The 144,179-nt window shown below is 32.6% G+C and overlaps 5 protein-coding genes and 1 long non-coding RNA gene across 10 annotated transcripts; 3 read left to right on the top strand and 3 right to left on the bottom strand.

The window, feature by feature from the left end:
• Nucleotides 1–25,996: 25,996 nt before the first annotated feature.
• On the bottom strand, nucleotides 25,997–37,424 carry LOC139488062 (uncharacterized). 5 transcript variants are annotated; one of them, XM_071273436.1, is made up of 6 exons: nucleotides 37,249–37,424; nucleotides 33,150–33,647; nucleotides 30,726–31,692; nucleotides 29,476–29,821; nucleotides 28,820–28,874; nucleotides 25,997–26,919 (listed from the first exon to the last, which is right to left on the bottom strand). In XM_071273436.1, the coding sequence occupies exons 2-6, from the start codon at nucleotides 33,625–33,627 to the stop codon at nucleotides 26,600–26,602; spliced, it is 2,166 nt and encodes a 721-aa protein (XP_071129537.1). In that variant the 5' UTR covers nucleotides 33,628–33,647; nucleotides 37,249–37,424; the 3' UTR covers nucleotides 25,997–26,599. The 5 variants fall into 5 exon arrangements, with proteins under 5 accessions (XP_071129537.1, XP_071129509.1, XP_071129518.1 ...); XM_071273408.1 differs by having other exon boundaries at nucleotides 37,158–37,272; XM_071273417.1 differs by lacking the exon at nucleotides 37,249–37,424 and adding an exon at nucleotides 35,344–35,531.
• Nucleotides 37,425–42,211: 4,787 nt separating this feature from the next.
• On the top strand, nucleotides 42,212–43,924 carry LOC139488058 (uncharacterized). The gene is made up of 2 exons (XR_011655924.1): nucleotides 42,212–42,828; nucleotides 43,610–43,924. It is a non-coding gene; the product is annotated as an uncharacterized lncRNA (long non-coding RNA).
• A 4,260-nt stretch (nucleotides 43,925–48,184) lies between these two features.
• On the top strand, nucleotides 48,185–69,299 carry LOC139488051 (uncharacterized). Its single transcript, XM_071273377.1, has 7 exons — nucleotides 48,185–48,293; nucleotides 54,694–55,026; nucleotides 63,233–63,275; nucleotides 63,532–63,660; nucleotides 65,511–65,597; nucleotides 66,793–66,934; nucleotides 68,369–69,299. The coding sequence occupies exons 2-7, from the start codon at nucleotides 54,721–54,723 to the stop codon at nucleotides 68,448–68,450; spliced, it is 789 nt and encodes a 262-aa protein (XP_071129478.1). The 5' UTR covers nucleotides 48,185–48,293; nucleotides 54,694–54,720; the 3' UTR covers nucleotides 68,451–69,299.
• A 3,057-nt stretch (nucleotides 69,300–72,356) lies between these two features.
• Nucleotides 72,357–74,574, top strand: LOC139488044 (uncharacterized). Its single transcript, XM_071273365.1, has one exon. The coding sequence runs from the start codon at nucleotides 72,369–72,371 to the stop codon at nucleotides 74,268–74,270; it is 1,902 nt and encodes a 633-aa protein (XP_071129466.1). The 5' UTR covers nucleotides 72,357–72,368; the 3' UTR covers nucleotides 74,271–74,574.
• Nucleotides 74,575–77,732: 3,158 nt separating this feature from the next.
• On the bottom strand, nucleotides 77,733–102,806 carry LOC139487920 (receptor-type tyrosine-protein phosphatase alpha-like). The gene is made up of 16 exons (XM_071273159.1): nucleotides 102,541–102,806; nucleotides 97,321–97,408; nucleotides 95,912–95,979; nucleotides 92,685–92,721; nucleotides 91,911–92,008; nucleotides 90,155–90,292; nucleotides 88,997–89,133; nucleotides 88,517–88,652; nucleotides 87,040–87,186; nucleotides 86,083–86,182; nucleotides 85,487–85,560; nucleotides 84,939–85,064; nucleotides 84,449–84,559; nucleotides 83,543–83,691; nucleotides 83,036–83,171; nucleotides 77,733–77,995 (listed from the first exon to the last, which is right to left on the bottom strand). The coding sequence occupies exons 5-16, from the start codon at nucleotides 91,971–91,973 to the stop codon at nucleotides 77,915–77,917; spliced, it is 1,398 nt and encodes a 465-aa protein (XP_071129260.1). The 5' UTR covers nucleotides 91,974–92,008; nucleotides 92,685–92,721; nucleotides 95,912–95,979; nucleotides 97,321–97,408; nucleotides 102,541–102,806; the 3' UTR covers nucleotides 77,733–77,914.
• A 3,544-nt stretch (nucleotides 102,807–106,350) lies between these two features.
• On the bottom strand, nucleotides 106,351–143,354 carry LOC139529960 (multiple epidermal growth factor-like domains protein 10). Its single transcript, XM_071325997.1, has 14 exons — nucleotides 143,257–143,354; nucleotides 121,752–121,961; nucleotides 119,365–119,583; nucleotides 118,561–118,740; nucleotides 117,935–118,108; nucleotides 116,631–116,828; nucleotides 114,215–114,349; nucleotides 113,432–113,578; nucleotides 112,670–112,813; nucleotides 111,916–112,059; nucleotides 109,803–109,946; nucleotides 108,823–108,960; nucleotides 107,010–107,153; nucleotides 106,351–106,517 (listed from the first exon to the last, which is right to left on the bottom strand). The coding sequence occupies exons 1-14, from the start codon at nucleotides 143,309–143,311 to the stop codon at nucleotides 106,351–106,353; spliced, it is 2,199 nt and encodes a 732-aa protein (XP_071182098.1). The 5' UTR covers nucleotides 143,312–143,354.
• Nucleotides 143,355–144,179: the final 825 nt, after the last annotated feature.

Below are 144,179 nucleotides of genomic sequence, written 5' to 3'. Positions count from 1 at the left end.
TTTTACTTTTTTTTTCATAAAGGTAAGATTTATAATCAACATAATGTTCATTATTTTCAAAGTGAATTTGGGTGACCTTCTATGATAATTTGGTTTTATTTTACGTCTAATTTTGTACTTTCGGGTTTGAGCACTACTGACGTGAAATAACATTACGTAAAAGATGCGCATGTGGTGTTTATTTGTGTATCATGTAATTTTGTAATAAATCGATTGTCCATTTCTGTAATACATACATGTAACACATTACAAGCTTAGCATAGAATAATCTATGTATCTTTTTCTTTATGTGGGAACCTTCCACTTTCGTTTACAACACTTGTTTCTGGAAAACATATCCAACAACTTTGTATTCATTTTCTTTTGGACTTTCCAGTATGAAAGTTTATAAATAGATTGTTTGGATTTCATTTAAGAAACACACCAGCAAAAATGAACGATAATACAAACAACACACTGACGGGATGTATAAGTACCGAGCCACGTCAAATGGATATCACCGAAAACAGATCAAACCGTATAGAAGTAATATAAATAATAGAAAACAGATAAATGCAAGAACAATATAACATGTTATTAAGATGATAAACAACGTCAGTACGCAGAATCTATACACCAAGACCATCATGTATACTTTGTGAAGTGGAAACGGAATATTTATCAAAAATGTCTTGGTAAGTTCCGATGATTTAAAAAAAAAAGGACAATACTTTATTTGAAATACCCCTGTTTAATCAATATTCTGTTTAGACACTGGTGACGTTTTACAAAGTCTTAGTATGACCTGGCAAGCTCTTGAATATTGAATAAATTGGTCAATGTATATCCCATATGCAGGTGATGTTGATATATTGCTACTACGATGGGGGAAATTGATAATTGTCTCGTTTGTCATAGAATTTAGTACTGAGATTTTAACTTTTCTTAACATATCGTCTTCACCACATTATACTAAAATTATATATAAATGTATGTAACACACATATCAAAATGAAAAATAAACGACAGAAATTACTGCACTCACATAGTTCACAGCAGAGTTGTTGTGCTTTCTGGTCAAAAAGGCTGATTTTACATTAAGAGAAGATACGAGATAAAGTTAAGGAAATAGCAACCGATTAACCCAAATAACCTAAATCCTATGTCAGTTAGTCTCTAATGAAGATTTGTCTCATTGGCAATCCGATCAAATCTTTCAAATTGTTTTATAACGACATTTTTCGGGAAAAACAATAGTCTTCAACTTAGAAAAGTGGCTAAACATATAAAAAGGGGATCAAGTATTATTGCTAACGAGAAAGCACTATCCAACCAATATCTGGGGTCAATGTATGATGTTATAGAATGAGAAAATCCCATACTGTATAGGTATGACTCTTTTTGTATACAAATCCCAGGATAACAAAATATCTGTTCAAAAGAGAACACCAAAAGTCTGACTTGTGCTTAAAACAATAAACGAACAGCTCTTAATAGCTCCTTGTCTAAAACTGTGAATTAAATAGAAACTATTAAAGATGGATGCCACATGTGGAGCAGGATCTGCTTACCCTTCCGGAGCATCTGAGATCACCCCTAGTTTTTGGTGGGGTTCGTGTTGTTTATTCTTTAGTTTTCTATGTTGTGTCATGTGTACTATTGTTTGTCTGTTTGTCTTTTTCATTTTTAGCCATGGCGTTGTCAGTTTATTTTCAATTTATGAGTTTGACTGTCCCTCTGGTACCTTTCGTCCCTCTTTAAAAGATCTGCTATTTGCGTGGCGTTTCCAGAGAAAAAAACCAATAAGGAACAGAAATGAGCCACCACTGTCAAGTTTCGAAATATGGAACAAGTCATTATTATATGGAGAGTTGATTATGTTTTTTCTTATTACATTTGTAGATCTCAACAATTGCTCATTCCTACTGTTTACCATGAACAAAATGTGTTACTCCGCCAACCATGCTCTTTTAGTTCCCTGATTGTGTTCTCTTCAAATTATGCTACTCAGTCATAGATAAAAAAAACAACATTGCTTTTAATAATACAGTGTTACATAAGTTTGCAATTGATGCAGATCTAGATAATTTCCTGTTCCGACTGTAGCTGCTGATGACATTTTCAACAATTTTTTGAATAAAATTATAATTATCAAGATTTTGTCAAACTCATTGACAATAAGGCCTAGACTACGATCCGCAGATATTTAATCAAGTCATAACAGTATCTTTTACACTCGAAATTATAGTGTTGCAAGAATTCAGATACATTCAAACTTAAAAAGAATATTTTTCGGTAGGAAGAAATTCATACCAGACTGAATTCAACAGAAAATCAGATCGCAAAGCTAATAAGCATGTATTTATTACATTGACGATACCATCTTCAGCACAAGATGCGTATTTCGACAATCATTTTCTCTACAGTGATGCCCGGGGTCAATATATTTGAAAATCCAAAGCTTATTGAAAGGATGAAGAGTAATAATCCAAAACATTTTTTGTAACAGCCTATATTATTAACAAATATATCCGTATTTTCATGCCAGTACCAAAGTATTGGGATGGTGATTCCCTCTGGGACTTATAGTATAACGTACTGATCTAAATTTTACACGATAAAATGCATTCTCTTTCAATCAGAATGAGAAAAAAAACCGTTTAGCACAAAGGCATTTAAAGGTCATTTACGGCAATCCGAGGTAATTGACCACGGAATTTTTTAAAAATATTATTTTACACTTCCCACATATAGTCGATTTGGTCAAACAACTTGATCACAATTATGTAATAATTTAAACCAAAACAGTAAACCAACTAGCATAATATACAGTGTAAAGAATATATTTTTTTCTATACATCCCAGGCATTCAAATGTGTAGTTTTTAGCGTTCCTGATTAAAGTAATATCAAATATCAATGGAATGTTATATGCGACTTTCATACTGTAAACGTATATTTGTTCCGCCTAACAGAAGTTCCACTGGAAACTTGGTTATAAACAATGTCATAATATCTGTTTCTGTTGGAATAAATATTCTATACCATTTATTCCGTTAGGAACATTTACTGTAATTATATCTATTCCAGTGGAAATAATTTTCCAGAATACTTTTTCCATTTGGAACTTATATTATGAAGGAACTTCTATTCCGTGACAATACAAGTAAGAGGATTAGCAAGCTATAAATCCACCATTTTCTACATAAAACATGTTTGTATCAAGTCCGGAATATGACAGGTGTTATCAATTCGTTTGATGTGTTTGGGCTTAAAAAAAATTTGATTATGCCAATTTGATTACGGACTTTTTGTTTTTTAATTTTCCTCTGAGTTCGGTATTTTTGTTATTTTACTTTTTCCATTAAGGTAAGACGGAACATATGTTCCTTAATTTCAAAGTGAATTTTGGTGACCTTCTATGATAATTTGGTTTTATTTTACTTCTAATTTAGTACTTTCGGGTTTGAGCACTACTGACGTGAAATAACAAGTAGACGATGCGCATATGGTGTGTATTCGTGTATCATGTTATTTTGTAATAAATCGATTGGTCATTTCTGTAATACATACATGTAACATATTACAAGCTTAACATAGAAGAAATCTATATATTTTAGTTTTCTTTATTACCATCCACTTTTGTTTACAACACTTTTGTTTCTGGAAACATTTTCCAAAATTTTGTTAAAATTCATCTTTCTGGAATTTCCAGTATGATAGTTTATTTATAAATTGTTTGGATTTCATTTCAGAAAATTGGCATCTACTTGGAATGAGTTATCGTCCGCCCAGAATTTACATCCTTGAACATATCAGCACAGGTGTCTATTTTTACATGCATTACGTAATTCATCGTATATTTCATTGAGATAAACACTAATTTTTACGAGGAAATTAACTATGTTAACAATAAAACAACCTTAATTCCATGAATGTCTTAATGTTTGAAGTAAGATAGCATAAAAAACGACCGGATGAATGCAAACTCATTTGTTCTTAATCAAGTGCAGATGTTTATTTGTAAGATTCTTTAATTCATCTTCTTATCTGTGTTGACATGCATTATTTCTTGGCGACAACTTTCGGAATTTTTGGTTTTCAATCACAGGCACTTGTTTCTGTCAATATGGGGTTTTCTATCAATACCTGTACGAAAAATCACAAGGTAGCTAACGGAATTTTTCAATGTGTTCGTTTCAACCAATATTTTATTACTTTCCCTTGCCCCTCTCACGAATAAAAGTACACAAGTCTGTCGGTAATAAATTTACAATTTAATCTTTACAATGAAACAACTTTCACGTACTTTGAGAATACGCCTCAAACAGTATAGCACACTTGAGATGAGAATTATTGACCTTTTTCCAGACCATTGAATTTGTAAGTACTTAACTTCCGGTTAACTTAGGAAGTAGATATAACTATGTAATCCCATTGGTCACATTTTTTCTGGTTTCTGGTAACTAGTATAAATAAACAGGTAACCAGATAAATTTGACCAATCAGATTGCACTGTTATATTTACTTCCTATTTTAACCGGAAGTTTAGTACTAATAATACTAATAATGGTTGAAGCGAACACATTGAAAATTTCCGTTAGCTACCTTGTCATTTTTCGTACGGGTATGGATAGAAATCCCAATATTGACAGAAACAAGTGCCTGTGTTTAAAAAAGTTCATGGGAAGGTACCAAGACCTTGTTGATAAATATTCCGTATCAACTTCACAAATAATACACGATGGTCTTGATGTATAAATTCTGCGTACTGATGTTGTTTATCATCTTAACAACGTGTTTTATAGTTCTTTCATTGGTCTTTGTTCTATTATTAATATTACTTTTACTGTTGAATGGTTTTATGTGATATCCGTTTGACGTGGCTCGGTACTTTCAATTTTTGGTGTCGTGCTTTGTATATGCGACTTTTTGTATTTCTTTGGTTCTTATAACGTGACTCTGTACTTTAAAAGATCCCGTCAGTATGATATTGTTCTAGTTTATGTCATTATGATATATTTCTATTGTGAATTACAAAATACGTTGAACCATAAACGTCAAAATCATTTAATCGCGTAGTGGAATATACTATTTGTGGATTCTTATAAATTCTATATATAACTTTCGGACTATTTTCAATCTCGGTCTATTTCTGAAATTTATTCTTACATACTTTTGATTTTTTAACCCTTTATGCTTAAATTGCCTATGTAAATTTTAAAATTGTTGGTATGCACATCGAAAGACAAATTTATGTGACGTATAAAATTTTCTAACGTCAGACACTCATATCAATGAATGTGTTTGTAAATAGATGTTTTTGTTTTCTATTAAATTGTTCCTTTTAAAATTGTTATACGATGATGACTGATAGTGGAATTAACTATTTGTGGATGCTTATAAATTCTATAAAAAACTTTTGGACTATTTTCAATCTCGGTCTATTTCTGATATTTATTCTTACATACTTTTGATTTTTTAACCCTATCCCTATATGCTAACATTGCCTATGTAAATTTTAAAATTGTTTGCATGCACATTGAACGACAAATTTATATGACGTATAAAATGTTCTGACGTCAGACACACATATCAATGAATATGTTTGTAGATAGAATTTTTTGTGTTCTGTTAAATTGTTCCCTTTTAAAATTGTTATACGATGATGACTGATGTACCCATATTTTGACTATTTTATTTATTGTGTCTGTTTAGTTAACGCATCAATGTAAATATAACGGAATTTGATGAGACTGTCATCAAAGTGAGAGGGTTAGCGCTATAAAATCAGGTTTAATCCTCCATTTTCTATATTTGAAAATGCCTGTACCAAGTCAGGAATAATACAGTTCTTGTCCATTCGTTTTTTATGCGTTTTGTTATTTGATTTTGTCATGTGATTATGGACTTTCCGTATTGATTTTCCTCTAAGTTCATTATTTTTGTGATTTTACTTTTTTCAATGCTCTTGAAATTCGTATGTTAATTGAATATGTTAGATTTGAGTGTTGCTGACGAGTCTTTTGTAGTCGAAGTCGACAAACAATTTTTATCCTGTTATCAACGATGAATTTATTGATTATGACATCATTGAATGCGACTATATTCACCGAATTTCTACCAACAATATCCAAACAACACGACGCGTACAACTACTGACTCAGGATTTCTTTTTAAGAGCACCAGTGCTCGACGGCTGCCTTTGGCGGGGATCGATCTCTGTAGTTTTCTATGTGGTGTTAAGTGAACGGTTGTTTATCCTATATTTCTACATTGTTGATCATGGTATTAATGCTTTTGTGAATTGCGGTTTTGATTTTAAAAAAAATCTGTTTTACATATTTGAATTATATCAAGCGTCAGATAACGGTCACACATGATACTCTGTACATTGTGCTATAATTTCCAGAAAATGCTGAATTTGTAGTGTAAAATGTTAATCATTAACCAATAGGAACATCGGACATCACTCAAAAAAAGAACAATAGCACAAGAAGTCATAGTGTCTCTATCAGCTTATTTAATAGTACTACACTATATTCAGTAAAAAGTAAAATCACAAAATACTGAACTCCGAGGAAAATTCAAAACGGAAAGTCCCTAATCAAATGGTAAAATCATAAGCTCAAACACTAAAACGAAAGGACAACAACTATCATATTCCTGACTTCGTACAGACATTTTCTTATGTAGAAAATAGTGGATTGAATCTGGTTTTTAGCTAGCTAAACCTCTCACCTGTATGACAGTAGCATCAAATTCAATCATATTGACAACGACGCGTGAACAAAACAAACAGACACAATAGGTAAAAATGTCAAAACTACAGCAGTCACGATTGTTATAATTTTAATCATTAAAAAAATATACAAATATGTAACAAAGAAGCACAAAATGGCATACAGATCAAGCATAATTAGCAAAAATTAAAGACCAGTATACACAAATTTACCATAGTACAATAACACAATGACGGAATATATAAGTACAGAGCCTCGTCATATATGTAACAAAGAAACACAAAACGGCATATAGACAAAACACATAGCAACAAACAAGTTTTAGTAACTGTCAGAAATCATTGATACAGTATCGGTACTTTTAGTATCAGTCTGAGAATACTCTTTAATATAGACAAGCGACAAGCTATACACTGGACGTTAAGCAACCAACAATCATAAATCACTCTTATGTATACCATTTAATATTACAGCAGTCAACTCTCTCAAGTTACAATTCATGTTACAGAATACATTTTTTTGTAGGTGAGATATTTACACCATTATAATTTTTAATTTTGTGCAGATGTTTGATTAATAACAGTACTGTGTGCAATGCAAATGCTGTGGGGTGCTAAGATAGCTATTAAATCAGGTTAACTAAATCCACTATTACATGTCTCCGGATAACTAGTCTAAATGACACAGATTTAGTATGCTGACCTAGATATTTTGTGCTCACAGTGAGTCTAAAGGACACAGATTTAGTATGTTGACCTAGAGATTTTGTGCTCACAGTGTACAAGTCAGGAATATTTCTGTAACAGTTGTATTCAACTCGTTCCGTTTGTTAATTTTGTCAGTTTGTAAGGACTTCCCATTTTTTAAAATACAATGGAATTCGGTAATTTTTGCAATACTTTTTTGAATGTTTACGACATCTTGATCGACGAATCCAACCAATTAAATCTTTTTTGAATATTGATAAAGCAACATTCTGTTTTATTTACGAAGTCTTGCTTCCTCCAGCCATGCACTCAGTGTGCAGTATAAGTGGTACCATTTCATGCATTGACGACTTCAACAGTAAAATAGAAAAAAAAAATTAAAAAAAATACCGAATTCCGAGGAAAATTTAAATCGGGAAGTGCAAAATTAAAAGATACATCAAACGAATGGATAACAATTGTCATATTCATGACTTGGTAGTGTCAATGTACAAACAAGTGACAAATTAAGTCATATTTAAACTTGATAAACAGATTGACTTTATCATTCATTTCTTTTATGTTATAAAAATTGGATAGAATTGAAGGATTTAATTATGTTTGCAATTTCAAGGTCATATTTAACTTCTACAATTCCTCTTGCTCTGTATAGTATGTTTTTATACGTAAACACTATAAGCTTTCGTATATATCATACAATTTTTCATTTTTTTTTTACATATATATTATATATCATTAGCAACAGAGCATAAACATATGATGTAGTAATTATGAAGCTGATTCATATTGAGATGTAATTTATAACATTTGCATGAACCATGCTTTTTCTGACAGGATTGGATTTTTTCATAATTAATTTAACCTATTGACATCTATGTACGAATTGACACCACAGTGTATAGCCTATTTACATGCATTCGTTTTGTTCCACTGCCTCACATAAGTTTCCCTTCCTACTGATTTTTTTCGGATTAACATTCTGTGGGACGCTTCTGAGTCTAAATATTAAAGGATAAAAATAAAAAAATAATATTAGGAGGAATTTTATCAAATAGAACCTGAGATACAAAACTATTAAAGAGGATGCAAGAGCAGTAGCATATCCTACTACTTCCTTTTTCTTTCAAAAATTGCATTCGATAAAGTGTTGTTAATGGGAATAAGTAAAATAAAAAACAAAAAAAACAAAACGGAAAGTCCCTAATCAAATGACAATACCAAAAGCTCAAACACATCAAACGAATGGATAACAACTATCATATTTCTGACTTGGTACAGGCATTTTCTTATGTAGAAAATGGTGGATTAAATCTATTTTTAACTTAATTTATAGCTAGCTAAACTTCTAACTTGTATGACAGTCGCTTAAATTCCAGGTTGGTTTTAATATTTTTTAGATACTTCACAAAATACCGTTGTTACTTCCGAGAAAACGTGTCTCACCTATTCAAAAACCTGTTTTCTGTTTCAGTAACAACGTAAAACTGTAATGATAACATGCAATTATGCAGTGCTATGATAAGGTTATGAAAAAATAAAAGTCAAAGGGTCGTTAAATTTGCATTCGTGACATGTCCCGCCTTTTATTATGCATGGTGCTGTTCGATAATAAAACAGATGTAGTGGATTCCCTTTTCGCAAAATTGCTCCCTCCCCAGTTCATGAATGTCAAAACATCTTCATAACACAATTTCCTTTTTCTTTTCAAAACATGCTGGAGTCAAAAACAATACCACCGGATCTGCATGTATACTCCCATTCACAGAATTCGAAGCCAAGAAAACTTTGACCAATCATGGAGTGTTTAAAATTTATAAACTATGAGCATACAGGAAGTAGCCACAAAGCGGACACAACATTTGCTTACTCGCTACCACTTACAACTAAAAGCGTTTCCAGCTACAGTCCAAATATTAAATCCTTACTTTTCAAGTATGTTCATTCGGACGGACGGACGGGGTCGAGTGGTAACTAGATTTGTTTTCGACCTCGGAGACGCAGGTGATAATTGGAATTGTGTGACGCAAAAGGTGTACCGATTATCAGTTTGTGTGCATATTGATAGTGTTCAATATAATCAGCTATTTAGGGGACAGCTGAAGGACACCTACGGGTGCGGGAATTCTCGCTATATTGAAGACCCATTGGTGGCCTTCGGCTGTTGTCTGCTCTATGGTCGGGTGGTTGTCGCTTTGACACATTCCTCATTTTACACCAGTACTTAAAACCTTCCATCCTTTATGGGTGCATGTTACATAGATAAATAAAATCGTATAATATAAGCAAAATGAGGATGTTAATTTTGATGCATGCCTTTTTTTGTTTTTTCGTTACATTTGGTTTTTTTTTTTATAGTGATTAAGATGATAACACAATGTTGACTGCTGTACCCCTATTTTTGACATTTTAACCTATTGTGTCTGTTTGTTTTGTTCACGCATCGGTGACAATATAACGGAATTTGATGCGACTGTCATACAAGTGAGAGGTTTAGCTAGCTATAAAACCAGGTTCAATCCACCATTTTCTACATAAGAAAATGCCTGTACCAAGTCAGGAGTGTGACAGTTGTTATCTATTCGTTTGATGTGTTTGAACTTTTGATTTTGCCATTTGATTGGGGACTTTCCTTTTCGAATTTTCCTTGGGGGTTCGGTATTTTAGTGATTTTACTTTTTTCTAGTTACACCATGGAGCTTTTTTATCGAGTGAGCGCATTGTCGGACGGACATGGAACTCGTTTTAAAATCCATTCAGCATAACTTAATTTGTTTTTAACACTGCAAATCTCATTCCAGAGATAATTCTTAAAACTGGGTGCATATATTAGACACGAAAACTATTTTACATATAATAGCTTATTAAGTTCAATTTCTTCTTTAATGATCAGTCATCTTCAAATATCTGATGGCGGACCACTTGATGGTCCCTTTCTTACAACAAGACAATTTAACAAGATATATAAAATATCAAACAATTTACATTTTTGATTCACAATTAAAGCGAAGGATATCAGATTAAAACAACCATACCAAGTTTCAAATGTCAATACATTTCCGGATAAAGGTTAAAATTAACAGCAATGCCATAAAAATTTCGGTCGACCTCCTCAAGAACCGTCACCAGATTATTAGAGTTAATTGACATGTGAAATTCACCGATAAACCGACTTAATTGATATTTAAATTTAAATCTTGCATACATGATAATACTATACTAGTAGTTGTCTTGGTACTCATGTTTTCTGTCTTTATATTAATTGTTTCTTTGTGTTCATGATTTTGTACACGACTCAAACCCTTAGTTTACTAGTTTGAATTGTTTTACATTTGTAATGCCCGTTATAGGTTGATATACGATATAGGTTTTGCTGATTGATGAAGGCCGTACGCTGACCAAAAATTGTTTTCGTTTTTGTGGTCTCATTGACTATCATACAACATCTTATTTTTTTTTTATATTATACAGTAATTACACATTATAATGTTCCGATCTCATCCGTTATACCCCTTTCTTAGAAATTTATTCGATGTTCGCGTATAAACAGACGAAAGTAATTAGGTTCTTTGATAGTATTTAAACTAAAGGCTCTAAAGAGCCTGTGTCGCTCACCTTGGTCTATGTGAATATTAAACAAAGGACACAGATGGATTCATGACAAAATTGTGTTTTGGTGATGGTGATGTGTTTGTAGATCTTACTTTACTAAACATTCTTGCTGCTTACAATTATCTCTATCTATAATGAACTTGGCCTAGTAGTTTCAGTGGAAAATATTAGTGGAAATTTACAAGTTTTATGAAAATTATTAAAAATTGACTATGAAGGGCAATTACTCCTTAGTGGGTCAATGACCATTTTGGTCATGTTGACTTATTCTTAGGTCTTATTTTGCTGTATATTATTGCTGTTTACAGTTAATCTCTCTATAAAATTTATAATATTCAAGATAATAACATAAAACGACAAAATTTCCTTAAAATTACCAATTCAGGGGCAGCAATCTAACAACCGATTATCCAATTCATCTGAAAATTCCAGGGCATATAGATCTTAACCTGATCAACAATTTGACCTCCTGTCAGATTTGATCTAAATGCTTTGGTTTTTGAGTTGATAAGCCAAAAACTGCATTTTACCCCTATGTTTATTTTTAGCCGTGGCGGACATTGGTTGGTTGGCCGGGTCACCGGACACATTTTTCAAACTAGATACCCCCATGATGATTGCGGACAAGTTTGGTTTAAATTGGCTCAGTAGTTTCAGAGGAGAAGATTGATTTAGAAAAAAAGGTTAAAAATTGACTATAAAGCGCAATTACTCCTATAGGGGTCAACTGACCATTTTGGTCATGTTAACTATATTTGTAAATTTTAAATTGCTGAACATTTTTGCTGTTTACAGTTTATCTCTATCTATAATAATATTCAAGACAATAACTAAAAATAGCAAAATTTCCTTAAAATTACCAATTCAGGGGCAGAAACCTAACAAACGGGTAGTCCAATTCATCTGAAAATTTCAGGGCAGATAGATCTTGACCTGATAAACAATTTTACGTCCGTCAAATTTGCTCTAAATGCTTTGGTTTTTGAGTTATAGGCCAAAAACTGCATTTTACCCCTATGTTCTATTTTTGGCCATGGCGGCCATCTTGGTTGGTTAGCCGGATCACCGGACACATTTTTTTAAACTAGATACCCCAATGATGATTGTGGCTAAGTTTGGATAAATTTGGCAATGTAGTTTCAGAGAAGATTTTTGTAAAAAGTTAACGACGACGGACGCCAAGTGATGAGAAAAGCTCGCTTGGCCCTTCGGGCCAGGTGAGCTAAAAAGTACATACCTGTAGACTACCAATATCGTGTCACATTGTTACCCTTCCGGAGCACCTGAGATCACCCCTAGTTTTTTGTGGGGTTCGTGTTGCTTATTCTTTAGTTTTCTATGTTGTGTCTTGTGTACTATTGTTTTGTCTGTTTGTATTTTTCATTTTTAGCCATGGCGTTGTCAGTTTATTTTCGAATTATGAGTTTGACTGTACCTCTGGTGTCTTTCGTCCCTCTTTGATTAGATTAGGAATGAGTTACCTTCATTTCTGTGTTCTTTATTAATTTAGGTCTATTTTCTATTCTTTATCTATTTCCCCCTTATTGTTATTCTTTATAACTAAGTACCCACTGTTTATCTTCCTTTTATTTTTTGTCTCATTATTATCCATTCCGTAACCCCATCCAGACCTCATAGATCTAGTGGTTCTACAGACGATTGAGTGTAAAGTAACGATGACGGGTACAATCAAAATAACAATATGCACATACCATTCTTAGCTATATAAGTGAATAAGAAGGAATATGTCAGTTTTATATTTTTAATTATTATAAGTTAATCTTATCAAAAAATAATTTTATGATTATTTTTTTTCTTAATTATTACATGTATTTTACTTTTGAAACATAATTTACTAGTAGTTTTCTGAAGCTGCTGACTTCTGACATTGATATGTACACTTCAGTTTTAAGGCCGCGTAGTTTGAGATTTCTCTGACGTCCAAAAGGCTGTTTTGCCATTTTGGGCGAGCATATATCCAGGGCCCAAGCTTTCTGGTAAAACAGCCGTTGGACGTCAGAGCAATCTCGGACTAAGGGCTGCGCTGCCTAGTATTTTATTTACAGTGATCACTTAGTCTAGCTTGTCAAATCTAAGGTTGCGATTTCGATTACCACACATGGTGAGGTTTGTTCGACCTAATTCAATATTAATTTTAAAAAGGTGTTTTTCCCCGTCGGAGGTCTTTGATGCTCTTCGGCTCTTCTGGTTTCCTACACCTGAAACCCGGTCATAATGTCAAGGTATCTGAAAGTAGTGTAACACATATACTAGAGCACACTTAATTCTTTTATGTTTTGGCCAACGTCGTGCAATTAACTAAACAATTTGTGTTGGCAAGATGAAAAGACTTTGTTACTGAAATTGAAGTACACCGTAATAATCATTGTCAATTTTTTTGCATCCACAATTATATACATGTTTTATGTCCGATGTTTTTATATTTAACCTCTTTTTGTCAATCATTTCGAGCAGACAATTGAACTTTCTTCTTCCTTTTGCATATCTTCCTCCGGTCCATTTTGTACTGGACCTGTTCTCATCCCAAATTCCACCACTACAATCAATCGTTATTGGAAGTACTTTATCAAATGATATAAAAGTTACATTTTGAAGAGCTTTGTTTTCGATGGTCGATCCTTGGTGGGTAATAAATTGTGTACTGCCAGCATGATCTAAAACAGAAATATAAAATATGTTATGTAATATTATAGATTCCTTCAAAGAATATAAACACTGTACTGCATTTTTTATGAAATACATTTTTGCTCTACACACGATTTATATTATGTAATTTTGCATTTGTCCTTGACAATACACAATACGTTTTGTAACTATATATACATGTAGGGCATACAGTACAAGCATATGTTGATGTTTTCGTAAGATTAAAGCACTACCACAAAACATTAAAGCAACTTTGGAGATGCTGAAGTATTAGAAAAAAAGAAAAAGAAAAAGAAACGAAATAAAAAGCCGGTGCTGTAACTAAGAATCAGGCAATTTAGAAGATTTGGTAAACATGGTCGAAAATGATAGCGAAGCACAGAGTTATCTCCCCTTATTGTTAATTTCGAGTGCATTTCAACCAAATAATATCTTGAAGACCAGAAGAGGTAATTAAATGAAACGAATGTTATATTCGTCATAATTATGCATTCTGAACTTAAATTAATGTTAACTCGAAGGTTGTTGTTTGTCTTGTTTTCACCACTATCTGACTCTAAGGCAGATTGGCTTTTATACAAAACAAGGACACATGCATAAAATAACAAGTTACATTTTAAATGTTATTCACATACCAACAAAGGGGTACAATGGGAAGCAAACAAACGAATAATTATTTTAACAAATGGTGAAAGTGTGCAAGTTTAAATATAGAGAAATTTAATTTGTGTGGACCAACATCAAGCTGCTTTGCGTTAGTATACTTTCTGTCTTTCTAGTGAATAGACATAATTTATGCTTTTCTAATTATGTCACCCGATCGACAATGTCGGGTGACATATTGCTTTTCCTCTGTTTCTTTTTCTGTATTATTATTATTTTTCTTCCACCTATTTTGTCCGGCAGTTTTCTCGGAGCCAATGGAACCAATCTTAATGATAGTTAACTATAATGAGGAACACAAAATTCCGGGTTGCAGTAGGTCTTAAGACCATAAAAATGGCTGCCGTTTCCATGGAAACGGAACAATTGTGAAAAATTCCGGTTTTGGTTTTAATGAATTATTTGGAGTTGCTTTAACTTAGAATCATTATATTTTAATACAATGTAGGTGCCGGGCATATACTGGTTTTGGATGATTTTGGCAATCATAGGAACTATCATGTTGCCATGGAAATCACACCAAAATTTCCAAAATATCAAAATGCTCCAAATTTAATAAAACTCCACAGTAACGATGAGCAACATTGGTAGATGTGCAATTTGACGTTGGAATTTCAAAAATGTCTGCCGTTACCATGGAAACAAGTCAAAAATGGTGAAAATGCTTCAAAAACCTTAAAGTGGCATTTACTTTCTTAAAATGGTAGGTCAAATCCATTGAAACTTTGATGGTATGTTCCCTCCCATGTACCAATGTGGTATCTGCCATTAGAAATTTGGAATGGTATCTGTTACCATAGAAACCAGCCAAAATTTCAAAAATTTCAAAAATTTCAAAATGCTCCAAAATTGATGAAACTTACTATATTTGTTGACTGTCAAGTCTACATGAGACTTTTGAACTTGGAATTTCCAAAATGGCCACCGTTGCCATGGAAACTGCAGAAATGTCAAATATTTTCAAAATGCTCCAAACTTAATGAAACTTAATATTATTGTTAACTGGCATATATAGATGAGACTTTTGACTTTGGAATTTTCAAAATGGCTGCCATTGCCATGGAAACAGAAGAAATGTGAAACTTTTGACAATGCTCTAAATGTACTGAAAATTTACAGAAAGATAAATCGCAATGCGTTGATCCGCATTCATTGTTAAATTGTTTTCAAATGGCTGCCGCTTAGTGGCAATAGGGGAAGGGTGACATCCGCTATTGCTTGCAATGGCAATTCTAGTTTGTTTTCTGGTCCGTTGGAAGCCCGTTGCAAGTAAAACTGTTTGTCCATATTCAACATGCGTACCCCCTTTCCAGTGATTCTTGAATTCTGTCTCATCCCGGGCAAAAATACTTAGCAGAACCTATCAGTTATAATGATTGTTTATTTATTCTTGTTCTGTCTGATCTGTCATATTTGCCACACAAAGGCGGTAACATACAAAATCAATACGAAAGAATCATAACTGTAGAGTTTCAAGCTTCAATGATTCGTGGTTCCCTTCAACCACGACAAATGTATAACTACACGACATACATAGTTTCCATTGAGTCTAAAATACTAATTTTTGATACCTTTTAATTTGTTTCGTGTACATTTTAATACCGATCACGCTCGAAAACAATAAATGGAATGCCAAAACATATACGAATTCGAAGAGCATTGAAAACCAAAATTAATAGAAAATTCCAAATAATTTAAACCGCCAAGAAAACCATCATGCGGTTTAACACCGCCACATTATGTATAATTATGCCTTTTATGTGCCTGTCATTCAGTGGCTGCAGTTTTTTTCTGTACATCATATTTGTCTTTCTTTTGTCCTTAAAGTTCTTAAATGGAGAGAGTTCTCATTGGCAATCATACCACATGATCATCTTATTTTCACAATAAGCGCGAACACATACAACAGTACAATGTACTTAAACATAAATAGCGCGAGGACAAACGGTTTAAGGAAATAAATAAGTGAACTCGGTAGCAATACAATAGAATAGAAACATTTTAGTGTAAGGTTATTACGAGGAAATAATCTGTTTAGGATGATTATCGTACCGTATAAACAGTTACAATAGCGAAATTAACCTAATTCAATGATGCGCATTGTGTATCGAAATGGAATCTCGTTGCTTTGTTGTTGTCGAATTACGAGTATAATTTTCAAATTGATTTGCCTGACTTTTTCGTTGCGTTTAAATAATTGAAGAAAAGAGGGACGAAAGATATCAGAGGGACAGTCAAACTCATAAATCTAAAACAAACTGCCAACGCCATGGCTAAAAATGAAAAAGACAAACAGAAAAACAATAGCACACATGACACAACATAGAAAACTAAAGAATAAACAACACTAACCCCACAAAAGACTAGGGGTGATCTCAGGTGCTCCGGAAGGGTAAGCAGATCCTGCTCCACATGTGGCACCCGTCGTGTTGCTTATGTGATTACAAATCCGGTAAATAGTCCAATTCGGTAGGTCACATTCATGAAAGGGAAGGGGGTTGTAGTTACGACGTAAGGAACATAAGGACTTTCGCTATGGACACTACATATGCATTTTATTGGTGTAACAAGATTCACAGTTTAGAGATCTCACCTAAATCAGTATGTTGTTGATGTGATGATTCATTATCACTTTTATCATACTCTAGCTGAAAAATCGTATAAAAATAAATAAATATGTATATCATTACGATAATAAAATGATAAGATTGTAATGACGTCATGCAAAGTTGAAATTTTGCAGTTGTCTTGTCTTTATTTTCATGTTTGTTTCACAGTTTCGAGAGCCTTGATAGAATGGTAATGAAAATACATACACTGTTTTAGATAATTGCTTAAATCTAGTTAATACAAATTGGTTTTTTTTTTTATAATTTTGTGTTTACTGATATACATTTAAAAAAAAAGAGCGCATGTCACGTGCATACGACTATGCACAACCATTACAGGTTTTAAAGCATACAATTGGACATAAAACAGGTAAGCACACACCGTATCCTGAGTACATGTATGATGATATAAATTAGAAAACTAAGAATTTACCATTGAAATGTATCAATTATACTTTATTTGTGCACGTGATTGGGAACAAAATAAGGAACAGATGATTTTCACTAAATCGCATTTGAAAGTTTTTTTAACGATACCCTTAATATTAATATTTTTTAATAAATGCAAGGACGTATTATAAAACGTCCTTGATAAGAGTAAAGAGAATGAACACAGGGCGAACTTACTATATGGTCGAAAGAACTCAGGACGAACAGATCATGTGCGAGCATGTAAACAGGGCGAGTCGACCCGATACTAAATTCACGCATGCGTACTACACATATCTACATTAAAAACATCCAGTTACAAGTAAACAAACAATGTTCATGTAGAATAGATGAAATTTAATAATTTACATGAATAAAAGGGTACATATTTACGATAGTGATTGTTTTTCAATCCTAATTTACAAATTAAATGATTCAGATGCTTCATCATGTGTAAAAATCGGTGTCAGGAATCAGAAGTTGTTATGAAATTGTAATGCACAGAAACGGATGCGGCATACGGAGGTTCAATGATTTTAAAGTCGGCACCATAGGTCTTCAGGAGACTTGAAGTTTTCTTCCACCAAAAACTATCTAGCTACATCCCAAATATTAAATAATTCCGTTGAAGAAAGTTTCCTAGTGTGTTCATTCGGACGAACGGACGGAGTCCAGTGGTAACTATATCTGCTTTCGCTCTCGCAGACGCAGGTAAAAATTGGAATCGTGTGACGCAAAAGGTTTACAGATTATCAGTTGTCTGGACTGCACATTGATATAAAACAATATAATCAGCGAGTCACAACATGAAGTTTTTTGTCGAGTGTGCGCGTTGTCGGATCGGCCATGGGACTCATTTTAATCCAATCAGCAAAATTTAATTTATTCTACATTATTTTAAAACACTGTAAACCTCTTTCCAGTGATCATTCTTAAAACTCGGTGTATATATTATATATGAAAACTATTTTACATATAGCTCATCAAGTTCAATTTCTACTTTGAACATTTTGATAAGACATCGTTAAATATCTGATTGAGGACCACTTGATGGTCCCTTTCTTACAACAAGACAATTTAATAAGAGATATAAAATAACAAACAATTTGTACTTTTGATTCACAATTAAAGCGAAGGCATATCAGATTAAAACAACCATACCAGGTTTCAAATGTCAACACGTTTCCGGAGAAAGGTTAAAATTAACAGCAATTCCATCAAAATTTCGGTCGAGCTCCTCAAGAACTTTCACCAGATTATTAGAGTTAATTGACATTTCACCGATAAACCGATTTAATTGATATTTAAATTCAAATCTTGATAATAGTATACTAGTAGTTGTCTTTGTAGTCTGTCTTTTTTTAGTGGTTACTTTGTGTTCATGATTTTGTACATAACTCGGACTGTTAGTTTTCTAGTTTAATTGTTTTACTTTAGTAATGCCCGTTATAGGTTGATATGCAATATAGATTTTGCTGATTGTTAATGGCCGTACGTTGACCAAAAGTTGTTTTCGTTTTTGTGGCTTATTGACTATCATACCACATCTTATTTTTATATTATACAGTAATTATACATTATATGTTCTTGTGCTCGATCCGATCTCATCCGTTATACCCCTTTCTTAGAACTTTATTCGATGTTCGCGTATAAACAAACGAAAGTAATTAGGTTCTTTGATAGTATTTAAACTGAAGGCTCTCAAGAGCCTGTGTCGCTCACCTTGGTATATGTGAATATTAAACAAAGGACACAGATGGATTCATGACAAAATTGTGTTTTGGTGATGGTGATGTGTTTGTAGATCTTACTTTACTAAACATTCTTGCTGCTTACAAGTATCTCTATCTATAATGAACTTGGCCTAGTAGGTTCAGGGGAAAATGTTAGTGAAAATTTACAAATTTTATGAAATTGTTAAAAATTGACTATGAAGGGCAATTACTCCTTAGTGGGTCAATGACCATTTTGGTCATGTTGACTTATTTTTAGGTCTTACTTTGCAGTATATTATTGCTGTTTACAGTTAATCTCTCTATAAAATTTATAATATTCAAGATGATAACAAAAAACGGCAAAATTTCCTTAAAATTACCAATTCAGGGGCAGCAATCTAACAACAGATTATCCAATTCATCTGAAAATACCAGGGCAGATAGATCTTAACCTGATCAACAATTTGACCTCCTGTCAGATTTGATCTTAATGCTTTGGTTTTTGAGTTATAAGCCAAAAACTGCATTTTACCCCTATGTTTATTTTTAGCCATGGCGGACATCTTGGTTGGTTGGTCGGGTCACCGGACACATGTTTTAAACTATATACCCCCATGATGATTGCAGACAAGTTTGGTTTAAATTGGCCCAGTAGTTTCAGAGAAGATTTTTGTAAAAGATTACAAAGATTTACAAAAATGGTTAAAAATTGATTATAAAGGGCAATTACTCCTATTGGGACCAACTGACCATTTTGGTCATGTTAACTTATTTGTAAATCTTAACTTTGTTGAACATTACTGCTGTTTACAGTTTATCTCTATCTATAATAATATTCAAGATAATAACTAAAACAGCAAAATTTCCTTAAAATTACCAATTCAGGGGCAGAAACCTAACAAACGGGTTGTCCAATTCATCTGAAAATTTCATGGCAGATAGATCTTGACCTGATAAACAATTTTACGCCATGTCGATTTTGCTCTAAATGCTTTGGTTTTTGAGTTATAAGCCAAAAACTGCATTTTGCCCCTATGTTCTATTTTTGACTATGGTGGCCATTTTGGTTCGTTGGCCGGATCACCGGACACATTTTTTTAAACTAAATACCCCAATGATGATTGTGGCTAAGTTTGGATAAATTTGGCCTTGTAGTTTCAGAGAATTAAGATTTTTGTAAACGACGGACTCCAAGTGATGAGAAAAGCTCGCTTGGCCCTTCCGGTCAGGTGAGCTAAATAGTACATACCTGTAGACTACCAATATCTTGTCACTTTGTTACCCTTCCGGAGCACCTGAGATCACCCCTAGTTTTTTGTGGGGTTCGTGTTGCTTATTCTTTAGTTTTCTATGTTGTGTCTTGTGTACTATTGTTTTGTCTGTTTGTCTTTTTCATTTTTAGCCATGGCGTTGTCAGTTTATTTTCGAATTATGAGTTTGACTGTCCCTCTGGTATCTTTCGTCCCTCATTGATTAGAGTCGGAATGAGTTACCTTCATTTCTGTGTTCTTTATTAATGTAGGTCTTTTTTTATTCTCCATCTATTTTCCCCTTATTGTTATTCTTTATTAACTAAGAGTCCGTGTAACACTTATCAATTCAAAGTTTTAAAAAGTTTTGAAATTTTAGATTTTTGGAATTTTGATCAAAGTTTTAAAATATCAAAATTTCAAATTGTGTAAAAGTTTTGAAATTTTGAAATTTTAACCAAATTATTAAAATATTAAAATTCTAAATATCGTTTTTAAATTTGATAGTTTAGAAATTTGATCAAACTTTTAAAATACTAAACCTAACTTGCAATTTTGATTATTTCACTTTTTGAATGTTTGGTTTTTTAAACTTTTGATTAAAATATCAAAAATAGAAAGGGGGCAAAAAGAGGGGTACCTGTAAACTGGGAAACGAAATAAAAGTGAAACGAAACGAAACAGAATGAAATGAAAACATGCTGATACATAAAAGTTAATGTATAGTATAAAACCACAGGTACGGACAGTTCTACGAGGTGAAAAATAGGATGACAAAATAAATATTTCTCAAAAGAAGATAATTCATTTTGAACCAAGACACACGGCTCTGATAATGACCATTTTACATGATGATTTACCCAGCACCCATATTTTAGGAGTAACAGTAAAAACTGATTAACTCGCAGTAGGTCAAATAGTATGGTTAGGCTGAGTATATATGTGTTTTCTGCTGGACTTTAAGCAATAAAATGGTTCAATACACGTTGTATCATTTGATTTCAACTTTTTCTTTTTTTCTCTACTATTTCTTACTTTCTGCAATCATGTCGGTAGATGAATAAATCTTTAATGATCATCTTTAACGTTTTAATCAGCAACAATTTCCTTCCTTTATTAATTATAAAAAAGAAGATGTGGTATGATTGTCAATGAGACAACTATCCACAAAAGGCCAACATGACACAGACATTGACAACTATAGGTCACCGTACGGCCTTCAACAATGAGCAAAGCCCATACCGCATAGTCAGCTATAAATTGTTGGCCTTAGATGTTCAGCTTTGAGCGTTCCTGATCCAGAAAAGCGCTTCGGTCGTAACTTTTAACGTTTTGTTTTCATTTTTTTATTGTTTGCATGACGATCGTATATTGCCTTGTATCAATAATTTCAGTTCTAAGTATTTGTACGGTAGGAAATCTGAATTCATGGTGTCCCAATGAACGTTGTGGTATCTGGAATGTGGGAGGTTTTCGATATCTTATTACGCCGAAATTAAGAGTAAAATCAGTTATCGATAGCCTGGAGTCAGGAAATTTTTATAAGGTTTCTACATAAACTCTTCATAGATAGTTACCCGGGTGTAAATGTTTTATTTGCGCCTGACGCGCGTTTCGTCTACAAAAGACTAATCAAAGACACTCGAATCAAATTAAGTTTATAAAAAGCCAATAAAACCAAATTAAATTAAAAAGGTAAAAAATTTAAAAAAAAATAAGAAACGTTAACATACAACTTATCTCTGCTGTTGTTTTTTATTTGGTCGGGTTGTTGTCTTTTAAAAGCTGAACACATTCATCATATTCATCATAAACGTATACCATACACATTATTTCCAGGCTTCACATTAATGTAAAAGTTGCCGCTGTACATTATGCCTCCATCTATCCACTTGTAGGCGTCAGCATTTTGAAAATTAAAAAAATATTTTGAATATTTTATATTAGCGATAAATGGTAATCTTATTTGGGAATCTGATATATAAATATTGTCACTAAGGTGACACTTTTTTTTAAAAATTTTATTTTACTTGGATACATTCCCGAGGGGCTTCAATAATGGTACATAAAAATATTTTGAACCCCAGTTTGATAGGGGAAAAATCTGTGCAAGCAGAGGACAAAACAAATATCATCTGAATCCAGATTCCCCCCATACCTTAAAGTGTTAAATTTTGAACCAAATAATTTGATCAATAGCGATAAAAAGAACTTCATAAATGAAATTTTAAGAGCTTAGCGCGATTTTTTTACTTCAATAAAACAACTTTTGGAGTTAAATGGGAGCTCCCTTAGATAACGTTTGGACTGATGCTTGTAAAAAGTATATGCATTTATCATATACGTAGCTCCATTGGGGGCTCTAAACCAACCTCTGTTTTTTTAAAATGGCACATAAAAGGAAAAGGGTTTTTTTTTGGTATCAAGAGATATCATTTTTCCGTATTTGTTATTTATGCATTTTTAAGTTATCGAACGATAATCAACTTGAATCAAAGTAAAAGAACACATGTACGTCCAATCAGAATGGGACGTGTAAAGAGAGTGCCACGCTGTCAGCTGCATGATGGATTTTTCCATTTTTGACCATACACCAATGATGCTCTCGAAAAACCAGTACATTGTAAAATGCTGAATTTCAAGTAAAGCATTCACCTACAGAACACTGAAAACTGAATATTTGAAAGTGAAGTATATATAAGAACCGAATCAATTGAAGAGGTGTTTCGCTAAAATGAAGTTAATCTGATGTACAGTGGTTGTCGTCTGTTGATGTAGTTCATACGTGTTTCTCGTTTTGATGTAGATAAGACCGTTGGTTTTCCCGTTTGAATGATTAACACTAGTAATTTTTGGGGCACTTTATAGCTGCTGTTCGGTGTGAGCCAACGCTCCGTGTTGAAGGCCTTACCTTAACCTATAATGGTTTACTTATATAAATTGTTATTTGGATGTCGAGTGTCTCATTGGCACGCATACCACATCTTCCTTTATCTATTAAACATACCAAAATACATCTATAAGGGCTACTTTGCCCGAGCCAGCTGAATCCTGAGTTTCTTTGAAATTTGTATGTAAAGAACCTATTTTGAATTATCGATTTTTGGTTGTCAGTGACAAATATTTCATGAATGATAGCAATAAATACACCAGGGAGGATTTGTGTTTGTTGTTCATTTGATGAAGACATTATCTTTCAATTAGTTTAATGGAGGTCTGGAGCTGGCTTTATATATGAGACAATATCTGAAAAAGTCTAATTTTTGGAAATAAGAAAAAACAACAATTTTTTTTTAGACCCAGTATTTTGATAGCACAAATCGAAGAACACACATTAGGGATCTAGGAACTATTGTCTGTAATTCAAACAATTGTTCAATAAGGAAACAATGGCTATTTTAAAAATGGTACAAAAAAAATCCAGTTCTTTCCTGTTACCAAAGTGAATCAATTTTAAAAAGTTTCTAATGGGAATAAGGAATAAGTTTAAGACACTATTTGTGGCTTACTAGTATATCCTGCAATAGTTTATCAAATGCCAATTATTGATTTTAGCATTTGCAATACAAAAGGTTTAGAAATATACGTAAATATAGTCAGATATGTCGGTAACATGAAAGAATCTTGAGTAACAGCACAACGGTAACAGGACAGAGTTGGTAACAGAAAGGATTTTTCTGCTTTACTTTAATGTTTAAGAAAAATACATCATTTTAAATTGGTCACAATTGGAAGATAACAGCAAACAATGTCATTTATCCTTTGAAATTGTATTTGCAAGATGAAAAATCTGCCTAGGTAATGAAAAATTCTAAAATAAATTCCTTTCTGTTACTATCTACTATACTAGAATTGCACAATGTTCTCTGCTGTTATCAAAAGCAAAAAACCTATTTTTTTATTCAATATACTGTATATTATTTTGAAATTTATTTAATATGGTGGTGATAACTTATATTAAATGAAATGGTTGGCATATAGTAGATTAACTTTTCGATTCTTCAGTAAAATTGTCTTGAACATCCTTCCTGTTACTGATGATGGTTATGCTGTTACTTTTTATCAGGTAACATGACAGAACGTAACAGAAAGGAATTACGCGATAGTTTTTGTCCTTTTTATCACATTAAATGTAAGTGTATTTCCTGTGACATATAACTTTTAAAAAGATGATATAAAAACACACTTAATGCTGTGGTGCACACTTAAAAATATTCTCAGAAAGTGTAAGAAAAGGCTGTAACAGGATAGAACACCAATAAGTATTTTTCTATAAATTCTTACCTTGGATGGGCTTGAATTTTCAAACCTGGCCGCCTTTCCAACTATTTCTTTGTACTAATGCATTCAGGAAAAATTTAATGATGCTATTCACAATACATAATGGGAAAATAACTATTGGTCTTGTAAACGTTTCCACAGGTAAAAAAAACCCAGTGGTAACAGGAGGGAAATCACCCCTGGGGACAAATTTTTTTTCTGTTAAAATTTGCAAAATTTTATTACATGCTATAGTTATAACATAAAAAGACAAATTAGGGGCAAGTTTATTATATAATATATCATATATGTGAGAATCGGACGCCTGTTTAATTAATTTGGATATTATTTGAATGATTTAGTTTTCAAAAAAACACAGGGGACAACATGATTTTAGGGGGGGTTCAACATTTAAATTACAATATTTTATTGGAAGAAATATAAGAATGAGTGTTTAATTGGCAGGCCATGGTGCATTATATAATTTAGTTTATACTGAACCTTAGAATTTTCAAAAAAGATGGTTGAATAAAAAAATAATTGCTGGTGAAGTGCGGGACATGGAAATTAGACTTTTTCAGATATTGTCTCATATATATGGCAGTCCTTTGTTAATTTATTAACATTGTCATTTTGATTACTTTCTTATGTTTCCTATTCTGACATAGGACTTGGATTTCTTTTAAAGTGTGTTTAATTAACTGTGTGAATGTTAGTTCATTCTACATTTTCTAGAGGTAGAGGGGGGGGGGGGGGGTTGTGATCTCACGAAACATGTGCATTTGTGGGCCTGCATCTGTCCCAATTCAGGAGCCTCTGGCCTTTTTGATGCCGGTTTAAATAGGTGCCGTGTGTATATGTTTCCCTCTTTTCGCCCCTTTTCTATTTTTGATATTTTAATCAAAAATTTAAAATATCAAACTTTCAAAAAGTGAAATAATCAAAATTGCACGTTAGATTTAGTATTTTAAAAGTTTGATCAAATTTTTAAACTATCAAATTTAAAAACGATATTTAGAATTTTGATATTTTAATTATTTGGTTAAACTTTCTAAATTTCAAAACTTTTACGCAATTTGAAATTTTGATATTTTAAAACTTTGATCAAAATTCCAAAAATCTAAAATTTCAAAACGTCTTAAAACTTTGAATTGATAAGTGTTACACGGACCACTAAGCACCCCATGTTTACCTTCCTTTTATGTTTTGTCTCATTATTATCCATTCCGTAACCCCATCCAGACCTCATAGATCTAGTGGTTCTATAGACGATTGAGTGTAAAGTAATAATTAATATTATGACGGGTACAAAATAACAATAACGCACATACCATTCTTAGCTATATAAGTGAAATAAGAAGGAACATGTCAGTAATATATTTTAATTATTATAAGTTAATCTTATCAAAATATAATTTTATGATTATTTTTTTTTCTTTATTATTACATGTAGATCTATATGACTTTTGAAACATAATTTACTAGTAGTTTTCTGAAGCTTCTGACTTCTGACATTGATATGTACACTTCAGTTTTAAGGCCGCGTAGTTTGAGATTTCTCTGACGTCCAAAGACTGTTTTGCCATTTTGGGCGAGCAGATATCCAGGGCCCAAGCTTTCTGGTTGGACGTCAGAGCAATCTCGGACTAAGGGCTGCGGCGGCTAGTATTTTATTTACAGTGATCATTTAGTCTAGGTTGTCAAATCTAAGGTTTCGATTTCGATTACCACACATGGGGAGGTTTGTTCGTCTTAATTCAATATTAATTTTAAAAAGGTGTTTTTCCCCGTCGGAGGTCTTTGATGCTCTTCGGCTCTTCTGGTTTCCTACACCTGAAACCCGGCCATAATGTCAAGGTATCTGAAAGTAGCGTAACACATATACTAGTGCACACTTAATTCTTTTATGTTTTGGCCAACGTCGTGCAATTAACTAAACATTTTTTGTTGGCAAGATGAAAAGACTTTGTTACCGAAATTGAAGTACACCGTAATAATCATTGTCAAATTTTTTGCATCCACAATTATATACATGTTTTATGTCCGATGTTTTTATATTTAACCTCTTGTTGTCAATCATTTCGAGCAGACAATTGAACTTTCTTCTTCCTTTTGCATATCTTCCTCCGGTCCATTTTGTACTGCACCTGCTTTCATCCCAAATTCCACCACTACAATCAATCGTTATTGGAAGTACTTTATCAAATGATATAAGAGTTATATTTTGAAGAGCTTCGTTTTCGATGGTCGATCCTTGATGGGTAATAAATTTTGTACTGACTGCATGATCTAAAACAGAAATATACGATATGTTATGTAATATTATAGATTCATTCAAGGCGTATAAACACTGTACTGCATTTTTTTTATGAAATACATTTTCTCTACACACGATTGATATTATGTAATTTTGCATTTGTCCTTGACAATACACAATACTGTTTGTAATTATATATACATGTAGGGCATACAGTACAAACATATGTGTTGATGTTTTCGTAAGATTAAAGCAATACTGAAAAACATTAAAGCAACTTTGGAGATGATGATGTATTAGGGAAAAAAGACGCAAAAAAAAAAGAAAAAGAATCGAATAAAGAGCTGGAGCAGTAAATATCAGGCAAATGAGAATATTTGGTAAACATGGCCGAAAATGATAGCAAAGCACAGTGTTAGCTCCCTTTATTGTTAATTTCTAGTGCATTTCAATCAAATAGTATCTTGATAACCAGGTAATTAAAGGAAAAGAATGTTATATATTTAGCACAATTATACATTCTGAACTTAAATTAATGTAAACTTGAGAAGGTTTTTGGTTTGTCTTGTTTTCACCACTATTTGACTCTTATGCAGGTTGGCACATATACAAAACAAGGACACATGCATAAAATAACAAGTTACATTCTCAATTTTATTTACAATACTAACAAAGGGGTACAATGGGAAGCAAACAAACGAATAATTATTTTAACAAATGTTGAAAGCGTGCAAGTTATAATATAGAGAAATTTAATTTGTGAGGACCAAAATCAAGTTGCTTTGCGTTAGTATACTTTTCTGTCTTTCTAGTGAATTGAAGAAATAATTTCTACTATTCCAATTTGTTTTCTGGTCCATTGGAAGCCCGTTGCAAGTATAACTGTTTGTCCAAATTCACCATACATACCCCCTTCCCCAGTGACAGTTTAGATTTCTGTCTCATTCCAGGCAAAAAACTTAGCAGAACCTATCTGTTATAATGACTGTTTATTTATTTTTGTTCTGTCTGTTCTGTCATGTTTGCCACACAAATGGGTAATATACAAGTTAAGTTCAATCAATACGAAAGTATCATTGATGTAGGGTATCAAGCTTCATGGATTCGTGGTTCGCTCCAACCACGCAAAATATATTACTAGACGACATACATAGTTTCAAATACTCATATTAGATACATTATAATTTGTTTCGCTAGGCAAGCGTTTCTTCTACATAATACCAGTCACGCTCGATAAAAACCCGGTTTGGAATGCCAAAAACAAATACAAAATTGAAGAGTATTGAAAACAAAAAATAACAGAAAATTCCAAATTGTTTAAACCGCCAAGATAACCGTGCATGCGGTTTAAACCCGCCACATTATGTATATGCCTATTATGGGCATGTCATTAAGTGGTTGCCATTTTTTTTCTGTACATCATATTTGTTTTTCGTTTATACTTTTGTTCTTAAATGGATTTTGCTCAATCACAGTGACCTACATAGTTGTTAACTTCTAACTCCTTTGTTTATGTGGAGTTTTCTTGTTGGCAATCATACCACATATCTATTTTCGCAATAAGCATTCAATAGTACAATAGCGCGAGGACAAACGGTATACGGAAATAAATAAGTGAACTCGGTAGCAATACAATAGAATAGAAACGTTTTAGTGTAAGGTTATTATTATAGTATAATATGCGGGAATAATCTGTTTAGCATGATTACTGTATCGTATAAACAGTCACAATAGCGGAATTAACCCGATTTAATGATGCGCATTGTGCATTGAAATGAAAACTCATTGCTTTGTAATTGTCGAATTATGAGAATTATTTTCAAATCGATTTGCCTTATTTTTTCGTGGCATTTAAAGATTTGAATTTCACTATGGACACTTCACACAGTCACGTTATTGCTGTAACACTTTAAAATCAGTGTAAGATCTCACCTAAATCAGTATGTTCTTCATGTGATGTTTCATTATGACTTGTATCATTCTCTAGCTGAAAAATTGTACAAAAATAATATTTATATCATTGCGATAATAAAATGATAAGGTTCAATTTGTAATGACGTCATGCAAAATTGAAATTTAGCAGTTGTCTTTATTTCTATTTTTATTTTTTTCACACTTTCGAGATCCTTGATAGAATGTTAATGAAAAAAACATACACTGTTCTAGAGAATTGCTTAAATCTAGTTAAAAATTTTTTTTTTTTAAATTTTGTGTTACTAATATACCTTTTTAAAGAGCGCACGTCGAGTGCATACGACTATAAACTTTTTAAGACTAAATGCTATGAACAACCATTACAAGTTTTAAAGCATACAATTGGACATAAAACAGGTAAGCACACAACGCATCCCGAGTACATGTATGATGATATAAATTAGAAAACTAAGAATTTACCATTGAAATGTATCAACTGTGACTCCTTATTTGTGATTGGTTAATTGATTGATAAGTCGTTGTTGCCCAACACCGATTGCAAAATTTAAAGGCATATTTGGGACGAAAGCAACTTTTAATAAAAAAAAGTCAATTTTCCCTACATGTAGGTAGTTTCTTCAAATAAAGTCAACTTTAAATGAAACTTTTTTTACCTTAAGGTTTGGTTCACTTTCTTCATTATCTGCAGATAAACAAACTGTGTCTTTAGGGCAGGTAGATTCTTTCAAATGTAAATCCATTTCTGTGACAGTCATTTCCAATCCGCAATCTCCACAAATAGCTGGTCTAAACAGACATTCTTGTGCGTGTCTATCAATAGACATGACGCTTTCACGAACTAAGCATCCTCGTTTAACGTAGGGACAGTCAGTTATACAGTTTTGGCACTGAGCTTTGTGATTTTCTAGTTTGTACGGATCGACTAACTGTCTACAGATATCACACACAATTTTGTAATTCTTTCTAGGACACAAACGATTATGTAAATTCAGAGCTGACCTGCAAATAAATATATGAATGTCATGTAAGGCCGTACGGTGACTTATAATTGTTATACCCATTTATTTGATCTTTACATTGGTGAATGTCTCATTGGCAATTATATCACATCTACTTATTTTTATATTGGTTTTGATAGCATGTTTTAAGTCTTTTGTGTAGTTACAACTTGACAATCGGAGAATTTGAAATTTAATAAATTGTATGGTCTCTTGTTTTTATATGTTGAAGTTTTATTGTTGTCAGGAAAAAGTTTAAAGACACATCGCCTTCAACTCTTGATACTCCTGTTTGTACCATTATGAATCATTTATGTTTAGGTTTTCAAGTTTTAAAAAAATTGTACAACAAGATCTAGTAACCTTGAAATTGTGTCGTTTTAAGCCAAAAATTATTAAAATTAATTGTTACATGTAATATATCTTGTCATTGGTTTGGCGTTCGCTTTTTAAAAAGAGTGGTCTCCTCTCCTTCTCTGTTATTTCGCATGTTTACACTCGATCATATTTGGTGTCTATAATTCCTCTCTGTAAGCACTCTTAGTTGCTTACTATAGCTATATGTCTATGATTTATTTATTGGCTGATTGTCAGGTGGCGAATAGTTCATGCATATTTCAGGACGAGAAGAAATAATACTGATAACACAAGCAAACATTGAGGTTTTAAAAGGCAAATCTGTTGAACAGCTGGGTAGCAACAACACCAATTGCATGAAGCCTTTGATTTGACCTATCAAATCAAACTCATGAAATCCCTCACTCAAAACGACCGCGCTTTTAAATCTTGTGAGTGCACAAAGGATTTACATGGTTCATGGTGACTGGAAGCATCATTGATTCTAAATACATTGTAATATTTGAAGCACTTCCAAAATGATAATTCGAACACACTATACTACTTACTTCGCTACTTGCTGATTGCACCTTTTACAGCTAACAATTGAAGTGCAGTCATTTTTGTGACGTTCAAAATCAGCCGCCATTACTTCTTTTTCACAAATGTCACATGTCATTGATCTGTATGGACATTTGTCAATGTGACTGTTGATTGTTATATTAGGTTCTTTAACTCGACATCCATTTTGATTGTACTTGCAAGCAACAATACGATATTGACAGTAATTTTTGTGTTGCAGATACTGGTAGCCTTTCATATGCATTCCACAACCGGGATTTGGACAAGCAATATGTGCCTTTAAGCAAACTTTCTCATGTGTACATTTTTCCCTTTTTAATATTTCATGTCGGCAACATTCGCATTTTATTATAATATTGTTACATTTTTCTAAATGTAAATCAGCTTCTTTCCAAAGAACAATACTTCCGCAATATTGGCATGTATACACTTTGAATTTACACTTTGAAGCATGTTCCTTCACATTTCCCCTTGTCATCAATTCTTGGCAACCAGATGGTGCATATGGACAGGGAATCAGTCGATGGTGACATATATGAAGATGATCTTCAATCAGACGTCTTTTAAGTCGCTTGTCACATCCTTCTGATGGACAGTTGATCGTGGAAAACGGACACGATTCTAAATGATTTGCTAATGAACATTTGAAAGGAGTAACTTTGCACCCTACATTTGGACATTTGTTTGGTTGATATTTGCATTCGTTTACGTGTTGTGTAAAGAGATGAACATTTTCCCCTCTACAAAAGAAGCCACATTGACCATATCTGCAGTGAATTAAACAATGGTGAAGGTTTTTCGAAAGTTTCCATAAATGTATAGGATTAATAAACCTTTTCTTTTTAGATAATGTGTTGCCAGAAACATTTAGCTGCGATTTTTCTACATTGTTTTTTGAATATTTTAATGTCTTTAATCCATATCTATGAATTCTCTTAAACTTAGATTGTGCATCTGAAAGAAAAACGAGAATACAAAATTGTTATATTGTCGCTTGATACAAGTAATATTAAAATGTCTTTTGAATAACGTATTAAGAAAATATATATTTTAAACAAACACACAACTTCATGACAATCATACTACATGTAGTATATACGGACTGGTATTATTGGGGGCGAAATGACCAATTGAAATATGACAATATATGTCATGAAATGTACATGTATTTTTAAATTTTAAATTATGTTCCCCTAAAAAATAAATTTATGAACACAACATGACTGTACATCCCTTAGGTCGGAAACTGGAATAAATGATTTTATCGTTCGAAAGGAAACTCACATGTTGTGGTTGGTATTTTCACAATAAAATGTAAATGTTAATATCATATCACCCCTGAGCTCTATAACAAAAAAAATGAAAATGTTTTAGTTACTTCGAAGTTAACTATGAAACCCGTATACATAAAGTTAACTTTCTTTAAAAGAAAATCCTTAATGTAACTTAAATTTTCTGAAATACTGCTAATGAATAATTGTTATTGTCTTTCCATATAATAATTTGCCAACAGATTAACTGTATGCAGCCAGTGAGTTTTAAAATGACACGTAACAGCACTGCGCAAGTTCGGTATCATTTAAGAAAATAAAACAATTAAATGCATATTTTTAAAAAAAAAGTTCAAAGTTGTATGCAAAATTCTACCATAAAAAATGTGACATAGCCTAAGAAGTACTCTAAGTTTCATTTGGCACAACAGTGTCATTCGGGAACATTTGGTGTAGTTTTATTTTTACAAAATATACATGTAGCTATAACGCGGCAAAATGTTAAATACTGTAACGGTAAGATATCATAAAAGCATATCCAAAATAATTGTTGAAACCACCGATACCTGCATGTTTCAAAATGACCACATTTGGAATAAAATCGAAAATAAAGGTCATTGGAATGAAATCATATTCAACCATTATTCCGTAATAGGGCATAATATAAATCTAAATCTGAGCATGCATTTCGTATCAATTTACGCAACTAAAACAGTTTGGTTGCCGCAAATATGAAAGTGTTTATTACGAAAATATTAAAATTTCATGGCGCATGACATCTTTTAATATTTCCTTATTTGTAATATTAGCACTAGTATGTTTAAACAGTACTGTAAATCAATACTACTTTTATCCTTGGTACCTCAAATTTCTTTATTAATATACCAGGAAAAATACAATCACTATCTTATAATATTTACATTTTTTTTTTAGTACTTCAAACATGATTTTCTATTGAATTAACAAACCTTCACCCCCAGTCACTCACAACCCGAGCAATCCAGTCGTTATACATGTACATGTATTCGGACTCACTATCCATCGCTACTGACCGATAAAGGGCGCTCGATCAATCGAGTTAAATATACCTTAGTCCATAATACAATCATGCATCGCTTATTCAGAAAACATAAGACTTACCCGTTATACATTTGATAACCCGACTAAATATCTGAGCTCTATTGAAATGTCGGTCTCTCCAAGTACTGGTACATGTATGTAGTGGTAGTGGAGATTTCCATATATGAATACATTTAAACATTTTTAATGGTAAAGGAATTGTACATTTTTCCATGATCACCGACACAATTTTGTGCCTCCCCTTCGTTTCGATATACTTTATTATCGCGATATTTATCATGGCTTGGCATCCTTCGTCAGCTAGGAAATTGTTTGTGATGAATAAAACTGTTGATTTTGATTGGTCGATTTCGTCATCAACCAAGGCGTGTAGCACTGGTTGTCCTATTGCTTGACCAGAATCATTGACCAGACATCCTCGTCTCTTAAAATATTTGACCACTGGCTCAATACGAATGGAATCACGTTCGCAATAAGAACAGAACACATGGTATCTTTCTGTATCCAATTGAAGGAACGATTTACACCGGCTATTCATATTGTGGCACCGTTAACAATCTGTAATAAATATGGAAAACATTATCATGTAATCACGCAGGATTGATTCAAAGCAATTGTTTTAAATTTGGATATATTGTACACAGTCACATTCTTTTTCTCGTGAATTTCAAATAGAAAAAGATAACTTAAAAGGACGTGGGATCTGCCTTATTTGAAAAACAAAATGATTAACATCGAAAAAAAGCCGCATGATTTTGTCATTTTAAAGCTTTAATATCACATGAAAAGTGCTTTACTTCCTTATTTGAAAAAAAGACACCTGATGATTTGAAAGCTCGTGTATTTGATCCTTTGTTATTGACCTATAATTGTAAAAAAGAATATTGATGCATATGTTTTTTTATATCTTCTGACAATGCGACGTAAATAAATACTATACTTGGCAAGGTTGTGGTAGAAAATCATTAAAAGGAGGTCCTTGATATCAATTATTATTCATTTTCGTCACTTTCTTGGACGAGATTATTTATTTTCACTTCTTACAAGGTCAGCGAATCATTTCAAAAAGCCTAACTCCCTCCCTCCATAACAACATTCGATTACGTCAAAGTGTTGAATAAAATGTTTATTTTGATATTTAAACTATATTTGATTTAAGTTAAAAAGCAGCATTTGTTTTACTCCAACCTGCTGTTGAATGAAGTGGAATACGATTTAAACGCAAATGTAAATTAAGAGATGCAGTATGATTTTCAATGAGACAACAAGTAACAAGAATGTCAACAACTAGAGAGCAATATATGGCCTTCGTCAATAAACAAAACCCATACCGTATAAGCAAACTATAAAAGACCTCGGCATGAAAAAATGATACGATTCAAAAGAGAAACCCAACGACCTGATTAGTACAACACACGAAAAACAAAGAAGTAAGACATCAATCAAACAACGACAACCACTGATTTCTAGACTCGCGACAGGCATGTTTGTACTTGGAGCGTACCGGGGTTAAACATGTGTTGGGCGCTCAACCCTTCCTTAAATATGTTACAGTGTGTTGCAGAACTTTCCTTGTATATAATGGTTTGCTTAACCAACTACCATTTACATTCAGATTCTGATTCATTGCTTGCTTACCGCCAAATTGCAAATATCATATTAATTTTTGGGGCGGAACATTTGGACAAGTAGTTTATACTTGAAAAAAAGAGTGTTTGGTAGTTCGCTACGGGCCATCTTCACTTTATTTTGGGTCTATACAAAGTCGGGCTAGCAGAGAATTATGTTGTTTGTCTTTATTTGTATGTTGGTTTTTTTTTTCCGGCGGGGTACAGTATTGATGTGGTCTGTTCAATATATTGGATAATTACTATTATCCTTTTTTGTATTCAACTCGTTTAATGTAGACAAGTATAACATATTGCCTGCAGCAAGCGTGCCACTCTCCCTCAACGTGTCTGGTTGATGTATGGTTAGATGAACTATTGATGCGATGCTTACCAATGTATCAATGTTTGGCCGACACTTTATAAGAACTTAAAGGTTATATTTTTGGGGGTTCTGTATCTACTTAATACAAGTATATGTTAAAATACGTTTTACTTACATTTAACTTTAGCTTGTTTTCCAATTCAAAACATACTGATTTTATACATGAACTCTTTAAATCTCACACAAATCAAAATAGATGTTTAATAATACAAACCATCAATAAAAGTAACTAAATATAGATTTTTAATAACAAAAACATTACTCAAGTACTTCACGCTGTAGTAATCTGGTTTTTAAAAGTAAAATCCTTCACATATTTTTATTCCTATAGCTACCCACAGTTAAATCCAGTAAGTTAAAATGACATCAACTCATATTTAACTGTAACGCTATATGCCGCGCAGAAAATGAATTTATTAGGTAATAATGCAGAAGGATGTCAATTAAGCTGAAGTAGACATATCCTTTGATTATACATAATCCTGAGGTGTTGCCAACATATTTTTTTCAACATAATTTATATAACGTACAAATTTACATATATATATATAATGTACACAGCCATGTATCACCATCATTGCTGGTGATCCGAAGGATAAATCTGTTGTAGAGTTGTCACTGACTCAGACGTACTTATATATATATTTAATTTCTGTGACTGTATATTGCATTAATTTGTAGGATCCTTTACTATAGATAATTGAGCTGAGCTGTAACAATAACATCTCCATGCCTTATATATCATGTACTGTAGTACGACGCTAGATTAAAACTGACGAGGAAAGGTAACACACGGCCACCGAAAGCTTTATTTCGAAGCCCAGGTGGTCGTGTGGTCTAGCGGGACGGATACAGTGCAGGCGATTTGGTGTCACGATATCTAAGTAGCACGGGTTCGAATCCCGGCGAGGGAAGAACACAAAATTTGCGAAAGCAAATTTACAGATCTAACATTGTTGGGTTGATGTTTAGACGAGTTGTATATATATATTGTAGCTGTATTCCCTTTCTTATACTGTATATGTCATAATGCTGTTCCCCTTCTCCACTGACTTTCTAAACAACTTGCTATGGAAAATGTGAGACAAAAGACAACGAAATCATAATTCGAAGAAAAAACAGCCCATGACAACAAACAAAAGTAGGTGAATACACTGACCACTTCCATATTAACGGGTTGTTCATGACAGGTGAAATATCTGTGTTTCATGATCAAAGCAAAGAAAAGGGAATTGTGGCTTAGATAATTCATAGTTATCTGTGAGCTTATTAGAACATGTATATTACTAAACGGTCAACACAATTATGACGGCCATCTAAGAGATGAATTCAAGGTTAATTGTGAAAGGAAACGCAATCTACGGGTAAATAATTATAAATCAATACCGAACGAGAAGTTAGTTTAACTATGCATATGGCGGTTCAACAGACAAGTGATTGGAACGAAAAACAGAAAGAACATCCATGTAAAAAATGTTGGATAGGTGTTTTTGTTTTAATTTTGTTCGACTGTAACGCTTGCTTATAGGATAAGTGACAATTTTGCTTTGTCCTATCGATTTTTGTCGTCTCTTTTCCCTCGGTTGCGGTTGTTATCTCGGGTATTAACATATGTTTACTGATTGTCTTTCTCTAAGCAGTAGAATCCATATTAAAGAGGGACGATTAATCGGTGGTGCAGGATGCATGAGTATACAGCCACGAACGGTCATACTGTAAGAGTACGATACTATGCAGGTTAAAAACCTGGTTGTAAAACTGTTCGAATGTTCCGTTTGTTGGCTGTTGCAGGGGAAAACATGATATATGAAGGTTAAATGCATAGTGGCAAACATAACACGATATCAGGGCGAGATATGAAATTGAAATCTTCTATGCACTAAAACAACATGATGAACCGCATTTTTTTTTGTGTTGCATGTAGTTTACAGATAGGCGTGTTAACCTACCCTTGTATATGTAAAGCAACTGGTTGAAAAAGAAGGCATTTAAAAAAGAAACTTTTGCATTGAAGCCCAAATATCCTTACAAAAAAGAGAACGAAAGCAAACAAATACAAAACATAAACAAACTCACCATTAATGGCTTCCTTTGTTAATGAAAATTTAAATGGCATGTGATATTTGTCAATATTGAATTCAATTTTAAGTGCACAAATGTAACATACCTGGCGAAATACTTCCCTTTAAAAGTCAAGGTAAAAACGCAGATTAAAATTTATTCGGATTTGGGTCAGTGCCGAAGAATGATGCAATGACAGACGGATCGATATCATCCAAGCTCTTGTTTGATTATTTGGGAACATTCACCCTCTAAGAACATAAACAAACTGTTTCTTGTTTAATATGATGACATTCAATATACATTTTTTGTAATAGTTATCAGCTGATTGATCCAAATATGTTGTTAAACTCCGTTATATACATGTATACCATACATGACCCATTTTCTTTAACTTTCAGTTAGTCTTTGGAAATTTTCCTTCTCTTGTATATATTTGGCACACATGGGAACTGGTACGTTTATTTTCGTGAACTACCAGTTATGGGTCGCATAAAGATGACTCTACGGTATTGTTATAGATATAGGAAGATGTGGTGTGAGTGCCGATGAGACAACTCTCCATCCAAATAACAATTTATAAAAGTAAACCATTATAGGTCAATGTACGGCCTTTAACACGGAGCCTTGGCTCACACCGAACAACAAGCTATAAAGGGCCCCAAAATTAAACCATAACAGGGGAAATAATAAAAAATAGCAGGAGTATTAATACATCCTACATGAAATATTCGCCACTGGACGCTAAGCAACCAACAATCAATCAATTGGTATTGTTGTTTTGGTTTGTCGCTCAAATAAGAATGGTTTATGTTACAAAAAAGAGAGAAGAATCCAAGGTTGGAATCAAACACATTTAATCAAAGAAAGCATACAACGTCCAAAAAGCAAAACGAAGTAAATAATTTTCAGATACATTTAAGGATTACAAAAAAGCCCGTGAAGGAGACAACAAACATAAAAGACGAAACTCGTGTGCTACGGAAGTTACCGATTCCTGTTCCAATATTTTCACCTATCGGCAACATACGTACTTATTTACATAATTACAGCTCTTGTGTGCCATCAACGTGTATAGAGTAGTAACGAATACTTTCCACTTTTATCGGTCGCTATAAGTTTTCTGTAATATTCACAAAGTGCGTTGCCTTGCCTTTGCCTTTACAGTTCTCCTCCATGTCTCTCTTTTTTACATTCTGGGATTCACTGTACTGCTGTGTGAGTGATATCTTCTTTATATATCGGATTTTAGAATGGAATACAGACAGTTTGTTTTGGTCGTGCTCTATCAGTCTCCGACATTCTGATCCACACAAAAGTATACAGGTAAGACACAGCTGCTCTAAAGTTTGAGTTTGCTACGAATGACTTCAAAAACAAAGATAGGACTAGCGTGTTATACACCATTTTGTATATAATTCAGTTTAGATTTACCGCAAAGCAAGTTTTAATAGTTGGATAGGCAACCAAGAAATCGAAATGTAACACATGTTGGCGACCGGTAGAGATTTTTTTTCCACAAATGTGAATTAAGCACCTTGTGTTAAATTATAGTAAATAGGCATTTTTTTTTAGAGACAAGTGCCTGTGATTTAAAATGAAATGTTTAAATATGTTTATACTATAATATATGTTAAAAATGGTGCAGCAGCTGAAATTAAAAAGTTCAAAAGCTCAAAGTTCAATTACTCGTAAAGTGTGCATTTTCATTGACGTGACCGATAGTTACAGATTATCTATTCTAAGTTTTAATAGATGTGGGAAGTGAAAGGACAACCACTCCAATGGTCGAGAAATTTGATCGTTCCCGCCTCATTCTGTATGCGTATCCAAAGTCAGGAGCCTGCATGCAAATCAGTTGTCGTTGCCTGTCATATTTGTATTGTTTGATATAAAATGGATTTACGTAAAGAGTGTGCGTTATACACCCATGCGTTTAAAATTTTGTTCACTTTACTTGATGAAAATTAAAACATTTACAAATAGACAAGACTTATGAGTTGTGGTTCTCTGGAGGTGTGCCTAAGTTGGCGGGAGTTGTAAAAATACAGATAATGCATTTTGTAAACATTGCACATAATTTTTTATGAACATTGTTTAGCAAAACAATGTGTGTATGTTGTAGATTAATAAAGCAAATTAACATGTATTAATAATTGATATTTCAATATTAAATTTTAGTGTGCAATATATCAGTGCACAATAAAAGTTAACGTTCATTATTTCAAGACAAGATGGCGTGTATGTCGACTGAAACTTAAAGCTCCGCACCGTGATGTGAAGCAATAATGAATACAATATGTGTATTCATCCGTGTATCATCTTCACTGGTATTCCAAAGCATGGATAAGTCGTAGAGTTGACACTTGTCTGAACGTACTTTAAGGATGTTCGCTACTCTGTTAAAAAATAACAAGCTTTTTAAAAGATTGTTATGAATTGATAGTATATAAGTAAAGAAACTAAAAAATTAGAAAAAAATGGAGGGTCTGTGTGCTCGTTTCGGAGATATAAGCCATTGAAAATTTGGCGGGAAATAATTCTCTCTAGATTTTTCTTACATTTAACATTGGCAACTTTTTGTTTCAAAAACAATCAAAAAATAACAAGAATTTTATAAAATTTTGAAATATGGCTTTTTAACCTATATGTAATAAAATTATGAAAAGAAAAGTAGGGGTTTGTGTGCAAATTTTTTTAATGACAATACATGGATAAAACCAGAGGATTCCGAAAACCTGGCAAAAAATCAAAAAAAGAGAGGAGCAAACATCCTTAAATAAATATTTATGTGACTGCATCTTACGATTCCTTTACGATAGATAGTTTAGCTAATCTGCAATCGATTCCATCTCCATGCCTTATATATATCTAGATTCTACTGAAGAGGAAAGGTAACACTAGGGCACTGAAAGCCGAATTTAATCTAGGTGGCCGAGTGCTCTGGAAGGCTAGAAACAGTGCAGGCAGTGTTGTATCGATATCTTAATAGAATAAGTCGAATCCATGCAAGGGAAGAACAAAATTTATTTCTGCAAATTTGCAGATTAAACATTGTTGTGCTAACATTCATCATAGCATTTGCAAGAGGGTTCACAGCATCATTCAGCCCTAATGCAGGATTCACTGCAGATACATTTATGCTGCGTTGACGCGTAATTCGAATTCGATGTGCATTATTAACTAATTCGAATAAGTCTCATTTACTATTACGAATATGTATGAGTTTTAAGATTAATTCGCATTCTAAACAAATACGAATCGGAATGCGCGTCAAATTCGTTTTACTATTAACACAGAAATTTGCATTCGATTCAATTTCAATTCGAATTAAATGTACGTGTGAACGAGGCATAAGTTGCTGAAAATGAAACTGCTTTCATCTGTTCAAATAGTTTGTGTTTTAAAATTAGTTGATAAAATAATTATATGTATGGAGTTAGTGACAAATGAACATATGCAAAAAAGGACCAAATGATATGGTTTACTATGCGAAAAAATATTCAGTTATTAAGAACGTACTTTGACCTATAATGTTTACTTTATAAATTGTGACTTGAATGGAGAGCTGTCTCATTGGCACTCATACCACATCCTCCTATATATATGACAGTTATGCAATACAAATGGATAATAACTAAATAAATATTGCTGTTTCAGTATTGACCCTGTTTAATATGCAGGCATTAGAAAATACTTATTCAATCCAGTCGTAAGAAGAAAGGCAACTCTAAGTATATACAGTAAGGAAATATGGTATAATTGCAAATGACACAACTGTCCACTAGACACCAAATGACTTTGATACAGCGAATACAAGTCACTGGTAAGCCTTCATCAGTGAACAAATCCCACCCATTTATTAAGTTATGAAAGGCCACGACATGACGAAATCAATGTAAACATACCAATAATTAACAGATTCCTTTTGTTTTCAACTACAAAAGAGTATACAATGATAAAATGCAAGCAAAAATAGATTATAACCTACTTTCTATGTAGTTATAAGGCTCTGATTTTAACTTACTTTCTCCCTAGTTACAAGGCTCTGCAGCTCTGACTGTTTCTTACTTTTTATGCAGTTACAAGGCTCTGACTGTTACTTTCTATGCAGTTACAAGGCTCTGTCTGTAACTTACTTTCTGTGCAGTTGCAAGGCTCTGACTGTTACTTACTTACTATGCAGTTACAAGGCTCTGACTGTTTCTTACTTACTATGCAATTACAAGACTCTGACTGTTTCTTACTTACTATGCAGTTACAAAACTTTGGCTGTTTCTCACTTACTATGCAGTTACAAAACTTTGGCTGTTTCTCACTTACTATGCAGTTACAAGACTTTGGCTGTTTCTCACTTACTATGCAGTTACAAGACTTTGGCTGTTTCTTACTTTCTATGCAGTTACAAGGCTCTGACTGTTTCTTACTTACTATGCAGTTACAAGACTTTGGCTGTTTCTTACTTTCTATGCAGTTACAAGGCTCTGACTGTTTCTTACTTACTATGCAGTTACAAGACTTTGGCTGTTTCTTACTTTCTATGCAGTTACAAGGCTCTGACTGTTTCTTACTTACTATGCAGTTACAAAACTTTGGCTGTTTCTCACTTACTATGCAGTTACAAGACTTTGGCTGTTTCTTACTTTCTATGCAGTTACAAGGCTCTGACTGTTTCTTACTTACTATGCAGTTACAAGACTTTGGCTGTTTCTTACTTTCTATGCAGTTACAAGGCTCTGACTGTTTCTTACTTTCTATGCAGTTACAAGACTTTGGCTGTTTCTTACTTTCTATGCAGTTACATTTGTACAAGGCTCTAACTGTTACTTACTTTCTATGCAGTAACAAGGCTCTGACTGTTACTTACTTTTTATGCAGTTACAAGGCTCTGACTGTAACTTACTTTCTATGTAGTTACAAGGCTCTAACTGTTACTTACTTTCTATGCAGTTACAAGGCTCTGAATGTTACTTACTCATGTTACTTTCTTTGCAGTTACAATGGTCTGACTGTAACTTACTTTCTTTGCAGTTACAATGGTCTAACTGTTACTTACTTTCTGTAAGGGATATAAGCCGATAACAGTCCATTCTGTAAAATATTGGACAGGTCTGAGGCCGCAGGCCGAAGACCTGTTCAATATTTTACAGAATGGACTGTTAGAGGCTTATATCTTACTTAAAACATTGTTTAACACGTCGATAAAAGTTAAAATAAAAGAAAAGCCAGCAAAGATTTATTTTCATCAAGTATGAAAATTGTTTTGTGAATAAACTTTCTTTACATTAAAATATATCCTACATGTTGGCCCCTTTAAACAATAACTAAACTTAATACAAATAGACAAAAAGAAAGTACAGCTGAAGGTAAACAACATGTATTGCTACATGAAGAATAACAGTAAGACACAGGGTATGTGTATCGTGATTTTTACGTGCGCAAGGACTACTCACATTTTCTGCTCATAGTGTCCGTGGATACCATTACATACGGTTTGTGTTTCAAAATGGATAAAGTGATGAAAGTATGTTTTAAATGCAAAAACGAAGAAAAAGATGTCGTTGCATGTATTAGTGATTGTGTTGTTTCAAACTTTGGATTAAAATCAAATGTGTAATTGGAATCTATTCAGATACAGTATTCAGTGTGGATTACAAAGAGGATATAGACAAAGCAGCTAACAATGGTTAGTTTTATATATATTATATTTCAAAATGTAGTCCTCCTCTTTTAGTTTCTTGTTTCTTCTTGGGTTTTATTTTTACCAAGTGAATGAAAAAAGAAAAAGAATAGGATATGAAAACAGGTTCTTGTTGAACCATATCGAGTGCACCGCAGTCGATTTTATTACAAATACATATTAATTAATCTGAACAAATGAAGAAATAGCAACATGCAATCAGTTATATTCTTTTATTGGATTTTTCAAGAGACTGTACCCAAACGGTACCACCTGAATACACCCCCCCCCCTTTTCTGTTTTTTTTCTTTCTGCAAGGTCGTGTCGCTCTTTTTTTTCGTTTATTTGTTTATTGAGTCCTTTGTGTTTTATAAATGTTACCGAAATATATTCTTGTCTCGATCTTCTTTTGAAAAAAAAAATCTCTCATAAAACGATCACTGCAAAAAAGTGCGAATCGGAAACACGATTGGTTTGTTTGACAGATAAAATGCGGTAATGTGTTCCTTTATTCTACTTTCCATATTCATCGTGGTTCATGAGCGAAGTGTAGCATTATATTTATATTTAAGCAATAATATCAGACTTAAAAAAACAATATTTCTTAATCAAATTAGAAACTTGAATATTATTAAAACTATTATAGTCCCCTAGTTCATGAAGGAAGTTCAACATTCGCACTTTCTACACAGGATAAGGTTTAGTTTGTTCATGGCCCTTGTATTGTAGCATGATCTATCAAATTAAAAAATAATTACTTCATTGCTTTATTCATTTTTAATTGTAGTTGAAACTGATGTTAGGAAGAATAAGAGCAACACCAGAGGTCAATTTTGATAGTCTAAAGACGGATGAGGATAACTCTTTTGAAAAAAGAAATAAATTCATAAAATCCAAAGAACAAGACTTTCAACGAGCATAATCAACTTATTGAATTAGTCTTAAAAGAGACAACCCCAAAACACGAGAAAATGGCTGTGATATTAGTATTGGATGTGTTAAAAATCAATTTGAAAGTGATTTCTTTTCCTCAAGAAACCGTTTTGATGAGTGACAAAGTTATTGTATTGGAAAGTGACTTTAATAAAATGTTTTTATTTAACTGTCATTTGTTCTTTGGTTGTATTTAATGTTTACAAGATGAAAACAATTGGGGTATTAATAGGTTTTTTATTTGAGTGATTTAACTATCATTTACCTGTAAGAATCAGTTATGCTACCTTTAGCTGTCCAATATTTTTAAGAAAGAGGAGGGCTATTCTTAAAAATATTGGACAGCTAAAGGTGACATAATGGTTTCTTACAGGTAAATGATAGTCCAATCACTGAAATAAAGAACAGGTAAAACAATAGAATGACGTCACAACAATGTTTTAATTGCAGTTACAATGGTCTGACTGTAACTTACTTTCTATGCAGTAACATGGCTCTGACTGTAACTTACTTTCTATGCAGTTACAAGGCTCTAACTGTTACTTACTTTTTATGAAGTTACAATGGTCTGACTGTAACTTACTTTCTATGCAGTTACAAGGCTCTAACTGTTACTTACTTTCTTTGCAGTTACAATGGTCTGACTGTAACTTACTTTCTTTGCAGTTACAATGGTCTGACTGTAACTTACTTTCTATGCAGTTACAAGGCTCTAACTGTTACTTACTTTCTTAACAGTTACAATGGTCTGACTGTAACTTACTTACTATGCAGTTACAGGGCTCTAACTGTTACTTACTTTCTATGCAGTTACAAGGCTCTGACTGTTACTTACTTTCTATGCAGTTACAATGGTCTGACTGTTACTTACTTTCTATGCAGTAACAAGGCTCTGACTGTTTCTTACTTTCTATGCAGTAACAAGGCTCTGACTGTTTCTTACTTTCTATGCAGTTACAAGGCTCTGACTGTTACTTACTTTCTATGCAGTTACAAGGCTCTAACTGTCACTTACTTTGTATGCAGTTACAATGGTCTGACTGTAACTTACTTTCTATGCAGTTACAAGGCTCTAACTGTTACTTACTTTCTTTGCAGTTACAATGGTCTGACTGTAACTTACTTTTTTGCAGTTACAATGGTCTGACTGTAACTTACTTTCTATGCAGTTACAAGGCTCTAACTGTTACTTACTTTCTTTGCAGTTACAATGGTCTGACTGTAACTTACTTACTATGCAGTTACAAGGCTCTAACTGTTACTTACTTTCTATGCAGTTACAAGGCTCTGACTGTTACTTACTTTCTATGCAGTTACAATGGTCTGACTGTTACTTACTTTCTATGCAGTAACAAGGCTCTGACTGTTTCTTACTTTCCATGCAGTAACAAGGCTCTGACTGTTTCTTACTTTCTATGCAGTTACAAGGCTCTGACTGTTACTTACTTTCTATGCAGTTACAAGGCTCTGACTGTAACTTACTTACTATGTAGTTACAAGGTTCTGACTGTTACTTACTTTCTATGCAGTTACAAGGCTCTGACTGTTACTTACTTTCTAAGCAGTTACAAGGCTCTGACTGTTACTTACTTACTATGTAGTTACAAGGCTCTGACTGTTTCTTATATGCAGTTACAAGGCTCTGACTGTTACTTACTTTCTATGTAGTTACAAGGCTTCGGCTGTTACTTTCTTTCCATGCATATACAAGGCGCTGACTGTTATTCACTTTTTATGCAGTTACATGTTGTACAGAGCTTACATCTGCATGTTCTAATATTTTCGGAATACGTCGAAAATATCCAGAAATCGTCGCCACTTTGCTTATTTAAATATTACACTAAAGAAATCGGATACGGGTCACGGAAATTATAATTTTATTGAAATGATAAGGAATTTTGAAAAAAATGTCTTTTTAACTTTAATTTAAGTGATAAACAGGTTGCCGGGGCAGAAAATAAATATACACAACAATATACACCATTCAAACGAAACATGATGATTGTTGTTGCAAAAATCAAGGTTCCTGAGCTGTTTTAAAAATCGAAGCGGGAGGCGTTTAACATTGCAGTATAAATTACAGGCTAAAATGGCTGAAACTTCGACTTGAAAATTTGCTAGCAAGGTCATTAGAAAAGTAGGTTGCCGGGTAAAATTTGATACTTGAATGTCCAAAGAATAAGCAAACCTTTTATGTGTAGTCGTTGAACTCTAGGTTCCCACGTCAAGTTAAAATAGGAAAAACATTGGTTGCTTATATAGGGAATCACTGAAGCGTGACTGGAGCGGGCCCCCTCTTAGGTCAGTCAGTGGGCCCCCACTTATGCTGGATCCGCCACTGTACCAAGCCAGTCCAGTTCTTACTATTATCACGTGGTACAATTCTCATTTACGTATTATGAATATTAATTAGCAAAAGCACTACTAATTTGTGGCTACAATGAAGATCGTGTGCCAATTGAAATATAATTGCATTCTTAGTACAAAATTTAGTTAAGTTGGAATGGCTTTCAGTCGATTTTTAAGGTGATTAAATTAGATACATACATGCAGATGTCGTATTAACTTATTAAAATATCAGTTTGTACGTCTATCTTACAATTGATATAGTACAAGTACACACCCGTGATATCGCGGGTCCGTGTCTGAATTAAAGTATATAACTATGCCTAAGCCTTATTTTAGTAATTGGTATTGTCATCTGATAAAGTCATGTCGATTATAAGATACACAGTTTTCTCTGCTTTCAAATCTTTCTGTTTGAACCCGTCGACCTGGAACTTATCAATTATTGGAAATATTAATTATTTGGAAAACAAAAGGTTCAGGCTATCCAGGAATGGGGTATTTTTTAATCAACAGCATTGTCCTATATTAGTTATCTTAGAAAGTCTTGCTGATTGCTGAATAAAGCTACAATAGGGAACAATTTGACAATGATTGAATTTAGTAGTGTCAGCCCTTTGATTATGACCGTGTATATAGCAAAATCCTAAATACACCGTTTGGTGGTGCGCCTGTCAAATGCGGAACGTACAGATAAGGTAATAGCTAACAGGTGAATATACTATTGGTATCGGTATCGGATTAGACCCGGAACTTGTTAATTATTGGCAATATTAATTATGTGGAAAACAAAAGGGTCTGGAGTGGTGTAATTTTTAATCTACACCATAGTCCTATATTAGTTATATATAGAGTTGAATTCTTTGATTTGTCGTTATTACCCGATGACGGCTGACAAATTGGACCTCGTAATTTTAGTATTATAGATATCACCAAATGTTGTATCAACAAGATTTTTAAGATCGACATCAGTCGGGAAACTGAAGGGCCAGAGGCTGTTCACTTGATCATATCTATGTTTTATATGGTATTTCGTACAGGATATAAAATTGATATAGGTTTTAATGAAGCATATATGATAAAATGTATTCATCATTACGGATGTTGATATACTTTTTGACCTATCACATGGCCAAAAAAAGAGTTTTTTTTACTGTGCGTGTTGTGATTCGTTATCTCTCAGAAGTATTATTTCACCGCATACATGATGGGGACTTCTTAAACCCACTTGTAGATAGTTTTTGCAAATACAAATGGGATAAATGATGATACATCAGACTGCAAAACTGCCACTAGATTTGATGGATAGAGCTTAGACAAGGTGTCGATGTTGTAAACTCCCGCAACCATTGTTGATATTCCAACAAAGGGGTAACACTTGGTGTGGCTTAGTTTCTCCTGATCTACATGCAGTATCCACTATGCATGCGAATTCAAACTAAGTAAAATATGTCACAAAAGAATACGAAACACTCGGTTAAGTTTTTTCTATTTGTTCTTAAAGACCATAAAAAAGAAGAAAAAAAAGAAACCAATAAAAAATAACAAATAACAAATCGAGGAAAATAACCCCTTCATGAACAGCAATCGCTATAAAAAGGGGGTTTAGAGAGCTATGTTTAACATGTAACACACATAATGTTTTTTTAATTTTTTTTGGTACTTGGTTTTTGCAGCAGAAACGCTAGGAAAATGATAGGTTTGTTTTCCTAAGAATATCACTAGTCGATGATAAAATATTGGATTTGTGAAGCAGACATGATCTTTGAATGATGTCTGATACTCGGGGGATAACCGTACCCCACAAGGAGTCACGCATATCTTTCATAGTTTATCATCTATTGTTCCTATCAATAATGACACATCATTGACACTGTGGTATTCCAATCAAAGATGAAACGAAGCAATGGGTTATATCAAGTTTTCTCTGTGGAGTAAATCTAAATAGCTTTTAATCCTGGGATTTCTATAAGCAGCTAACAATGATGAAAACGACAGAGTTACAACTGTACGATGCGAGATGATTAAAGCAAATGATATTGATTTTTACCGAGCAATGAAGCTTTGCAGCGACATATAAGTCTGCAGAATACCTTTGAAAGGTGGGATAGGAGATAAGATATTGGAAATTACTTGTTGAATCGATTTGTACTACAGCAAAAAAGAACCTACTACTTAATTAATGACTTCCGGTAAGTAGATTTGAAATTGGTATTTTTTGTAACTTATTCTAATATACATGTATTAGACTTCGATATGTATGCATTTTGATCTATATGATATATTTAGAATTTTATTGATATATACATTCTGCTGCAGGTATGACCAAAGAGATGCGTATATACATTTAAAACATGTCAAACGTTACATTTGAGGTACATTAATCCCTGGATTTGTACGTGTTTTTTTAAAAATGAGAAAATGTGTGTTTTTTACATACTGCTTAATCTTTTGACGATATAGTGAACTATTCATTAATACTAAGCTTAACGATTTTATACATTTTTTTTAAGTAGATGACCTGGCCCGTTTTAGGCGCAGATCGAAAATTGGTACATTTGTAGTTGAGAAAGGCATATATGTTCTTTGGGGATCCGATCAGAAATAAAATAGATTCTGTAAAATTCAACTTCAAGTCTAACTGGAAAACTGTATCTTTTAACTTTAATTTTCAACAACATATCATTGTATATATCGGTAAATAAAAATTGTGTCAACAATATATTTAAAAAGTATACAGATATATGCGCATGTATACGATATTCATAAAATTGAGAATGGAAATGGGGAATGTGTCAAAGAGACAACAACCCGACCATAGAACAAACAACAGCAGAAGGTCACCAATAGGTCTTCAATGCAGCGAAAAGTTCCTGCACCCGGAGGCGTCCTTCAGCTGGCCCCTAAACACAATTAATATATATACTAGTTAAGTGATAATGAACGCCATATTAAACTCCAAATTATACACAAGAAACTAAAATTTAAAATAATACAAGACTAACAAAGGCCAGAGGCTCCTGACCTGGGACAGGCGCAAAAATGCGGCGGGGTGAAACATGTTTATGAGATCTCAACCCTCCCCCTATACCTCTAGCCAATGTAGAAAAGTAAATGTGTATTTAAAGCTTTTTACACTGATTTTTTTTTGTAATTTTAGCTTTGAAATACGTCTGATTAAAATAACAAACGAGAGGAAATGAATTCATTGAATTCAAGCCAGGTTACATACAATTTATAAAATATTCATTGATAATCGATAAATCTATTAGAGAAAAATGTTCTTGACATAAACCATGTGAAATGGAAAGTGTGTTACATCGGCCATTAACATTCAACGTAATTATGTATAAACCTACTATTACTGGATACGTTTATCAAAATAACCAAAAAACAAGTTTTTATATTTTCACCAGGGTAACACGTTTTTACAAAACAACACCGCCTGAAAACAGTTTGTACATTTACACCAAACGTACGTAAAGCTTAAGTCCAGTATTATGAAACTGACATTATCAAGATGCTTGATTTCTTGATTGACAACATATTTGTTATGTTCGGAGGACGTGTTTTTGAACAGACTGTCGGTATAACAATGGGAACCAATTGTGCCCCTCTTCTTGCCGACTTGTTCCTTTATTATTATGAGGCTGACTTCAAACAGGAACTTCTTAGGAAGAAAGATAACTTTACTTTCCGCTATATAGATGATGTTCTTTCACTAAATAATTCAAAATTTGGGGACTATGTTGAACGCAACTATCCCATCAACCTAGAGATAAAGGACACAACAGATACAATTAAGTCGGCCTCATATCTTGACTTACATCTAGAAATTGACAACGAGGGTTGGTTGAAAACAAAACTTTACGACAAAAGAGACGATTTCAGCTTTCCAATCGTGAATTTTTCATTTCTAAGTAGCAACATTCCAGCAGCACCTGCATACGGGGTATATATCTCTCAATTGATACGATATTCCTGTGCTTGCATTTCCTATCATGATTTTCTTGATAGAGGGTTGCTACTCACAAAGAAGCTATTAAACCACGAGTTCCAAATGGTGAAGTTGAAATCATCCCTTCGTAAATTTAACGGACGCCATCACGAGTTGGTTGACCGTTATGGAATAACCGTTTCACAAATGATATCGGATATGTTCCTTACGTCGTAACTACAATCTCCTTCCCTTTCATGAATATTACCTACCGAATTAGACTATTTACCGGATTTGTTATAACATGAGCAACACGATGGATGCCACATGTGGAGCAGGATCTGCTTACCCCTGCGGAGCACTTGAGACCACCCCTAGTTTTTTGTGGGGGTTCGTGTTGCTTATTCTTAAGTTTTCTATGTTGTGACATGTGTACCATTGTTTGTCTGTTTGTCTTTTTCATTTTTAGCCATGGCATTGTCAGTTTATTTTCGATTTATGAGTTTGACTGTCCCTCTGGTATCTTTCGTCCCTCTTTTACATTACAACATGCACTGGTAACATTTTGTATCATGACTTTATCATTTTCAAGGAATCGTATCAATATGTAAAAATAGCCATGATTAATATGTATAGAGTGTTTCATGATTTGAAAATTAAAAACTACTTGTATAGAATCTTATTCAAAACAGTGTGGCTGTGGTCATTGATTGACGACCGAAATTATCCCATTGACTGGGACAGATTAGGTGAACGTTTGTCTGTAACGACCACTGCTCACTTCTTACTTATTATAGAATTTAAACTGTGGGGTCACGAAAGGTTCGTAACGCCTTTAATATTAAAATAATTCGAAAAATTAATCAGGAATAACTTTATGTTTTGATTTATATTATTGATATAAATCAAAACATCGTGTTATTCTTGATTAGTTTTTCTAATTACTTTATTTAGGTGTTGAGAACCTTTGTGACCCCACAGTTTAGGTGTCTTTAACAAGTACATAGCAGAGCAGCGGTCGTTACAGACAAACGTTCACATAATCTGTCCCAGTCAATGGGATAATTTAGGTCGTCAATCAATGACCACAGCCACACTGTTTTGAATATGATTCAATTTAGATACACCATTACTATAACATCAAATTACATGGATTTTCAAAACTAACACGATGCTTACGTGTCCGACATGTTCATGTTTTTTATGACTGTAAACTAGGTTTTTCAGCTTCAATTTGTAAAAATATATTACAAGGCCGTAACTAGGCATATTATTTTAGTGAGGCAAAGTAATTTGAGGGTATAAAATGAATGGTGCAAAATCCTGCATTCTAGACTTTCCAGATAGTTTGACAATGTTTTAAATTTGGACACTTTTTATATAAATTTTTCATATTTAAAGACTCTTACTAACACCAAATTTTTAACAACTTTAATTAAATTTTGATGTAAGATAATCATCCAAATATCAATTTGAGTCTGTCGCCAGAACATAGAACACACATTGATTCAGTAGAGTTTGCCAAATTTTTCTAAGGCCGGTTTTGTCAAATAGTTTAAGTATATTTGGTCTGCTGACATCCTTATCGAGATGAACATAGAGCATGACAAGACCGCACAATCTCTCACCAATCATGCATGTTCTTTTCCAAGTTTTCAGTCGTTTCAGGGAAGTCTGTGCTTCTAGCGGTAGCACATCGACACAATGATCGACGTCTTCTTCCGATTCCTTCTCCATCAACAATTCGGTAGCAGCATGGGGTAGTAACAGTTTTGTTTGCAAAAGGGAATTAAGCTTCCCTGCTAGCACCATCATATACAGTGGTAGTAACAAAATATCAAACTCGTTTTTATGCTGACAAAGAGTAAACAAACTAGGGATAGAATAAGATAAGATACATGAATATGATTCTATCTAGAGTAAGTATGATATGGGCACAGGGGAATTGGCCTGGAGTTTTCGCCGTTTACATGTAGGTCCGTAATTTCAAATTATTTCTAGAAATAGTCGATTGTATTTTAGTTCCAGAATCTATAAATTTTGGGGTTAGGCGTTGGGGGTTTACGATTCCGAAACCCCGAATATTAAGACACGAAATTCCGTAGTCCCAAATAAGTAAAGACAGAATCCCGCCTTAAAGTTTCTACCGTTCCTCAATAATGTCAATTTGGAATATGGGATGTTCTTTCAACTTTTAAGGTTAAAGAAACATGGATAAATACTAATCCAAACATGTTTCATATTATTTATATTTTATTTATCTGTTAAGGGATAGATTATTAAGTTAGTGAAACAGAGAAATAAATACGCAGACAGGCTGACTGCTCCCTTGCGATGCCCAGTACTTGATTTGTCAGTCTACTTATCTTTTTTTGGATTAGTTCTAATGAATTTATATTTAATACTCAGACTCTGTTCACATAAAATTAGTTTACTGAATTATTCCTTCTTTACCTTTACGGTAGCGCTTTCCTTTTTTTATGCAAGAGCCTGTTTTAACCAAAGATTCATGATGATTATCGTTACTAGGTTTATGCAAGGATTTGTATAGTAAATCCATATACAAATCCTTGGTTTATGGAATCGAGAAACATCATCTGTTGAGATGCTGAGTTATTAAACTATAATCCATGTACCTTTGATAACTAATTATCAGCTGCTTATATCCAGAAAGAATAATTTAAAAGGAATGATGACAAGTTATAGAAATTAAGGTTGAGACAGAACAACAAATGACTATGCTTATAAAAAAAATTCAGTGTCGAAATTTTAGTGAGGTAATTGCCTCACTTGCCTCAAGGATAGTTACGGCCTTGATATTATTGTACCTCCCAATTATACAATACTGCACTTTTATAATTGATAAAATCATGAAATCTTACGATTTTCAGGGGGCGACCTACATTTGCGTCATTTGCGCGAATTGACATTTTGACATGTATTACTGACGCTTACGCGAACAACTCGTATTACGTACAGGTATTTCTTTTTCAATTTTCCAATCTCATTGGCTACTTCCGTTTAAAAAAATAACACTTCCGGACTCATATGATAGCTTTATTCACACTGATTCCAAAAATATATACTTTGCATATACTTATGCCTGTATTATTAGTTACATAGTGTGCTATTGACCTAATACCGTATATATGGGGTCAGTAAATTCCATATGGGGTGAGAGCGAAGCTCGAATCCCAATATGGAATTTACTAACCCCATATATACCGTATTACGTCACTAGCACACTATGTAACGAATTTATCTTACCTACTATCTTAACATGTGATATTTAGACTAATGACCTATCAAAATGAGCAAGTCTTCGATACTGTTAGCATTAAGAAACTAGCTACTTCCATTGATCCTACAAAAACAGATGCCAACAATAACAACTTGTTAGGTTTAAATGCGTTTTATGAATTTATTTCCATCTTAATCATCAATTTTTTCGTCTGTAGAAACCTTTAAGATTTTTTTCTCAAACCGTTTTGTTTTATAAAGGGAAGTAACACCACTACTAACCCTGCATGAAATAAGCCCCGCCTCCCTTTTACTTAATATGGAATGTAAAGGGACATAACACCACTACTAACCGTGTATGAAATAAGCCCCGCCTCCCTACATACCTAATATCAAGTATACACGGTCTCCACGAGGACGCTTTTAACCAATCATATGCCTAGAAATGTATAGGAGGTAAGATAAATTTTAATATGCTTCTTCTGGTTCGTTTAATGTCATTTTCGGTCTTAAATGATAGGTTTATGTATACCCATTCATAAATTATATGGTTTCTAGATACTTTTCCGTGAAATAAATGCAGAAATGACTACCTTCAGTTCACTTCAGGTCACTTCATGATGACATTTTTCAAGGTCACTTGATACCCAACAAAATGCAATGATCATTCTTCTGGCTTTATAATGTACCAATTTGCAGAAATAATCTAGCCTAAAATAAATCATTTCAGGTCCATAACTCCCATATGATGTCATTGCATTGTTTCAGTCATTAGGTGTCATATCTTAATCACAATAATGTAAACATTTTGCACTAGTTTATTCATATATATCTTAAAAAGCATCAGAGAAAATGCAAAAAAAAAATAAAAAATGTCAATGTTGATAACAATTAATTTGTTCAAAAGTAGTCTTTTTCAACAGCTTAGTTGTGCGCAAAAGTAAAGCCTCTATATCTCGCAAATATGGATTCATATTTTGAAAACGAAGGTAAGATTTGCGCAAACATAACCTGAAGCCCTTCTCACAAAAAATCTTGAATGTAAAATTAATCTTACGATAAAAATATTTAGTTGAATTGTTTAGGAATATTTTAGATTTGCGATACAATTTACACCTAAGTTTTTTTGCTGGTTTTAAAACGCATATTTGGTAGGGGTTCGTGTTGCTTATTCTTTAGTTTTCTATGTTGTGTCATGAGTGCTATTCTTTGTCTGTTTGTCTTCTTTTATTTTTAGCCAGGCATTGTCAGTTTATTTTTGATTTATGAGTTTGACTGTCCCTCTGGTATCTTTCGTCTCTCTTTTGTAGACTGTTCCCTTCGTCGGTTTTCATTTTTTCCCCTAATTTTGTCTGTTGTCTGTCGGTATATGAGTTTTGATTCAAACTTTGGTATCTTTTTCCTCTTTTTTTCAGATAATGGAAAATGACTAAATAAACATCATGTCACAAAACAAACTTCTTCATGATGAATGCAATGGAAGTGCCACACTTCAGAACTCTGATAGAATAGAAAGATCAGATGTTGTTCCAATGTTAGCATCAGAAGCTGAAGTTCCGGAAAACGATAACCAAAATGCCTTGACTATTACCCGTAAATATGTACCAGTAATTCGGGTACAGAAACCTAGACCATGTGATAATAAGAAGCGTATAATGATGATAATACTCGGGTCAATGTTTGTGTTTATTGCTCTGGTATTTCTTATAACAGGAACTATACGATTCCATCAATGTCACCCCAGTAAGGTATGTATGCTTTTTTATAAGTCAAAAAGTTACCATCTAAGGTTTTATTTATGTACCAATCCAAATTATGACTTGGATGGAGAGTTGTCATATTGACACTCATACAACATCTTCTCATATCTATTGTAGTTTTACAATGTTTTATGTCTTTTTCCCAGTTTGAAAATATATCGTTAAAGTATTCAATCCTTATTCATTTTATCTTGACTAGCGGAACAAGAGAAAAAGTTCAAAGAAAAACGCGCAATACAATAAGTTAAGGAAAACACTTGCTTTCAATATTATCGGTATCAGATCTGAAACCGTATTGACTGTCATCTGAAACTAACTGTTTAATTTCTAATATATGACCACGCATCAACATATTTGTGAGAAATAAAATAATAATTAGACACAAACACTTAGAAATGTCCTGATATGCGGACAAGAAGGAAGTGAAATGTTAATTAAACCGTATATTGACCTATCATAAATGTTTGCTTAGCTAAGTATTTGCTGGTTGTGTCAATGAACTATGTTTTATGCTGCATATGTGATTTTCACGTCATATATTCTTCCGGTACCCACGGATTATTTCCCAATATATAATATTCAATTAGGTGTTCTGTATACATAATCTTTACTTTTTATTTCAATTTTGTTTTTGGTTTTCACTTTTGTTCTAATTTTGATTCATTGTTCATTTGTCTTATGGCCGTGGTGCTGGTTGTCCTTCACCTTAGAAATTTTTAATGGTGCTGTAAGTATTTGTTATTTCCAAGCAGATCCATTTTGTAGCAGTAAAATTGTTTTTCATGACATGGTATCAACTAAATAAATCATCCATTATGCATTAAGCCTACAGCGAAACGGAGTATAACTAATGCTGCGAGTACTCAGTTTTTGACCAAGAAACCAGCAGCCGATTCCATTTCAATATTCAGACATTTAATGAGGTTAAGATGACATTTGTCTGCCATCAATGCCGTGCTTACTGCCACTCTTTAGTCACGTTACTACTGTTATGTATTCAATTATTACAAAATTGAATAACATTTTATTGAGCCCCATATGGTCAAATAGATTGGTTAACCGGGAGAAATGTCTAACAAATGGAGTAAGTACAGTCGTCTATAGTTAATAAAGAGGATCGACGCTTCAACAAGATAATAAAAGCAAGGAGGATATAGGAAATGTATTACGTGCAATTACAATTAAAAAGACATTAGTGCATATTATACAAGAGTGAAATATCCCGGGTAATAAGGAAATTTCATATGTTAACTTGACAGAAGGATATGAGCGTGTCCCGGTAGTTGAAATCAGGACACGGCAGCATTATATAATAATTGTCAGTAACTTTGCAGTTTCGAATTCCCCGTCTATGTCCTATGTAAAACACGGACAGGGAATATCATATGAGCCCAAATTCTCTTGTGAATTCCCGAAAAACATTTAATAAACAAGAAAAATGAGCATTTATTTATGTGCCGCGATATCATAACATGAAAGGAAAGAAATTGTTTAGCAGGGGATTGTATGTATGCAGGATGAATTATAACTCAAATACAATGGTCTTAGTGATACCCCATCCAATTTTCCCAACAATAAAAAAAGAAGCTCGTTAGAAGTCATATCGATCTCGAACCAACTTTGTACTACGCTATACAAATACGCGGAGTCATTTAACGTTGTAGCTCACAAAAACAATCTACTAGACACATTATTCTAACTCCGAATCTACTAGCCTACTTGCTTAATCATAAATACCATGTGTTTTGCTGGAAAAAAAAGTTAAATCAGCTTTACAGTTTTTCGTACATCAATTTGAGGATCGATCCAACGATAGAAAGTATACAACACCAAAACACAAAACACAAAACACAAATTAAACAAACTTTAGTTGACACTAATCGAATGCCTTTGGAATTCTAGGTCGACTGAATCAAAAATTTCTTTTTGAAAAAATAATGTCCATTTACTCTACTTTACAGTATTTTATATGGAATGGAATATCCACCAAAAATATACATTTCTTAATTTGTGAAATGCAATTTCTTAATTCGTAACATGCAATTTCTTAATTTGTAAAACGTAATTTCTTAATTTGTAACATGTATTTTTTCCATCCGTTACATGAATTTCTACATTTCTTGATTTGTGAAATGTAATTTCTTAATGTGTAAACAATTTCTTTATTTGTTAACGTATTTTCTTCATTCGTTACATGAATTCTACATTTCTTAATTTGTGAAATGTAGTTACTTTGTTTGAGTCACGTTTTGTGAGATGTGTCTGTGTAATTGTTACCTCTGCCAGCCAATGAGAAGTTCCGTTTTTAAAGAAAAAAATACAAGTTACAAATCAACATGTTACAAATCAAGAAGTTTTGACAAGTCTAGAAATAAAAATCTAGAATAAAATAGTACACGAGGTCGCTGTGGAGCCATGTCAACTCGCACCTTCGCAAACTCGTACCCAATATTTACCAACTCGTATTTCTACCAACTCACACCCAATATTTTACCATTTATTTTTTATTAAAGTTGTTAGATTCTTTTCTATAATATAAAAACATACACATAAAATTAAGTGCAACTGCATTGATTGGTAATTAATCTGAAGCAATAAGTTTTCAAATCAGAAATGTCTAAAGTTAACAATTTCAAGTGTCTTAAAAACAATCAGCTCTAGTATATTCCGGACACGGTATAAGACGAATCGACAGTAAACAGAGCGTACTAGCTCTTCGTCAAAAATTTACACATGACCCTAAAAGGGTCTTAGTCTAGTTACACCCCAAAAATCAGAAGACAGTGACAGGGCGTTTACCGAACACAAATGCTCCACCAACTTAATTCTTGCAGATAGCGAAATATAACTTTGCTCATTGTTGAAGGCCGTACGGTTACCTATAGTTGTTAATGTTTGTGTCATTTTGGTCTTTTGTGGATATTTGTCTCATTGGCAATAATACCACATCTTCTTTTATATAATTTCTAAAAAGAAATCGACCAGTTATAGAACTGTAAATAATGAATAATAAACTGTTATCACAGAGATTTGTCTCGCTTTTTTGTTATGTCGATAATGCAAATGTTGACATTAAAGAAGTCAATGAACCATGACTGAATGTACATGGCTAAAAATTCTCAATGGAAATGAGATGTGCCAATGCTTATACAACTGCATACAAATATCATTGACCTACCACTAGTGGTTCCCCATAAACTGATCTAATCACAAACTAGTACATGAAAACTAAGCAAAAATTTCAAAGTCAATAGACCATGATAGAAGGGGCGGGCCAAATAATCTCCATTGAAATGAGATGTGCCAATGCTTATACAACTGCATAGCAATTATCATTAACTTACCACTAGTGGTTCCTGATAAACTGACCTAATCACAAACTAATACATGAACATAAGTAAAATTTCAAAGTCAATAGACCATAACTGAGAGGGCGGGGCAAAATGATATGCCAATACTAATACAACTACATACCTAATATCTTTCACCTACCACTAGTGGTTCACTCAAAACTAGACCTAATCACAATCTAATACATTGTTGACGCCGCCGTCGCCACCGACGCCGGAAACAGCATACCTATGTCTCGCTTTTTGACTCCGTCAAGCGAGACAAAAATTGAACATTCATAGCATAAAGGTTAGTTTCTTATATATTTGTGGGCTGACCAACAAAAATGCTGTCTCCGGATTTCATTGACATCTTGCTTGGACATCATATCTGAATATTTGATGAAACGATGTTAACTAACATAGATACTTTAAACCTACTAGACGATTATATCTATTTTAGTTTGATTAATTCTTGTTCTGACTTTGTCGCTTCAAAAATATACGGGTTGTCAGTTTCCCTTTCGAAGGTCGGTGGTTTTCTCCGGGCCCTCCAGCTTCCTCTACCAGTAAAAACAGGCCGCCACGACATAACCCAAAAGCGGCGCTTAAAAGTGGCGTTAAAACATTAACAATCAATCAATCGATTGTAAAGTAACGAAAGACTTTCAGATATAAGCTAAATAGAAAACTCTCCTTGAACACACATGTTCAACGCAAAGATCAGTGAAAAAGCATAATAGGATATCTAATACAGTTATTTAGATACTATAACAGATACGAACCATGATTAAAATAAAAAAAAATCATACATTTTGCCCTTATTTTCACCCAATCTTAGTTTTCACAAAGTCAATAAGATTAGTAAAACTCAGTGGCTTGTGGTGTTCAAAGTACAGTACTGATTTTTGGAATCTATATCTAGTTTTCATTAAAACAACCCAATTCTTATCTATTTTTGTATGTTCGAGCCTTTTGTCCACTAATGACAATTCAAGCAAATTTTTTAAAAAGGTTCCAACACTTTCAAGTCAAATAGAAAGGGTTGTTCCAACCATATGTTCCCATACAAAAGTATTAGTAGTCAAACAAAAAAGGGGGATCCACCCCCGGAACATCCCACCCCTTCCCGGCCGACACTGACTAATGATCACAGATTAGATTATATTATATTATGTTTTAATATTATAGAAAAGAATATAACAACTTTAATGGATATAAATCGTAAAATATTGGGTGTGAGTTGGTACAAATACGAGTTGGTAAATATTGGGTAAGAGTTTGCGAAGGTACGAGTTGACATGGATCCACAGCGACCTCGTGTACTATTTTATTCTAGATTTGTATTTCTAGACTTGTCAAACTTCTTGATTTGTAACATGTTGATTTGTAATTTGTATTTTTTCTTTAGAAACGGAACTTCTCATTGGCTGGCAGCGGTAACAATTACACAGACACATCTCACAAAACGTGACTCAAACAAAGTAACTACATTTCACAAATTAAGAAATGTAGAATTCATGTAACGAATGAAGAAAATACGTTAACAAATTAAGAAATTGTGTTTACACATCAAGAAATTACATTTCACAAATCAAGAAATGTAGAAATTCATGTAACGGATGGAAAAAATACATGTTACAAATTAAGAAATTACATTTTACAAATTAAGAAATTGCATGTTGCGAATTAAGAAATATTATTTCACAAATTAAGAATTGTATAATTATGGCAGATATTCCCTTCCATAATTTTAGTGGCTTATTTGAGTTAAGGGTAGATATCGGATAAAAATACCGAACTCGAAGTTAAATTCAAAATTAGAAGGTCCATTAAAACTGACAAAATCAAGCATCGGGACGAATGGAAGAAAGCGAGACAGTTCTTATTTCTACAATATTAAACCAGTCGCTTTATTCACATTAATAAAACACTACAATAATTTCTGAATTTACAATAATTGACAATTTGTTTATTAAGGCAGAAAAACAGAAGAGATCCTGATAACTTCAAAACAAAAGATATTCTGAGCGTCGGTTAGATGATAGTTCATTCCAATAGGACTAATATTATATTACAAATTAACGTCTTTTAGAGGATTATATTTTTGACTTCCATTTGAGAATGTAACCTTGATAGATTATTTTTTTCAAATTCACAGATTCTTTTTACTGTGAACGTGTTAAATTATTGATTTGAAAGATAAATACAATAATACTGGACACGGAACAAGAATAAACGTGTATATATAGTAACCTTCATTTGACTATCAACAATTAGCAGGCACCAACGGCACAGGTTTGTGTGTGAATTATCAAAACCTTTGTACGGATCCATGCATGGAAATCATTACGAAACAATATAAATTATATATTGAATGGGGTTAACATGTCCGACTTAAAATAATGCTTTTTATATCTGTAAAAAACTCTGCTTCTCCCAGATGATAGGATCATAAATCAAGTTTTGGTATATCTTATTCTCATTCCTCATTTTCTAATGCAGAAATATCATATATTATTTAACCAGTTATAATTTATACAATATTTTTTTTTCTAGCATACATTTTCATATACTTTAATATAAAAATAAGTATCAGGACTAATAGTAAAATAAGTAAGAAAAAAAAAGAGGAAAATATACATGTATAAGTCGATTAAAGACATTTTATCACAACAAAATCCGCGTTTGAACAACATACAATGTAACAACTCCCCCTCCCCCGAAAACATTATTGAACTCGGTTGCTCCGGAAGGGTCATCAGCTACTCATTACACCAGTCAGTCGTGTAGCTGAATGTCTTCGTATGTATGTCTACAAACAATTCATTCAGTGTTGTTACAAACAAGGACAATAGAAATTAAAGGGCTGCCATAATTGTAGTTATTTCATTACAGTGAACCAATACTACAAGTATAAATGGTGATATCGGTAAAACCTTCGAAGAGAGGACTTCAACATAACCATAAAGAATTATTTTAGCTTGTTATAATTATTAACATTGAAGAAATAGAAAAAAATGAGAACGGAACAAGATCCATCGATATGGATTATTATATATCATGCTATGAGTATAAAAAGATTTGTCAGTGGCGTAGCCAGGGTTGAAATGATGGGAATGTTTCGCCGAGCGGAGCGAGGCGAAAAAAAAATTGGACCTTTTTATGCAGAAAGATATTTTTTATTTAAGCACATGTACTCCCCCAGAATCCGACACTAGTTAGATTTTTGTTTAAATTCAAAATACCAACCAATTCATATATTTATATTTTAAACCAAATTTTATTGTTTCCTCGAAACTACCATCATTCAATTCATAAATATTTGATGTAAAGTTTCCCACCCAATCTTATATTTGACATATCAAAACGGACCCCATTACAGCGGCACTTCTGTATAATTTAGGAACTTCGGAATATAGGAACTGAAGTGACTTCTCTTTCCAGGAATTAGAGTCTACAACCTTGGGTTTCTGATTTTTAAGTACTAAGCTAAACGCGTTGCAGGAGACATAAAAATACAGGGCGTCCGATCGTCTGGTCTTGTTAGCACTCTCATGTGTACAATTCTTGTTAGATTAAGTGAAACTCATATCTTAAGCAATGTCTTTGACAATTTGGAAAATAAGTCGTCATCAAATATTTTTAACCAGTTATCACCCTTTGAAATATAAATTGTAATGGAACTCACATTTCATTTGCTGTGAAGCTTTTATTTCTCTTATGATATTGAAAAGAATTCGAAAAAAGAAAAAGAAAAAAAGCGTTTTTTTAGTTATGCCTTGTTCCTTGCCCTTTGATAAATAAAATATGACAAATAATGTGCATGGCGGGGAACATTGGATCTTTGTTCTTTTTTTACTGATTGAAAATGAAATTAGTATTTGAACCTAGATAGAAACTGGAATTCATAAGCCTCGGACTTATCATGATCTATTACAAATTGATTTTATTTTTATCACGTCGTTTACCATGCCGCAAGAAACGATATCATGATATGGTGTTTTATTTGTTTGTTGCTGTAGTCAAATGAGAAGCCATCACTCCACTAGGTTCATGATTTTAGATGAAACATGTCCAAGGGTCTGCGTATCAGTCCTTTCCGCTTGCCTTAGCCGATGACGTAGACCTTTTTACGAACAAAAGTTAACTTGGAACACTATTCTGCGATTCAACCATCTTGTTTACATAAACCAAACTATGATCCTAAATGAAAGACCAGGCATACTGCTTCGAAAATAACTGGACGTTATCAATCATATCCTCAGCCTTGTTACATTTGGATTCTCCGAGTTAAACTGCTGCTATTTTTATTTTATTTTTGTCAAAATGATGTGGATGCTTGAGCATCCGAGCATACATGCAAGCTACGCCACTGTTCGTAGAAGAAAAACAATCGAAATAGAATGACGTGCGAACAGAACGACAGTCAACATGGTGATCTGTTCATGCTATAAGTACATTCAATTATAGCTTAGTATTAAAATATATATATGGAGAGTTGTCTCATTGGCACTCACACCACATCTTCCTATATCTACAGATGGCAAACAGTCTAAATTGAACGAAATAAGAACAAAAAAGAGATCGTCGACATGGTAATAATCTCATGCTAAGAGTACATTCAATATAATTTGCTATAAATATATATATAGAAGCCAGCTAGTAGAAATTGATTGATAAAAAAACGGTCGTCTACATGGTAACATGTACATTGTAAGTATCTAAGAAGAGATAATTCAATAGGTTGGTATAAACAAATTCATGGAAGGAATCAAACGAACTATATTATAATCATTGACTAAACAACGTTTTCCAAAAATTATTTCTGAATTTTTCTAAGTCACTTTCTGTTTCAATTTCAGATTTCTGCTCAGTGGGATAAACGGTTTCTTTCGGTCCACTTTGGTGAGTATAATAGAAAAAACATCCTTGACCGTGATCCTTGTAAATATATTTTGCTTAAAATTTCACGTAAAAAGATTCAATTGCCATACAATATTCTACAATTGATAATAAATGCATACAATTATATGTGTAAGGCACGAATTTCTATTATTACCACATAAATAGAAGACATCTTTTGACATAAAGTGAAGAAAATATTTCTCTTTTTATTACCTTTCATTCTCATTCTATCTTTTCGTATATTTCTCTTTCACAGATGATTTAGTAGGTTTAAATAATTATGCTCTAGAAAAGAATGTTAACCAAACGTCCATGTCATATCTAAACTCGAATGGTCCGGCATACTTAGCAGTGGATGGGGACATTAAAACATGTTCGAGAACAGGTATGTACATATACAGGTGTAATACATTTTGTACCACCAAATCATGGTACGTCACATCCGGTTGTACGAAAATAGGTCGAAAAAAAGTATTCCCTTGAATTTGACAGTTGTAGGTAATTAATCCTACATTTTATTGCAGTAAAACATTTCTGTTTCATAAACATATGTCTTGGGTATTTCAAATCACTATTTTTGTACACTTGAGGTTACATGGTTCCTAAACCTTGTACACAGGTTAGATAAGGGGAGAAATTTGATTGGTTAACTTCCAGTGATGGCTATTTTATTGTATGCAATGAAATATTATGTAATTTTTTTTCTATAGTACTGGACAGGATGAAACTTTACTCATGTCAAGTATTTCTTTATTTGAAACAAAGATAACTTCTGCACATGTTTTTGAAAAGTGCAAATTCTACAAAGACTAATGATCACTAATAGGGTAAAATCAATGGTGGTATAACACATACAGAACACTGGTTTAACCAAAACACAAGTTGGAGCAAAAACGTAAAGTTTTTGGCTAGGCTACATTACCATAAATTTGTCGTCACATCAACTTGCAATTTAATACACTTCATTCTGTAAATCTCACCCATACCCTTATATATGTGCATCGAACAATCCCAACTAAAAAATTTGCCACATGAAAATCAGTATCAAAACATACTACTTTTATTGACGTTCTTCTTGTTCGCTAACTAGTATATTCTGATGTCCGGTGTAACAACGTCCGTTTAATATCACGAAATTGCATTATGTGCACAATATGACTGGGATGGAGAGTTATCTCATTGGCGCTCATACTACATCTCCTTATTTCTATATAATTATTCAATGTATATATTTATCAAATTCAGTTCATTTAATGGGGCCCTTTTTAGCTTGCAGTTCGGTGTGAGCCAAGGCTCCGTGTTGAAGACCGTACTTTGACCTATAATTATACTATACTATACTATAATATACTATAATTGGTTACTTTTTTACAAATTGTGATTTGGATGAGAGAGTTGTCTCATTGGCACTCATTCCACATCTTCTGATATCTATATGAACATGTTTATTTATCAAATTAAGGTCATTTTGGGGGACCTTTATAGCTTGCTGTTTGTTAACGTTGTGAGCATTAAGGCTCCGTTTTGGTACTTTTCACAAATTGTGACTTTGATGAAAGAGTTGTCTCATTGGCACTCATACCACATCTTCTTATATCTATAGATGCTACGAAAGCTTTTTTTATCGTCCGCTTTGATAAAACTAAGATAAATATCAACACATGTCTCACTCAAACCCTATTTCACAGCTTTTTCAGGAATATCTGCATTTCAGCTGGATAGAAAGGGCAATTATCATACTAATTACAAAATCCAGAATAGATCTTTTATCCCCTCTAAGTCCGAGATTAGAACTTGCTAATTCCAAGCCATGTCTCTTGATTGAAATCATGAAACATATATCTTTATGAATACAAATTAATCCCGTTTATGGTTATGAGCATGCAATCACAAAAGAAATGCCACCACCTCACGACCGGCTACTTTTACCTCCTTAATGCTATTGTAAATTTTTTAAAGATTACGCTCGTGTTCTAAAAAGGATACGCATGTGTCCTAAAAAAAGGGTACACATGTGTCCTGTTAAAAGGCAAAACATGTCTGTCCTTGTTAAACTTACCCTCATATTAAAATGCCCCTCAACATAAGCTCGCTTTATCCCGTTTGAGAAAACAACCAATCTGTGTAATATCGGCTGCATGACGTTAAACAAGCAACACTATAATATCGACGAGTAACAAATAAATGCACGAATGTTTTAAAATAAACGAAGTAACAAAACAATGTTATTTGTAGATGCAGAATTGTCACCAAGCTTACAAATAGATCTCAAATATCAACGTCCAGTAGGATTTGTGTTAGTGCATGGTGATTTACAAAATGGTATGTATACGATTTACATGTTACTTTCATTGCGATGTATTTGAAGTATTCTTCAGAACCCTTTCAATTTGAAAACAGTTAAACAAAAAAAAAAGGTACCTTTCATGTCGGCCAGTTTAAATTGATTCTTTGCAAACATTTTTTTCCTTTGCTCCGCACTACGGTATGCAGCTATTGATTCAACTCGATATTCGTGCCATCTTGAAATTATTATTTAGCAATTATAACGGTTGACTACATATCCAGAAATCAACGCCACTTTGCTCATTTGAATATTATACTAATGAAATCGGATACGGGTCACGGAAATTATGTCGAAATGATAGGGATTTTTGAAAAAAATGTCTATTCTTACTTTAATTTAAGTGATAGACAGGTTGCCGGGGCAGAAAATAAATATACACAACACTATACACCATTTAAACGAAACATAATGACTGTTGTTGCAAAAATCAAGGTTCCTAAGCTATTTTGAAAATCGAAGCGAGAGGCTTTTAACATTGCAGTATAAAATACAGGCTTAAATGACTGAAACGTCAAATTTGCAAATTTCGTGTTGAAAATTGGATAACAAGGTCATTAGAAAAACAAGTTGCCGGGGTGAAACTTGAAACTTGGATGTCCAAAGAATAAGTAAGTCCAAACCTTGTATGTGTAGTCGTTGAACTCTAGGTGCCCACGTAAAGTTAAAATGCCAATATTTTAAAAAGAACAAACTCACGAGAACACGAAACTTCACTTCATTCGCGTTCATTGTTTTGATTTTGACCGCCTGACAACTTTACGTAAATATCAGAGTGATTATAAACAAGGACTCTGTGACGGGCAACTTATAATATCCGTGTTTTAAAGATTTTAATGATATCAAGCCAGTCTAGTTCAAACTATAATCACGTAGTACAATTCTCATTTACATATTATGAATATTAATAAGCAAAAGCACTACTAATTTCTGGCTATGATGATTTGGCTAACTTAAGGTTCTTTCGGCAAACATATGATAAAGAATTGGGAACAAGTCCCGCGCTGGAAAATATATTGAATACGGCAGATAAGAACAATATGGGTAATCAGGATCCGATCAGTAATTATTCCTCCATGTTGACGTTAACTATGAGACTACTATATACTCCGTACCTGCAAGATTTTGTTTTGTTTTAGATCATTGTCTAGATAATTTGAATTGTTATTTTAGCCTTACATGACATTACCATATATGTTGTTGGAGAGGACGGATTACATAGTTATAAATCAAAAACCAATACGTGTGAGCAACATAAAGGACTGGTAAAGAACCAAGCTATAATTACCGATTGTGGTCGGCCACTTAATGGACGGTATGCTTAAATTATTTACCAAGCTATTGTAGAATATATTATACCGTTTTGCATGTTAAGAAAGTTAGACACTTTGCTTTCAAATTTGATAGTGACCGTTCACAAATACATGTACACATTGCGCTTATCCAAAAATAAAATCATTCAATGCATGATATGCTTTCAAGTCAATTTTGCTAAAGACATTTAGATAAGGTACTGACACTCTACATAATTTTTTGCAAAGAAGGACATCTTTTTCCCGAACAATAATAATACTTAAATATATTATAAGTACACACACCCTGTTTTTGTATATTAAAATAAATTATGGATAAAACACAATACTAAAATTGAGAATGGAAATGGGGAATGTGTCAAAGAGACAACAACCCGACCAAATAAAAAACAACAGCAGAGGGTCACCAACAGGTCTTCAATGTAGCGAGAAATTCCCGCACCCGGAGGCGTCCTTCAGCTGGCCCCTAAACAAATATATACTAGTCCAGTGATAATGAACGCCATACTAATTTCCAAATTGTACACAAGAAACTAAAATTAAAATAATACAAGACTAACAAAGGCCAGAGGCTCCTGACTTGGGACAGGCGCAAAAATGCGGCGGGGTTAAACATGTTTGTGAGATCTCAACCCTCCCCCTATACCTCTAACCAATGTAGTAAAGTAAACGCATAACAATACGCACAATAAAATTCAGTTCAAGAGAAATCCGAGTCTGATGTCAGAAAATGTAACTAAAGAAAATAAACAAAATGACAATAATACATAAATAACAACAGACTACTAGCAGTTAACTGACATGCCAGCTCCAGACTTCAATTAAACTGACTGAAAGGTTATGATTCCATCATATGAACATCAGGTACAATCCGTCCCGTTAGGGTTTTAGTATCATACCATCATAACATATATGAGAAGAACATAACCCGTGTCATGCCAACAACTGTTTTTAGAATAAATGTGTTTAGTTCCGATGCAAAGACCTTATCAGTGACTCAATATTAACGCCAAAATATGCAATCTTTAATGACATGACAACAGTATCGTAATTATATCCCTTCTTAATAAGTCTATTCAAAGGTTTTGTAAGTTTCTGAGGTGAATACTGACACCTTTGTGCTTTATAAAGAATATTACCATAAAAAATTGGATGTGAAATACCTGAACGTATTAGAAGTCTGCATGTTGAGCTATATTTACGATAATATATTTATCGGAAACTGCTTTCTTCCTACTAAACATTAAGCACAATCCCCATCTGATATGTGTTTTTCAACAAAGTAATAGAGAATAGTCACTACATCAACCAACATAAAACATTAACAATTATATCCTTTATCATTTTTGCAGAATAACGAAATTTTAATTTGATTCATTCTTTTTTACAAGTATTACAATTGAAAAAAAAATTTTGATGAATATTTTGTCTTTCAGATACATTATTATAGAAATGAAAAATTCTGTCAATTCACTGGATAGTTTGATGCTTTGCGAGGTGATAGTTATCCAACGTTGAACCACAAGTATGGGAATTCAGCAGCAATACATTTATTTATTAAACTGTGTCATGATTTTATAATACAACAAAAACAACAAATTCTCTTATACAAATTTAAATTGTTCCTAGCTCGAAGTAATTCAGAGAGATTACATACAGGTTGATAACATTATATGAACTATATTACAATCAAATTACAAGTAGCTGAAAATCAATCAAAATAGTACGGCCAATTTCTAATGATTTGTTTATCTCAATATCAGTATTAAAGTTAATATCTGAAACTTGTTGAGACATATTGAATTTCGTTACAAAGTAGTCTTAGTTATATTTTCAAAATAGGTTTTGAACTATTTTACGTTTATTAATAAAACTTAAAAGTTATTCAGAGCTACTCCTTGTTGCTTAAGAAAGACATTGTATGCGATTTTTCATAAGACTTTATGTTTATAGGTAAATTTTATCAGCTATTTATCCTATACAGAATTATAATTGCTCTCGTCAGCTCGCCAGAATGATACTGTTCTGTTCTTTTCACAAAAATGAATGCAACAACCCTTTTAACTTGTAAACGGGGGTTTCGTTTAACGATTAAGGGCTCATTCCTTTGTTATATTTGTGAAAAAAAATTGAAATCGTTGTACAATACAATAGCTTAAAAAACGATTCTACATCTAATTTTGCCGGGGGAAAAAATGGGACCCTTTTATTCAAAAATCTTGATCCACAATTGAGTTCCACTTTGATTTAACAAATTTGAATAAATGTATCATTTCTGCACTTTATGTTTAAGTTATTGTAATTTATCGATGTAACGTTTTGTTTTTACTGTACACAATTGTATTTTTTATAAACGATTGTTTTTGCTGATTTTGAGTTCATTTTTACTAGTTAGTGTGCGTTTAGTACTGGAATAATGTATACATACATATTATTCAGGAGCGAAGCCGATGAACTTTTCTGGTTAGCGGTATTGCATAAAGCTTCTTTTCCGAGACTCTGCGATATTTGATCACTAGTTTTATTTAATGAATGGCTATTATCTATTTTGAATTTATTGAACCATAAAACTAATGTTTGACTCTTCACATTGAATAATCCGTGAAGCGAATTATGTTAAATATGAAGAGTCAAAAATTAGTTTTATGGTTCAATAAAATCAAAATAAATTATTGCCATTCATTATAAATAACTTTCTATCAAAAATAAGGCTCAAAGAACTTTTTATATTATTTATATTAACAATAACAACGTACACACATGTTGGCGTATGAATACACAACGTCAGAGTGGGCGTGTCGCCATCAAAATTGACAACATTGAAAATAAAACTAATAATTGTAACCAATCAGAAGACAGTAAAAACACCAAATTTATTTATTATCAATTGTGAAAGAATAGTTTGATTTCCTTTTCATAGGTTAGTTTGAGCTGAGGATCAAAGTATTCAGTATCGTTAAAAATAACTACTGTACAATCACTCGGCCAATGTGCACACATTTTGCTAATGACACTCTCAAACCTTGAAAATCTCGATTTCAAATTAACTTTCAAATTTCTTTATTACTTGATTCTTTGGTGTCCTAATTGAAAGCCAATGAATAAAAAGTGAGAAAAACAAATGATTCTGAATTGCATGTAAGTAAAACCTTCATCAGGTACGCTAGACACCAAAAGTATTATTGTTGAATCAGAATGTAAAACACGTGGAATCCTTTAACGTGCAATCAAAGCCATCAAAAGTAAAATGTGCCTGAAGAATCTGCAAACTAAGCTGCATTACAATAACATAATTTTAGGAACCAAAAATTTACAGACAAATGGTTTCCTTTGATTCATTCCAGATGCTGAATTCTGGGATCGAGGAAAATCCATGCGCACAACACGTGTTTCATGAATCTCAATCCGGTACGCTATAGAACAAAAATACAAAGGTCAAACATAAAACGTATGAGAGAAAACGAACATTAGCTGGTCTTAAGGATGTACTTAGGTGTAATTTTAAAAATCATGAAATTAAAATGGATACTATAAGTCGACATATCATAAGTTTAGGAACACAATAAGCTTAAACCAATGATAGGTCATGGGGCTCCTTTTGGAGATATTTCAGTTGAAAACAAATGGCGGGAAAAGGCTGACTCTGACTCTTACTTTACATTTGCATTGGTATTATTTGGTTTCAAATCAAGAGAAAAAAAATAAATTAAGAAACTGCTTAGTATGAAATTCAAAACAGTGTAGCTGTGGCCATTGATTGACCCATCAAACTCATCCATTGACTGGGACAATTTACGTGAACGTTTGTCTGTAACAACCACTGTTCATGACGTACCTACGATAGACATTTAAACTGTGGGGTCACCAAAGGTTTCTTAACGCCTTTAATTATAAAATAATTCGAAAAATTAATCAGGAATAAACTTTGTGTTTTGATTTATATAATTGATATAAATCAAAATATCGTGTTATTTCTGATTAATTTTTCGAATTACTTTATTTAGGTTTTGAGAACCTTTGGTGACCCCATAGTTTAAGTTTCTTTAAAAAGTACATAGTGAGCATTGGTCGTTACATACAAACGTTCACCTAAATTGTCCCAGTCAATGAATGATTTTAATGTGTCAATCAATGGCCACAGCTACACTGTTTTGAATTTCATACTAAATTTTGGAAAATGACATTTTATGACCTATTGAAGACTTTTATGAAATGTATAAATGGGTGTTATGGGGCAAAACATTTTACCCTGTATTGTTGGAAAAAATCCAAGGATTCCGAAAATCTGACACACATTTCCAAAACCTCACCTAAGTACATCCTTAAAACTTACTATTTCATAAATGATGTCTTCTTCAACAGACAATTTTTTTTCCGTGTTCAACCCCGAGTTTTTGACAGGAGTCGTGCTGTTCAATTTATATTAATGTATAGTGTTTCTGGACTGCTGATTATTGACTGTTTTTTATCATCTGAGATATGAAAACATAAAACAGGGGTTAATATGCTAGTTTTTGATATCCTGGCATTTCAACCTTTTAACATGTGTAGGGGAAAGAGATTTGGAAGAGGAATAGAAATAAATGAACGTTAATATATTATCAGAAATAGAAATTAAAACATAACATAAATCCATATTCCACTGGAAGTTTTTTGAAAGATAAGTTTCAAAAATCTCAATATACGGGTTGCCCTCTTGTCATTTATGCTTTGCCGTAAAAAAAAATCCGACCTTTTTTTCACTTTCGATTTTGTTCACTTTTTGTCATATCAGGGCATGTTATAGCTTACTGTTCGGTACAGTGTATGTGTGTTATAATTGTCAAAAGCCGAACAGGGACCTGCAATTGTTTCCATCTGTGTCTTTGGTCTTTACGGTGAGTTGTTAAAGTGGTTCCAATTGCAATCATGCATAACGCATATATATCCTTTTCATTATATATATATTTCTTATAACGATTAAATGGTGGTCATATATAGAAGTACAAATGTAATGCAAAAACTTCAACATTCCATTCGGAAGAAAAGGTATCACATTTGGTCATCCGCTTTTATTGTAACATAATATTATTGTGCTAAGAGAAGTACTAAGAAGTTTCTTATTCAGTAATTTATCAATCTTAAAACTTCCAAACAAAAAATATAAAAAATATCACAGTACATAAAATTTATTAAAAAAATGACAGTTAGCGAAATATGACAGTATTATTATAAACACTATCATTTAAAAAGAATTAAGTCTGTCTAACATGCGTAAAGATCAACAACTCTTATTACAAAAAGGTAAAGACAGCTAATTTGGTGTTGAATTTCACACACATTATAGATATGATTTTAAACAACAGAGTACACATTTGAATCAACTTACCATAAAGGTATATGATCATATCTGAAAGTTAAACACAACAAATATAAATTAACCTTCTTAGTAACAAAATGGCGCTTTCTGATATTGTGCTGGAAAATTTAACAAATTGTCCTCTTTGCAATGAAAATTTCAGTTTGCCAAGATTTTTACCGTGTTATCACACATATTGTCAACATTGTTTGAAGGATTATATCGAGTCTGAAATTGAAAAACACGGGAAAAGCTTAAGCAAGATAAAATGCGTAGTCTGCCAGAGTGTTTTCCCGCTTATTCCCGATACGGAGTCAGAGAAGTATGTTGCCGAACTCCCAATGGATAACCTCGCTCTCAGCATCATAAAACGAAAAGAAGTTGGCGATTCAGAAAACATCTGCTATCCATGTAAGCGAATAGACATCACCAGTCCAGCAGTATGCTACTGCTCCAAATGCGTAGAGTTTCTATGCAAAGATTGTGAAAAATACCACAAAACTAATAAAACGACAACCAACCATTTATTGGTAAGCATAGCCAAGCTTCTGAAGGAAACAGATCTGTTAAAACATGCTCCGCCTGTTATCTGTCCAGAACACCGAGAAAGTGAGATGTCAATGTACTGTTTTTCGCACGAAGTTGTTTGCTGTTCATCTTGCGTTTCAGAGCATCACTCGCAGTGCAAAACTGTTGCAACAGTTGAACATGCAGTTGCTAGATTTAAAGAAAAACGTATGTTCGAGGCATTTAATAAAAGCTTGCAAAAGTCGAAATTTAAGTATGATGAAGAGATTAAGAAAGGTACCGAACATTTAGGACAATTAGATCACAGTGCCTCTTTCATATGTGCAGAAATTGAAGACATGCGCAAAATGATAAACAAACACTTCGATGAACTCGAGGTCAGTGCCAAGAAGCAGTTAGTTAGCATTAGAAATGAACAGACGGCTGAATTAGAAGACAAAATCGATGAGTTTAGAATGAGGAGCTTAATGCTGGGAGAAAGTGAACATGTATTGAAAGCTTTCGTGCAGAACGCATCTCCAGGGCTTCTTTTATTTGAAATGAAGCGATTAAAAAATCAGCACATGGAATGTGAAAAATTTATACACCAATCGAAAACTCTTCTAGCGAAACGGTTGCTCGGTTTTGATCCCGACAAAAACGTTGCTGCTATTACTTCAAGTCTAAAACATATGGGTAAAGTTTTCGTCAAGGGTGTTTTTGATGTAACTCGAGACATACCCAAGAACACAATGACTTTGAAGACAAAACGTAAAAACGCAAGAATCACAGGAATTTCATCTTTCCCTGATGGAAGGATAGTTTTAACTGACGAAAATAACTGTACGCTTACTTTATTTGACGGAGAAGGTAATGAGCTCAGTGAACTTGTTCTTCTAGGAAAGCCCTGGGATGTAGCAACATTAGACCGACACCGATGTGTCATCACGATGCGAGGTCTAAACGTTCTACAGTATGTCAATGTCAATGACATGACACTTTTACGTCAAATCGCGATCGACGATGGAGTCTGGGGCGTTTCCGTTTATGGCGAAGAACTAGTTATAGGATTTGATAATAAGGTAGAAATATTCGATTTTGGTGGAAGATCTGAACACGTTATTCCATGCTTAGGATCAGACTATTATGTAACCATAGATAATTTAGGGAGGTTCTATCACAAGCATCATGGTAATACACTTCACTGCCGGCATGTCTCTGGAAAATTTGCGTTTAGTTATTATAATGCGGAATTAGTCAATCTTACTGGAATTACAATTGACAATGATGGAAATATATATGTGGCAGGGTTTCATTCCAACAATGTTCACCAACTTACACCAGATGGGACACTAATGCGGATAATTTTATCCGGAATGGACGGTATATATCAACCACTTAAACTCCACTTCTCCAAAGATTTCAGCAAACTTCTCGTAGCAAACAATAATGGTTCATCGGTTGCCGTATACAGCTTCACAAATATATCATGATCTTATCGATTAGGTTTTTTAAAACTTAGGATTTTAAAACTTACATGTATTTCGTAAGAAAAGAATTGTTAACATCAAATTTGAATATGTATGTTAATTAACGATTCTTTTTAATTGTTTAAAATGTATAAAATGCTATGGTTAAAACATGGATAGTTTTTGTCTGTCATTGTATTTAAAGATCTATTATCTGATCCAATAAAAATAAAAGGAAATTTCACGATTGTCAGTCGTAAACAATGAAGTAATTCAAAAACCGATATGAATACTTCACGGTTTATAACTCGACAACAGGATTTTTGTATGAGCTAGTTGATACCACTAATACGCCATATAAAATAAGGAGTAAATTGGTTTAGCTTTGTTTGTCAGTTAATCCGTCCGTCCCTGTATCCGTCCGTTCCTTCGTTGTATATTTTCCCCAAAATTAACAAAGACGAGGTTACCTAAATTTCGCTAGCAAGCTTTATACGAGTATGCAATACACTTTCGGTGTTTTCACATTCGCCGCTCTTTTAGCCTAATGCAAGAAAAACATAAATGCACGTATCTAGAAAATTAGTGCCTTCCTTGTTCTTTTTACGACAAAATCTAGTCGAGAAAATTTTGCAATGACGGACTCCATTTCGGGGCCTTTATAGCTGACTATGCGGTATAGGCTTTGCTCATTGTTGAAGACCATACGGTTACCCATAGTAGTTAATTGCTGTGACATTTGGTCTCTTTTGAGAGTTTGTCTAGCAACTTTACCTGACCATATGGAAAATAGGTATTTAGTCGGATCTTAACACGTACTTGTCATTTGGTTAAAACCGGTTTTGTTCAAAATATACGAAGAAATGTCGAAATGTTCAGGACTTAATTAAATCCGTATTTCGGTAGGATGGTGCAAGCATACGATTTTTATTGCGTCTTACACTTTGAGAAGCGAATAATCTTCAACTACTTTATTCAAATATTGTGTAAAAACGTTAATTTTGAGCTATGAAAGTCAAGTGGCTCGAGTATTTTTCTGAGGAAGTTTTAAAAATTGCAAAGAAATATTTTTACATTGGGTTAGCTTTCATTAGTCTTAACTATCTATAGATTATTAAACAACTTTTGATTATATTTATAATTTAGAATCATCATTGAAGGTGGGGGACGATTTCGCAGATAATTAATTATATTGATGTGCCATTTGTATACAAGAGTGACATTTCGTTGTATTATGTGCCAATTCGAAAAAGTTATGCGAGTATTCTCTCCCCTTAACAGGTTCATTATTTTATAATTAAGTTTAGGTTTCTGATATAATTTTGAATAATTACAAAATGTATCAATTCAATATTTTTCAGTTTTTGTTATTGGTGTATCAAAAACATTGATGTACGAATATAATATCATAAATTTGAAACGTTTAAAATGATTACATACATGTACCAATATAAAGAACCGTTCATCATTTTTGAAAAAGACTATGAACGAAAATCGATTTATTTATCTTCCCTTGATGACAGATTGATTGGGAAATGAACCAGCGTAATATAATGGTAATCACAGAGAGGGACCAGCAAGCAATTTTTAATTGTAGCTTATTCAACGTTAAAACAATTTTCCACTATAAACATATGTTACTTTATACAAATATAAGGACTTTGTTAGCTAAATCTACAAATTTATTAGATATTATGATTTTTTATTGCAATAGATTAATATGCTAGTTTGTCTGATTGACAATCATACAACCTCTTCTTTTTCATATTCCACCTCTCTAGAACATGGAATCACAACATATTTAACTTGATGCATGGGAATGACAATCATATCTATGTTTATGTGTGTAGTTTAAGTGCACATGATTTGCTATCCTTTATGTTTTTCTCAACTAAAACGAACACCTATGCTTATTTGGAATTCGGGGCGACAAGTATTTCAGTTTGCAAGCAGAGTTGCATCGGTTAATTGATTTTAAATGCTCATATATAGATATAGGAAGATGTGGTATGAGTGCTAATAAGACAACTCTCCATCCAAGTAACAATTTATATAAGTAAAGCCTCGGTCATACCTTACCGATATCACAAACGGACAAATAACGGATGAAAATAAAAGTTGTTCGTTGACCAAATCTTTATCCGTTGGTAATCCGTTGATGTACTGACCAAACAAAACGGACGCGTAAAGAATGCATAACGGACACACACTGGATATGCAACGTACGAGTAACGGAGACGTACGTACTGGACAGAAAGGATGTCGAACGTACATACAATGGACGAGTACCGCATAAAACGGACACCTAACGGAAGCGTACCGGATAAAACGGATGAACAAGATATACGGAAAAATTAAAGGCGACAATCATAATACATGTAAATCGCATAATATTCAAAATATTTCTGTGTAACTGTTTTGGTTTGTTCTTCAAAATGCCGCAAAAGGCCAGTGTTTGGGCTGAATAAGAGCTGCTTGATTGTTAAGACGAGCCATTACTCTAGATCTAAGATCGATTATTAATAATAAAAATTCATGAACCTAAAGAAATCTAAGTGGCATTTCTGATGCGAAATTTTCAATTGGCATTTATCCGTTACAGATCCGTTCATCATACGTTTTATTCGTTATACGTCCGGTAGAAGTCCGTTTCACATTCGTTCAAAATCCGTTTTATCCGTTAGACGTCCGTTAGAAGTCCGTTGGTGTATTTATCTGCCAGACCGCCAACGGATGTATAACGGACACGTAACGGATACAAAACGGAAACGAAACGGACGAGTACCGTATAAAACGGACGACTACCGGACGTTCAACGGACAATTTGTCCGTTGGACGTCCGTTCAAAGATTCGATTAATGCTTTTCTACCGGATAGAACGGACGTCAACGGATAAAACGTACGCTAAACGGACATGCAACGGATATGAACGGACGTCTAACGGATAAAAACGGAAGTCTAACGGACATGAACGGATTGGAGCTATCCGTTAGAGTGTGACCGAGGCTTAAACCATTATAAATCTAGGTATGGCCTTCAACACGGAGCCTTGGCTCACACCGAACAGCAAGCTATAAAGGGCCCCAAAAATAACTAGTATAAAACCATTCAAACGGGAAAACCAACGGTCTAATCTATATAAAAACGAGAAACGAGAAACAAACAGACGACAACTACTGTACATCAGATTCCTGACTTAGGACAGGTTCAAACATTTGCATTGGGATTTAACGTTTTTATGGTACCAAACCTTCTTCTTTTTCTGAAACAATAGTATACCATCACAACATAGAAAGACACACTTTAAAATATCAATTGGAAGGCTTAATCCATTGGTAAGTATTTCTGCAAATTCAAATGGAGAATAATTTAAAAAAGATAAATTGATGACAATGATACATCATGGACCACCCTTCTCCGTTAATAAGCCGGTCCACAATGCATCCCATGGAGCCGTATGCATTAAAAATAAAACCAAAAATGCTCAACAATATTACATTTACTATTCAGAGTAAAATACTGCACCATACACCCTTACGTTATCATTTTATCTAATGTTGATTGGTTTGTGACTGACAAGATTTATATTAGCATACGTGTAGTTAAAAAGTAATTGAATAAATAATTTGCTTTAACATTTCAAACAACTAAAGTAAATATCGATACAATCATATATGGGACGTATTTTCATCCATGGATTGTTCTTTGAGTAGATCATTGATACACTTGTAGCAATAGTCATACTGATCCTGTAAATGAATGAAACAATGTTATCATATTGGTTTCAAGCCAAATATATCGGTAAAATAAAATAAATGCCCTATATATTAAAAACGGCTGTTTTTTTTAATTTCTTTAAAACATTTTCATTCAAGTTCTAAACAACCTATCTTTACTTAATCTGTTCAGTTACGTTTAAAATCGAATTTTAGAAATTGAAGTTTTTGTTTGATTTTCTGCTTGCTGTTTGATCGTTTGTTCTGTAGCGTGTCTGGTGAAGGACATTCGACTGTTTTCACGCGCACCGCAACATCGATGTAATGTTTTTCCTCATTCAGTTATGAATCATTCATTATATGCATATGTAACATTTTACTCCAATGAAACATGGCTCAGCTGGTAATCTTATTTAAAATGTGCTCTGCAAATGAAATATTTACCAAACAAAAATGATTTAGAAAAAAAACCCATATAATCATTATCAGAGCATACAGTTTTTTTTATTTTTTATGTATAATAACTAAGATGAAGTGATAGAGATTGCTGATAGATGTTAGTACCCTCTGTCCAATAGACAGTTGACATGTACCACCGGTATGCATACATTGCTATTGTGTGTAAGGGAAAATAACAACATCATACAATGATAAAAAGATGAAAGTTGATATTAAGAAATGCTTGTCTTGACAGGGCGTTACACGGTATTTGCACAATTTGCCAAAATTTCAATCGATCGAAATATAAAACAATGATTGAAAGAAAAGCATAAAAAGAAGATGTGGTATGAATGCCAATGTGACAACTCTTCAGAAGAGACAAATTGACGCAGAAAAATAAAAAAATATAAAAATACATGCATGGTACTGAGAAAATGAAGACAGATCGCCAGTCTTTATACGAACAATGCTACACAACATAACATATGTTAACCAAAATAGAAAAAAAAACCACAACAGTATATAAAACACAAAATAAAAAGTAAGTCTGAGCGACACGAAACTCTATGAAAAGCTTGGATTGATGTCGAGGGCTCCGGAAGGGTAAGCAGATCCTGCTCCACATGTGACATCCGTCGTGTTACTGAAGTAAGCGCAGATCAGGTGATAAGTCTAATTCCATATTTGAGGAGAACGATGATGCGAGTACGGTTGCGACGGTTGGAGTATGTTCGTCATCATCGATGAAAAAGACTTTTAATAACGGTCAAACAAGTCGTGCTGGCATCCGTTAAAATTAAGTACGGATTTAAAGCCAAACAAAGAAACAACATTATATTCGGTGTGATACGATGAAATACAGAAAACATATACTTGGGCAGTAGCAGCAATGTTCAGTTAAAGTTGATTTATCATGTCATTATAAAACAGATACTTTTAGTTTTCATTACTGAAAGCTAAACATGGTTTTTGTTATTTTTTCATTGACAATTAACGAGACAAATAAGTTACCAATTTATTTTCGGTCCATATTATGTATTGTATTGTACAGTGTACGACGCAATTTCACATTCTCACAATAGAAAAAATAATGTTGGAATTTGTTCAGGGGTATCAGTGCTGCAGTACAGTGGAGATCACTTCTAACCTCTCATTAGAACTGTCAGAATATTCTGTCATAGAACTGTTCTAACCTGTCCTAGAACAGTTCTAGCTAGAACAGTTCTACCCTAGAACTGTTCTAGGTAGAACTGTCAGGATCAGTTCTAGGTAGAACTGTCAGGATCAGTTCTAGGTAGAACTGACTAAATCAGTTCTAGGTAGAACTGTCAGGATCAGTTCTAGGGTAGAACTGCCAGGATCAGTTCTAGGTAGAACTGACCAAATCAGTTCTAACCGTAGAACTGTCAGCAGAACTGACTAAATCAGTCAGGACTGTAGAACAGTTCTAAATGACGTCACTGCAGAAAGGGCAATTTAGAATTTAGAAGAAATGATCAGTTCCAATTACTTTACTATATATAGTAGCAGATTTTTCTATATTTTTTACTGATCAAAATTTACATGTACAAATATCGAAGTGGATAGGAGGTTATCCAACTCATCGGAGAAATATTTTTATGAGATAGCAAATGAAACATCATTGTTTACGTTTCTTCGTTCCCCGTTTTTAACAGTCTCTTCGTAAATATAACTCTGCATTTAATTCAAGTAAATTTAATCTTAATTTACCTTGTTTGCCTTGGATTTACATTCATGATTTAAGATTCTGTTTGGACAAATGCTCAAACGAAAATTGTACAGTGGATGAATTATGGGATATCATAGTAATGAACACAGTGTTGTTAAACGCAAGAAAACTATGTACATTTGCACCTCGAGATTTGCACTGAGGTCTCAGATTTGCATTATCTCGTTGCCAAACTTATCCATAACGATAATGAATAATATCTGGGAGTCTGGAACGTCAGAAAAATATACTCGATCTGAACATGAATGAAATATTTGCCACTGGACGTAAGGCTACAAACAAAACCAATCATTTTCCTTCTTCAAATTATATTAACAGTATAGTCAGTATACCTTTCCAAGAAGAGAACTTCTCATACATGTACTTTTCATTTTAAAATAAAGTATATGAATCAGTGATGTGAGTGTTGGATGATGCCCTTAAATAGTTCTGTTTAAAAAAAAACCATCATGAACTACTGACTAAATAAAAATTCACTTTTTGTGACGGTTCATTATTTAATAATTTTAGTTTGGATGTAACGGGTCTTCTGTCAATATTGTGTTATCAGCGCCCATAGACATAAGTTAGTCATGTTTGTTCAATTTCCAATATTGCAGTTATTTATATATACTACAGTAAAAAAAATGTAACCGAAGTACTGTTCAACTATATAGACTCACATAAAAAAGCAAATATTGTCAGTTTTGGTTGATGCGGTCAAAAGATTTTATTATACAACTCAGTCTGAAGTATGAAAACTACTGATATTTGTTTACGATTCAATACTTTGAATAAAAAGAGGATATACTGGCACTATAAATTCATGCGAACAAAATTTTGAGGTCATTGTTTTCCAATATTGCTGTAACTTGTATATTACAGTCCCTCTTGACCTAAAATTAGAACTGAATTACTGTGCAGCTTTATAGATTTGCAGAAAGAAAGAGAAAATAAGGTCAGTTTAGATTGATGCGGTCAAAAGATTTTATTACACGACTCAGTCTGAAGTATGAAAACTACTGATATTTGTTTACGATTCAATACGATAAAAAGAGGACATGCTGGCACTATAAATTCATGCGAACAAAATTTTGAGGTCTTTGTTATCCAATATTGCTATAACTTGTATATATTACAGTCCCTCTTGACCTAAAATTATAACTGAATTGCTGTACAGCTATATAGATTTGCAGAACGAAAGAGCAAATAAGGTCAGTTTAGATTGATGCCGTCAAAAGATTTTATTACACGACTCAGTCTGAAGTATGAAAACTACTGATATTTGTTTACGATTCAATACTTTGAATAAAAAGAGGACATGCTGGCTGACTAAAAAATTCATGCGAACAAAATTTTGAGGTCATTGTTATCCAATATTGCTATAACTTGTATATATTACAGTCCCTCTTGACCTAAAATTATAACTGAATTACTGTACAGCTATATAGATTTGCAGAAGGAAAGAGCAAATAAGGTCAGTTTAGATTAATGCGGTCAAAAGATTTTATTACACGACTCAGTCTGAAGTATGAAAACTACTGATATTTGTTTACGATTCAATACTTTGAATAAAAAGAGGATATGCTGGCGCTATAAATTCATGCGAACAAAATTTTGAGGTCATTGTTTTCCAATATTGCTATAACTTGTATATATTACAGTCCCTCTTGACCTAAAATTATAACTGAATTACTGTACAGCACACTTTTTATGGAAGATCAATGCATTTGAATGAGGACAATAAATTTTAGTTGGACCCGCCCCCCCCCTTTTTTTTTAAACTGCTGGATCCGTCCCTGGTGGTTTGGGCCGGAATAACGTATTACATTAAGGTCAGATAATTTTGTTATGTAAATTGAGTCATCCTGACTCCCCGAATGACAAATGTAAAATAAATGAAATAATAATGCCCCCCCCCCCCCCCCCCAATATTAACGGCTTAATTTATGTTAAAAAAATGAAAGAAAAACAAATAATTTATGTAACACATCAACAAAGAAAATCACTGAATAACAGGCTCCTGACTTGGAACAGGCACATACATGCAGAATAAGGCGAGGTTAAACATATTCTCTTGCCGATTATAAATCTGAAATAAAACCGGCAAAATAGCAAAACTCTATATAATATTAATCGCTATTTTGCCGAAGCCTTTATATTAAGACAAATATTTCTTCAAACTTATAAATCAATTTTAGCCGTAGAATTTATAAATCAATTTTAGCCGTAGAATTTATAAATTAATTTTGGCCGTAGAAATTATAAATCAATTCTAGCCGTAGAATTTGAAATCAATTCTAACCGTAGAACTGTTCTAGAAGTAGAACTGACCAAATATCTGGTCAGTTCTAGCTAGAACTGTCAGGATCAGTTCTAGGGTAGAACTGTCAGGATCAGTTCTAGCTAGAACTGTCCAAATCAGTTCTAGGTAGAACTGACCAAATCAGTTCTAGCTAGAACAGTTCTAACCTAGAACTGACTAAAAGGTGTCAGGCTGACACTTCTACATACTGTTCTAGAACAGTTCTCCTGACAGATTCTGACAGAATTTATGAGAGGTTAGAACTGATCTCCACTGTAGGTATTAATTCTCAAACACGTAGAGTATTATTTTACTATTTGCTTTAAGGTAAATTTAACGAAATAATTATTGTGAATATCCGGATGTTTCAAACTAGGCGTAAACCTTTTGAGTACTGATTCCATAACCCCAAAAAAGACACGTATACTACTGTGTATTATGTTTATATGACTGTTACCTTGAGTATTTGAGCATCTAAAATAACTAAATATAATTTCAGGTAAATATTTGTTTATTTGTAGAAGTCATATTTATATTTAAAACTTCCAATCTTTCAATCATAAAAAGCTATTACTTGATATCTCTATGATAAACTTACACCGTTAGTCATGAGTTCTGGACGTCTACTTTGAACATGCCTTACTGCTTGAAAGACATCGAGTTCGTCATCTAATTCTAACTTATCCAAAATAAGACAAAGTGCAACAAACAATCCACTTTTGCTGCAACCATCTCTAAAATTGTAAGGGTTACAATTGCTATTATAGTAGATGAATATTAGGACTGCATCATCGAAAATAAACATATGACAGATATACAACTTATCATTTTCTATGCTGCAATTTCATATAAAAAAAACCTAATCGAATTAGTTATTAAAGGCATTGAAGAACTAACCATGCCAGATATTAAAAAATATTTCTAGCGTATATAGGGTTTACAGTTTGATATGGATTATGCATGCATATTGCATATTACAATGAAGTTGTTTTCATATCTATCACATATATATACTAGCAGACTTTGCATGTTTGGAATTCATGATTTTCTGATTGAACCTAATTATGTTTGTTTGCCTGCACCTAATACATTTATTTTGTTATACCTGCATACCACCGTAATTGGACATTTCTGTGAGTCCCGACAGTTACCAACTCTTTTCAGAAGGCTTAACATCATGTTTGATGAGGGAAGTGTACCCTCCTGCCATTCTTTTGTCGTAAATACATTTATTACTCTTCTATCTTGTTTTGTCTAGAAGGACAAGAAAAATGATAACAAAATTCAAATGTCGATCTTAATATAATAATTTTTTGATTGAGGTTTTCTATAAATCATATTCTTATGAGTAATTGATGTAAGCAAATTGTTTATTAAAGCTCACCATACTTCTTTCAAAAATGAGCAAAACATATGCAGTATAGTCAACTATAATCAAACGTCAAAATCAGAATTTCAAACACATCAAACGAATGATTAACAACTGTCATTTTCATGGCTTTGTACATACATTTTCTTATGTAAAAAAAAGTGATTTAAGCCTTGTCTTATATATAGCTAGTTTAACTTCTCACTTGTATGACAGTCGTGAAAAAATCCAATACGCTGACAACGATGAGTGAACAAAAAAACCCCAGATTTAATAGACAAAAATGTCAAAATATGGTATATAATATATTACAGCTAATAGATAAATTATATTTTCCTCGACTAAAGTATCAAAAAGTACACATCCATTGAGTGTAAAGATGTCATATATATAATCTGAGTCAAGCAAGGCATTGTGCACAGCTAAAATAAACGTTCATACATTGTAGTATCAACAGGATATAGGATGATGCAGTATATAAGTATTATACACCAATTGCAAATTTTACAATATAAGACACACAATATAAACTGGCGGATTTTCACTGTTCAAACATTGTAGACTTTCAGCGTTTTTAAACTGATATTTAAAGGGTGGATACATATACAGCGGGACAGTCACGCCAGAATCAATATCGTTTACCTTATTATTCAATGTTATCTTCAGTTCTTCCAAACTAGATCCGTTTTCTTTGATTACGCATAAGTCATTAAACTCCATCATTTTCTTTCTTTCTAACCACAACTGAGCTCTCTGATATAAATCATAATAGAAGTAATGATTTTCAATGCTGACAAATGATGAAGCAGTATGAATGTAATATACTCATCATTAATTCATCATTGGACAGACAAACATGAGTGTTAAATAGAATTGAATGCACGACAAAGAGTGTGAAGTTAAGTGTTTCAACAAGGGGTAACAATTACTGCTATATGCGTTAATTCCTAATTCAATTGCAAATAATTCATAGAGCTGTATGACAACAACAAACGACAAGTCCGATACATTGACGTTAGTTGTCATATTTATCTAAATATGTTAGCCTTAAGATGCTAGTTGAGAAACTGAAATACAATACTATCGAAAAAATTTCAAAATGGAGACCATCGCAGAAATTCAAAATGCTCACTTCTAAAATTGGGTCCAACAACACAATGATTCTGGAATTGTGGTCATATATCATTGTCCAAAAATCCACAATAGTGTCTTTTATAGGCCATTGTGTTACAAAAAATGAGCTGTCTTCTTTGTAACCCTGTAAAGATAAAAAAATGTTTTATAAGAATTGTTATTTGTAGGAAGATAATAAAATAGCTTACAATTGTAACACGCTATTCAAATGTAAATTAAGTTAATAAATAGCTTTCTTATTTTATTTCCTCGATTGCATTCTTAATTAAATTAATTTCTTTTTATACTCGTATGGATGAAAAAAGGGGTGAAAGATACTAAAGGTAAATTCAAACTCATATAAGTCAAAAATAAACTGACAATATCATAGATAAAAAGAGTAAAAGACCAACAGACAAACAATAGTACAAAAATATAACATAGAAATCTAAAGACTGAGCAACATGAACCCCAACAAAGTTGGGGTGAAGTAAGGTGCCCTGTGGGTGTAAGCAGATCCTGCTCTTCATGTGGCATCTGATGTGTTATAAAAAAAATGCAACTCACAGGTATTATCACTGCGTTTATGTAATCATTTCTTGTACTACCGTATGAAATCAGATATGGTCTAAAATCGTCATCTAAAATAAAAGGACGATGAAATAGATAAAAACAATATAATTCTTAATGCATTTCATACACTGACACAACCTGAAAAATGCATCAGAAAGATCAGAGTTCATGCATCATAACATCAAAAGATAATTAAACACACTTCATTATTTGATTATTTTTTCATCATTCGTACCTCTATTTATATAACTTTTTATTTCATTTTTACCATGCACAATCAATTCTCTTCAACTAAAAAAGGCAACACTTCCGATCGTCCGCCTTAAAATACAACATTCATAATAACATAAGGTTATAATTGCTATTGAATGCTCATTGTCATTTGTTGATGTGGTTCATAATTGTTTCTGTTTTTTTTTAATATATATTAGACCGTTGGTTTTTCCTGTTTGAATGATTTTACACTTGCCGTTTAGAAGCCCTTAATAGCTTGCTATTCGCTGTGAGCCACGGCTCTGTGTTGAAGACCGTACGTTGACCTAGTGTAAGTTATTTAAAGATTTTATTGAAGAAATGCAAAATGTACTTACGTGGAAGAATATTCCTTACTGAATTCTTTGACATATTTTCTAATAAATTTGCAGCTGTAAATTTTGAGGCAGGATACGATGGCCGCAACGTTTCTAGTGTCTTGTTTAAAATACAATCGAATATTCATCAAAATATAAAAAAAAAAACATCAATTAAGGAAATAAAAGTTATTGTTAGCTTCAAACAACAATTATCAAGTAGACAGAACTGAGATTGAAGACACAAATACATACTTTTCGTTTAACTTGCGTGGTGCTATTTAGTGTTTTATTTATTTAATTATGTCTATCGCAGTTCGGAAAAGTGGATAACACTATAATTGCACAGTGTACTTTTCTAGCTTCTTATCTCTTCGTGAATTTTGGTGCGTGGTTTGAACACATTTATCCCTACTGCATAGTTAATCAGTGAAATTACAAAAAAACATATGTAGGATTCTGTATGGTCGATCGTTTTCGTTTTCGTTTTAATGTTATTGTTTGAGTGATTCAAGATGTATGGCTTTTTATAGGTCGTTTTTTTAAAGTCACAACCCCATAACTGATCCAAAAAGGTTTAAGTTTATGTACATTAATCTAAACATTTTGAAATTTTGAAATACTAAGGCTTTGCTTCCTCAGGAATATATTACCTCAGCTGTATTTGGCAAAACAATTTTAGGGAGTGTGGTTATCAATGCTCTTCAACTTCGTACTTTATTTGGCCTTTTTAACTTTCTTTGATTCGAGCGTCACCGGTGAGTTTTTTGTAGACGAAACGCACGTCTGGAGTAAATACAAAATGTAATTCTAGTATTTATAATGAGTATATCTAATACCTCGTTTCTTTAATATAAAAAACAAACCCAACACAGATTAAATGTTTTCAGAATTCAGTGAAATAATGACATGAAATACAAGAAATATTATTTCATTCAGTTATTTGTGAATAACTGTTTTATCTTTTCATACTCGTACCTTAAACTCCTCGCACAATTTCTCTTTAAGTGAACACATCATATTATCAATATCATAGTTATATTGAAAGAAATCTGTCCTTGGTATTGACATTTTTGGTACTGTAAAAAGTTCGAGCAGGGCTTCAAATACTGTTTCATATTGTTCCTGTATAATCGATGAAATCGTATTTAGTTATTTACAAAATGATTACTTAAATATATCCTAACAATCAAAATTTATGTGTATAAACATACCACATATGATGAAAAAAAACAACATTTATGCGCTACTTTACCCACTACCATGCAGAAATAACGAAATTTAGAACAATTACCTGTAATTATATCAAATGTGTATTTTATTAAATCTGTATCTTTTGAAGCTATTGTTAACTTTATGATCAAATAATTGAATACGACGATGTCATTTATTTGAATTGTTTTTACAACATTTATAAAAATGATAGTTTTGAAATGTGAACTTCAGTAGCGTTTTTGCGTTATTTTTTTCAACATAGATTGTGTTCTAATTTTGATCTTTTATGACTTTCCACTATGGCCCGATAAGCTGTTTAAAAGAAAAAGACAACACCCGCCTACACGTGTCCGATAATCCTTTCAGCCTTAACGATAAACATCCGATAAACAAATAATTATAAAAACCCTACTTGCTTAGTACGTTGTTGACACTAGAATCTGAAATCCACGTAAATAAAGGCAACAGAAGAATTTCGATGTTCAAAAGTAATAAATCGACCAAAGAAAATAAATCCCTCTTACAAAATAAATCCGAGGGAAACACCTCAACCATAAGAGGGAAACAATGGATAAACAGAAGCACTGCAATAAAAGCAAACGCCAGCATACATAGAAACGGACAACTGCTATATTCAAGACATGGTATCTGACATTTTAAGAAATAGTGGGTTAAGAAAGCAGAGGAAATCAGTAAGAGTCTTTTGTTTTGGCAAGTAATTATCAATGTACATTAATAATAATAAAAGGTAATGTAATTTTAATTTTTAACTATTAAGATGTAAGTTGCAGGAAAAGGAACTTGACAAAACAAAGCCTCAAATAAAAAGTCATGTCGTTTATAAAAAAAAAAATATTTCGGCGAAACAAATTGACAGTGGGGAAAAAGTATTTATGTTTTGTGAAAAAAGTGTGAATAAAGAAAATTACCATATGAGAAACCACGAGTTATGATGCATTCTGAGCAAATGTGCCTCGGAAACACGTAGCCGCCCTACACAGATACTGATACATTAAAGATAATTTCTAATTCGACACGTGCTTCGTTTGATATAATTCCTATCTTTATTTCAATACATATTTTGACCTTAGTTATTTCAGTTAAAGTAAGAAAACACGGAGTTTTTAGATATCAAAAAAAGCATATTTATTGTGTTTAAAAAAAAAAAATGTCACATTAAACAATTGCAGGAGATTTATTAAAGTGGAAAAAATTAAATTGTTACAGTTATGTTACCAACATGGGTTTTTATCATATTCATTCTATCCTTCCGCATCATATGAAGATAATCCATAACATCAACATAACCAATTTTTTTTCCATTCTCATATAATGCATCTATGGCAATAAATGTGCCTGTCCTTCCAATGCCAGCGCTAAAACAAATCATGTATATCAAAATAGTTGGCATATTCAAATTAACTTGAAATGTGTGACAAAGAATATTTGCTCAGTTGAAGACAATATTATGATAATAGAAAATTATTTAATGTTTCTTTTCCATGGTTATTTCACTTTATTCGACAAGGAATAGTACCTTTAAAAATAAACAAAGTATTGCAATCGACTTCATGCTAGATTTTTAAGAGTTTTAAAAACAATTTAAAAATTAATATTTAACAATATTAAATTTTATGTTATTCTTCTTGTAAGGGCAATAAGCTGAAGGATGATCACCATCTAAATTGAGATAATCAAATCTAATGGTCAGTTTGCATACCTGCAGTGAACAATCAATGGTCCATTCCGGTCAAAATCTTCACTTACTGTCCTGTAAAAGTTTACCAATTCGATTCTACCGGGAACTCCATGGTCTGGCCATTGGTTGAATTGTAATTGGTGTACGGTCTTTACAACCTGGTATTATATTATATATAACTTTACCAACATGGTAAAATTTACACAAAGTGTTACATTATCACAAGACTTAACATTTGATATACTAAATAATCCATTGGAAAATTAATCCTGTTTGCAAATTTGTTCTCGATGTCTTTGGAAAACACATTTGACGAAATAATAGACATACATAATGAGAAATGTTTGTTTCGCCTTAAAAACATTTACATGAAGGAATATTTCAGGGAGACTTTTAAAATCAAAGGCAATATATCTTCATGCAAACAAAAGATACTGAGCTTTTTTAGCCGCAAGTTAAAGTTTAATAAATGAAGACTATGTCTATAGGAAACATACGGTGCCATCGGTTGCATGGAACGTGTTAATGTACATAACTCAAGAACCGTAAAAGTGACGCTATCCAAGTTCGAATTTGATCTGGGTATTGTGTTAATAATCATTGCGTGTAAGTTTTATAACATTGGATTGCGGCGAACTTAAATAAAAGATCGGTAACTAAACAAATCAGCATTATTTCATTTGTAAAGGAGAAAACCTCTAGAAAGATGAAAGTGACGCCACCTACTTCAAATATGATTTTTGATTTGTAGTATTAAGCATATTGTGTAAGTTTCATAACATTTGGTTGTCTCAAACTAAATCAAAAGAAGTGAAAATAAGTGTGGGACTCACTGCAATGGCTTTGTCAGTTATCGACAACTTATGAGTTTGAAAATTATTTTAATATCTTTTGTCTTTAGCGTCACCGAACACTGAAAACTCTACGCACTTACTTGCTTCAGGGGAGACACTGTAATTTCCTTTATACTATGATAAACAGTATATTGGTAATTTTAACCATTAACTTGTATAACCAATATTATTAAATTACCCTTAACATGAATACTTTTTTATGCCAAGTGTCTAATGGTTGCAATGAAAAATATAATGAAGTATATATTGGGTATTGTAATTCCCTTGTTTTTTTTTTTACCTATTGTAAAGGATTCGTTAAAAATAAGAAAATACTATATATTACCATACTACCACTATTAGACACAGATATTTTCCTGCACATATAATGTGTATGCTGTTTTTCTTCTGTCATAACAAGACTATAAGTGTCTACTAACAATGGTTCATTGACTGAATCTGGCCAATACTGTGCACATTTTTCCTTATGAAATATAATATACTTTTGGATATATGTGTTCACAAATATTATATAAAAAATAAAATAAACCATATGTAGATGTGCTTTATGGATGTAACTGGTAAAATTCTGAACGACCAATACACAATTGCAATTGAAAGCTAAGCCTTAGGATGCTTGTAAAGCTGATCAATTATAAATATACCCAGAACGAGACCTTACAATTTTTTATAAATCATATTTAAGAAAAATGAGAAGTGGACCAAAGAAAAAAGAAATATGTGAGATGTAGTTGTGTAGTAACAGAAGAAACTTCAGAGAGGGGTTATTTGCTTTATTTGTGTGCAGTAATATATATGAAGAGTCGTATATTTATAAACTTTCGAATATTCATGCAAAGGATGATGTGATAATTATATTTGATAATGTTTTTGCTAAATGTGCTATGTCTATAAATAAAGGCAACAGTAGCATACCGCTGTTCGAAAGTCATAAATTGATTGAGAGAAAACTAATCCGGGTTACAAACTAAAACCGAGGGAAACACACCAACTATAGGAGGAAAACAGCAAAACAATAGAAATACTAAAGCGCAACAACAAAACAAAACGACAATGTAACACACACAAAAACAAACTATAAGATAACAACTGCCATTTTCCTGACTTATTACAGGACATTAACAAAAATAATGGTGGGGCGAACCTGGTTTTATAGCTAGCCAAACCTCGCGCTTTCATGGCAATGTTAAATATAACTCTAAAAGGACAATATTACATGACAGGACTACAGAACAAATAAACAATTCAATAATACATTTCGGCATGCTAATGGCGATCAAACGCATCAGGCTTAAAATCCAATACGCCAGACGCGCGTCTCATTGACACAAGACCAACCAGCGACGCTCAGACCAAAAAAGCCAGTAAGCCAAACAAGCACAATCAATATTCTTGTCAACACCGCAGTGTTGACTAGCCACAGAATAAAAACCAACACATAAAACACCCCAGGGTAGCAAATAAAACAGCACAACATAACCACGCATTGTCTATCACACTACTGAATTGCCGATTCAAAATGACGTCATAGGAAAAGTAAAATAAATTAAATATGCCTTTTTGTATTTTTTCGTTACATATGACGTGGATCTGTTCTTATACATCCCCTCATTGTGTTATTTAGTTATAGTAAATTTTTGTGTTCTGGTTTTTCATTTTGCTATTGTGCTTTGTTTATATTCCTTTTTGTGTTTCTTTGTTAAATTTTGTTTTGTTTTTATAGTTCTGACCGCTGTACCCCAATTTTGACATTTGTATCTATTATGGCTGTTTGCATTGTTCACATATCGTTGTCAATATGATGAAATTCAATGCGACTGTCATACAAGTAAGAGGACTAGCTAGCTATATAACCAGGTTTACTCTTCCATTTCTATTCAATAAAATGTCTGTACCAATTCAGGAATATGACCGTTGTTATCCATTCGTTTGATGTGTTTCAGCTTTTATTTTTTCCATCTTATTACTGACTTGCGGTTTTGAGTTTTCCACGGAGTTCGTTATTTAGTTTATTCTACTATTATTTGTACAAGTTGACAAAATAACAACATATACTAAACAATGAAAAATGAGTTTTAAACCTTTCTTCCTTCCTCAAGTTGTGTTACCATTACAATTGTAAAGACATTTTCTTCCCAGACCATATGCCAGAAATCCCTGACAGTATTCTTCTTAGGACCTTTTTTTTTATGGAAAAAGAGAAGATAGTGCATACAGTTATACTTCATAAAATAGGTTAATAGAAATGAAGAATTTTTTTTGGTAAAACATTATTAAATCACAATGTTCATTAAGGAAAAAGGTTTGATTCTTTCAGCAAGTGATGGCAGACTTGGCACTCAAAAATTGTCCAGATTAAGACATGTTAAATATAAACCAATTTTCAATATTATTAATGTAAGACAGATTAATACAAGTTCATGTTAAAGTCAGAAATAAAAAAAAAAGCATAACAAAGAAGAAACATAGCAATATACTGTTTGCTCCGTTAATATTAACAACGATTGCCCTAGTTATGCAGGAACAGTTCATTCGGTTACACATATTGATGGATTTTTTGTTTGTCGGTCTGTAATTTGGAATAATCTTCTTTTCTTAGATTCTTTGTTATTCCGTTTTTTTTCTACTTCCACTAATGTTTTCTTTTCAAAGTTATGTTTAAATTCCGTTTCTTAATAATATTTCATTTGCTCGTAATAAATCATGCTTTAGAAACATTATTTAGTCCCTCGAATGTTTATGTGTTAAGTAAAAAATGTATTCGGGAAATAAAATGATGTAATAAAATATGGAGAAGTTCTAAACGTTTTTTCATGCGGTTTTATATTTCAAAGGATTACTGATATTTTACAAACCTTGTGCAGCTATGTATGCCCTTTCCTTTTCGTAATTCTGAAATACACATACTCATACGTATGATAAAACAGTTTTTGATTATGAAATGTCCATGTAATTAACCTTAGAAATTTCTCTGTCGATAATATGTTATATTCATGTCAACGTTATCAAAAGAGTCATCAGAACTGCATATATTTCAGAGGCCCAATCATGCGGATGTCCAAGTTATCACATAATCGAAAATGTTTTGCAAATATAATCACATAATCATTAACTATTTTTTTAAACAAGATAATCGAATAATCAAATATACAGTCATTGACTATCAATTAATCAAATATTCATGACATATTTGGTATGGTAATCAAATTATCATTATAAAAACAGGCAAGTACTCACATATGCAAACACCCAAATGAGGAGGCTCATTTCATCATGTGTACTCTGATATAGAGCTCAACTTGTCCCATGAACAATCATACCTTGTTAATTATATCTAGTTTGTTTTGTTAAAATACATGAATGCAAATACATATTTAATAAAAATTATATGGGATAAATAATTAAGGTAAAAGGTAAATAAACAGGATTAAACAAAGTATGATACCGCGGTGACATGTTAACAATATTCAGAAACTCATCACTTTTGTAAAAATCTGCGTCAAATTATACACAAGTAAAAGAAAATAATTTTGTTGTTAAGTATACTTCTTTTTCTGTGTGTGTAATCTTCCGTTTAGAGATACCAAGAATTACTTGTATACCAATAAAACTAATCTCACCATTGGTACATATGGGGTGAATATCAACAATAAAACTATACAATTGGTGCTAGATTAAACTTTCTGTACAGGAACAGTATTTAAGGCAAAACGAAATACTTTTGATGTTCATAGTACGAAGAAGTGAAAATTTGTAGTAATTCCAAATAATCAAACCAAAAAAGATTTCTCGAATACTTCAGAAAAAAGTAAAATCACAAAAATACTGAACTCAGAGGAAAATCTAATCGGAAAGTCCATAATCACATGACAAAATCAAATGACAAAACACATAAAAAACGAATGGACAAGAACTGTCATATTCCTCACTTGGTACAGGCATTTTCAAATGTAGAAAATGGTGGATGAAAACTGGTTTTAAAGCGTTAAACCTCTCACTTTGATGACAGTCTCATCAAATTCCGTTATATTTACAATGATGCGTGAACTAAACAGACATAATAAATAAAATAGTCAAAATATGGGTACAGCAGTCATCATCGTGTACCAATTTTAAAAGGAACAATTTAACAGAACACAAAAACATCTATCTACAAACACATTCATTGATTCGCGTGTCTGACGTCAGAAAATTTTATACGTCACATATATTTGTCGTTCAATGTATATACAAACAATTTTAAAATCTCAAATGGGCATGTTAGCATACAGGGTTAAAAAATCAAAAGTGTGTATGAATTTATTTCAGTAATAGACCGAGATTTAAAATAGTCCAAAAGTTATATAGAACTTATAAGAATCCACAACTAGTTCATTCCACTACGCGATTGAATAATTTTGACGTTTGTGGTTCAACGTATTTTCTAATTTTAATAGAAATATATCATAATGACATATACTAGAGGGTTTGGATGGGGTTAAATGATTAAAGAATAATGCCCTTAAAAAATTAAGATTAGAGAATAATGGGCCAAAAAATAGAAGGTTAGAGAAAAAAGGGGTTAATTTTTTGAAGATTAGAGAAAAAAGGGTTTTATTTTTTGAAGATTAGAGAAAAAAGGGGTGAAAATTAAATGTTTACAGAATAACAGACCCCCCCCCCCCCCCCCATCCAGACCCTCATACTAGCACCCGCAAAAAATGAAAGATAATACAAACACATTGACGGGATGTTTAAGTACCGAGCCACGTTAAATGGATATCACATAAAACAATCCAACAGTAAAAGTAGAACAAAGACAAAAGAAAGAACAATATAACACGTTGTTAGGATGATAAATAACATCAGTACGCAGAATCTATACACCAAGACCATCGTGTATTATTTGTGAAGTTGATACGGAATACTTGTTCATCAACTTTCTACTCAGACACTGATGACGTTTTACAAAGTCTGCGAATGAGCTGCAAGCTCTTGAATATCGAATCAGTTGGGAAATATATATCCCATATGCAGGTGAAGTTGGTATATTGCTACTAAGGTTGGGGACATTTATAATTTCAAAATTAAAAAATCGTCTCGTTTCTCATAGATTCTGGTACTGAAATGACTGTGTAAGTCAAGTTAGAGATATAAGTCTAAAAATGAGGCGGAGGAAGTCGTGTCTGTTGTTTCTTCAATTTCTAGTTCTGGGGAAATATTAATGGAACCTAATCAGAAAAATTCGGATTGTTTATGGAAAGAATAGTTATCAAAGGTACCAGGATTATAATTTAATACGCCAGACGCGCGTTTCATCTACATAATAAAATCAACGGTACCAATTTTGTTGCACCAGATGCGCATTTCGACAATACATGTCTCTTCAGTGATGCTCGTGGCCAAAATATTTGAAATCCAAAGCTTATAGAAAGGTGAAGAGCTATAATCCAAAAGGTCCAAAAAGTATAGCCAAATTCGTGAAAGGAATCAGAGCTTTGCACGAGGGAGATACATTCCTTAATTTATAATAATTTTTAATATTTTGTAACAGCAAATTTTAATAACACAAAAAATTCGTATTTTCATGCCAGTACCTAAGTACTGGCTACTGGGCTGGTGATACCCTCGGGGACTAATAGTCCACCAGCAGAGGCATCGACCCAGTGGTAGTAATAAAATCAACGGTACCAATTTTGTTGCACCAGATGCGCATTTCGACAATACATGTCTCTTCAGTGATGCTCGTGGCCAAAATATTTGAAATCCAAAGCTTGTAGAAAGGTGAAGAGCTATAATCCAAAAGGTCCAAAAAGTATAGCCAAATTCGTGAAAGGAATCAGAGCTTTGCACGAGGGAGATACATTCCTTAATTTATAATAATTTTTAATATTTTGTAACAGCAAATTTTAATAACACAAAAAATTCGTATTTTCATGCCAGTACCTAAGTACTGGCTACTGGGCTGGTGATACCCTCGGGGACTAATAGTCCACCACCTTTTAAAAATACATTGGGTTTCCAAATCTGCAATTTTGACGAAAGTGCATATCATTTTTATATATTTTTTTGTATAGTTAAAGTAAAAGAATAGTATACTTACGTCTATGTAACTAGCATTTATATAATCATGATTTGTGTTTCCTTTAAGAACAATACGTGAATGATCATCTACAATTAAAAGTCATATTTATAGAACATGAAACCTGCTAAACTTAAAAAAAAAAGAAACCAAAATCACGACTGTTTATTGTAATTGACTCAAAGGCTTATCATTGCTATTTTTCCTGGGTTTTTTGTTCCGTCGGGGGCTGTGTTAGATCATTGAATTGTTATAAAGACATGGAAATTTTGAAATTATTTAAGAATTGTAACATTAGTTTTTCCGACTAAAAATTTAGCAAGAAAATGCTTATTTTGTCATCCAATTTTACTTTAAAAAAGATACCCCTTTTTCAAAAAACAAAAATCCAAACAAAACAAAACTCTTAAACATTCGGCATTTGAAATATTAATTGATGATATCCTGTATATGGAAAATCTTGTTATTTGAAAACAGATTATTTTTGCATTTCTTTTTACACACATGTGAACGTTTTATTGACATTAAAACATGACGATTGCATTAAAATTTATTATAAAGACCAATTTTTACCTTTTTGAAAATATTTGTAATACAGATAATTGTTACAATATTAAAATAATGCATTCTTTGGAAATGTGAAATAAGTAATAAATCAGAAGTTTTCAGCATTTGTGCGACTTGCTTCTTTAAAGAGAATCATCTGAAAAATGTACACAGGTAAACACAAGGTCAAAAGCTTTTGTGTTTCAACAGAAAATAACATTTATCAGTCTTATTATACTGTAGTAAATCAAAATTGACTCAAACGAAACCATGACCGATGTGTCTTTTTTTAACATAACGAGCCAATGAATCATTGTGTTGCAGTATTCGTTTACCTAAAAAAACTTTTAAAGATAATATAGATTTTAGACAATAACTGATACCAAACACACTGGAATCATACAACGAAAAATTACCCCTTTTTATATGTGAGTATAATTTTGATATCGTTTGTTTTCTAATATTAATGTATCATTAGGTCCGATAGTCAGAAGAATACTTGTGTTTGTTATATCTCTCACATATCGGTTCTGATTGTTCGCAAGAAAAAGGAATTTATTAAATGCATTTTCTGACTGTCTGGTTAGCAAAAGTACTCTTAACTTGTGAGTACAAATAAAATACATGTGATGCATTAAGATGATCATTATTCTCAATCAATTTATGAAAGATAACATATACTCAGTTAATCAACTTCCATCAGATTGGGAATGTGCATTTCCATACATTGTTAACGCAATTATGACGTCAAATGGTCAAGGTCAAATTATTAATTTTTAGGCTATACCATGTAGTCTGTGCGTAAATGTGCGTCATGTTTTATCAAATGTTAAGCTAACAAATATTTACGGATATTGAAGATATTTTAAGGTTGTTTAACATACAAGGCAATGTTGTGAGGAAACGATTTTTAACTTTATTTTCTTCTCTTGAACCCTCAACACAAGGGTAAACATGCTCTTTAGGTAAATTCTACAAATAAAAAAAACACATGTTTTAATGATTTGTATTTCATATTATGTTAATTTTCATAGGGTATTGTTAAGTTAAGCTAGGTCATGAACGACTACTTTGGTAATGCATTCTACTGCAAATTGCTTGAGTCCTTACAACGTTAAGAATCTTGCAAAGTACATGTTAAATATTTTCTATGTGCTATGTGCTGGAAAACTTTGATATCAAAATGAAACAATTGAGGGAGGTAAGGACATACACCAAACATTTTTGAACAAATGTGTGTATAGCAGTCATATGTTTCTATATTTTGTTATAACCCCAAGATCAAATTAGTTTTATTTTGATAGGATGGAGTTATTTGGAATAAACGGTCTGAATATTCTAAAAGATCCAGTTTACAAATATCTTTAACGTAGTACCAGCAATTAAACAAACTAGTCAAGACAAAATATAAACAATATTATAGGGAATTTAAAACTATACCTTTAAGTTGAGGCGAAAGATACCAAAGGGACAGGCAAACTCAGACCGAAAATAAACTGACAACGCCATGGCTAAAAAAACTAGAGGCTCTCAACAACCTGTGTCGCTCACCTTGGTCTATGTGCATATTAAACAAAGGACACACATTACAGACAGGAATAGAGTTAATGACAAAATTATCTGTTTTTTTTGGTGATGACTTGTTTGTAGATCTTAATTTACTGAACATTCTTGCTATTTACAATTATCTCTATATATAATGACTTTGCTTAGTAGTTTTAAAGGAAAAGATTTTTGTAAAAATTTACAAAAAATTTATAAAAGTTGAGAAAAATTACTTTAAAGGACAATAACTCTTTAAGGAGGTTCGCTACTTAGTTTCAATATTACAAGCTTTTCATTACACTATTATATATTGATATGGGATTATTAAAGAAAACAAAAGAGCAAACAAAATATATAGGTCAATGTGCTTGTTTTCGAGATATTAGCCAATGAAATTTTGGCGGGAAAATGTTCTCTCTTGATTTTTCATAGCTATATCATTGACAAGTTTAAGTGCTAAAAAACTTTTTGAAAGTAACAAGGATTTTATAAGACTTTACAGATGACTTATTATTATACTTGTAAATGATTTATAGAAAGAAAAATGTGGGTCAATTAGGAATTGTTTTTAATGCATTCAAATGGATAAAACCACAGGATTCCGAAAATCTGACAAAAAATCCAAAACATGACAAGCTAACACCCATAAGGGGTCAATTGACAATTTTGGTCATATGTAGACTCATGTGTAGATTTTCCTTTTCCCGAACAATTTTGCTGTTTACAGTTTATCTCTACTCATAATAATATTCAGGATAATAACCAACAACTGCACAATTTTTCTAAAATAACTTTTTAATGATTACCAACCTAACACTGGGTTGAACAACAATGGGTTGTCTGATGCGTCTGAAAATTTCATGACAGACAATTCTTGACCCGATGAACAATTTTACCTCGTCAGATTTGCTCTGAATGCTTTAGTTTCAAATATTTAATCCAATAACTCCATTTTACACACATGTTTTATTTTGATCCATGGCGGCCATCTTGGTTGATGGGCGTGGTAATCGGATATATTTATTAAACAGCATACCCAAAGGATGGTGCAGACCAAGTTTGGTTTCATTGGACCCAGTAGTTTCAGAGGAGAAGATTTTGTGAAATTAACAGACTACTAACACGGACGACGGACAGCGGATGCAAAGTGATGAGAAAAGCTCACTTGTCCTTTTGGGCCAGGTGAATTAAAAGACAAACAGACAAATAATATTACACAAGACATAACATAGAAAACAGAAGACTGAGCATCACTAAACCTACCAAAAACTATAGGTGATCACAGGTGCCCCGTAAGGGTTGGAAGATCTTGCTCCACATGTGACACCCGTCGTGTTGCTGAAGTCCGATAAATAGTCTAATTTCGTAGGTCACATTCATGAAAAGGGAAGGGGATGATTTCAACAACACCATTTGAAACTCATGATTTAATAGCTCCCTTGTGAGCAGCAACCCTCTATCAAGGAAATCATGATAGGTAATACAAGTCTGGAAATATCGTATCATTTGGGAAATATATAATCCGTATGCAGGCGCTACTCGAATGTGGCTTCATAGAAATGGAAAGTTTACAATCTTTTTTCCTAAAGTTTTGTTTTTCGACCGACCCTTATTGTCCATCATTTAGATGTAAGTCAAGATATGGGACAGACTTAACTGTATCTGTAGTATGATTTATTTCAGTTCGATGGGATAGATTCGTTCAAAGTAGTCACCAAATATTGAATTATTTTGTGAGAGAACATCATCTATATACTAGAATGTAAAGTTAAAGGATATTGCTAACTTTTTGTCTTTCTTCCTAAGAAGTTCCTGTATGAAGTCAATCTCATACTAATCAAGGAACAAGTCGACAAGAAGAGGGGCACAATTGGCTCCAATTGGAATTCCGACAGTCTGTTGAAAAACACGTCCTCCAAAAGTAACAAATATGTTGTAAATCAATAAAATCAAGCATCTTGATCATTTCAAGTTTTAGAATTTTGTTTGTTTGAATCAGAGTGATTCTTTACAAAGTAGGATTTATCCCGCCCTAAGACAAGATAGTAACCTCCAATATAAATAAAAATTCATATGATCAGTCCACGTTTTGAGTTGTTTTTAAACCTACCAATCAACATCATTTAGATGTTTGTCAAGCATAATAAGCCTGTCTGTATCCATACTTTAATATGTGGTCTTGCTTATAAATGTTAATGCTTAAACTTGTAGTGACAAACAGCAACAACTGCCACAAAAGCCTAATTTTGAGATCTTTTGATACTTTATATGGGAAAGAGCTTCACTCAAAAATAAAATCTGCTACAAAACATTTTTTTACAAAGATGGTAATGTGCTTAAACTGTCCTTGCATGTGTAATATGGCTGTTTTATTTATCTGTGATGGTCCGAAGTTATTTACTTATCACAGTCACGAAACATATGACTTAATAAACCTTATAAGACACTGCTTAATGTTATTGAATTGTTTTATTTGGACCCTTTTTCAAATCTCAGGGGCGTAGCTAGGCATTCATTGAACTGTAGGCACAAATCGGCAGGGGGTCCAGGGCAGAGCCCTGGTAGGGGGTCCAGGGGGGCTTCCCCGACGGAAAACGGATTTCAGCGTTTTGGCTGCAAAATTTTATGTACAAAAATATTAAATTTTCTGGTCATTTAATCATGACAATTATAATATACATGATGAAAAGTTCGAAGAATTATGAATAATTTACCATAACATCTGAATGGTGAATTAAATAACGCAGTACAATTGGAAAATCAAATATTAAAAAAAATATTTATAATATGTACTGCCCATCATGATCCGCATAACCCTTTAATTAAGCAGTGCACCCTGTTTGATATTTGCAAATCTATTCTGTTATGATCGATATATGGGTTTAACTTAAAAGATAGTACATATTGACGATCCTTCATTAAAAAAATAGGCACGTGCATGAAACACTGATATTATACTATATAATAACACTATCCTTTTGGCCATGTAGAAAGACATCACCCATCAATATTTTGATTCTTAAACCTTAACCCTTGGCCTAGCAACACAAACACCTACACACATAGCTATATAGTCGATGCCTAATGTTCTGCTTTTACTAAAGTAACAAAATTCAAGAAATTCGTATTTCTTTATATCCCGCTCTACTGTAAAATCCCTACCTGCTTAGGAATTTGAATAATTGTGGTCATTACAGGTAAATATATATACTCAAAACTACTGGAAGCTAGTTAATAGATTGATTTTTAAACATCCAGTGTAAAATATTTATACAAGTTTAGAACACAAAAAAAACAAATTGCTTATTTACAATAAACACAACAGGGAGCTTAGTCCTGTAATAGGTGTTGTACAGGACAAAGGTCTGGAAATTTGAAAATGCCATGCATTGGAAAATGAGGGATTATTGGATAGGAGCAGAAACTTTGCCTTTCAGTAGACCAACTACGAACTCCTCAAAGAGTGGCATTCTCTCTACAACTAGGCATAAGATTAAATGTCCCCATTCTGACCAAACGTGACTACGTATTTATACATCCTGCACAGCCAAACGGACGACCAACATTGGCAAGTCGGGTGAAGACAAAGTGGAAAGCTAGTTGAAAACTAACAATAACTAATTAAAAATTCATGTGTCTAAGTTGAGGTTCATTCAAGTTTTTGTTGATAGAATTGAAATAATCTGAACCAAAGTTCTAGTATATAGTTTCTATACTTTACTATAGATAATTTAGCTGATCTGTAACAATAACATCTTCATGCCTTGTATATCATGTACTGTAATACGCCGCTAGATTAAAACTGACGAGGAAAGGTAACACACGGCCAGCGAAAGCTCTTTTTTGAGAGCACAGGTGGTCGTGTGGTCTAGCGGGACGGCTGCAGTGCAGGCGATTTGGTGTCACGATATCACAGTAGCATGGGTTCGAATCCCGGCGAGGGTAGAACCAAAATTTCGCAAATTTACAGATCTAACATTGTTGGGTTGATGTTTAGACGAGTTGTTTCTATATAAGGTACACACATGAAAAACATTCAATTCTATCCAATGATCCATTCACTAAGGACGAGAGACTAGTGTACACATGACATTCGATAATTAGAGTTGTGACAACTTCACTGGAGTTCATCTACATATAACGTTGTTTATTATTTTTTTTAACAAAAAAAAAATATTTGTGAAAAAATTATGTGTAGGCACGTGCCTTAAGTGCCTAACGGCAGCTACGCCCCTGTTTATATAATCCTGAATTAACACTGGTATCAGATTTTATAATAATGCGATGCAAGTGTTTGGTGTTACACGCTTCAAAACACTTCAAAGAAAAATGCACACGAGTCTCAGTTTAATATGAAGTTAATTTTGCAACTATAGTCTTTGTTATTAGATGATATTTGTATTTGAAGATGTATGAACATCATAATTCTGAAAAACGGAAAGCATTTCATGGAAGTTAATCTTCAAAAATTGAACGTTAACAAACATTAGTCGCTAAGAACTACAATGAAAAACAACCAGATTACTTAACATATATTCGAATTCGTGAACGTTACTTACTTCAAATTCTTTCTTGAAGCCGCAATCTTTCCGTTTTTCATTAAAAACCTGCTTAAGGGTTTCAATCGGTATTTTGTTATTACAGAACGTTTCCACAATCGGTAAATTTTTGTATGAGTGTATAAAATGATCCCTGGTAGACGGTAGTTCAGTTTCCTCTCTGTCTACACGAGAATATGTTACCTCGGCTTGATCCGGTATGGCATGATCATATACAGTATTTATTGCTAGATTTCTATCTGTAAACAAAATTTTGTAAAATATATTGTATTACACTATTCAAATTCATATTACACTTTACATGCTTTATGTCTATTACTGTCTATTATTTCACTTTAAAATGATTTATGTACGATGTTGATTACAAATCTAAATGCATTAATTAACAAATACACTTTCTTTTTTTAGTGACGTTTGTTTTGCATAATGCTTGTTAAAGCACATAAAGCGTGAATATTATATGTACAACCAGGATATAGAAGACATTATAAAAATCTGGCATAAATTGTATTTATAAACTGTACTCCTTGCACAAAACTAATCCAACAGAGTAATGCATGGTATAGGAAGGAACTACTGAAATTGGCACTGCATAGGTTTTATTAGTTTAAACATATTTTATTGTTCCAAAAAGAGACAAATGGATTAGATACAAGTTTTTCAACTTAGTAACGTCTTCTCCAACGGTTTTATTAATTAGTATATATTTTAAATTCTATGAAATATGGATAAGTGATAGAAATGTTCAAAAGAAATGAAATACAGGAAAGGTTGCTGACTCACAGCGTCCATTCAATTTGTCTGAATATTTACCTTCTATTGACATTTCTTTGCGTCTGTAAATATCAAATGAAAAAAAATAAAAAAATTGTAATGGTTTCTTTTTAAAAGTGTTCTTTTAGTTTTGTGCAGCTAATTTGTTACACCAGAAACTGGAGTAAACTTTACAATTATGTGACATTTTATGAATTAAAAACTAATTATAGAGTACCCATAATTACAACACATGCCTTCTTCTATTGTTTTTGATAAAAGCTTTCGTCCACTTGTAATTATGTCCATCTGATGAGTTAAGCTAAGCCTTTTTAAACCGATTTTTATAGTCCGTTTTTATGTTGTACAGTTATACCACTATCCCAGGTTAGGGGAGGGTTGTAATCCCGCTAACATGTTTAACCCCGCCACATTATGTATGTATGTGTCTGTCCCAAGTCAGGAGCCTGTAATTCATTGCTTTTCGTTTGTTTATGTGTTACATATTTGTTTTTCGTTCATTTTTGTTATATGAATAAGGCCGTTAGTTTTCTCGTTTAAATTGATTAAGATTGTCATTTCGGGGCCTTTTATAGCTGAGTATGCGGTATGGGCTTTGGTCATTGATGAAGACCGTACGGTGACCTATAGTTGTGAATTTCTGTGTCATTTTGGTCTCTAGTAGACAGTTGTCACATTGGCATCATTCCACATTTCTTTTTTTTATATCTTTAACTTTGGTTTTTCTTTGGAATTTTCAATATGTTCGATTCAAGCCTCAATAATGACTTTTTTCTGTATACAGAATGCACAAAGCGTTAGTAATAAGTAATAAACAAATTGTTGCAATTATAAATGTAAACTATAACATTCATCCAAAAAAAATTATGCTGCCTTTTAATGACAACCAAGGAATTTTGAATTTCCATTTGTGTCGATTTTATTCACCAAAACGCAAAATGTCACAATGAATCCGATAAAATTGATAGCTTACTACATTTACTGCATACGATATATGTTTTGACAACTGTTAAAGGTCTTATGGTAACATATAGTTGTTAACTTCCCTCTTTCCTTTCTGTGGCTTGTAGGCGTCTCATTTTAAATCATACGACAACATGATATTTATATATTTTATTTGACACTGATAATTCATAACGGTCAACCAAAACACGTTTGCAGCCGTAAAACTTAGAAGATATGCAGTAAGAAATATTTTGACATAATTTCTGAGGGACTAAAGAAACCAAATTTAAAGGAATAATAAAACTCATAAATCGATAACAAACTGACAACGCCATGGCACAAAAAAAAACCCCGACAAATCACGAAATGACAGTTTTAAACATGCAAAAAACAACATAGAAAAACTAAGGATGATCAACACAAAACTCCAAGGATAACTTTATTCGCACCTGAAGGCAAAGTAGATCCTGTTCTAACTATGACACCCTTCGTGTTGCTGATATAAGTTGATATTAATTTTAATTTCTTTTTATTTGGCTTTATTTCTTTTCAACCGCGTTATACACTTTACCAGTATGTATACTAACATCTATACAATAATTGCACTTGACAAAAGAACAGTGACCATAATACAGTTGAAAGAAACAATCGTTTTATATTTGAATCTTAAAAGGACAAAATGACTTGACTTTTTCAGTATAATAATTGCAATGTATTGAATGTATTGTTGAAAGCTAATTGACTTTCAATCGAATTAACAAAAAGTTCTGTATTATTTGTTATAATATGTTAAACACATACGTTACTTACTTGTAAATAAAACATACAGCCGATAGAATCAAAATTATTATCACTAGACCAGCAACACCTCCACCAATAGCTAACCAATTGATAAAAAATTTCTTCGATCCCACTGAAACAAAAAAATATAGGCAGGATATTATCAGGTCGGTTCCTCACAATGTATGATTTGGCATTTCCGAAATAAAGATATTTGTATCAACGACTTTCATCTTGATGAAAAAGTATGTTGAATGAAACAATGTATATTGGTCATTGAATAAGGCATGGGGTGTAGAAGTGCTAAGTAAAGAACTTATTACAGTTTCGATATCACTACAAAAAAGGTAAAATTGGGATTAAAGATTTTGCTCTAGATATCATTGAAAAATTAGAGAGAATGTGATACAAAATTATGCTGTAAATCTTTATGTTTTTTAAAATTCTACATCTAACTGACACTGCCTATCGAATGAGCATTATAACACCATGTTTAAAGGTGTTTTCCTACTGTAGATAGAATATTGATTATAACGTAAGAAAGAGATTAGCGGAATATCTTGACCCGGCCATGTGTTGTTTTCATATGGATTTTTGTTTTGTTTTTATAAGTATTATATAGATACGAAAACAATATAACTAAACATGTTTTACATCTTCCTGTTGTTCATTATTATTGTATTCATAGTGTGTCATAGATCAAATTCATTCGTTCTGTGTATGTTTACTTGTTTTTTGTTAATATGTGTTTTTGTTTGAGTTAAGTCATTTGGTCCCTGTTAAAACGTTCAAAACTGCATCATTTGTTTGCATCGATGCTAAGACTGAAACATGTAGTACAGTTCTGTGATTTGATAATGTGGTTCCAAAATGTATCTGTTTTCTCGTTTTTTTTATAAAGATTAGACCGTTGGATTTCCTGTTTGAATGGTTTTATATAAGCTTTTTTGGGGCCCCTTTATAGCTTGCTGTTAGGAATGAGCCAATGATCCGTGTTGTAGGCCGTACTTTGACTTATCGTTTCACTTTTGACAATTGTTTACTTATTGTGACTTGGATTGACAATTGTCTCATTGTCACTCATACCACATCTTCTTGTATGTTTTTCACAGAAAACAGAAATTCAGAATCAAGAACCTTACGAAAAACAGGAGTCGCCTTCCGATTTTATTGTCTTACTGAAAATAATGTTACAAATCAAGTCCATATATTTAACTTATGTCTGCTACATGTATGATGTATTCATTTCTGATACAACAGTCCAGAAACAATAAAAGTAAGGTATCTTTCTTATTTGCATGTTTGAAAGATCTAATAAGAACTTTGTATTTCCGGTTTACTACCTTGATTACAAGATTCACCAAGCCATTCTGTCTTACATCCCCCTACTGGACATGTTCCTGTACATTTTTCACAAGGATTCTTCAAACAATTGCATCTTGATGAACAGTTATTTCCAAAAGACCAATCGTCACATCCTACAAAATAGATTTGATATAAGAAATACCATACAACTTCATTATATCAAACGGTATTGCATATTTTTTTTCCCGTATTCTTGAGTTTAATAAAAGTTGAAAGAGCAGATCAATTTTGAAGTTAAAGAGCTTTGAAACACACAAAACAATATAAGTGTCGTATACAGAAATGGCAATCTATGTTAGTGAAAAACCTGTTAGTTTTTTCGAATAACGAATTTAATTTAAAAGTAAATTTTCGGTAAATGTATAACATACTCCTATATACCAGGAGCTAAATAATGTGGAATTCTGTTTGAAAGTGATTTACGTTTATTTAACGTAACGTCACGTGTGGTAGAATATCTGTCAATCTTCAGAGAACAGTTTTTTCTATAGGTGTAAAGATTTTTCTACTAACATTAAAAAAATGTTGCTATGAGCTTGTTGCACTTTCTTTACAACACCAATTAAACAACTAACAAACTATTCTGACTACTCAGCTTTACATACGTTCGTTACAGTTTTCCCCGTATTTATATCCAGGATAGCATGCGGTTGCATTATTACAAACTCCATCGACAGGATCACACATATTTGATATACATCCACCACAAAAACTTTCACAATTTTTTCCAAAGTACCCGTTAATACATTCTAGAAACGAACAATGCATAAGAATACTATTCCATCGGTTCACTATACACTATTACACTAATTCTTTTTTAGAAATTTTATCACATTTATAGAGAAAATTATTAAATCGTTTTTTTGTAATTAAACATATTAATTGATATACATGTATTATACTATATAATCTAAAAGTATCAACACATTGTTGAGCTGCACTGTATTGAACAAAGAATGAATGTACACAACAAATTCAACATTATTTTTTTTACTATAAAGCGTAGTAACTCTGAGATGCAATGCAGCTTTAAAGTGTTAATACAGTGCTCAGTTTTTTTCTTCTGAATTGTATGAAAATATTGTAACAGTGCTGGTATTAGTACAAGCTAATTGTCTAATAATTACGAATAACTGTTGTAACATCCCAGCTACTTTGTTCTAACAGGGGTGATCTGAGCCGGATCACCCCTACCAGATCACCCAAGTTTGAGTTTCTTTGTTATAAAATTGAGAATGGAAATGGGGAATGTGTCAAAGAGACAACAACCCGACCAAATAAAAAACAACAGCAGAAGGTCACCAACAGGTCTTCAATGTAGCGAGAAATTCCCACACCCGGAGGCGTCCTTCAGCTGGCCCCTAAACAAATATATATACTAGTTCAGTATGCATGCTTTCCTTTGTTCTGTAACATTTTGGCGTGAATGTCAAATCCACTATAAAACTTATAATTAATTATACGGAAAAGACTATCTATCAAAATTTACGTAGAAAAAATCCAGTGTATATGCTGTGATTCGAACTCAAGACCTTTAGCATATCAAGCCCCGACACATACCACTACACCAGGACGACTGGATACGAGTTAATAGTAATTTGACATACTGAAAGGAAGCAAGATCTTTTTATAAGTGGGGCAAGTTGTCAAACCTTTTTTCAGTGGGGTTTAAACCTTTTTCCTTAATAACATGACTAAGTGAGTTTTCAGACTGATTGTTCAATTTGATTTTACACTTTTTCAAAAGTGGGGCGAGTCGGTAAACAAGAGTGGGGCGATTTTTTTTATAAAGTGGCGATATAGTGTGGGCCGATTGGTAAGTGGGGCGATTTGACATTATTTGATATCTACTCATCGTGTTTGAGGGTCATCAAGGGTATACATCATATAGTGATATATAAAGTATATTGTAATGGTTGTGTGGCGTTCTAAACTAGATTTTATGAATTGTAAATGGTTTTTCGTCTAATCTAAAACAGCTTGGATGTAAAATAGTTATCCCACTCGGACTTGGTGTGTCAGTGTAAGATCACCCTCTAGCCTCCGGCCATCGGGGTGATCTTACACTGACACACCAAGTCCGAGTGGGATAACTATTAAAAAAATATCAAATACCAATTAAAATCTTAACAAGATTTTTGTTTCCGAATATAAAAGGTTATGTTCAGATCATCATTACTGATTAATACTTAAATTCATTTAAGAGGTTTTTGCTATTTAGTATGATTGATATTGATTTTGAGGTGAAGAGGATTAGTAAAAACGTTGTTCCTGTACATTGGTTTCAGGGTCGTGTATTTTGTATGTGGCATGGGATAACTATTTTCTCTATTCTAGACATTTTGGAATGTATTATTTATTTTTTCTCTTTTATCTTTCATATTTTAGAACTATAAATAATAAAACTGAAACACTTACCATCTGTACAATTAAATCCCATCCATCCGTTCTTGCAACCTCCAATGCATTCTCCAGAAATATGGTTACATGGTGATATATTACAGTTAAAAGAACATTTCTCAAGACAGCCACTTCCATAAAAACCATTATCACATGCTGTATAATTAAGTTAGAGTTACTCAACAGATAGATCTCAAAAATTATAAATCAAAACGTCAAATGAACATAATTTTGAATCAGTATTCAGCAGTTACAGCATATTAATAATTTTCCGTATTTTTTAGAGTTTCAACTTCTTTAGTAGTCTTTCAAACTAAATGTGCATAATCTAGGTAAGCCAATCAATTGTTTGAGGATGAGTACTAAATGTTTCGAAAAAAAGTTACAGATCGGTATAGTTCTCAGTAATTTTCATATCAACGAGATTACTTCAACTATAAAAATGTACAAGTGAGACTAAACTGGACACTGGGGTTTGTATTTGACAAAGTGACTCTAAATTAATGTGTCTCATTCGAGGGGGAAAACTGTTATATAAAAGAAAAAGACACGAAAAGAAGCATTGTTCTGACTAGAAATTGTAAAATAAAGATACAATTCTTCGACTCAATTAAAATCATGTTATCAATTCATAAAGTGACAAGATTATATATTTTGGAAAATGAAGTGCTTAATTATCAATAAATATGTCATCAATATATCCTGCACATATTATTGACATGGTTTGTACTATAAAAACCATTGAAATCCAATGTTTCAATATTTGATATAAACAAAGATGAAAGCTTCTGATCATTGTTTCATTTTTCTGAGACTTTTTACAAGCATTCTTTGTTATTGAATACAAGTTATAGTTTAGATCGGGAACTCACAAAATACTAGTATTAAAGGTATGAGTGTAAACCTTTTAAACATCCATCATTCAAGTGTTTTGGTGGCAATTGCAAACTGAACATTAAGAAAATACATACGAATCACTTAAAAAAAAACACATTTACATTTGTTGCAGTATTCCCCTTCTAAATATCCAGAGCTACAGGCTGCTGTGATATGACATAGTCCATCTAGAGGATCACACAAGTTTGATATACAGCCCCAACAATAATCTGTACAATTGTCGCCAAAATGTCCCTTGTTACATTCTAGAAAAAAGAACATTGTACTAGAATGGTTGAATGTAATTGTTAAAAAACTAAGATGAAAATAGATATTCAATAAAAATCATATTCATAAAACTGTTTATCATCTATTTTGTTATTTTGTTATTTAAAGTTCAGTTATACTACTTATGTACAGGTATATATATAAAAAAAACTAATGAACTCGGCGGTAAATTCAAAAAGGAAAGTCTATAATAAAATGGCAAAACTTTAAGTTCAAACACATTAAATGAGTAAATATAAAGCTATTGTTATGTGTGTTTAATTGACGTTGATTTCACATCATAGTGCATTAGTTTGAAACTAGATAGACACTATTTTGAATAATCACTAAACAAAAGTAAGTTTGGATTTGTAGCCGTTTGGTAATGCTAAGATTCTATTGACTTTATTGAGTCAAAGAATTGGTAACATCTTGCGGGAAAAGAAGAACTTATAAACATATAAATCGTCTTGTTTTCTAAAACATTTACTCAGTATTTACTGGTATATTATTAATAGGGATTTAAATCATAAAAGTAATAACTATATATATCGTAGTAAACTTTTTCGAAAAAAAAAACGGTCTAGGCCACGCGCTCAATAACCTTCGCTGAAACGATGAAGTCGATTCGCTAGAAATTTTAACTGAATTATTTTAAATTGACGTTATCGTGTGCCAATCGAGTTAAGGAATTTGAAATCCGTATATTACGTCTCAGGTCTGGTGATTAATGCGTTTCGTTTCGACAATTGCAGTATGGTGACTAATAAGACAACTATTCCCAAGAGAAAAAAAAATGTAGGGGTTATCAAATCAAGGTGGCCTTACGGATTTATATTGTATGTTTTGTTTTATTTTCAAATTATATTTTAATTCATGACCGTTATAACGGATGCCGCTCATGTTTTCGGGATACTATTATTCCTTATTATGTCATAATGTTATTGTTCTATTATAAATTTGAAAATACTTTGAACGACAAACGACAAAATTACTTTACTCGCGTAGTGGTAATTACCATATGTTGATTCTTAAATATTCTATAGAACTTTCTGGACAATTTTAAATCTCGGTCTATTCTGAAATTAATTCTAACATAACTTTTGATGTTTAACCCTGTATACCAACATTCTCCATGTGAAATTATAAAATTGTTTTGAATAAACATTGAATGACAAAAGATTTTCCTATGTGACGATTACATTTTCTGACTGTAGACACGCGAAGCAACGAATGTGTGTTTTAAATTTGAGAGATGCTTTTGTGCTTTTTTGTAAATTATTTGAGATTGAATCAAAGCGATGACTGATGTACCTATATTTTGACTATTTTATTTATTATGTCTGTTTTGTTCACGCATCATTATAAATATAACGGAATTTGATGAGACTGTTGTACAAGTGAGATGTTTAGCGCTATAAAACCAGATTCAATCCACCATGTTCTGCATTTGAAAATGCCTTTACCAAGTCAGGAATATGACATGCAGTTGTTGTACATTCCTTTGATGTGTTTTGTCATTTGGTTTTGGCATGTGATTAGGGACTTCCCGATTTAATTTTCCTCGGAGTTCAGTATTTTTGTGATTTTACTTTTTATTCAACAGAAACGCACTTAAGTGGTCCAACTTTTGAGCGTCAGACGTCGTTTTGTCTTTAAAAGACTCGAATAAAAAAAGTTAAAAAGACACAAGAAAGTACGAAGTTGACAGAAGAGCATTGGGGACTCAAATAAACGGTAAAAATCATAAAAACCATGTATGGACAAGATATATTAAAGGTCATCAAAATGAATTTGACTAAACACAGAATTGTAAAGAATATACATTACCGACGTCAGTCACTCATTTCAGAAATTATTCTGAGATCCACTTTAAAAAAAAAACTAACTCTGTTGTATTTTGTTGAGATAAAAGAAAAACCCACTAACATAACCATGTGGCATCAACAATAATTAAATTTCAAATACTTTTGTTGCAGTAATCCCCGTAAAAATATCCAGGTTTGCACGCTGTTGTGTTTTTACACAAACCATCAAGAGGATCACACATGTTGGAAAGACATCCCCAACAATAATTAGTACAGTTGACGCCAAAATAGCCGTCACTACATTCTGGAAAAAGGAACACATCATTAGAATAGTTTGAGTATTAAATGAATGACAGGATATTGATAATGTCTTGTTTTAAATATTAAATATGCAGTAAAAGTGCATTCAATAACAGTGAAATGCTATTTGCAGGATCCGGATTATCACATTTTCGTCTTTACTTATATGTTAATGTATTCGATGAATTCATGTTTACCATATGGTCTTTTATAGATTGACAGAAGTATGCTTTATTTTTTAAATATATTTTTTATAGAGAACAGTCTGTAATTCAATGGTTTTTGGTGATTCTGTTTTATCATATTTGTTTTTCTTTTATTGTTTTGTACATGAATTAAGCTGTTAGTTTTTCTCATTACAATTGTTTTACATTTGACATATCGGGGTCAATTATAGGATGCTACATGCATGTGGTATGGATTCTACTAATTTTGTTTGGCTGTACAGTGACCAATAATTGCTGAGTTCAGTCAATCATAACGATTAATCTGATTAACTAATCTACCTTATATGAAAATATAGCTTTACGTTGTATTGAGTTTTAACTCCAAGATCGAAAAAATACTTGCAGAATCATGTTACATCATGAATTATGTTATAAAATTTCACATACTTTGGTTGCAGTAATCCCCACCAATATATCCAGGTTTGCAAGCTTTTGTGATATTACATAATCCATCTACAGGATCACACGAGTTTGATAGACATCCCCCACAAAATTCTGTACAGTTTCCACCAAAATATCCAATACTACACTCTGGAAAAAAAATTACGTACGAATGATCAATTTTCAATTATAGAAGATCTCAGACAAAATGAGTTAGAAAAAAATGTAATTTAACAATAAACGGATGCATTATGTTTATTTTTATGATTTTCAGGCCTACTTTTTAAGGTAAGGCGATAGATACTGTTTCTTGGTGTTTCGATTGGGGTTGATTAACTTGATCATCTAAAGTCAATTTGTTACCGAATGATATAATTTTATATATAACATTAAAGAAGTGTCAGGAATGTTGTCATCTTTGTATTTATAAGAGAAATGATTAATAGAACATGTATCATAATTGATGTATGAACCTAAAGATACGTCATTCTACAGATGTTGCATTTTTAAAATCCAATAAGAATTGTTGAAAAACTTAGATAAGATAAAAAATAAATTCTAAATTCTAAAGGTGACGTCAGCTATTTCTAATCTTTTACGTTGCAATGATGCTTTGATTTACAGGTGACCACACATTAGTGTCCTAAACAATACAAATCTTTCAGAACCCAATTTCTTTGAAATATCAATTTGTTAAATGCAGATTAATCCCAATATCTGCACTCCTTTTTGTGCACATGTGATAAAAACATGAGATGTCGCACTTACCTTGTGTACAATTAATTCCCTTCCACCCGCTCTTGCATCCACCGATACATTCTCCGGTTATATGTGAACATCGTGGATTAATACAGGTTACCGAACACTGCTCAATACAACCTCTTCCATAATACCCAGATCTGCATGCTGTCAAATCATTTTACAATTTTTTTGATTTAATGAAATTTGATCTTGTGCTTTATCATTGCGTGAGGCATATGTAACTTTTGTTTAACATGCATAGTAAAACTATACACGTTTATCTTCGTTGGTTCAGAGATAAAAATAAAATATAAAATGTTGATATTGTGATGTATGTTTTGATTTTTCATAACATTTTGTAGTTTAATCAATTTGTATCCTCACACGCCCACTTTTCTTCCCATTTCTTTTAACACCAACTACTGAAATTGAACGGAAAACATCACGAACTTGTTGTATGAGTAGTTGTTTTGACGTGCAACGAATGCATCTGTTGGTGCTCATGTGTTTGTTTTCAAAGTTATCGTCGGAATATTGAAAATTAAATACATCGGTTGCCTCTTCGAAATTTAAATAAATTAACAGGAGCTGTTAAATTAGATTATTTCAATAGATTAACACTTGTAAGAGGAAATTAAGATTTCGCTCAAACAAGGAAAGAAAAATAAGACAATATACAGATAATAACCTCTATATGTGTTATAATAAAGAAAGCTATGTCTTGATAAATTCTTGGATTATCATTATGTGAGGTAGTTAAGACAGAAACAAATGAAGATGACTAGACAAATCCGTTAACAATAATCCTACCAGTTTCACATTTTTTACCAACCCATCCATCTAAACAGCCAAATATGCAAACCCCGCTTTCAAGGTCACATGGTCCTCGACATTTTGCTGGACATATCTTATTGCAAAGTAGACCATATTGTGTAGATTTACATCCTAAAAATAAAATAAAAATAAGTCAATAAAAGTGGCTATAGCTACAAAACGTAAATAACACTATCAATTTCGTGCGTCCGAATCGATTTTTCTGTATTTACCCTTATAAGAAACGCTCAAACTCAAACGTTCAAAAGCCAAGGATTTATGTAAGACATCATGTGAATAATAATATTATCAAAAGGTACTCAAAATTGCCAAAAGCCATGAAAGATCAACTTAAGATAAGTGACACAAGTAAACGAATTTAAATCTTTAACGGACATTGTGATCTTACAATGTAATAGGATTAAAGCTAATTGAGAAATCTGAAAGCAAAAAGTGTGCACAGTATTGAATTTACCGCAGAGGATGCATCTGAAATTTGACTTGCATATCTGAGACATACACACTTATTGTTCAGTCTTTTAAGAGCTTTTCATACAGATCAAAATGACCGTTCAGAACATAATTGGTTAACTTTTGTGAGGGAGTACAGAAACATTATAAAACCCGAAAACAGAACGTTATACATTTCATGCGTCCAAAGCATTTTTCTTGATGTATCGTAATCAGACACTTTCCAATCGGAATAACCTCAAATCAAGAAAATATAAGAACCAAACCAGAGCTATATGACAAAAACGATAGTATTGTGAAAATAAGTGTAAATGTTTTGATTTTTTTTTTATATAATTGTATGCATTTCAAGTTTATATATACGTCACAAAAATATACCAATGTTTGTGGTGTTGTTCTGTTGTTAAAGGAATAAATCTGTTATTATTCTGAGGTTTACATGTTGAAATGTATTATTATATTATTTATTTTTGCTTTTCTCTGTGCTGATTATTCTAGTGTTTGTTTGTACTGTATTCCTGGCACATAGTATTGTCATTTTAACGACAATTTAATGAACTTGTCATATAAGCCGGAGGGTTTTCTTGCCATAAAACCAGGATCAACCAACCATTTTTTCAAATTTCAGGAATATGACAGTTGTTATCAAGTAGCAGGGTTTTCGGTATCACAAACTAGTCAAAACATTTACTAAATTTTATCATCGGTATAAAGACATCATTCGTAATTATAGCTCAACATGCAGACTTCTAATACGTTCAGGTATTTCACATACATTTTTTTATGGAAATATTCTTTATAAAGCACAAAGGTGTCAGTATTCACCTCAGAAACTTACAAAACCTTTGAATAGACTTATTAAGAAGGGATATAATTACGATACTGTTGTCAAGTCATTAAAGATTGCATATTTTGGCGTTAATATTGAGACACTGATAAGGTCTTTGCATCGGAACTAAACACATTTATTCTGAAAACAGTTGTTGGCATGACACGGGTTATGTTCTCATATATGTTATGATGATATGATACTAAACCCCTAACGGGAAGGATTGTGCCTGATGTTCATATGATGAAATCATAATCTTTCAGTCAGTTTAATTGAAGTCTGGAGCTGGCATGTCAGTTAACTGCTAGTAGTCTGTTGTTATTTATGTATTATTGTCATTTTGTTTATTTTCTTTGGTTACATCTTCTGACATCAGACTCGGACTTCTCTTGAACTGAATTTTAATGTGCGTATTGGTATGCGTTTACTTTTCTACATTGGTTAGAGGTATAGGTGGAGGGTTGAGATCTCACAAACATGTTTAACCCCGCAGCATTTGCGCCTGTCCCAAGTCAGGAGCCTCTGGCCTTTGTTAGTCTTGTATTATTTTAATTTTAGTTTTTTGTGTACAATTTGGAAATTAGTATGGCGTTCATTATCACTGGACTGGTATATATTTGTTTAGGGGCCAGCTGAAGGACGCCTCCGGGTGCGGCAATTTCTCGCTACATTGAAGACCTGTTGGTGACCCTCTGTTGTTGTTTTTTATTTTGTCGGGTTGTTGTCTCTTTGACACATTCCCCATTTCCCTTCTCAATTTTATGTCTCTATGTATGTTGGTGTTTGTGTTTGTTGCTCTTCAGTGTTTCTTTTTTTCCGTTGTTTTCCTCTTATAGTGGTTGAAGTGTTTCCAACAGTTTAAGTTTGTTACCCAGATTATCTTTTCTCTATCGATTTATGACTATTTAACAACGGTATTCTATGGTTGCCAACATGTACAGCAAAAATGCAATACCCATTATCAAAATCTGTTGAATAGGCTTAACTCATTAGATCGAATAAAATTGAAAGTATCAAGTAAAAACACAAAAAAAAAAAAAATTGTAGTTGCGAGTTTAATCTCGTCATGAAACATTACAGGTAAGTAATTACTATTTGATTTAAATCACTCACCTACAATACCAATTTCACAAATTTCTATTTCTGAAAATGTGTTATTTAAACCAGGCACATACGTCAAGTATCTGAAAACAGCATGGACGCCGATCGCTGTTGGTAATGCTTCTCCTTGATAGAGAACAATGACTTTTTCAGGAAATACGCTTGAGTTTGATGCATATATAGTATGTACTCCTTTCATTGTAGAATTCACTGAAATAAATACTATCAATATGATATGCTTGGCCATAAAAAAGAATAGGTTTGTTTGCCCAAACCCTACCTACCCAGAAAAAAGCTGCCTACTCAAATTCTTTTATTGTCCTGATCTGAAGAAGTTTTTTTTAATCAGATAGGCATGAATACTTATATACATCCGATACTTCAATTTCTTAAAAAAAAGAAAAGAAAATGCCTACGTACCTACCCACTGTCTCAACCTTGGGTAGGTTTTGGGCAAATCAAAATATTTTTAATAGTGGCCCGTGAGTACTGTGTTGATCTTTAGACACAAACGATGTGTAAAATATTGATCTCTCCAATCCTGCGTTTGAATATAAAAAGTATATGTCACATAATGTTACTGTATTCTACACTGGTGTATATTTTTAAAATATAAAAAAAGATATTTAAAATTATTTAATGTAACAAACGTGAAAAATAACAACATGCCCTTGGATAATTCATTTGTCCACATTTGTAATGAGTTTTACTTCTCAATCTTTATCATGTTTATGTTCCTATTAGTTCTGTCTTTTTTATGCGTCAAGATTTGGAGGAGAATAAAAGTATGTGGTGATGACCTAATCTAACCTTAATTAAACGTTTTAAATCAATGAATAATGTATTTTTTTTATATAGCTCTGATTCCTTGTCCGGATTTTGGCTTTCCAAAGGTGTTTTTCTCTTATAAGTTTTTAACTGGAAAGTCGGATTTAAAAACAATATCTAGCGTAAATGTCGAAATAGGTAACTGGTTTATAGTACAATTGGTACCGTCCTAATTGTTTTCAAGTGAAATTAAGACAATTATATGGTATTCGTATCTCTGTTTTGATAACAAACAACTTTCTGTCATGGACAATATTTCGATTTCATGTACCACAAGGCTTCACTAGCTAGTTGTTATTCATGCGTTTGACTGTATAATTCTTTTTCTATATAACAGAATGTCAAATAACTTACATTTTTCTGTGCGATACATTTCTATCTTAACGCTCTATACCTACACACCTTTGCGTGTTTAATACATTTCTATCAAAGAACATGTTAACTAGCTACCTTTGTGCGTAGAATATTTTTTATGTTAGTCATTATACCTTTCCCTGTAATATAAATTTCTGTCACAATTCTTATTTCCTTCATGTCAACATGAAACCGAACGTTAGTTCCCTGTGTTTTTGAACACGATGTTTTATCACCATCATTTGCCAGATAAGCCGGTTGACTACCAACCGGATTTTGTGAGACTATAGCGTCAGTTGCTATGTTATCTGTAATAGAGATACAATAATCTTATTTTTTCTCTCATTTTATGTCTTTAGAAAACAAAAGGATGTTTGCATAACAGAAAAGGTTATAGCATTATATTTTTGTCGTATGAGAGAAGATAAGCCATATATATTTGATTTCAAAAATTAAGTTTAAATAAGATTCCTCATTTTAACATAAAATGCTTGATTTTTTAGGGACCAAAATTGTTATCAAACTTGCTTTAGCGATTAATTGTATTAAAGTTAGACCCTACATTATAATTATTCACTTAATGAATTGTATACCGTGTATGCTTCACGCAGTGAGACGTTAAATATATTTAAATAAAGATTTACCATCAGCTTTTTAGAGCATAACACGCATATTCCATCAACATAAATTTGATCAGTGATTTCTATTTTCTAAGTAATCACTAGTATAAAATACTTACACATGTTACAAAAAGGTCAAGTTCGTCTATCCTTGCAACCATTGGTGCAAACTGCAGTGTTTTTATCGCAAATATCATTCAAACAGTGTTCAGCGTTACATCCCCATACACAAGATCCATTTCCTGGGTAGCATTGTTGATTTATGCAATTTTCTGTGCATGAATTTTTGCAGTTACTTCCCCAATAATGCTTCTCACATCCTGACAAGTTTTAAAAGTATGAACGTCGATAACGAGGGATTTTCAGTGAAGGAAGGATTTACGATATAAAAAGTCCTACATTACGATGTACTTTAATATTAAAGTATGTTAAACTTTGCAATTCGCATTTATTATTCTTCAAATATTAATTTTTAGTTGTCTGTCTTTTGTTTTAATTGTAGATGGTATGTGTGTGTCGTGGTCAACTATGAGCTTCCCAATGGTTTCAGCAGCTCAGTAGCTATATAGTCAGTACGCTAGTACCGATATGATGTGAAGTATACCTTAGATTCTAAAATTCAGAAATTATCATAAGATTAAGGTTACAATGTTTTTCTTAAGACAAAGATTACTTTAGATGGCTGTTATTTTTAAATTTAGTTTGGTCATATATTATTTCGCGTGTGTGGATATTTATATATACATTCTTGCCTTTCACATTTTTAGCTCTGCTATTTAAACGATGAAAGTAAATTCGGAAAAACGCTTCGGACGATTAAAAATTATAAAGTGGATTGAAAGTTATAATCAACAATTACCACTACCACAGGATTCGCCATAAATCGACACGTTTATTTTAAAAACTACAATACTGTCACCGTACTATTCTAATAACAAACTTACCATAAATGGCGACGTAACATAATTCAATAACGTTTCCGAAGTCTCCATATCCCACTTTATCATCATAATATATAATGTACTGTCCAATCTGATTGCAAGGAATGGTCTCCGTGACCTTCGGAAATCCTTCCGCCGAATCTTTGTAACAAAGATAGTCAGACGGAGGAATTTTTGAGGTATTAGAAATATACAATTTAAACCCATCCATCCGGTCGTTATCTGCAATATAATTTGAAATTTTATCAAAAATATATTTTAATGGCGTAGTATGCGACAATCGTGTCCAAAACATTTTAATCCTATTCGACTGTCTTTAATATTTTCTCTTTTCCCTATTTTATTAAACTAGAGGCTCTAAAGAGCCTGTGTCGCTCACCTTGGTCTTGTGCATATTAAACAATGGACACGGATAAATTCATGACATAATTGTGTTTTGGTGATAGTGATGTGTCTGTAGATCTTACTTTACTGAACATTCTTGTTGCTACAATTATCTCTATCTATAATGAACTTGGCCCAGTAATTACAGTGGAAAATATTTTCTAAAAATTAACAAAAATCTATGAAAAATTAACTATAAAGGGCAATAACTCCTTAAGGGGTCAATTGACTATTTTGGTCAAGTAAACTTATTTGTAGATCTTATTTTGCTGAACGTTATTGCTGTATACAGTTTATCTCTATCTATAATAATATTCAGGATAATAACAAAAAACGGCAAAATTTCCTTAAAATTACCAATTCAGGACAGTAACCTAACAACGGGTTATCCGATCCATGTGAAAATATCAGGGCAGATAGATCTTGACCTGATAAACAATTAAACTCTGTCAGATTTTCTCTTAATGCTTCGGTTTTTGAGTTATAAGCCAAAAACTGCATTTTACCCCTATGTTCTGTTATTAGCCGTGGCAGCCATTTTGGTTGATTGGCCAGGTCACGCCACACATTTTTTAAACAAGTTACCCCAATGATGACTGTGGCCAAGTTTAGTTTAATTTGGCCCAGTAGTTTCAGAGAAGAAGATTTTGTAAAAAATTACTAAGATTTACGAAAAAATGGTAAAAAATTGACTATAAAGGGCAATAACTCCTTCAGGGGTCAACTGACCATTTTGGTCATGCTGACTAATATCTGTAAATCTTACTTTGCTGAACATTATTGCTGTTTACAGTTTATCTCTATCTATAATAATATTCAAGAAAATAACAAAAAACAGCAAAATTTCCTTAAAATTACCAATTCAGGGGCAGCAACCCAACAACAGGTTGGCCGATTCATCTGAAAATTTCAGGACAGATAGATCTTGACCTGATAAACACTTTTACCGCTGTCAGATTTGCTCTAAATGCGTTGGTTTTTGAGTTATAAGCCAAAAACTGCATTTTACCCCTATGTTCTATTATAAGCCATGGCGGCCATCTTGGTTGGTTGACCGGGACACACCACACATTTTTTGAACTAGATATCCCAAAGATGATTGTGGCCAAGTTTGGATTAATTTGGCCCAGTAGTTTCGGAGGAGAAGATTTTTGTAAAAGATTACTAAGATTTAGGAAAAATGGTTAAAAATTGACTATAAAGGTCAATAACTCCTAAAGGGATCAACTGACCATTTTGGTCATGTTTACTTATATGTAAATCTTACTTTGCTGAACATTATTGCTGTTTACAGTTTATCTCTATCTATAATAATATTCAAGATAATAGCCAAAAACAGCCAAAATTACCTAAAATTACCAGTTCAGGGGCAGCAACCCAATAACAGGTTGTCGGATTCATTTGAAAATTTGAGGGCAGATATATCTTGACCTGATAAACAATTTTACCCCATGTCAGATTTGCTCTAAATGCTTTGGTTTTTGAGTTATAAGCCAAAAACTGCATTTTACCCCTATGTTCTATTTTTAGCCATGGCGGCCATCTTGGTTGGTTGGCCGGGTCACGCCACATATTTTTTAAACTAGATACCCCAATGATGATTGTGGCCAAGTTTGGTTTAATTTGGCCCAGCAGTATCAGAGGAGAAGATTTTTGTAAAAGTTAACGACGACGGACGACGGACGACGACGACGGACGACGACGGACGACGGACGTCAAGTGATGAGAAAAGCTCACTTGGCCCTTCGGGCCAGGTGAGCTAAAAAGTAAGATTTTCCAGATTTTATGCAACACAGCGGATTTTGCCTGAAACTATTTCCTTCTTGAGCTATTTTTTATACTGAGTCACATTTTCGAAGTGCGAGGAGAATTACTACCATTGTCTTCCCTAATTAGTAATTATTAAATTGTTTTTTTTTTCAAAAGATTGTGCAGAATTTTTCTGTTTTCTGAGTAAAGCTTTGTCCTGAAATGTCACACAAAATCATCGTCACTGTTTTACGTACACTGTTCTCTGTAGTATATTTTTATATCTGTAACGAATGCAGGCCCAAACGAAATATTGAACATCCACCAAGCTGGACTTTTATAAGGATCTGTATGTGTACATTTGTCATAGCCCCATTCGTTTGATTTTGGTGGCATTATGGCATTGCGTGGTCCACCCTCGCCGGACTGGGAGCTTTGTGTTGCTCTTCCAAATGGTGTAAGGTTTTCTATAATAAAAATATTCTACAGCACTTATGTTTTCAAAATTAATTTTTAAAGCATCGATTACAGTTAAATTAAACAAAATGTTAACGTTATACCCAAATCATCTAAATATTCATATACATACGTATACAAGTGGCTCATTAAATTATATGCAGAGCTAGAACATAGTATGCCATGAATAATGAGAGTAGTTCGTTGAGAAGAATGTTGAGAACAAAATATTCTAACCAAAAAATATCATATACTTGTCATAAAATATGTCACAATAAAATTGAGAATGAAAATAGGAAATGTGCCAAAGAGACAACAACACGACCATAGAAAAAAACAACAGCAGAAGGTCACCAACAGGTCTTCAATATAGCGAGAAATTCCTGCACCCGGAGGCGTCCTTCGGTTGGCCCCTAAACAAATATATACTAGTTCAGTGATAATGAACGCATTACTAATTTCCAAATTGTACACAAGAAACTAAAATTAAAATAATACAAGACTAACAAAGGCCAGAGGCTCCTGACTTGGGACAGGCGCAAAAATGCGGCGGGGTTAAACATGTTTGTGAGATTTCAACCCTCTCCCTATACCTCTAGCCAATGTAGAAAAGTAAACGCATACCAATACGCACATTAAAATTCAGTTCAAGAGAAGTCCGAGTCTGATGTCAGAAGATGTAACCAAAGAAAATAAACAAAATGACAATAATACATAAATAACAACAGACTACTAGCAGTTAACTGACATGCCAGCTCCAGACTTCAATTAAACTGACTGAAAGATTATGATTTCATCATATGAACATCAGTCACAATCCTTCCGTTAGGGGTTTAGTATCATACCATCATAACATATATGAGAAGAACATAACCCGTGTCATGCCAACAACTGGTTTTTAAAATAAATGTGTTTAGTTCCGATGCAAATACCCTATAAGTGAATCAATATTAACGCCAAAATATGCAATCTTTAATGACCTGACAACAGTATCGTAACTATATCCCTTCTTAATAAGTCTATTCAAAGGTTTTGTTAGTTTTTGAGGTGAATACTGACACCTTTGTGCTTTATAAAGAATATTTCCATAATAAATTGGATGTGAAATACCTGAACGTATAAGAAGTCTGCCTGTTGGGCTATATTTACGAATGAAGTCCTTATACCGATGATAAAATTTAGTAAATGTTTTGACTAATTTGTGATATCGAAAACCCTGGTGTAATGATTTTTCAGTAAAACAAAAATTTCTCTCGTTAAAATCTAAAACATTGTTACATACACGAGCGAATCGTACAAGTTGAGATATATAAACACCGTAAGATGGTGACAAGGGAACGTCACCATCTAAAAATGGATAATTAACGATAGGAAATGAAAAATCATCTCTTTAATCATAAATTTTAGTATTCAGCTTTCCGTTAGTGATATAGATATCAAGATCAAGGAAAGGGCAGTGGTCATTGTTAGTATTAGCTTTATTTAAAGAAAGTTCAACAGGATAAAATTCTTTAATATACATACTGAAGTCGTCATTATTGAGAACCAAAATATCATCCAAATACCTAAAATTATTATTAAATTTGTTTATCAGATGTTGTTTCGATGGGTCTTTGCTTATTTTTGTCATAAATTGTAACTGTAACTCATAGCACAAGACACACTAGTCTCAGTTGTTTCTCATATATATGGCACGTTATCGAGATTCTATGTAATGATGTAAACACATAACTATGAAAGAAACACACTTTGAACGGCATGAACCTCGAATGTATTGAGAACAAGAACATTAAACTATAGGACGAATATGTAGTTAGCATGATAATGCATTACATATGATAACTCATATGCCTTTATTTTGGTCTTGATAGAAGGTTGCTGCTTATCAGCTATTTATCGAATCAACGAGCCAATGGTTACATCTAGTAAGGTTTAACAGACACCATCACTTCTTGGTCGATCGATATGGAATATCTGTACCCAAAAAGACGAATATGTTACATTTGTCGTATTCACAATGCTGTCCTCTCTCCATTGGCCTTGACATTAAAGCATCAGATGTTTTCTTGCTTAAACACCCCCCTGATTCAACAGGTTGAGCATGAGCAGCTTATATACACGGATCACCTGCGTTTTGGTAGAGTTTGAGTTGCTCAGTATTAAGTTTATATGTGATATTCAGTGTACGTGAACGTTTCTTCGTTAAGCTTTGTTTGTATTTGTCATGACGTTGACAGTTTTTCGTCGACAAATGAGTTTTGAATTTCCTTTGAACGTTTCCGCCTCTTGTTTACGTATCCTGCCTTTGTTTTAAATCAAATATTAGGTTTGGAAGAGGGAGCCTTTTTCACAAATATGTATTTTAATAAAAAAAATAATCTAGAGACGATCGTTCTGAGTGTGCCACCTACACATTCAAGCACAGTATTCCCTATCTATGTAATGTGTTTGCATAATTATGTGATATAGGACAAAAAAATGATCCATAACAGATCATAACAGAAGAGATGTGAATGCATCCTTCATAGCCTTGTAATACTGATGGTTATAATTTATATAAGCAGTGCCATTGGTTTCCCCTTTCTCCTTCTTCAAAGAACTTGATCATCTGAACCCTTCTTTTTTTTATTAATTGTAGCCCTGTTCAAGAACAGTTAAAAGAGCATATGCTTAATTTTCATTATCTTTTCGAATCATAATCTTTTTTAAAAACAAAACAGGTTGTACATTCTACATAAAATATGCTAGTCAACCGTTAATGTTTTAAAACACCCCAAAAAAAGTCTTTAAATTAGTATATTCATTTTTCAACTTGCAAAATATGTCAAAGGTTTCAGCATCCCAAACATTACCATGTGACTTGAATTTTTGATTTGTCAATATCAAGCAAACTCGATATTTCCCATAACATCATAATAGTTCCGTTTTTATTATTAAAACAACAAAGGACTAACTCTTGTACAAAACTGTAACAGATTATCAAAACTGTCTAGTAAGTACAATGTTAACCGAAGCCGCTGCTCTTTTAAGCACCGTCTTAGCAACGGCTTGGTTGATTGTAAGTAGTGTTTGGTGCAAAGACTGAAGACTTGAGACAATAACATGGAGGTAAGTATGTATAAAAAAAAACGTTTTCAAGAATATAGGCGGATTCGGGGGGGGGGGGGGGGGGGGGGGGGGGGGGGGGGGGGGTCGTTGGCTTTCGTCGGGAAAATATCTTTGATTAAACATAGGGAATCACTGAAGGAAGACTGGAGCGAGCTCCCCTTAGCTCAGTTAGCCCCCCCCTCTAATGTACAACTCTTGATCCGCCACTGAATATTGGTTTGAACAGAGCGATGAAAGTCTTCAAATGTTTGAAAAAAGAAATGAAAGTAGTTGTGCTGGTTATTTACATACGGGAACGAAAATTTAACTTCAAATCGTGAAAAAGAGTGAGGGGTAAGATTCATTCAAAAAAAATATCGTCTGATCCAAAATTCGTTCGAAAAAATATTGTTGTCAGGCAAAATTTCAAACCTGAAAAATTATTATGAATTCTGATCTTCTAAAACCTTATACAAATATTGACAGAAAAAATATTTATTGAAACTGAAAAAAAGAAAACTGATCTAAAAGTATTAAGACAAGAAAAGATGAGGGGGTCCTACATCAGATCCAAAATCCAACGGATAGATGAAGGAGAAAAACCTTCAAACTTTTTTTCTAAATTTAGAAACTAAACATTTTATAAATAAAACTATTCCAAAATTAGTCAATGAAAAAGGGGACACTATCAGTGAGCAAGATAAAATATTAAAAGAAGCAAACAATTATTACAAAAGGCTATATACTAAAACAGAAAGTTTGAATAATGTTAACCTAAACAATGAAATCCCTGATACTGATATTAAAAAAATAAATAATACCATTAGAGAATCTTTGGAGGGTGAAATTACTTATGGTGAATTGACAACTGCTTTGCGAAAAATGAAAAATGAAAAAAGCCCTGGGTCAGATGGTTTCACAAATGAATTTTTCAAGTTTTTTTGGATAGATATAGGAAAATTTGTATTTCGGTCTATAATTAATGGTTACAAAAAGGGGGAATTATCAATTACTCAAAGACAAGGTATTATAACCTGTATACCAAAGGGAGATAAACCGAAACAATTCATGAAAAACTGGCGACCAATAAGTTTACTAAATACCACATATAAATTAGCATCAAGCTGCATAGCTGAGCGTATAAAATTAGTTCTACCTCAAATTATTAACAGTGATCAGACTGGCTTTATTCCGGGTAGATTTATAGGGGAGAATACTCGTCTTATTTACGATATATTATTTCATACAGAACTAAATGATTTACCAGGACTGCTCCTTCTCATAGATTTTGAAAAAGCTTTTGATTCTGTATCATGGAATTTCATTGAAGACGTTTTAGACTTTTTCAATTTTGGCCCCTCTATAAAACAATGGGTAAGAACCTTTTACAAAAATATAAGTTCTGCAGTTTCTCAAAATTGTTTTTTATCTGAATTCTTTGAAATTCAAAGAGGTTGTCGACAAGGGGATCCTTTATCACCTTATATATTTCTTTTATGTGCAGAAATACTTGGAATATTAATTAGAAAAAATAAAGATATAAAGGGAATTAAAATAGATGATCTCTCAATATGCTGATGACACATCAATTATTCTTGACGGTTCACCAGAGTGCCTTGACGCAACTCTCCGCTTATTACATAAATATGCTGAAATGTCTGGTCTCCACATGAACTTAGACAAGACAAAGGTGGTGTGGATAGGAAAGAAAAAATATAGTCAAGACACCATGTGTGTAAAGTGGGGATTGGAATGGGGTTCCAGTAGGTTTACACTATTAAGAATAAACTTTTCTGTCAATTTGCAAGAAATGGAATCTTTGAATTATTATCCTAAAATAAAAGAAATTGAAAATATAATCAATATTTGGTCTAGACAAACACTTACTCCAGTGGGAAAGATAACAATTATCAAGACACTAATTATTTCAAAATTAAATCATCTGTTCTTAACATTACCAACACCATGCAATACTACTCTTAAACAACTTATTCGTACAATCTATTCATTTATTTGGGAAAACAAGCCTGACAAGATTAAAAGAGAAATATTATGTCTGGAACATAAATTTGGGGGGCTGAAAATGTTAGATATTGAAGAATATATAAAAGGGTTAAAATTAACGTGGGTCCGACGGTTGCTAAAAAAACAATACAAAACTCAAAAAGCTTATAGAAAGCACAGAAAATATTGATATTGAAAAACTAGTATTTCTAGGCCCACCAAACAAATGTAAAAACCCCTTTTGGAAAGAGATTTTTAAAGCATGGACAGAAATGCTAAATAAACTTAAACCAAAAATCGAAGAAGAATTTTTAACAGATTCACTTTGGAATAATGGAAATATTAAAATCGGTAGCAGAAGTGTGTTCTATAAAGACTGGGCTGATAACGGTATTTTATTGATTAATGATCTGGTAGATAATGAGGGTAAATTAATGTCGTTTGAGCAATGCAAAAATATTTATGAAATTAAATCTAACTTTCTAGTTTATAATGGAGTTATATCAGCAATAAAATCATATCAAAATTCTCTTAAACATAATATCTCTATAGAAAATCTTAATAAAGTTCATGGACCAATTCTACCAAATAATATTAGAACATTTTTTTTGTCAAATAAAGGGTCAAAAGATATGTATAATGTTTTCTTAGAAAAAAGTAGTACAAGGCCTAGTTGTGAAGATAAATGGTCTCTAAGATTAAATAAAAATTTTGATTGGAAAAAGTGCATAATATGTCTTTCTACACCACAAAAAGCTCTAAACTTCATTGGTTCCAGTACAGAATAGTGCACAGAATCATAGGCACAAATGAATTTTTATTTAAAATTAAGATAAAACAATCAGATAAATGTACCATCTGTAATGAAGCTATTGAAGATATTGAGCACATATTTTGGACATGCCATAAAATTTCAGATTTATGGATTGAACTTGGTGATTGGATTTATAACCAAACACAAATATTGATACCATTTAATATAGATATTATTTTATTTGGAAATTTAGGTAACAACGGAAATAATATGATAAAAAACTTAATAATACTCCTGACAAAATTCTATATTTACAGAACAAAACTATGTGAAAAAAAGGTAAATTTTATAGGACTTAAAAACTACCTCAAAGAATCTCTGGCATTAGAAAAGAATTTATTTTTTTAAAAGAAAACCTTTTCATATGGCCAATATCTGCTGGGACCCCTGGCTTCCAATTTTAGAAGACTAGGTTGATTATCAAACAATTGGTGCATCATGTACCGGAATTATTTTTATGTACATTTCTTTCCTTATCCACATCACCACCTATGTTTAATGATTTGATACTGTTATATGTTGGTTTATATATATATATATGCTTGATGTCTCGTCGATGTTTATAACTACATGTATGTTCCTCCAAGTTATTGCCTGTACGCAAATATTTGAATAAATAAATCCTACAAGATACATTATGAATGCTGTAAGTAAAATAAACTTTTTTTTTTTTTCCCAAAATTCCAAATTTCTGTGATTTTTATTTATTTATTCTTTATATTTTATTTTTTTTATCTATTCAGATTTATTGATCATTCTGTATTGATAATGTTTTAGTTGGATATATTATAATTTACAATGATTTATAAATGTATATATTACAGTTAAAAAAACTAACAAATACTAACCAAATTGACTACGTTTTGTATATGCTACTAACGGTTAACGAGGCCGGGATAAGGTACCGATATTTGATGTATCCACTAACAAATGTCAAACTATCAATAAAGTATGATCAAATTTAAAAAAAAAAAAAAAAAAAAAAAAAAAAAAAAAAAAACTTATAGTGTTTAGTTTTGAAAGAACAAAATATTTGATTATTGGAGGCGGACAATAAATGGTCGCGCTCAGACAAGAAAACCATACCCCATTTAAAGTTAAATGATTAATTTACTTCCTTGTTGATGGATTGTTTCCTGGCTTACTTTGGTAGAGTATTGTTGTATGTTTCACATTCGAGTAACCTATATACGCATGTGTAGAACATGAAATATGAAGACACCGGTGTACTACTATAGTACTTGACTTGTAATAGTGAGCATGTATGAGAAAAATAGAGTGAGCCAATTGTAAGATGCTACAAGATAGACTAACAAGAATGTGTCCATAGTACACGGATGACCCACTCGCATTACGATTTTATATGTTCAGTGGACCGTGAAATTGGGATCAATACTTTAATTTGGCGTTAAAATTAGAAAGATCATATCATAGGGAACATGTGTACTAAGTTTCAAGTTGATTGGACTTTAACTTCATCAAAAAATACCTTGACCAAAAACTTTAACCTGAAGCGGGACGAACAGACGCAAAGACGAACGAACGAACAAACGGACGCACAGACCAGAAAACATAATGCCTCTCTACTATCGAGGGGCAATAAGAATGTATCGAAAATATAGCACAAAAGAAATCATGAAATAACTCAGTGCAATCCCAATCTAAGATGCAAACACATCAAAAGAAAAACAAAATCACACCATATCTCCACATGACACAAAACAAAAACCAACTGCAATCAACAAATAAGACGCAAAGAGTCACAAGAAATTAAAAAAAAAATCCATTCGCGGGCAACTACCGACTTATTATACTGTATGATCGAACACAAACATAGCCAAAATATGACACCAAAGAAATAAGACGCTAAATAAATAACAAGAAATTGCAAGATCAATAAATGATGTATAAAAAACAATTCCGAACGACAATTGGTTAACACAAATAAAAGGAATACAACGATATACATATATGCAATTTCACAATGATCAACACATCCGGGTTACTGTATTGCTCTGATGTAACAAAATGTGTAACAAAACTTTTTTTAAATAATACAGAAATTATGACTGTCGGTGTAAATGTAATTGTTTACGAATAAAACATGTCAAACATGCTAATATTATTTCAAAAAAAATTGTTTTAATCACTTTAAAGTAATGTGATGTTACATATATAGGACGGGTGTGTTCGATGCGTAAATTAATTAACAAACCCCCGTCATATAACATCCAACTTTGAAATTGCGTCCAAATGTCAATTTTAGGTGTGCCACTTTGGGAATGGTCTTAAACGATTGACAATTCATTTATCAATTTTTGTAGTTTTCCCCAGACTTTTTCTATGTCGGGCAAAAAAAAAGTAGCAGTTTTTAAGGAGACCCACTAAATGACGTAACAGCTTGACTTCTGGTCGTTTTGAAAACGATTGTTTGCAAGTTGCATTGTTTTGTACAATATGAAAATTAGATAACGTGAATGCAAATATTTATAATGACTTTACGGAAAGTAACTTTTGTGACATCTTGACAACCGTATACAAAGTTTATTTCACTTTTCTACCTTCTAAACACAAGAGGTCGAATTCTTTAGTTCTATTTAAACCGCATATCGGACTGTTGTATAAACTATTCCTGAAATAATTCGATTGACAATTATATAACGATTTATTTTCCCTTTCACATAATAATTAATAAAAGATATGACTAGCAATTCAATATTGACAAGTTTTCCCTGTGACATGCTATTGATTCAGTCCTAGTGAACATGAATATTAATATTCATCTTACAAAGAATATTTTTGTGGTATGTTATTCATATTCATAAAGTCTGAACCATTGTACTTAACGACATATGTGTGAAATGTTCTGATATGAGACCTGACATTTCAAACATAGTGTTTAGAAAAACTACTGTGTCTATGTAGTTAATATCGTTAAAAGGCAGGACATGCGACTTTTTATATCTTCCCTAAATGAACTCGGTGTCTTTTTAAATATAGGTAAGGTTTTCCTATACATATTAAATATTTTGTTTGAAAATCATATTGATTTATAAAAAAACTAAATTCTAAAGTATATAGTTACTTCGTATTGCTAATCCCTGTCTATAAAAGACACTGTGATAAAGAATTTATATTGCTTGCAGTTTTACAGTGTATACATTTTATTGTTACATTAAAGGATATGTCATAGGCTAAGCAAAAATACGAACTGTTTTTACTATCCGCAATGCTCTTCAACTTTATAAAATTGAGAATGGAAATGGATAATGTGTCAAAGAGACAACAACGTTAACCCGACCATAGAACAGACAACAGCAGAAGATCACCAATATCTCTTCAGCTGGCACCTAAACAAATGTATATACTAGTTCAGTGATAATGGACTTCATACTAAACTCCAAATTATACAAAAGAAACTAAAATTAGAAATAAAACATGACTAACAAAGGCTACAGGCTCCAGACTTGGAACAGGCGCAAACAAGCGGTGGGGTTAAATATGTTTTTGAGATCTCAACCCTCCCCTATACATCTAGCCAATGTAGAAAAGTAAAGGCATAACAATACGCACATTGAAATTCAGTTCGAGAGAAGTGCGAGTCTGATGTCAGAAGATTTAACAAAAGAAAATAAACAAAATGACAATAATACAAAAATAACTACAGACTACTAGCAGTTAATTGACATGCCAGCTCCAGACCTCAATCTAACTGATTGAAAGGTTATGTCTTCATCATAATATGATTACCAGGCACAATCCCTCCCGTCAGGGGTTTAGTATCATACCATCATAACATATATGAGAAGAGCAAACCCGTCATGCCAACAACTGGTTTTTAAATAAATGTTTTAAGTCCCAATACAAAGACTCTATAAGTGAATCAATATTAAAGCCAAAATATGCAATCTTTAATGACCTGACAACAGTATCGTAACTATATCCCTTCTTAATAAGTCTATTTGAAGGTTTTGTTAGCTTCTGAGGTAAATACTGACATTGTGCTTCATAAAGAAAATTACATGAACGTATAAGAAGTCTGTATGTTGACCTATATACTTGTTTGGCTTTCCAATCATTTTGATCTGAGCGTCACTGATGAGTCTTGTGCAGACAAAACGCTTGTCTGGCATATTAAATTATAAGCCTGGTACCCTTGATAACTATTAACGGAGAAAAAGGAATTGATTTTTTCTCTCTATTCTCTCTTGATATATAATACGAAAGCTTGATGCAACAAGCATTTGTGTCACAATGATGCATTCAAGCTTGCAATTTCTATTTCAAACCCTTTCAAAATTTTACACGTTTTCAATTGGATGTCGTTTTTGAGGATGATGAATCATCTTTAATTTTCCTGAAAACTAACCACAAAGAAAGCTATTTATATTTGAGTTTAGTCAAACACATGGAATAAAACAGTAGAAGTTAGAGAAATAAATCAAAATGTGAAAACCTACTTTCAAGACACGGTTGTTAAAAGACAATTCTATTCAATTGATAGTGTTTCATGGTCGCAAACATCTTGACAACACCTGATGATTATAAATATGGAAAGTCCTTTATTAAATAACAAAATCAAGATATGAAACACTTCAAAAGAATGAATCAAAGCACTGTAAGTGCTATAGGCAGTTAACCAAAAACCAAGGCAAACATAATTATGAAAACTGTGGCAATGTTGCTTATTTGTTTTTTTAAAGATTGAAATGAACAAACATTAAACATTCATATATTATACATTTATGTTCATTTAATGTATTAATCATTAAGGCACATAATTCATATTTTATCAAGGTTTTCAAAACGACGCATATATCAAGTACATTTTTTCATGGTCATGAGTTTGCAGTGGTACAAGGTACAAGTTCACAATGATTGCAGTTGTTCTAGTTGATAGTTAATGTTGGTATTAATTGACTGTTAGTAGTTCAATGTAACTTAAGTACGAGCCTGTAAATGTATGAATGAACTTGCTTCCCTGGAAAGAAAACTGAGTTTGTGTTCTACAGTACAAAAGTTATGAGACACAAATCAGACAAATGTTTACTACTACAGGGATCAAAGGTAAGGTCTGACTTGCCCATAGTAAATGTAAATGACCCCACCTTCACCCCAAGTCCATGATGTCTAAGTTTGGAATAAAATGACAGGTAATTATAAAACAGTTGGTCAAACATTCTTTGGCTTGAAAAATAAAGGCAATAGTAGTATACCGGTGTTCAAAACTCATAAATCCATGGACAAAAAACAAAATCGGGGTAACAAACTAAAACTGAGGGAAACGCATTAAATATAAGAGGAGAACAACGACACAACATTAAAATGTAACACACACAGAAACGGACTAAGCATTAGACAAAATCCTATGAGAATAACAAATATAACATCAAAACCAAATACATGAATTCGGGATAGATAAGTACCGTGACACGCGTTATAGTAATGTGAATTCACACTCAAAAATCAGAGAAAACAAACGACACAACGGAAACACAATGTTAAAATGTAACACATACAGAAACGAATAGTATAACAATGGCCATATTCGTGACTTGGTACAGAATATTTTTAAAGGACAAAATGGTGGGTTGAACCTGGTTTTGTGGCATGCCAAACCTCCCTCATTTATGTCCATGTGAAATATAACATTAAAATGACAACACAACATTACAGGACTACAATAATATAAGGCAGGCATTACCTGTAAATGGGGACAAAGTCTGTATGAATTATTTTTTTATAACTTAAATATTTGTTAAAAAAAAGAAACGGAAATACCGTAACGTTTCCGATTTTGGTTCTGTTGTTAGGGATTTTAGTTGTGACGTTATTTACATTATGACGTCATATGCAATGTAAACAAAGAAACGTTATCATCAGGTAACGTTTTTTCATATCAAGGAATTATTAAAAATGAAATTGGTATTGCGCGTTCCTTCCTATTTTATACTAGACTGATAACTATATATTTTACTCAAAGTTTCATACAAACGAGACCGGAAAAAGGAAGTTCATTGTACATTTCTGCGCAGGTCCGGGATTTCAAAACACGACGTAAAAAAAATTGAACGATTTTGAGTTCATTAGTACAATGAAAAATTCGGGAAATTTTCCCGAATTGTTTTTTTTATTGAATTTTCTACTGTTATTGGGGACTTCGTCCCCATATAAATAAATAGGAGAACACAATTGACAAAGAAACAAACGAATAATAGCTAACAAAAGGCAACAAGTTTATAATTTTAATACGCCAGAAGTGCATTTTGTCCACACAAGACTTACTAGTGATGCCCAGATACAAAAGTTTGAAAGTCGAAACAAGTACAAAGTTAAACAGCATCGAGGACCAAAAGTTCAAAAAAGTTGTGCCAAAAACGGCCAGGGTTTTCTGTTAGGTACCAGAACATCCCTATTATTTAGAATAATTTATACTTTTGCGTCAATTTTATTACTACCACTGGGTCGATGCCTCTGCTGGTGGACTATTCGTCCCCGAGGGTATCACCAGCCCAGTAGCCAGTACTTCGGTACTGGCATGAAAAAACGGATTTTTTGTGTTATTAAAATGTCCTGTTACAAAATATTAGAAATTATTATAAATTATGGAATGAATCTCCCTCATGCAAAGCTCTGATTCCTTTCACGGATTTGGCTATACTTTTTGGACCTTTTGGATTATAGCTCTTCATCTTTTATATAAGCTTTGGATTTCAAATATTTTGGCCACGAGCCTCACTGAAGAGACATGTATTGTCGAAATGCGCATCTGGTGCAAGAAAATTAGTACCGTCAATTTTATTTGCAAACAGTAAATTTTATAAAATGACTATACAAAAGATATACATGATAAAACTGAAGTTTTAACTAATTAAGGAAACTACCGAAATAAATACATAACCCGACAAAATGCAACACAAAAAAATAGAATCAAAGCTCCCAAAATTAATAATTCCCATGGCCGCCTGACATTGGGCAAAGTCTAGTACACCTTGGTGAGGTCTAGCAAAGAGATATGCTTATGTGACGCCTATGCGATTGACCTTGTATGTCATTAAATCTTTTTGAAATGACAAACAGGAATGAATATGGTTTAGGAGTTGGTATGTCAATCTTTAACAAGTTCTCAAAACACACACAAGAGGGGGTTGGGTGATCCCAGTGACTTCCCCTATATTGCATTTGATTTGTTATATTGTCCAATACATTAATATATATGGTTGAGGATCTCATCTGTTTCCAAGTTATCAAACAGGCAGGGGTAGGGTGACCCTAAGGACTCTTCCTATATTTCATTTGATTAGTTTTTTTGTCACATACATAAATATATGTTTCATTTAATTTAGAGGTGGGGATCTCGACTGTTTCCAAGTTCTCAAACAGGAGGGGTGGTGTTACCGCAGGGACTCCCCTATAATTCATTTGATTTGTTATATTGTCCCATAGACGAATATATATGGTTTAAAAGTGGGGATCTTGGCCGTTTTCAAATTCTCAAACAGGAAGGAGTAGAGTGGTCCAACGAACTTCACCTTTATTTCATGATTTATTATATTGTACATGAATAAATATGGTTTAGGGGTAGTGATCTTGACTGTTTCCAAGTTCAAAGGCAAGAGGGGGTGGAGTGACCCTAGGGACTTCCCCTATATTTCATTTGATTAGTTTTATAGTCCCATACATGAATGTATATGGTTAAGGGGTCACAGTGGGGATCTCATCCGTTTCAAAGTTATCAAACAGGAGGGTCAGAGTGGCATAAAGGACTCCACCTATATATCATATGATTTGCTTACATTCATATAATTTAGTTGAACTATTTGTGAAAATAAAGTAAGAAACTTCCAGCTATTTTAACCTGGGAACAGTATATCTAACGTTTATATATATGTTTCTGTTTTAACTGACCCATCAAAATTGAGAAAAACATACCCATTGAAATTGCAGGAATATGTTTACATTTTGAAAGCATTTAACATGCATTATCAACATTTATCATATACTTGTATAAAATATTACTAAAATTTTATAGTTCAATAACATTTGAAAATATCAAAAGGCTATGAAAGGATTACTAGGTTTATTGACCAGATTCCTAAGAAACTCCATAGCGGGCTGATAAAGGTACCTTTATTGACTGCTTCCGGAATGTTATTACATGCCTTTCCGTTAATTTCCGTGACGTTTATCACATGCAACTTCGTGCATTTCCGGAAATTTGTTTGAAACGACAAAAGAACGCGGAAAACGGCAAGTGATAAGACTTTTCACAAAATGTTTGAGGAGCAAAAAAGATTTAAGTTAAATATGTTTTGAAAGACATAAATGAGGTAACAATATTATTGAAGAACATGATAATTGTTGTGACAAGATAAATAAAATGCTTGTAATATCAATAAAAACAATTAAAGTTAAGATTTTTTTTTGGTTGTTGGCTGTAAATATTATCTGAAAAAGCAAAGACAAACAAAATTAAATTTTAATAGGGCTGATATCATAACCTTGGGTCGATAAAGGGTCTGATATGAAAAATGCCATGTAATAATCTATACTTATCGCTGATAAAGAAAATTTATTCTGTCACAAGGAAGATATATATATTGTTAGATATACTGTTCCCAGCTGTCACATTGTATTGGATTTTCACATTAAAATTTGTCAAAAAGTAATTTTGAGTTTCTGTATAAAATATTTTCTGCTTTTTCTTTCTTTTACATATATATTTTTGGTTTTCAATTCTAGTGTTTATATGTATTTACCATGCATAGATGTATTTTGTCAACTGTCTGGATTTATTTTAGCTGATCTCGGAATTACCCTTATCCGCTTCCGAAATCGGATCCGATATTGTAATAGTCCTCGGCATACATTTTGTTTTCAATGTTGTTTTCAGTCAGATACAATTTTACTCGATTTACACATTATTTGTCGGAGATTTTCTGCATAGAGCTAGCGGTTGAAAAAACATAAACATCGCTGTCATAAATGATAATGATGAAAATAAGTTTTGAGAGCGTTAATTTGGAGAGTTTGGTAAAAAGGTTTGCAAAGTTTTTTTTAATTTCCTTTCACGGTCCGTCGGCATGTCGAGCGTAGCTAGTTACCAAGTCGAAAGTACAATTTCAAAAGTGGAAGGTCGCGGACCTCGGAACACTGCTAATTTGAACCCCTGCGGCTCCAAAAGATACGAAAGTTTCGTCTAAATTTTAATAGACTACTGATGTAGTTGACTACGTAGGACGACAAACAATATCCAAACGACTTTTGCCATTTGGGAAATCTAAACTAATTGTCTTTATAGAGATTTTCGGCGATTAAATATTTCAAACATTTGTTCTTTGACATCTTAGCGAAAAGCTCAGGGGATAATAAACTACATAAGGATTCCTAATGTGCTCTACTTCCTATGTGCATCTTCAAAACTTCAAAACGATCATTAAAGTTTTTTCTGGTTATATTTTTTGTAATCAAGAATTAAAAGTATGAAAAAACTGTTCAATTAGTTATAAATATCATAATATCCAGCTAGATAATAACAATGGCACGTATTTCAGTATTTATTGGGTAGAACACAAATCTAGGTTGCACTTTGTAAATACAGCTGTTTCTCAAAACACGCCTCTTTTGGGGAGTAATTGAATATTCATAGAAAATTCATTTTGTTTACATACTGGTTCCCAGTTATGCTCTCTGTGTTCCATATCGCAGAGACAGAACTTGGGAATGTTACCAGTAAATAAACACGTGCATGTTGTTTACATTGAAATCTGTGGAAACCTTTCATTCGAGGTAGGGGTAGTTAAGAAAATTAGTGTAAGTTTAAACTCTGAGAAGTTCAGGGTATATAAACGTTGAAAATATGCCGCACAGCCCTATATTTTGACCTTTGAAAAAAATTGTGGTGCATATGAACTTTCAATTCTAGGATAAGATTTTTTTCAAAACTTCATAGTAAAAGTGGTACAGTTTTAGCCATAAAAGGAGTTCCTATGGGAAATTGCATTGTCAATATTTACAGAAATGCAACCTATATAGGGTGAAAAAGGGGAACATTCAGAATTTAACCAAATTTCCTTTATTTCACAGATTTTAAAGCAATTAACTCAAATAAGAAGTTTTATAAATATTTAATGAAGATTGATAGAATCCTTGGCTTTAAATATGATTACTCAGCATAAATTCACAGTTTACAGTATGCATAGTTGACTTAAAGTCCTGGATACAAAATTAAATCATAATATTTGCATATTTGTAAGTTAAATTGTTAAGAAGTGCTTATATTTACTCTTCGCAGTCATTGAAACTCATAGATCCTTCCTGAATATTATTTATGGGGTATTTGTGTCCTTTCAATAACCTAAAAGTAAGCCGCAACACCTAAATCTGCTTTTTTGTCACCACGGCATAATAAATACAAGCTAGAAAAACAAAAATATCTCAAGAAAACTTACAATAGTGTGCTCTATCCTGAATATGTACTAAATATTCCAAATTACTAGAAACAGCAGAATTATTTAGGAAATTTGAGGCCCCAGGGGCAAGAAACATAGAAAATTGCCTACCCCCTGGGTCATAAAACAAATAATTTAACTTGTAAATGCTATGATTTTATGATTTTAAAGTTCTTGATATAGAAAACAATAACTATGCTTGGAAGTTATGCAAAAATCAAATGTTAGCAGTCATCTCTACAACATTTTAAGTGAATTTATATCTCAGACTGGTATCTGCATACATACAACTATTGCAAATATGGCTTTGTTTGAACACTTCTAGTATATATAGTAGATAAATTGTGTCAGATATATGGTTAAAGATGATACTGTTGTGACAAGAATTCTAAATTGACCGTTTGAGGCAGAAAATGTGTTCTTTAATTGACAAATAGGCATACAGTAAGATGTGGACTGGAGACAGAGGCTGGATTGGATACTTTATATAATCTTGAATGTTGTAATGATTGACGGCTAAACATTACATTTATGATATTCTGATATGCTTTCAATGTGTTATCAAAACAGTTTTTAACAGGTTCTAGGCATTTTTTATCAGAAAATATGCAAATAGGGTAAGCTGGCAATAATGAAAGTCTTGTTTTCAAATTCTTTAAAAAATGGAAACAGGGGAGGGGGTATAAAATGTATAGTAAAGAAAAACTTAGAGTATACACAGTGATTTCTTTAAGACTTTAATTCTGATAAATGAGTATTAATGTGAGAAAAACTGATTTTAGAGATTTTTCTATTTGAATAAATGTCTGTATAGGTTGCACTTTGTAAATACAGCTGTTTCTCAAAACACGCCTCTTTTGGGGAGTAATTGAATATTCATAGAAAATTCATTTTGTTTACATACTGGTTCCCAGTTATGCTCTCTGTGTTCCATATCGCAGAGACAGAACTTGGGAATGTTACCAGTAAATAAACACGTGCATGTTGTTTACATTGAAATCTGTGGAAACCTTTCATTCGAGGTAGGGGTAGTTAAGAAAATTAGTGTAAGTTTAAACTCTGAGAAGTTCAGGGTATATAAACGTTGAAAATATGCCGCACAGCCCTATATTTTGACCTTTGAAAAAAATTGTGGTGCATATGAACTTTCAATTCTAGGATAAGATTTTTTTCAAAACTTCATAGTAAAAGTGGTACAGTTTTAGCCATAAAAGGAGTTCCTATGGGAAATTGCATTGTCAATATTTACAGAAATGCAACCTATATAGGGTGAAAAAGGGGAACATTCAGAATTTAACCAAATTTCCTTTATTTCACAGATTTTAAAGCAATTAACTCAAATAAGAAGTTTTATAAATATTTAATGAAGATTGATAGAATCCTTGGCTTTAAATATGATTACTCAGCATAAATTCACAGTTTACAGTATGCATAGTTGACTTAAAGTCCTGGATACAAAATTAAATCATAATATTTGCATATTTGTAAGTTAAATTGTTAAGAAGTGCTTATATTTACTCTTCGCAGTCATTGAAACTCATAGATCCTTCCTGAATATTATTTATGGGGTATTTGTGTCCTTTCAATAACCTAATAGTAAGCCGCAACACCTAAATCTGCTTTTTTGTCACCACGGCATAATAAATACAAGCTAGAAAAACAAAAATATCTCAAGAAAACTTACAATAGTGTGCTCTATCCTGAATATGTACTAAATATTCCAAATTACTAGAAACAGCAGAATTATTTAGGAAATTTGAGGCCCCAGGGGCAAGAAACATAGAAAATTGCCTACCCCCTGGGTCATAAAACAAATAATTTAACTTGTAAATGCTATGATTTTATGATTTTAAAGTTCTTGATATAGAAAACAATAACTATGCTTGGAAGTTATGCAAAAATCAAATGTTAGCAGTCATCTCTACAACATTTTAAGTGAATTTATATCTCAGACTGGTATCTGCATACATACAACTATTGCAAATATGGCTTTGTTTGAACACTTCTAGTATATATAGTAGATAAATTGTGTCAGATATATGGTTAAAGATGATACTGTTGTGACAAGAATTCTAAATTGACCGTTTGAGGCAGAAAATGTGTTCTTTAATTGACAAATAGGCATACAGTAAGATGTGGACTGGAGACAGAGGCTGGATTGGATACTTTATATAATCTTGAATGTTGTAATGATTGACGGCTAAACATTACATTTATGATATTCTGATATGCTTTCAATGTGTTATCAAAACAGTTTTTAACAGGTTCTAGGCATTTTTTATCAGAAAATATGCAAATAGGGTAAGCTGGCAATAATGAAAGTCTTGTTTTCAAATTCTTTAAAAAATTGAAACAGGGGAGGGGGTATAAAATGTATAGTAAAGAAAAACTTAGAGTATACACAGTGATTTCTTTAAGACTTTAATTCTGATAAATGAGTATTAATGTGAGAAAAACTGATTTTAGAGAGTTTTCTATTTGAATAAATGTCTGTATAGGTTGCACTTTGTAAATACAGCTGTTTCTCAAAACACGCCTCTTTTGGGGAGTAATTGAATATTCATAGAAAATTCATTTTGTTTACATACTGGTTCCCAGTTATGCTCTCTGTGTTCCATATCGCAGAGACAGAACTTGGGAATGTTACCAGTAAATAAACACGTGCATGTTGTTTACATTGAAATCTGTGGAAACCTTTCATTCGAGGTAGGGGTAGTTAAGAAAATTAGTGTAAGTTTAAACTCTGAGAAGTTCAGGGTATATAAACGTTGAAAATATGCCGCACAGCCCTATATTTTGACCTTTGAAAAAAATTGTGGTGCATATGAACTTTCAATTCTAGGATAAGATTTTTACAAAACTTCATAGTAAAAGTGGTACAGTTTTAGCCATAAAAGGAGTTCCTATGGGAAATTGCATTGTCAATATTTACAGAAATGCAACCTATATAGGGTGAAAAAGGGGAACATTCAGAATTTAACCAAATTTCCTTTATTTCACAGATTTTAAAGCAATTAACTCAAATAAGAAGTTTTATAAATATTTAATGAAGATTGATAGAATCCTGGGCTTTAAATATGATTACTCAGCATAAATTCACAGTTTACAGTATGCATAGTTGACTTAAAGTCCTGGATACAAAATTAAATCATAATATTTGCATATTTGTAAGTTAAATTGTTAAGAAGTGCTTATATTTACTCTTCGCAGTCATTGAAACTCATAGATCCTTCCTGAATATTATTTATGGGGTATTTGTGTCCTTTCAATAACCTAAAAGTAAGCCGCAACACCTAAATCTGCTTTTTTGTCACCACGGCATAATAAATACAAGCTAGAAAAACAAAAATATCTCAAGAAAACTTACAATAGTGTGCTCTATCCTGAATATGTACTAAATATTCCAAATTACTAGAAACAGCAGAATTATTTAGGAAATTTGAGGCCCCAGGGGCAAGAAACATAGAAAATTGCCTACCCCCTGGGTCATAAAACAAATAATTTAACTTGTAAATGCTATGATTTTATGATTTTAAAGTTCTTGATATAGAAAACAATAACTATGCTTGGAAGTTATGCAAAAATCAAATGTTAGCAGTCATCTCTACAACATTTTAAGTGAATTTATATCTCAGACTGGTATCTGCATACATACAACTATTGCAAATATGGCTTTGTTTGAACACTTCTAGTATATATAGTAGATAAATTGTGTCAGATATATGGTTAAAGATGATACTGTTGTGACAAGAATTCTAAATTGACCGTTTGAGGCAGAAAATGTGTTCTTTAATTGACAAATAGGCATACAGTAAGATGTGGACTGGAGACAGAGGCTGGATTGGATACTTTATATAATCTTGAATGTTGTAATGATTGACTGCTAAACATTACATTTATGATATTCTGATATGCTTTCAATGTGTTATCAAAACAGTTTTTAACAGGTTCTAGGCATTTTTTATCAGAAAATATGCAAATAGGGTAAGCTGGCAATAATGAAAGTCTTGTTTTCAAATTCTTTAAAAAATTGAAACAGGGGAGGGGGTATAAAATGTATAGTAAAGAAAAACTTAGAGTATACACAGTGATTTCTTTAAGACTTTAATTCTGATAAATGAGTATTAATGTGAGAAAAACTGATTTTTAGAGATTTTTCTATTTGAATAAATGTCTGTATAGGTTGCACTTTGTAAATACAGCTGTTTCTCAAAACACGCCTCTTTTGGGGAGTAATTGAATATTCATAGAAAATTCATTTTGTTTACATACTGGTTCCCAGTTAAGTTTTCTATGTTCCATATCGCAGAGACAGAACTTGGGAATGTTACCAGTAAATAAACACGTGCATGTTGTTTACATTGAAATCTGTGGAAACCTTTCATTCGAGGTAGGGGTAGTTAAGAAAATTAGTGTAAGTTTAAACTCTGAGAAGTTCAGGGTATATAAACGTTGAAAATATGCCGCACAGCCCTATATTTTGACCTTTGAAAAAAATTGTGGTGCATATGAACTTTCAATTCTAGGATAAGATTTTTTTCAAAACTTCATAGTAAAAGTGGTACAGTTTTAGCCATAAAAGGAGTTCCTATGGGAAATTGCATTGTCAATATTTACAGAAATGCAACCTCTAGGGTGCTCGCATAAGACAGCTTAACTGCCTTAAAACCGCTGTCATATTCCTGACTTGGTAGAGACATTTCATTATGTAGAAAATGGTAGAGTAGGTTAAATTCAATTTTGTTAGCATTGCGCAGAATGTTCACCAATGAAATTTTACAAATAATGTTTTAATGACAAACATATCGAACTCCGCATTCAGAATTAACGTTCATAAAAGTAACGTTATAAAAAAAGTTGTTTATATGCACTTTATTGGTTAACAATATTTATATGTACATGTTTAAATAATATATCAGAGGAATCATATTTACCAAAACATTAACTTACTCTGTGCAGTAACTGTCAACACACCAATTGTGTGGATGAGTATACCAGGCAACATATCACAACACCAATAAACCTTAGTTCAGTCAGAACTTTAAATCTGTCAAAATACGAAGGCAAAACATGTTAAATAGATATATGCGTTTATATACTATTTGATGATGAAATTGACAAGAAACTAGAATAAAATGCGTTCTTTTGCATGCCTGTCAGTACAGCAGCTTGATGCCTTTGATCTATCATTGTTTTGGGCCCGTGAGCCACAGGTATAATTCGAAGTTAAAAGGGAAAAGTTAGATAGGGCAAAATTTTGAATGGTAAATTTTAACAGAATTTTAGTTATTTTAAAAATGTCTCATGGTTATAACGTCATGTTAATGTTATAAATAAACATAACATCTTTCTTATACATGCAATATATATGATCATATATATTCCCGACCTCAACATGTTGGACATATAGAATATTTTGGCCATGTAACCCAAATCTCTTATCATGGTATCTAAATGATTGAAATGTACACGTTTTATAAAAAAGGATTAAAAAGTATTCGTTTTATAAAAGACTTTCTTTACATCAAAATTAAAATCAATTTCAATTTTCAATCAAATGTAGACAGTTTCAATTCGTTTAAACAATATCGTATTACATATGGTTTGTTGTTATAAAAACATATCTGACTAGAATAGTTGGTTTGTATTGCGCTATGTTCTTAGCTTCATAGCATAAATATAGTTCACATAAAAAAGATAAAAAGTATTCGTCTTATTAAAAACTTTCTTTGCATGAAATTTAAAATCAATTTCAATTTCCAATCAAATGTACATATTTCAATTTGTTTAAACAATATCGTTTGACATATGGTTTGTTGTTATAAAAACATATCTGACTAGAATAGTTGGTTTGTATAACCATATGTTCTTTG

This window comes from Mytilus edulis, chromosome 1 (assembly GCF_963676685.1).
Source record: "Mytilus edulis chromosome 1, xbMytEdul2.2, whole genome shotgun sequence".
Lineage (NCBI taxonomy): Eukaryota > Metazoa > Mollusca > Bivalvia > Mytilida > Mytilidae > Mytilus > Mytilus edulis.
This window is presented reverse-complemented; position numbering and strand designations above follow the sequence as displayed.

What these genes read in the sequence shown, in the direction of transcription:
- LOC139529960 (XM_071325997.1), bottom strand. Translation starts at nt 143,311, where the DNA reads ATGTTGCCTGGTATACTCATCCACACAATTGGTGTGTTGACAGTTACT. An exon ending in AATATACTACAGAGAACAGT is followed by an intron (nt 119,584 to 121,751) that starts GTACGTAAAACA and finishes ATTATATTGCAG; the next exon opens with ATAACGACCGGATGGATGGG. An exon ending in GGGAATTAATTGTACACAAG is followed by an intron (nt 112,814 to 113,431) that starts GTAAGTGCGACA and finishes TTTTTTTTCCAG; the next exon opens with AGTGTAGTATTGGATATTTT.
- LOC139488051 (XM_071273377.1), top strand. Translation starts at nt 54,721, where the DNA reads ATGTCACAAAACAAACTTCTTCATGATGAATGCAATGGAAGTGCCACA. An exon ending in TAAAACATGTTCGAGAACAG is followed by an intron (nt 63,661 to 65,510) that starts GTATGTACATAT and finishes TGTTATTTGTAG; the next exon opens with ATGCAGAATTGTCACCAAGC. An exon ending in GGTCGGCCACTTAATGGACG is followed by an intron (nt 66,935 to 68,368) that starts GTATGCTTAAAT and finishes TTTGTCTTTCAG; the next exon opens with ATACATTATTATAGAAATGA.
- LOC139488062 (XM_071273436.1), bottom strand. Translation starts at nt 33,627, where the DNA reads ATGAATAGCCGGTGTAAATCGTTCCTTCAATTGGATACAGAAAGATAC. An exon ending in TGCAATCAGCAAGTAGCGAA is followed by an intron (nt 29,822 to 30,725) that starts GTAAGTAGTATA and finishes ATTTATTTGCAG; the next exon opens with GTCAGCTCTGAATTTACATA. An exon ending in TGAAGAACATACTGATTTAG is followed by an intron (nt 26,920 to 28,819) that starts GTGAGATCTTAC and finishes TTTCTGTTTTAG; the next exon opens with ATCATGCAGTCAGTACAAAA.
- LOC139487920 (XM_071273159.1), bottom strand. Translation starts at nt 91,973, where the DNA reads ATGGTCTGGGAAGAAAATGTCTTTACAATTGTAATGGTAACACAACTT. An exon ending in AGTAAGGAATATTCTTCCAC is followed by an intron (nt 85,561 to 86,082) that starts GTAAGTACATTT and finishes CTTTTATTTTAG; the next exon opens with ATGACGATTTTAGACCATAT. An exon ending in TGTTGGACCCAATTTTAGAA is followed by an intron (nt 84,560 to 84,938) that starts GTGAGCATTTTG and finishes GATTTATATCAG; the next exon opens with AGAGCTCAGTTGTGGTTAGA.
- LOC139488044 (XM_071273365.1), top strand. Translation starts at nt 72,369, where the DNA reads ATGGCGCTTTCTGATATTGTGCTGGAAAATTTAACAAATTGTCCTCTT.